Genomic DNA, 144179 nt, shown 5'->3' with positions numbered 1-144179 from the left:
AGATACTCTTCATACTTACCCTACATTTAGTTACAGGTTAGATCACTTATTAACATGTCTTAAGTGATTCTTAATATGTCATGTTGCAAAGTGTGACCAATACGATGAGCACTTCCTTTTTATACACAGGTTAGAAGCTGAACATAGTATGGTCATATTCACATGACAAAATAACTTTCTGTTGGGACCAAATAAGTACTGGCCTAATTTGAAAATCAACAAAGCTATGAAATGGGCACTGACAGTGGAAGAAAGTTTTCAGAAAAAAAACCCATAAATTTTATCAGGATTAAATAAACTCTTCGGTGCAAAACTGAGACATTCTGGAAAGCTGTCTTTCATTCAAGCAAAAAAGCAAACAATTGCACATAGCAAACCAATTTGTACAATCCAGAAGCAGGTCATACTTTTTGCTAACAGGGAAGAAGGCTAAATGTAGTAAATTATTCACAATAATCTAGCTGTTAAAGCTCTTTCATCAAATTTATCAATTATTCCTGTCGGACTATGGACGACACTAAAAGGGAGGTTTTGGATGTGGACCTGGAAGCTTGCAGACTCCTGTGGTGAGGTTTTTTTTTTAAAAGAATTTTTTTTCTTTCATATTAGATAATGTGACATAAAATACGACAAAAATTATGTGACAAAATATGCTTCTGGAAGAAAATTACAGAAGAAATCAAGTACATTAAGTCCCCAACCCCTAAATTTTAGACAGTATTTTAGCATCCTGGTTGACAACATTGTTCTTGTTCTTAGCTATTGTTAGGAATTATTTTTCTTAATCAGAAAAATGTATTTTTCTTCTGAAATACATAAGTTGGAACATTTTGATAGTATTTCCACTAAAACTTCCAATTTTTCAGATGAAATTATTTTTATTCATACATTTCCTTAATCTTACATTAGAAAAAAAATTTCGAAGACCCCATACTGAAGCAAACACATTAAAAACATGAGCAATTCTGACCAATTCAGTGTGAAAAATTTTTACAAACTCATAAAATTACAGATAAAAATGCTGAAGTTTTGTTACTACTAGTGGATAATTTTTCTAAATGACCTAACCAATATTTATGAACTATGAGTTATAAAATTAGGCATCAAAAATTAGACATAAAAACACAAAAGGGAAAAAAGGAAATCGAGGCAGTATCTTTGTCAGGGTAGGAAAGAACATAAGATGCAAAAGAAGGGGATAACTCAGCACATCTCTATTTGGAAATTTCTCTTAAAATACTTTGAAGTGAGCAGCCTCTATTCTATTTCACCTTTTAAAAGGTTGTTGACCTGTATCAGGTATTTACGAGGTTTTCCTCAGAAACCTGAAGAATCACTAGCAGCACCAAAACCAAATACATTAGTGGGAAGTTGTCCCAAGTAGCATTTAGTGCTTTAAAAGTGTTTCTTCTCCATGGGGCCAATCCCAGGCATGTTGTTCACTGACCAGTCCTCCTTTTCAGCTGTTGGACCTAATGACAAGGTCATTTTGACAAAAGGCTTAAGCAGCACGACTGTAGAACTAGCTGCCCTCATTTTAATAAGAGGTATAGTTTGACAGTTATAGCATTATTTACTCGCATCGTGCAGAGGGTTGCAACTTAAAGTAGGATATTTAACACCACGGCAGTCAGGGCTTAGAAGTGTCTTGTGCCTTATGTGGTTTTAAGGCAGAATGTTGGATGGCTCACAGCCCCAGCACACCTGTGTTTTCTGCTGTAACACAGAACCCAGGGCCAGGAAAGGCAAAAGAGCGAGTCTGAAAGTCTTAGGCAGAAAGAGTAGCTTTCCATTCTCCTCTTGCCTGAATTAAATGAAAGAAGCTGTGTAACTGAGTATTACAAAGGCAAATTGGTAAGAAAGGTGTTTTTCAGAATGTGTGAGACATGAATGACTGTTGTCTAAAGTCAGAAAATATCAACTGAATTAAAAACTCAGACGCAAAGAGGAGACAACCAAGGGGAAGGAAGTAGATTTAAAAAATAGGATGAGCAGGTGTGAGGGGAAGGAGCAGAGGTATTGTTGCTAGGATTGCTTGCCTCCCTGAAATCCAAGAAATAAAGAAAAAAAGGGAAATACTCCTATTCTTCTGCACTGTCTAATGATAAATGATGTGACTTCTTAGAAAAGGAGCAGCATCCGTAAACTTGACAAAGGCAGGACTTTCAATTTGCAGATTTTTTCTGTCAAGCCTCCAAGAAGAGTACCTCCTTCCTAGGGACTGAAGGACTGAGCAATTTGCTTTTTTTGCTGTCAAGTTCCCTATGAAAACTGTAGTGTATCATATATATTTTATAAATGTATTTCTGTTCTTCTTGCAATTTACAAACAAGGAAACAAAAAATCCTATAGGTGAAGTATTTCTATCTGATATGTTGCCTGCTGCTGCCTGATATTGTTGCTTGAATTGAAACTTTTGGAGTATCTGGGAAATGGAAGTCACTAATGCATCAGTTTTTGATTTGTACTTCTCGGTTACTTTAATAAGCCAGCTGTGAGCAGTCCCATATTTACTTGAAATAAAATAGCACTTAGAAGCATGGAAACCGAATCCATCCCAGATCTGGTTTTAGTTACAGGAATTTACAAAATGCCACACTTAGAAAGAAAAAAAAAATTGTCTTTCTTTTTCAGTGTTCAGGGTGTGAGGCAGGACTGAGTTTTATCATATCAGAGTTGCTTTTTGAGAAGAATTAGCCCTGTGTGCTGACTGAGAAGGACCAGCCACGTTCTAGTTCAATGACTAGCCTAGAGCCAAGCTAGGGAGGGACTCAGAGAAGCAGTAGGGTGCCTGGAGCAAGGGGGCGTTTTAGTTCTGGCAATTGAATTACACGGATGAGAGCAGAAATTCAGCATTAACGGCAGTTGGGTAGCCGGTGACATATACTACCTTTAAATGAGAAAAAAAATAAACCTGAAGTAAAGAGAAGAAAGCCCCAAGGCAAACTTTGATGCATTGAAGTCAGCTATTTGAGTTAGTGTTGGTCATTAGCATTCAGAGCTGAGAGAAATCAAGTAGCGGGGAAGGACCACCTTGTGCAGGGCAGAGTGTTCCAGAAGACTTTCATACACCTTGGAGTCTTATTAAATTTGTGTTTTCCAAAACATGTTTATGGCAATAACAAGACCGGCTGGAAGAGACGCTGGGTAGCAAGCAGAGCACAAAGGACATAATCATTAGAACAGAACATAGTAGAGCAAGATTCAGCATGTTATCTCATCTTCATATTAATAACACTGCTGTGAGATATTTCTTGACTGACTGACACTGTACGTTGAATAAATCTAAGATTTAGTATCACTTAGGGCAGGTGAGGGATGGACATGTATTAGATCTGTTTTAGGAGGTCTAGCCCTAAGTTTGCACATAACGGACCTCATTCTGTAATGTAGTGAAAGAGAAACACAAATGTAATATTATTTTTCTTTGATTTGCCAAGGGCCTTGAGTACAAGTATATGCTAACGATTCTGCTAAAGGCAAGCAATCCTATGAGAAAGCTCCCTAGCAGACAATGCAGTCCCCTGTTGTAGATGTGCAAAACCACTAGGACATTTATGGAAACTGCTGAAAATATGTAACTAGCATTTAGCAAGGGAGAGCTGGAATGATTTATCTCTTTCCCGTGAGACGGCTCCTACCTTGAGAGGGCTAAAAAGCCTATTTGAAATGATGTATGCCCAAAGTGAATTGCAATCAAACTGTTAAAAAAAACCAGTCACAGAACCAGATGAAAATTCAGACCAGAGCCATTTCTTGAATGTTTGGGGATACAGTGGGCAGCAGCTTTTCCTTGCAGAAGAGAGTTCCCTTGTCTGAGAGAGGATGAAGTCCCTGTAAGGCTGTGGGGAGGTGAGCACCAGTGAAGGGATCCAGCAATTTTGCGTGCTGTGCTTGTGACAAAGAAGTGGGGCAGCCAGGGGCCCACAAACTGAAAGGTAAGGGATTAATCTGCCTTTGCGGGGATGTTACACTACTCACTTGTGGTCGTTGGGGACCTAGTCAGACTGCCACTCTCCCAAGATGGCTCTGCAGGTGAAACTGGTGAGGATGAAGGAGGAGGTCTCTACCAAGGCAGGAGCTGGGACTGGGTTTGCTGGGTCCCTGACTTCCCATATGCATTGGAGTGTGGGAGCTGCACCTCTGCTGCAGGGACAGAGGCATTCCTCCTGCAAGAGGCACTGAAAGCTGAAGGCAGAAAACTGATATCTTTCCTCTCATCTTCCCTCCTGAGAGTGGATGGGACATGCAAAGGGTTTGTGGCACTAATAGGGCCAGCAGGGGCCATCAGGGAGGCCAGGAGGGGCCTTTCCAGGTCCTGCCCACTGGAGGCATAAGGAGGCAGGACCGTTATCCTGGGTCTCCTACACATAAGTTTCTCCCGCCAAGACTGAACTTCCTAGAGAGTGATTTTCTTTCTGAACAGCAGCAGCAGAAGGAAAATGTTCATGTAGTTGACTCTTCAACCCCCACAGTCCAGTTCTGTCCACAGCTAGGGAGATCAATTCACAGTGCAGTCATCAGGGAAAGGGAAAGGACAGAGCTGCCAGAGACAAGAGAGAGAACGCCTGCAATGAGGGCAGGAAATGGTAACAGAGGGCATGGTAACCTCAACGATCTGATTCATCCCCTGTCCATTTTTCCTGAAAAAGCTCATTTCGTTCCACAGTGACAAGCAGGGAAACTGCAGTGCAGCTGGGGTGGAGAGCTGGTGATGCACAGGGAAGACAGTTGCTGCTCAATATATCTGGTTTAAGACCCTATTTTGTATTGCACAGAAATGCGTGATAGTTTTACTGCTTGTACCAAAATGCTCAGGCTGATGGTCCATCTTCAAAGCTAAGCCACAATTAAGATGTCTCTGCATACCTCTGCTGCTGAGGAGCATCTGTAAATGCCCTCCAAAGTGGGCATCCTCACTCCTCAGCAGTACCAAAGGGAGCAGCAAGGCTGACGGAGCACCTAGCTACAAGAGACGATATGGAACTGCTGTCTTATATGGCACTGCTACGCCGATATCCCCAAGTGAGTTTATTTCTAATGGGCCTTCATATCCCGTCCTCACAGCACTGGTTAGAGATGTTATGCATTACAGTTTTGTCATCTTGCTCTGCATAATAGATACGGAAATAAGCTGAGAGGAAACTGAGGCAAACACAGGTAAAGGAGGATTTGTACATGTGGTCGATAACTAAGCAGAAGCAAGAAACAGAGATATGTTTCTAGTTTTGTTTGATTACTTTCTGCCAAAGGAGAAAACAACCTTGCAAATGTCCTCTTAATGTAGAAATTAATGTCTTTTTAATTGTGTAAGACTGGCATTTTCTGGGACATATTGCACAGTCTGTGTTAGTCATAAATTTCAGATGATACCAATCTGACATTCATGAACAAAAACTGTGCCTGAAAGGCACAAATAACTTTCCTAACCCATAGACAATTCATAATGTTACTTTAATTCTGCAGAGCCATGGTGAATGTGTGTGTGAGTCAGCACAGACAGGACACAACAACAGCAACAAAACCACAGCAAAATACAAAGAGTAAATTTATTTTCATTACCTCACCAACTGGGTGATCCTCAAAACAGCACCAAGGCAGAAGCACACAAGCAGGGATGCAGGCAGCGCTGAGCTCTGTCCATGCTAGAGGAACCCCCGGTTGGTGAGGTAATGAAAATAAATCTACTTTTTGCATTCCTTCCATGGTTTTATGGTTGTTTCTGTGCCCTACCTGTACTGACTACACATTTACCATGGTCAGCAGGATGCAGGAACAGCCATGCCATCGCTGGCAAAAAAGTCAGGACTGGTGAGGCCACGATGGTGACTCCCTGTATTCCGGGATGGCAGAGTACTGAGCGCTGGTCCTCCATGGTCACTTTCCTGGCTACATTAGCTCCACTGGAAGCACGGCCTGAAATAGATAATGGGGGTGGTGGTTACCCCCCGACAACTGAAATGGCTATGTGTGGATTGCCATGGAAAACGGCATCAGAATGTTCTTGCAAGTTAGTGGGAAGATTGGGGTGGTTATTAGTTACCAGTCTTAGAGCTCTTGATCGTGAAGTTGTAGCATCACGGAGTAAAATGAGAGAGTTGGAAAGGGAAGTCGGGACTTTATAAGACGCAAAGGCAATCATGCAAGAAGTAACTACTGCTCAAGCAGAGTGGTACCATGGGCTGCAAGGTACTGTAGGGCAGTTGGTAGCACATATTGCTGATAAACAAAGGGACAGATATAGAAAAAGTAAGGTTTCAATTTCCCAGATTTGTGCTTTCACCACAAAAGCTTTGTGAGATCCTGAGGAACAGGATGGAAATATCTGGAGTGAATCCTCAGACTCTGAGGTTGAGTTTGAGTTGGATTTAGAAGGCAGGGAGGTGGTGGAAGCACAACTCCTCATACAAATGAAGAGGCAGCAGGAACAAGCAGATGGGGGGGTGCAGACCATGCATGCTTACATCCCGAAAGAATTAAGGGAATTTTTAGAGATCTATCGTCATAACAGCAGGGTCAGTGATCCTCTAGCATGGACCAAGCTCAGCGGTGCCTGCATCCCCAGTTGTGTGCCTCTGCCCGGGTGCTGCTTAGGAGTTCCCCTATTTGGTGAGGTAATGAAAATAAATTTACTCTTTGTATTTCATCCATGGTTTGGTGATTGTTCCTGTATCCTGTCTGTGCTGACTCAGACAGTGTGCTCCAGTTGAGATATGCTACCAGTGATTTTAAGAAAGAAGCATCCAGATATAACTAAAGACAAACAAAAGAGTACATAAGAAACAAATGGTAAGTTTCTTGAAGACACCCATGTACTGTAATGGTAGTCTTAAGTCTTCTATCCAGTGCATTACAGGAGGTCCCGTACCTTTGCAGGGAAAATATCTATACCATGTTTGGGTTAAAACTGTTGTTAAAAAAACACATTCATAAGATCAGGAGGTTTTTTCCTGTAAAAGTTAGGTACCTTAGGATACTTTGTCAGTGCATCCTTCATGTTTTCTTATTTTATTGGAACTATCATATTTCTTTGCAATTATTTTGGAGATGCGTCAGCTATTAAAATGGTAAAAGGTAGTGCTGAGCTTTCAATATAATAGAAAATCCTTGAATACAGAGGAGGAAGTTATCCCATTGCTTTTTCATGATCACAGTTTACTCAGGGGATGAACTTGCAAAGGTTCCAGGTTTCTGCCATCTTACTTCCAGTCCGCCAAGTAGCTTTCAAATGATGCATTTATTGCTCCACCTAGTGACCATAACAAATATCTCCACGGTCAGGAGGCATTCCTCAGTTCAGAAAACAATTGCAGCTGATGGGGGTCCAGGAATTGGAGGGTCACAAAAGAATGGTTAGCTATCTAGATGCTCTGAGCTGCATGGAACCACAAAGCAAGATGATTTACTTTTCCAAACTTTTGGATGACATAGAAAGTAGTGAGTGATTAATCTAATGCTAAGCTGCATGACGCTGAAAAGCCTTCGTTTCATCCCAGTGTGGGATGCAAGTGGGTTTAGAGGTTTTAAAAAGACAGAGAATTGTCTCCAGTGCAGTCCCTAACCCAGGGACCGGATTAGGCTTAACTTGCTGTCTGAGTTTCTTCTAGAGTTTCTTTCTTGACATCCTTCAATCAAAACCTAAGATCACTCTTCTAACTAATAATAGCTAATTCAAAGCCTATCACTTTCCAGTCTTGTTAGAATCTTTGCCTATTACAGCCTGGTTGAACTAGCAGAGCTCTAAATGTTTGTTCACCCTTGGGGTGACTTTTGACTCCTTCTAGGGCCTTTGGTTTCCTCAAGCAAAAGGTAAATGATAACTAAACGAGATGAACTCCTACACGAACTGGCATTCCAGCCTTTCCAGAGTTTTACTAGATCTCTTTTTGTTCAGGCAGAAATCTGATGGCTGTGTCTAGCCCAGGATGGTATGGGAATGTCTTCATATGCTGGGGTTTTTTCCTGTTGTTTGGAAACAACAGAAAATTGTAAAATTCAGTTTCACTGTGGTGATTCCAGAGGCATTTGTGCATACGTAAATATAAGATCTGGCCTCAAGAAATATGTTTTTAAAAATGTGTCCTCTTGCACATGAAGATGACAATATGGATGAAGTAGGTGACATTTTTAGTCAAGGGATACCACTTGATTCCCTCACTACTGCTGCATACTAAAAAATTTGAATTCATATTGCTTGTCCTCGTTCAGTATTAATACCCAGCTACTGCAGCTTAAGCCAATGGATCAACAGTGTCCTCCTCTTTAGAAAGCCTTCTGCATTCCTTCTGATTTCTCAAGCATATGTACCATATTTGTGCCAGAAGGAAACAGCCAAACTTCCTAGATAACCTTGGTTTTCGTACCCACACAAAGCAAAAGAAAGCACAGGTGTTACCTTCTGCTTTTGAACTTGAACTCTCCATTTAGTTCAGCTTTAATTCTCTGTCAAAGAGGAAGCCAAAGCTCTGCCTTTTCAAGACTTGTTATAAAGTTTGTGTTTGAGAAATTGTTGCCCATTTCTGGACGACTCTGTGGCTTTCCATCCGAGTTACCCAATCCTCCATCTGTGCACAGATGCAAATGCAATCATTGCCTATCTCCAGTTCATAAGGCTGCACCAAATACTACATTTAAAAACACAAATATCATATTCACGCAAGGCTAGCTATTCTGTTTCAAAGCAGTAGTGGATAAATGTAGTTTTAAAAAGCTTTCCTGCTCAAAACTTGAAAAAAAGGCTTGTATTGCAAACATGCTCATCTTAAGTAACTCCTGTGTCGATGTCTCAGAGAAAAGAAAAAAGCATCTTTTACTGCAGTGCTGAAAAATGTCAGTTTTATTCCATTTCTTGACATAGAAGAAAATCAGTGCTGACGGATTTAAGAATAAAAATAGAAATGGAGTGTCATTTTAAACAGTAAATTAAATTTTAATTGTAAGAAAAACCCCACAACATTCTCAAACTTGCACTTCGTTGTAATACACTGCTGTTTCAGGATAATTAATTGAAGTTAGTTATCTAATTACAATGAATAAAGAATATCATTACATGTTCAAAAGATCATGTATAACTGCTATGAAAGTCTCAGTGTAGGTACTAGGTCTAAGATTAATGTTTCCAGGGAGACAACCATCTTGACGTGCAGACATCTTGAGAAGTACTTAACATTAAGACTTGCTGGATGTTTCCAGTTCTGTTCCCAGAGTCATCCTGGCAATGTCTTGATTAAGGTCAAGTAAGTGCAAAAGAGTAATGTAAAATTTCAGAAAGCAAAAGCAGATGAAGATGCAGGACTCTGTTTTTTGCAGTAATAACCAAATTGGGGGTGGGCTCTTCCATTCAGTTGGCAAAGACCCTCCACAAAACACAGCAAAGCAAAGGGTAAACCAAAAATCTCATCACTCAAGCTGCAGAGAAGGGTTCCCTCTCCTCTATTCCCCGTTTAGATGAGTTTCTGCCAGTGAGCACAATTTGCATTCCCTATGTCTTTAACCTTTGCCCCTCCATGGAGATGTAGACCACCAAGGAGTTAATCCTGACTCTTTTTGCTTCTGAAGCTGGAAACCTACCCTGCCAGAATGGTAGATGTCCCTGGCAAGATTAAAATCTTGATACCTCTTAAATCTGATGTAACTGAGGTTTCCAGGGGCCTGAGGGGTAGCTGAGGCAGCGATGACCCTGACTGCATGGTGCTACATATTAGCTAGGAGGAGGGATTGCCAGGTGTCCCCCAGCCAGGGTGTAAACTCAGGGTTGTTGGGCTTTTCCCCCTATGACTTCGAATGTGCTGGGGCACCAAGGGGTCTCAGCACATCTCCCAGGTCATTTCAAGAGGGTTGCAGTCTACACCTTGCTGACGGTATTAAACTGGCCAGTCATCGCCCTGTTATCCTAAGCCACAGTTAACGGGCTTTACACAGAGCAGAACATGGCAAATGTTACCAATAATTTATTACTGCTTTTTCTGCAGTAAAGGCTTCAGATTTCTGAAGCTGTTCTGTATGCTGCCTGGGGTTTGCACAGGCTCTTAAATTTCAGTGGTTGATGGAGTAATGAATATTAGTCACTCTGCTGTTATAGGTGCTATTTGAATTCAATTTCATTCTTCTCTTAAAATTAGCAGTTGCCTCATTCCTTGCAAAAAATGTTATTGTATTCTTTAATTAAACTGAGTTAATGATAATCCTGGTGCCTTCATGCTGGTGTTTAAAAGCACTATCCTGATCAAATTTCTTTAATAGCATACCTGTACAAAACAATAAATGGCTTAAGCTTGTTTCTAATAAATTCATTATTCCAAACACATGGATATAACATACTTCAACTGTGTTACTTAAGTGTATTACTTAAGTAAGTAGTGCATATTTCCACTATGTACCTTATTTTTTTCTTTGTTTGCTGGATGAAATATGTGAAATATTAAATGAAAATGTGTCCATTGGTATTGGGACAAGTAAAAACTTACATTGCACTGACAGCCTCTTGCAAGAAACAGAAAAAAATACAGCTGGATCTAGGTCACTGAAAACACTCCCCATAAAGAAAACTGTTACTTTGAGTACTTGTTGCATTTGTTCAGAATAAGGTCCTGACTGGTGAAGTGTTTGCATTAATACGTTCACAGTAAAGTGGATCAGAGGAACTTCTCACATATACGTGTTCTTCAAGTGTCAACCTGTGGCAAAGCAAGCTACAGGAGTTAGGCAACAAATTAATTGTTGGTCATCTGGAGGGACTTGCAGAGAAAGGTGGAGTGGGAATTTGAAAAATATATTCTGAAGTACAGGTATGACCTTCTACAAGTAGCCAGTAAGTGAAAGCAAGATGAAAATGTTGCATTGTGCAGACAAAACAAACCAATGAAGAGAGAGTTCCTGTTGTCTGACAGAACAAAATTTGGATAGGAATGCTTTTTTGGTAGAAAATGTACTCTTGACAAGAAAATTATATGTTGCAAAACCCATTGCTATGTAGTTGCCAGATGTCTCAATGTAAGTCAGGCTCAGCAAAGGTTCTTTAGAAGCCACCATCACATGTAATAATAAAAATTAAGCCTTCAGACTCAAACTCAGTTTTATCTACCCTAGCCTGAATTCAATAGGTGATGAATTAGATAGCTTTTCATCAGTATTATGGACAGACAGGTTCTTGGGAAGGCTTTTGTTTGCTTTCTAATCTTTCCTCTAAAGTCCTGCAAACAGGCTACTGCATAACCATATAAGCAAAAAACAGCCCCACCTGAAGGTGGCTGGTTGCAGGCCACATAAAAGACAAATAGCCACAAAGGAAGTGAATGAAACATTAAATTATATCATATTTGTGGGAAACTGGGGTATAAACAGACCAGGTGTAACCCACTAACACAAGCAACTATGAACCTGAACTGGAGCTTGAGCTAGACCTTAATTTGGCACAGAGCATGTCAGATGAGTGTAAGCTGGTTTATAAATTCAGCCCTTTCCAGATGAATCACAGTAAGTGTTTTCAGCCAGAAACACAGGCAGCAAGGTGCTCAGCAGCACTCGTTTCTCACCAGCTCTGTCCTCCTTCTGGATGATTGTCTTCCTGGATGCCTACTTCCAGACCGGATATGAGCTATGAGTTTCCCTTGCCTCTGTCCTCTGTGGGAAAAAATGAAGAATTAATCCTTTCTCCCCAGGTAAGCAGCTTGTCTATTAATTTACCACAGTATCTCTAAAATGAATTCATTTGTACACCACTTTCTAATATGAATTTCAGTGTACTTAGAGACTTTGCACTCATACTTTATTAGAGAAAGGTAACTTTCATGGGTATAAGAATTATCTTGTCCTATCGACAGGTGCTTGTGAGAGTGGAAATTAGTGCAGTGCTGATTGCAGAAAGAAACGAATATCATCTACTCAAGCAGGAAGATGTTTCTGCAGCAAGGAAAGTATTCGATCCCTGCAAAGGCAAGTCTGGCTGTAAATTCTTTTATAACATGTCGGCAATAAACTTTCATCTTTCTAGTGGCTATGCAGCAGGAAGGACACAAATGACAGAAATTTCAGCTAGAATTTTTTGGTACAGCCAAATGCACTTAGCATCAAATCTCAAACCAAGAAAGGCACATAGGAACACTGTTAATTTTGCCTTGTTGGTCTTCCTTAATGCTTCTGACCTGAGAACAGCAGAAGGGAGTCCTATAGACTGCACAATATGCTTAGAAATGCCCCAGAAGTATACTTTGGTGCTCTGTCTGGACTCTAATAACACCACAGGAGACACCAGTTGTTGCAGAACCCTTCTTGACCTGATAGCAGATTCCTCCTGTCAGATCTTAGATGGGACATGAGGAGAAACTTCTTCACCAGAAGACTTGTCAGGCACTGGAATGGGTTTCCCAGGAAAGTGGTTGAGTCACCATGCCTGCAGGTATTTAAAAGACATATAGATGTGGTGCCTAGGGACATGGTTTATTGCTGGACTTGGTAGTATTAGGTTAACAGTTGGATTCCATGACCTTGAAGGTCCTTTCCAACCTAAACAATTCTATGATTCTATGATCTTCTAAGAAGTACCAGCCTGATCCAGTGCCACCTCAATAGGCTGTGGACCAGCTAAAGGCCCTTCTTTTGGGTAACCTTATGATGAGATTTAAATTAAAGGTGTTTTTTTCCATCAGGAAGTAATTTTAATATAGCTTCATTTTGAAAGCTGTTTTTAACTCTCGGGGGCTATTAAGAATGTCTCAAGTTTCTACATTGTTTAAAAATTACAACAGAATAATTCAAAGATACTTGCTTTGCCCTTTCTTGAGCTCCTTCCAGACCTTAACGATACATTTCCTCTCCTTTTAAGTGTTTCTAGTAACGTGTGTGCCTTTTGGCTATGAAAGAAACGCAAGCTGTGAACTGAAGAGATAACATTACAATCTACAGTCCTGAAATAAAACTGGACTAGCTGATGTTAGTGTGTAACTAGTGCAGAGAAAACTGGTAGCATGGTGTAATTTTTTCCTTTATTTCCTAATACTGCATTTAGAACTAGTTTTTCTTTTTTTTTTTTTTCTGTAAAGGTATCACTGATGAAGGTGGCTGTTGTGACAAAACCACAAGTACGCTGGTGGAAATAGGACGTAGATTTGTGATTTTTGTTAGCCCTTCTGAAGATCTGTAGTTGAATTTGGATCTCTAACACTACTGCAAGGGCACTTTTCTCCCCACATGCCTTCCCATTGCACTAAAGTGCCAGTTTGGTAAAAACTGCCCCAAAGAAGCAAAGGTTCTTGCCACTCAACTTGTTATTATGCAGTGATTTACTTCTGACTCCCAAAAGGCCCATCTTTCTGTATAAAGAATAGGAACCAGCTTCAGAGGCTAAATTCGTCCCTGTGTCTACCCAATAGGTGAGGACACATTGTGGGGAGATGGGTGCTGCAGATACCCCATCCTGATCTTGCTACTTGTCTTGTAATGTGGTTAGGAACTGAGGAAACATTAGGAAGGAAGATTTTGCATGCTTCATAGATACATAGAATCATAGAGTCTCTCAAGTTGGAAGCAACCTATAAGAATCATCGAGTTCAACACCCTGATCCTTGCAGGACTAGCTAAAACTAAATCATATGACTAAAAGCATTGTCCAGCTGCTTCTTGAACATTGACAGGTTTGGTGCCATGACCAGTTTCCTGGGGAGCCTTTCCAGTGACCAACCAGTCTCCCACTGAAGAACCTTTTTCTAATGTCCAATCTGAACTTCCCCTTATGCAGTTTCTCTCCATTTCCTCGCATCCTATCACTGGTCACCAGAGAGAGGAGATCAGCACCTCCCCTTTTGCTGCCTCCCTTGAGGAAGCTGTAGACTGCGATGAGGTCACCCCTCAGCCTTCTCTCCTCCAAGATGGACAAGCCAAGTGACCTCAACTGCTCCTTGCAAGTCTTGCCCTTGAGAACTTTCACCATCTTTGTTGCCCTCCTCTGGACATACTCTAATGGTTTGATGTCCTTCTTATATTGAGGCACCCAAAACTGCACATAGGACTTGAGGTGGGGCTGCACCAGTGCAGTGTAGAGTGGGACAATCGCCTCCCTCGATCAATGAGCTATGCTGTGCTTGATGCACCTCAGGGCATAGTTTTCCCTTTTGGTTGCCACGGCACACTGGCGAACTTGCCATCAACCCAAACCCTCAGGTCTCTTTCTGCCTCGCCTGCCCTGCTTATGTCACCCGAAGAGCCTATAACCATCCATCACAGAACACCAGTCACAGAACTCACCAGGTTTTGCTTATGCCAATGATATCATAGCTCTGGGATTGGGCCAAAGCTTCTAGCTACTCTTGTTTATTCCTCTCGCTGCATGCATTAGTATAGAGATATTTCAAATGTGCACCAATGTACTCAGCACATCATGGAGCAGACTGATGGACTCGCTAGCACACCATCCCTCAAACATTGTCATGCCACCCTCATGGCTTATCACTAGCAAGCCTGGTTTTATACCTTTCCCCCTTCAAATCTAGATTAAAGTTCTTTCAACGAGCCCTGCTAACTCTTGTGCAAAGATCTTTTTCCTCCTTTGAGAAAGGTGAACCTGTCTCTTGCCAGCAGGCCTGGAATCATATAGACCAACCTGTGATCAAAAACCCCAAAATTCTGCCAGTGACACCAGCCTCAGAGCCAGGTATGCATCAGCTGGGTCTGCCTGTTTCTTCCAACGTCGTTCCCTGCAACTGGAAGGACAAAGGAGAACACTGTTTGTGCTCCTGATCCCTTAACCAGTTGTCCCAAGGCCCTGAAGTCTCTTCTGAACACCCTTGAACTTCCTATTGTCACTTCATTGCTGCCTACATGAAAAGCCAATAATGGATAATAATCCAACGTCTGTACCCAGGTAGGAAATTTTCTTGTCACATCTTTAACCATGGCCCCATGGAGGCAGCAGACTTCCCTGAGAAGTGGGACTGATTGGCATACTGGACCTTCCGGTCCCTTCAGAAGGGAGTCTCCTATGGCAATGACCCATCTTTTTTCTTTATGGAACTGTTTTTGATGCAGGGCATAGGCCAACTTAACCTTGGTGACATCTCCAGCCTAGATTTTTGGGGATAGCCTGACTGAGGAAGATGAAGTTGGCCTTGACAGGATTCCAGTATACCCTTGAGAAGATGAAAGAAGAAGTGGATGAAGAATGTTGTAAACAGGTTTGAGGAAGTGATAAGAGACTGAGCAAGAAGAAATTGAACAAGTAAATATGACCGAGCAGAAACTTGACAAGAGAACAGTAGATAAAGTGGGAAATACAGTAGGAGCTACAGTCAATCAGTATGTGAATAGAGGCGAATGGACAGAGCTATTGAGCGAATCATTTTAGCAGCCTTAGTGCATGAACGGGTGGACAGACAAGAAAGGTTATAAAAGGGTATGCTTTTTCTTCTGCGCCATATTGGCCATCTTGGCTTTTGTAACTTAATAAAGGCTGCCTTCTTACATATACTCTTGTCGTGTCCCGTCCCAACTGTGACACTAGATGAGCCGTTGTTCTTGTCACTGTTTGGTTCCACTTGCAGAGCCTTGTACCCATTTTGCAAGGGCCCCTGGAAAGGCGGAGTAGCCACAGAGGAGATGTGTGGGAGCGTAGCTCGCTGAAAACAGGCATGGAATGCTAGAGGGCCTGCACAGGGAAAACTCTGTTGAACAGTTTGTCTAAACTAATATAGTAGGCCTCAAGGACGCTTCGGCCTTGAGGGTCAGAATAGAAGGATCAGAAGCTAACATCCGTATGAGGCGGAACGCATTAGTATTAATAGTAAAGTGATAGGTAGAAGCAGATGACTGATGTATGTATAGCACAATTAGAGTTTATGAAAAACTGCAAGTCATGATGACTTTGGAAAATTATGCTATATAAGAAAGTGCATCTGCACAATAAAACGAGTTTCCTGATATAACTCATATTGAGTCTTTTGTGGATTCTCCAGCTCCCATCTCTGCAGAGATGCGCCTGCTGCGCTGGGCAGGAAATTGTCACCATTACCCCTTATTCCTTGAGTCACTGTGTTCAGCCAGCTGGAGAGAGGACAGGGAATCCTCCATACCACGTCCCCTGTCTGCCTGTTGAGCCTGTCGCAGGGAAGGCAGGGTGTGACTCCAGCAGTCTGTCTCTCTCTCGCACTCCCTGGTCCTCCTCCACCCACTCGCCTGCTCCCGGGGCTCTGTCACCAAGCGGAGGAGTTCCTCTCCCTGGGCGCACCTCCCGCAGCCATGCTCACTGCTGCCATCCTGTACTGGCGTAAGAGCAGGGCAGGCCCTGCAGCCAGACACCTCAGCCGCAGCGTGTTCCCACAGCAGCTCTGGCTGGGCAGCTGCGTCATTTGGGTGGGTGAAGAGCTTAGAGAAGCCATGGCCTTCTGCTGGGTGGAAACCACTGCACCTGGTCAAGCCGGTGGTTACAGTGCCCTTCCTGGGCACACTTCTGTGCCAACTGCCACATCACGGCCTTGCCAACACATCATACCCTGGTCGCTGGCACTCCCTGGGGGTTTCCTTTGTATGTGGGGGGCTTGGCTGCCACTGCTCCTGGCCCCACCCAGGTCCCGTCTGCTGCTGTGGAGCGAGCTGTGGGCTCCTGGCGGGTCTCTCCGCTCCCCTGAGGTTCCCCCGGTTTGGAAAACCCCCACATGCACCGCATCAGAGCTGCTCGCCTCAGTGGCTGAGGTGACTGACATGTGGAAATGCATTAAAAATACCACTGAAGAGGGGAAAAAAGAACCTCCAGGAAATGTCTGTGTGTCCCAGGAATTAACACGAATACAGAGCTGAAGTGCCAGATCCGGCTTCAGCAACCTGGTTGGAATACAGAGAGCAGTAAGGACCTCAGCTCACCCCACTACAACTGTACCATTTCCATGCCAAGGTGCCTGATTCAGGGCAAGCTGCACCACCTCGTCATCACTTGCGTTAGCGAACTGCAGGGCTTCTACAACCTCTTTGATAAAAATTGGAATTTCTGAATTGAAGATGGCTGAAGACTGACAGTGTCATCTTCACGCCGGCCATGTAGGAGAGGCAAGCTTCTCGCTGGCCAGGGAAGGGACATTAGGGTGACTTGCAGCAGAGCCTGCCCTGTTGCAAGTCACGCTAATGTCATAGGCCACCTCACATGGGGAAGCAGCCACATCCTCAGGGTGCCAGTAAAAAGGTGATTTTAAAGGTCAGATTTCCTCCGCCTGCTTTTAGCAGTTTTCAAAATGGCTCTGGAGGTGAGTGCATGGAGGTGGCCGAGGAAGAGAGTAAGAAAAGTCCAAAGTACCAGTAATGCATTTACGTAGATATTGACAGAACTAAAATCCAAGAAGTGTCAGCTCCGCTTTTTTACTAGTATCCGTTTGCAGTTCACTAATAGATGCTATAAATAAAGTTAGATCCCAGGGATTGTGAAGATTTGTTTTTCAAGTTTTCCTACCTGATTTACTAGTAGCATTTGAATTTTTCAGTCTTAACTTTCCACCAGTCCTTTAATGAGATCATTTGTTTGAACCTTGATGGCCAACATGCTCTGTGTCAGAGTCAGGAAGATGGTAGAATCAGAAGGATGAACGGGTCACATTCCTGATCTGCTCCAGACTTTCTGTTCAACTTGCAGCAAACTGGTCCTGTGGAAAGTGACGAGAAGAAGCAGGGCACTACACTTTGAAGGGATACTGGAGGCAGAACTTAACACAGTTGGAAGTAGCTTCAGCCTAGACACAGAGCATTACAAGTATACAAACTGTGGTGATGGCAGAGATATCTGTACTCTTTCATGCTTTTTTCAATTCCTTGTTACAGATAGGCCTTTTGAATGCTGTTAAATAAATAATAAGATCTGTTTATCCTTGGTTAATTAAACCTGAATATTGTCAAGGAGTAGGGCTGACGAGCCCCTGTAATAGTTTACTTGTGAATGCGGCCAACCAGCCTGAAGCTTCCACCTGTCCAGTTTTCCTTTACAGCCGTACTCCCCGGTTGGTTTTGTCTAAATCTGCTATCTCAGTTTTACTCAGCGTGTCATTGGGACCATAGTTCGGCAAAACGTACGTTCAGTTTCAGAGACTCTCCAACTAACGGGCTGTAACTACTTAGCTTTTAAAGCTGTGTTCTTGGAGTCAGGTTTAAAGTGAAGCAGTTGCAAAATGTCTGGCTGAGGGCATGAAGCATTGCTTTCTCAAGCCTCGTAGCCTCTTCCTCACCTGCATTTATAGAGCGTTGCCTGCAGTACTAGAGTAGAGGAATGGTCTTAGTGATCAAGTTCTTTTTTTGAAGAAGGAGGGCTTTGAGGATTTTGTTTGTCATTTGAAGAGCCTAATTTCTTGCCTCTCTTTTCTTCTTTTTCAAAGACAGAATATGAGCTTTTGCAAGAGTTGTACAATTTCAAGAAGCCACATGGAAACGCAACAGAGGTATGGCATTTCCTTGTGGGATGTACGAGGGAATGATTCTTTTGATTTACCCAATAAAAATGAGTTACGACAAGGAAGAACCTATGAAAGGTGCTTCATGAAGTGGTCCCCAATTAAGCTGTGCAGCACCCTGAATGCTTATCAGCAGCATCTTGGGAGTTCTTCCCATCAAACATTTTGGTTATAACGTGTGAACTGCATAAACACTTAGCGTGAGGGTGAAAATTAATTTCTGTAAACAAGTGCTAATTGACAGGGAAGGAATGAAAACATAGTAAGTCATCTGCAACCTTGTTCTTTTTATGGCTCAACAGGGCCTTGGTTTGGGTTTTTTTTTTGGCTTCGGGTTTTTTTTGTGTTTGTTGGGATTTTTTTTTCCCCTTCCCTCCAGGCTCTCCCCTTCCTTGACGTAGTTGCTCTTCCTTGATAGTCAGAGCTGTGCTGAGTGCCTAACTGGTGTTTTACCTGTTCCGTTAGACGTGGCGAGGACGGTGTTCTGCCACTGTAGTGCACTTCTCATTGTATGCGTTGTGTGAATCATGGAAATGTAATTCTGCTGTAGCTGCCAAAATAGCCATTCAGCCCTGAGCCCAAACCACAGACACAGCCATGTTAATGGTCATTACACCAGGTTGTTTCTAAACAAGAGCTTGTCTTTGCTTTCCTAATCTCTGAACACTCTTACAAGAGGTGCAACACATACAATTATCACAGATCAATGAATCCTAATTAATATGTATGTATAAAGTAATGGAGATAGGTGGAAGACGATTGTCAAATGGATTTTCATATTTCTTAGTCAATCAGCAACAAAAACAGTTACCTGTTGAAAAGGTACTTAAATGTGAAAGCGGTAAATGCTTGTGATTTAAGTTCCCAACAGGATTTCAGGGCATAAGTTGTTTACAAAAGGCTGCGAATTTACAGGAGGCAACCGAAACGGTTAGCAGACAGTCAGTAATGGATAGGTACAGAACTGAGCAAGGCAAGACCAGATTCATGGGTGGTTTTACAGCAAGACAGTCAATTTAAAGGGTTTGAAGGTAGAAAACTAGGGAACTTTGTGTTTTTCAACGTTTCAGAAAATATCTTAGATGTCTAGTCTTGTAAAATTCCACAGTACGGTTACATTGCTATCATACTACAGGAGAATACTGTGTTGGTTTGGGTTTTTGGTTTGGTTTTGGTTTTTACGTAGTATAGTGGGGGATCGGATGTGCCTTTAAGGTTAGCTACTGATGATGCTTAGAAAAGTGTCTTATTCATACCCCAGGACAGGATCATAACACTGTACTTCATGAATGATTGATACCTCCTCAGTTCCTCTTAAAAATTAGCCCAAGGTTGACACCACCGTCCAAGAGAAGCACCATCTCTTACAAGAATCACAATATTGTGTTGTGCCAAACAGAGTTCAAGCCATCATTCTTGCTTCACTCAGGAAAGTACAGAAGAGGGGGACTGATTTAAAGGTAAATTTTGCAAGGCATGTGATTTTTCTGTAAGGATCTTTCCTTGGGACAAGTAAATTGCATGCTGTAAAAAGCAAGGAAAGATCCTTACAGAAAAATCTTCTAAGCCAAGAAACTGATTTGATTCAAAGTTGAAAATAGTCCATATCTATATATCTAGATCTAAATCTAGATCACCTGGATTGGATGGTGGGGTTAACCCACCATAATCATAAATGAGCTCAGTCGAAGACTGACGCATCTTTCCTCTTGTAGTCAGAAACATGGGCCAGACATCTGGCTCAGTAGCACCAACTTTTCCCCATGTTCCTCCAGCTATCCTGTGAGGGTTGTCTGCCTCATTGCATTGTCATGTATAGCCAAGGACCTCCCATTTCCACTGTTACTCCTTTTGGAAACCACTGGAGCATTAGAGAGTCACCAGGCTGACTTGGGAGCCTGGGCACATCCCTGCATGAGAAATGCTAGTACAGATCGGGGGAATGGTGGGGAAAAGTCACCCTGGTTACAGCCATGGCTCCATGGATCTGTGTTGTCTGGGCCAGTGCCCGGATATTTGAGCCCCAGAAAATGCTCTGGACAGCTTGAAGGACCCTGATGGGACAGGACAGGAAACAGCTTCTCCCTGCTACTCCTTCCTCCTCACACTTCTCCCCAGCTCCAACATGAGGTGCTCTATGGGCTGCAGTTCCTTCAGGAAATATCCACCTCCTCTGGTACGGTCATCCGCCAGGGGCTGCAGGGAAGGTCCTGCCCAGCGGGGTCTCTCCCGGGGCCGCCGGGGCGTCTCTGTCGGGGGCCCGGAGCCCCTCCGCCCCTCCCGCCGCTCTTCCCGCGGGGCTCGCAGGGCCGTTTCTCCCCCGGTTCCCCTCAGCCCCGGCTGCCGGGCAGCGCTGTGCCCGCTCTGACCCGGGCTGGCCCCGCGGCGCCCGCCCGTGGCCAAGGGGTTCGGCTGTGCCCCGCACTGGGGCCGCTGGAGCCGGCGGGAACCGGGTGGGGCCGGCGCGGGGCCGCCCGGGGGCCGCCCGGCAGAGATGGCCCCGGGGCCGGCGGCGGCCGGGCACCCGCGCTCGGTTCACAGGGTGATGTGCTGGAGCGGCTCTGCTGTGGGTCACGCAGAGAGAATATCAGTTAGCCGGGCAGATCTGCGCTATCGCACCCTGCATGCTTCTCGTTCTGGGGCTAACATCCTTCCCCACAGTGCAGGAGTAGCCCTGGCACCTTTGATCCAATGTTGGTTTTGTTTTCTACAACCTTATTCTAAGCCCAGCAAAGACCATCGCTTTCTTTAAAAAAACCCAAAAACTTTACACAAGCAGTACATGCTCTGACTCCACTTCGTTTCTGTAACAGGTTTGTGTGTGCGTGGCAAGGTTTTGGTAGCGGGGGGGTTACAGGGGTGGCTTCTGTATGAAGTTGCTAGAAGTTTCCCTATATCAGCTATAGCCAATGCCAGCCGGCTTTAAGACGGACCCGCTGCTGGCCAAGGCTGAGCCAATCAGCGACAGCGGTAGCACCTCTGTGATAATGTATTTAAGAAAGAGAAAAGTTGTTGCGCAGCAGTAATTGCAGCGGGAGAGACGAGTGAGAATATGTGAGAGAAACATTCTGCAGACACCAAGGTCAGTGAAGAAGGAGGGGGAGGAGACGTTCCAGGCACCGGAGCAGCGATTCCCCTGCAGCCTATGGTGAAGACCACAGTGAAGCAGGCTGTCCCACTGCAGCCCATGGGCGGTGGAGCAGATGACTGCCTACACCCTGTGGAGGGCCCCCACGCCGGAGTAGGTAGACACCTGAAGGAAGCTGTGAACCTGTGGGAAGCCTGCACCGGAGCAGGCTCCTGGCAGGACCTGTGGCCCGTGGAGAGAGAGAAGCCCACGCTGGAGCAGGTTTGCTGCTAGAGACCCCGTGAGTGGGTCTCACACTGGAGCAGTCGGTTCCTGAAGGACTGCATACCATGAGGGAGACCCACGTTGGAGCAGTTCATGAAGAACTGTAGCCCGTGGGAAGGACTCACACTGGAGAAGTCATGGAGGACTTTCTCCCATGAGGGGGACCCCATACAGGAACAGGAGAAGCGTGTGAGGAGTCCTCCCCCTGAGGAGGAAGGAGCGGCAGAAAACAAGAGTGATGAACTGACCACAACCCCCATTCCCTGTTTCCCCCTGTGCTGCTCAGTGGGAGGTGGGAGAAATCGGGATCAAAGTTAAGCCCAGGAAAGAAGGGAGGGGTGGAGGGGAAGGTGTTTTAAGATTTGGTTTTATTTCTTGTTACTCCTCTCTCAGTTAATTGGTAATAAATTACATTTTCCTGAAGTTGAGTCTGTTTTGCCCGTGACGGTAAATGTTGAGTGATCTCCCTGTCCTTATCTCGACCCCACAAGCCTGTTGTTATTTTTTTTTTCCCTCTTCCCTGTCCAGTTGAGGAGGGGGAGTGACAGAGTGGCTTTGGTGGGCACCTGGCATCTGGCCAGGGCCAAACCACCACAGTTTCTGTACACAATGTATGGCTGTTTACAAAGTATTAAGGATCTTGGATCCAACGCTAGCCACATCTTTGTGACAGAATGCATAAGCACGAAGAAAATGGGTCCATGGTCATGGAATTTATTCTACTGGAAGAAATATTTTAAAATAATTATACATTTACATTTATCTCAACAGCAGAAGTAGTTAAAAACTGTAAAAGTGCACAAAGGCTCTGTAAAGCAAACACTAATGTTAACAAATGAACGTAACCATTTCAGAAGAAATTACAAGCAAAATTTATTCAAAATAAAAGACACTATTCTAGGTGGCATTTTCTCTTTTCCATTTCTGTTTCATTCTCAAATAAACCCTTTGGGGTTTTTCCCCTCTGGAAGTGGCAATTTTCTCTAGAACCAGATTGCTTACTAAATTAAATGGTTCTAAAACTGTTATTTTCCAAATAGCAATACTAAAATGAGCGAAAACCTGGCACAGAAGGTTTTGCTGCTGACTTCAGTGAAGTTAAATCTTTCTTTCTGAAGAAAACATCAATTCAACTCATTACAGGATTTAACAGATAGAAACATGTACATGCATGCATACTTTTTATCCTCAAAAATATGTAAAAATGAAAAATACCAAGCCAATAGTCTGTATATTAGGGATATTATCTGAGTCACCAATGAAATACACTAAAGCAAATAAGATAATATTAATGCAACAGAGTATAAATAGAAATTATATTCTGTGGATGGGGCAGAAGCCATAAACTGCTCCAGAGAAATGAGACAGGGATGCCTAGTCATCTCAAGCACAGCAGTTAAGAAAGATCACTATGTAAACGTAATGCCTTCATGCCATTATTGAGATAATTTTTTTAAAGGTACAACACAACTCAGGAACACATCTGTTACTCGCCAAACTCCATCAAAAATTTAATTACATAAAAGAAATAAATTTATTTTAAGAAGTTATATATAGAGAGATATTTTTACAGACATTTAAAGAAATCATGTGAAAAAATACATTTTATGGACAAAAGATAGTTTCTCTTGCACCAATTTTAAGAACAAGCAAGACAGTAACAATAATAAAAAATGAACTAATCTGAAGAAAGCCAAACAGGTAACAGTTCAGATGCAGCTGACTCGGAGAAATTGATGCAACTCAAAACTAGCTCTTGGTCAGCCTGGATTCTAGTGCCACCTGCTGAAATAACAGTCTTTTTCCTCTTGCAGCCATAGTTAATATGCAATTTACATTAATCCACTGCATTAGAGGGCAATACATGAAGAAAGGTCACAAAGAAGATGAGGTGCTTGAGTAATCTAAGTGCACATCCAGAGTGCCATACACTGAACTTAGTAAATTGAGAACCTTCTCTTGAATGATGTCAACCTGCTCTGAAGGGCAATAGTCATCCAAACTTGATCTGTAACAAGGAATTGAAAAAAACGTGAGAGAGTACTGGTAGCACCACCATCACCAGTTTGTATACTTGTAATGCTCTGTGTCTAGGCTGAAGCTACTTCCAACTGTGTTAAGTTCTGCCTCCAGTATCCCTTCAAAGTGTAGTGCCCTGCTTCTTCTCGTCACTTTCCACAGGACCAGTTTGCTGCAAGTTGAACAGAAAGTCTGGAGCAGATCAGGAATGTGACCCGTTCATCCTTCTGATTCTACCATCTTCCTGACTCTGACACAGAGCATGTTGGCCATCAAGGTTCAAACAAATGATCTCATTAAAGGACTGGTGGAAAGTTAAGACTGAAAAATTCAAATGCTACTAGTAAATCAGGTAGGAAAACTTGAAAAACAAATCTTCACAATCCCTGGGATCTAACTTTATTTATAGCATCTATTAGTGAACTGCAAACGGATACTAGTAAAAAAGCGGAGCTGACACTTCTTGGTTTTTAATTCTGTCAAATCTACATAAACAATTATGTATTTTCTCTGCAGCAGTGGATGATAACCCTGCAGCTGGCACAAGAAATACAGCTTTCTTTTATTGTAGGTATTAGCCATGCTGTTTCTTGTTGACAAAACCAATTTCATTTCAGCTTCTACTATTGTTGCCTGCCCTCTAAGGTCATGCTTAGTATTTTTGAAGTGATTAAATTACAACAATTTCTTAACAGGTACACTATGGTCTTCAAATGAAGTTCTCCCAGGACAGATCCCCGGTTCTTCCAGGTCTCCGACCCCAAACTCCATCCTGTTCTCCCAAATAATACCCTTACACTCATGGAAGCAGAACTTTTACCCCATACAAAGCTTTACTAGAGCTTTCCAGAATATAAATCCCTTTCAGCTTATTAGACAAAAACGACTTCCATCAGAAGTTTCACTGAAAAAGAGAAATTCCATCTGTCGTACAATAAACCCTACTGCAAGAGAGTAAGGAAGGTGTGATTTCAGCCCACGCAGGTTTGTCCAAGCTAGCTTTGCTCTAACTATCACAAGTAATAAAAATAGTGGAAATGTATGAACCCAGTAACAGCTATCAATCTCAACACACACAAGGCCTCATCACAGGCTTCACAGAGCCTGTGCTGGAGCTCATCAAGTCATCATGTTTTCACTGCTTTTGAAATCTGTGCTAGCTACTCTAAAGCCCAGTAAAACCAGCCAGCAGTGTAGAACCTTCCTTTAGTTGTGTAGGTACTGTCACTGCCTTATCATCAACATTTTCAAATGTCAATTTTCACTATACTGTTAGGCTTCCACTTCAAGACAGAATTTAAGATGTGTCAATCAGTGCTATATTGATAGAATTATTTAGCTTCGTAAGCACAGCCTGAGTGTTTTAAAGTATCTACATAGTCTTACCGAGCAACTGTCACGAGTGTGGGCTCAGGTATATCTTTTAGTAGAACTTTAATGGATTGCATGAGGCCTTCGATCTCCTCTTCAGTGCTAACATGGTGAGGAAGTTCCATATAATCACAGGTCAGACCAGCCTGATGGACCTACATGTAAATTAAACAGAGATTTACTTCTGTTGATGAATTATTGATATAGATTATGTGTAAAAAGGCTCTAAGATACCATCATGAGTCCAGTAGGTAACTTATACTTCTTCAGGCAGGTAGTGTTATTTTTCTGCAACTTGTTCTTTAAACAAAACAAATAAAATTCTGGAGGTTGTATGAATTGTTTCATTATCTCCAGTACACTGTACCCCTCCCATGAATTCAGAGTGTGCTGCAGCCCTTGAAGATGTTAGGTCTGATCTTTTACAAATAGGTACCTCAAGTTAAGTTCTATAAAGTATATCAACAGACCCAGGTGAAATGAAACCCTCCTTCACAGGAAGCAGCCTGAGATGTCGCAGTCCTAAAAGATCACATTAATGTTGCCTAAATATTAAACCAGAGCAGGATTTTAGAAGTTTTAAAAACAAAAGCTGGCCTAAGAAATGAGACATTAAACAAAAGGAAAACTACCAAAATTCTTGCTAAGTCCTGAATCAAGAAGCAAGTCTGAAATGACGCATGATCTTCTACCTCCCTGTTGAAGCTATGCTTTTGAAATCAGTCTATTTTCTGCTCTTTTACCTAGTCACCTACCATTTCATAGTCTGGGCTTTCCATCCTGGTTTTCAAACTGTGAACTAGCTGAACAAGTGGCTTCATTCTGGAGTTAAAACAGAACCAAAACTTGTTACATAAACAGTTGAAAAAAATACATATATTTACCTTAAGTGGTGAGAGAGAGAGAGAGAGAGAGAAGAAGTAGAAGTTATCATGGCCTAGTATTTGAAAATTAAACTTGCCTCTCTGTGTCATCCTGCACCTGAGAAAAATGGAAATTATCAGTACCACTGTACTGTTTCACCAGGTCTTTCTTAGAAAGCCCCTATACTCACACCTGCCTCTGGCAAGACCTCTTTGCACTTCTTCTAGGGCAGACCTGGACAGAAGCTGTTGTAGCTCAAAGTCATATGAACTTGCTAGGAAATGCTTGTGGTCACTGTTACACAGGTCTGGCAGTAACTGCTGCATTGGATGGGGGAAAACGAGTGATTTCCCTATCAAGGGAAAGCTCAGACTTCTGCTGTTTCTTTTCAGCTGAAAACATCTAGTTTAAAAGCATAAGCATAATGGACACTGCTGAGATGTTTTGTGGATGCTGTTGCTCACGTACAGCCTTTCTTTCACTTCATTTTTCCACAGAAAGCAGAACCTTTGGGAGCACCAAAGAAGTCATCCTCCATATCTTCCATAGTTTGTAACTTTTTTTGAGTGCTCTACTTCCCACAGATCACTAAATTTTTAGTCACCAAATGTGTCTGCCTCCACAGACAACGGAATTTGCATGAAGCTGTACAAGGCTCATCTTGGAAAGCTTAACATAGCACTGAGGAGAGCAGACTGCCTTTCCTTATTTTTGTCTGCCTCTTTCTCCTCTAGAACTAAAGGAAAAATGGCAGCCTTGCATAGATCCTACCCAGCCTCTCTCCTTTCCTGTTAGCAAAGTGCTGGGCTAATCAGTTCACAAACTACTGTTTGCATTTTAAGCCACTTAGAAATCTCCTACCCAGGATATGAAGCCCACTTCTGTAGGGTCTCTTCATCATCACTGTCACACAAATCTGCAAATGCTGCTTCCAGATCTTCCAGCTGATGAACACGGTTTTCAACACAATCCAGCAACCCTTCCTTTAAATAAGCACACATAAAAGTATGTTAGGAAAAAAAAAAAAAAGGTAAGAATGTCATGGCTTACTCTATGATTTAAATTCTGAAATGACTGATCTACTGGAAGCAGGGAATCCAAAACAACTGATTCATCACTACAGAATATCTTTTCAAGAGGATCAGAATGAATGCCTGATGAAGCTGTTATACCTTCAGAATAAATCACCTCTCTTTGCTCTGTCTTTCGCACAACAAATAAAAAAAAGCCACATCTACATTCTGACAGAATACACTGGGGAGAGCTAAGAAACTGTATATGAATAATTCTTGGATTTGTTTCTATAGCACTGAAATGCTCAGATGAGTACAAGCTTCACATTTTAAGATGAAAGGAGGATTTAATTTTAAGTTAAAAAAATATTATTAAATCAAATGCATTTTCAGAAAAACAAAACAAAATTTGATGTTTTGAGGCTCTTCCAACTCTGCGTGTCTAAAAAGGCATGGAATTAATTTAAAATGTCAGTTATTTCTCTGATCCTGCAAAGTTTTATGCCATTTCTTAAAAAGTTCAGAAGACATAAAGAGGAAATCTTCTTGGAGTGAGGATACATACATAAGTACAGTTGTGCATCCAAACATTTGCAGAAAGAGATCATACATAACATATCAAATGAAAAGCAGTGTGTGGCAAACTTGGTATTAAAAATGCTCAGTGCAGTGGTGTGTGAAGGAAATTAAAGAGCACTTTGGAATAGATGTAACAATTAAGAACAAAACAATTCCCTCTTAGGATTCTGCTGGCTGTATCATGTAAGAGATGGTGCTTCTCTTGGACGGTGGTGTCAACCTTGGGCTAATTTTTAAGAGGAACTGAGGAGGTATCAATCATTCATGAAGTACAGTGTTATGATCCTGTCCTGGGGTATGAATAAGACACTTTTCTAAGCATCATCAGTAGCTAACCTTAAAGGCACATCCGATCCCCCACTATACTACGTAAAAACCAAAACCAAACCAAAAACCCAAACCAACACAGTATTCTCCTGTAGTATGATAGCAATGTAACCGTACTGTGGAATTTTACAAGACTAGACATCTAAGATATTTTCTGAAACGTTGAAAAACACAAAGTTCCCTAGTTTTCTACCTTCAAACCCTTTAAATTGACTGTCTTGCTGTAAAACCACCCATGAATCTGGTCTTGCCTTGCTCAGTTCTGTACCTATCCATTACTGACTGTCTGCTAACCGTTTCGGTTGCCTCCTGTAAATTCGCAGCCTTTTGTAAACAACTTATGCCCTGAAATCCTGTTGGGAACTTAAATCACAAGCATTTACCGCTTTCACATTTAAGTACCTTTTCAACAGGTAACTGTTTTTGTTGCTGATTGACTAAGAAATATGAAAATCCATTTGACAATCGTCTTCCACCTATCTCCATTACTTTATACATACATATTAATTAGGATTCATTGATCTGTGATAATTGTATGTGTTGCACCTCTTGTAAGAGTGTTCAGAGATTAGGAAAGCAAAGACAAGCTCTTGTTTAGAAACAACCTGGTGTAATGACCATTAACATGGCTGTGTCTGTGGTTTGGGCTCAGGGCTGAATGGCTATTTTGGCAGCTACAGCAGAATTACATTTCCATGATTCACACAACGCATACAATGAGAAGTGCACTACAGTGGCAGAACACCGTCCTCGCCACGTCTAACGGAACAGGTAAAACACCAGTTAGGCACTCAGCACAGCTCTGACTATCAAGGAAGAGCAACTACGTCAAGGAAGGGGAGAGCCTGGAGGGAAGGGGAAAAAAAAATCCCAACAAACACAAAAAAAACCCGAAGCCAAAAAAAAAACCCAAACCAAGGCCCTGTTGAGCCATAAAAAGAACAAGGTTGCAGATGACTTACTATGTTTTCATTCCTTCCCTGTCAATTAGCACTTGTTTACAGAAATTAATTTTCACCCTCACGCTAAGTGTTTATGCAGTTCACACGTTATAACCAAAATGTTTGATGGGAAGAACTCCCAAGATGCTGCTGATAAGCATTCAGGGTGCTGCACAGCTTAATTGGGGACCACTTCATGAAGCACCTTTCATAGGTTCTTCCTTGTCGTAACTCATTTTTATTGGGTAAATCAAAAGAATCATTCCCTCGTACATCCCACAAGGAAATGCCATACCTCTGTTGCGTTTCCATGTGGCTTCTTGAAATTGTACAACTCTTGCAAAAGCTCATATTCTGTCTTTGAAAAAGAAGAAAAGAGAGGCAAGAAATTAGGCTCTTCAAATGACAAACAAAATCCTCAAAGCCCTCCTTCTTCAAAAAAAGAACTTGATCACTAAGACCATTCCTCTACTCTAGTACTGCAGGCAACGCTCTATAAATGCAGGTGAGGAAGAGGCTACGAGGCTTGAGAAAGCAATGCTTCATGCCCTCAGCCAGACATTTTGCAACTGCTTCACTTTAAACCTGACTCCAAGAACACAGCTTTAAAAGCTAAGTAGTTACAGCCCGTTAGTTGGAGAGTCTCTGAAACTGAACGTACGTTTTGCCGAACTATGGTCCCAATGACACGCTGAGTAAAACTGAGATAGCAGATTTAGACAAAACCAACCGGGGAGTACGGCTGTAAAGGAAAACTGGACAGGTGGAAGCTTCAGGCTGGTTGGCCGCATTCACAAGTAAACTATTACAGGGGCTCGTCAGCCCTACTCCTCGACAATATTCAGGTTTAATTAACCAAGGATAAACAGATCTTATTATTTATTTAACAGCATTCAAAAGGTCAACTCTCATGAATTTTTCAGGAGTAGAAATGAAAGAAAGGGTAGACTAGTCAAGTTTTTACAGAAATACAAAGCATCTTTAGGGCAATATTATGGATTTTAGAGGTTTTTGGTGGGAAGACAGTACTTTTCTTTATTGATGATCAATATCTGCTTTTTAGCTTTTTCTTGTATTCTTACAGTTCAAGTGTTGACTTGTGAAAAACTTTCAGATGGAATTATCATAATTTACCATAGAGGAACCTATTAAGGAATACTAACCACAAATGAAGTCATTGTATCAAAAAAGGTATACTGGGTGCTCTGCAGAAGTCCAGTTCCAAAATTTTTCCCTAGAACTGAGAACCTATCATAGCATAACACTAAAGCACAAGAAACAAAACAAAAAAACCACACCACCACACCACACCAACCCCCCTAAAATAATCCAAACAAAAATTCGCCCCAAAACTCCTCCACTATTTTATCCAGAATGTATTTTACCTACTAGATGTACTTAATTTTATTCTTATACGGCAAGACCCCCACAGTGCTTTCCCTTTGCTGTACACTTCTTTCTGTGATTCAGAACAACTGGCATTGCTGGATACTGTGATCATAAATACTGAAGGTCAGAAGCTAACAGAGATCAGGGATACTATATTCACTTCTTTACAGTGAACAAGGAAGCAGTAGTATAGCTGAAACTCAAAGATGTCAGATGTTCTTCAGCATAGGCTCTAGTTAAGACAGTGTTAAAGCGAGATTTAAATGCTAAAACAGTGAGGATATTGCAGAATTTGTAAACGCAAATGCCACACCCAATTTTCAAGGCAGACTAGTTAGTTCCTAAAAATCCTACTCGCATCAAGAAAAGCTGCTAACTGCTTTGCATGTTTGAGGATCTACATATTTATGACTCTATACAGGTAAGGTACCTTTGCTGTGCAGGCAAGTTACAAATGGAATACAAGGCAGAGTCTTAAGCTCAGAACCATAGCACCAGAGACACCAGCTGCTCGCTCACCCTTATACTCAGCAGTCCAGACAAAGGAAAAGAGAGTAACAGCCTCTTATCAGGACAATTTACCACTCTTCGGGGCTAAACAATGACACAATCTGCCATCCCTCCCTGATGAATCTTGCTGTGGGTATTTGGAACATTACCTTTGGAAACCCAAGCGTAGTTTTTGTGTCCCAAGCAACAAGCAGAAGTGAGCCATACTCCCTTAAGCTTCAACGTGCACTCGATACCTATTTCAAATACAAGGATTTACCCCTATTATGTTGTTGTACTTCTTTGGAGTGTATGCTCTCTTAGAATATAACCATGATTCATTAATCATGATCAGCTGATCTGATAATTAAGCTTAGATTAAAGTTTCTGCATAGACATAATGCTAGGACTGGCACTCTTCTGTGAATGGCAAGAGGCGTTCTCCATTGTCATGCTTACCTGTGTGTACATTTCTTTGAACGGATTTTTAACTGAAAAAAAATCTAAGTCAATGTCTAAAACATATGCATCCCCTTTCTGCAGTATTTGGCAGACATCTTGAACAACTTCCCTTATTGAGCATTCACTGTTTCTGAGAGAGCTTGAAGCTGAGCACCTTGACAATGTTTCCGCCTTTTTCGGGGCACCTGCATTTTGTACTTCCTTTTTCTTCAGACCTGGGGTGCTGTGATCAAGGTCACCAGGAGCCACTGCTGAAGAGGAAGAAGTGGTGCTTGCTGCATCATCTGTATTTAGCTTCAGTCTCTTAGCAGATGCTACTTCGCCATTTTCTTCCTGCGTGTTTGATGCTTCAGCAGGATTGATGAGAATGACGTGTAAATTTAAAGGCTTCTGGTTTTCTAGCTGATCAGCGGGGACATAAAGACCATCGCTTAAAAAGTAATGATCTGTACCTGTAACCCTACAATTGACAATAACTCACAATTAATATACATCTTTGCAAAGAGCTTAGGAAAAAGCATGTATGCTTAAGGGATTCTGAAAAGAATGAATACATGATTGATGGGCAACAAAAGCAATAAAACTGTGTACACAAAATTATTTAGTTTAATCCACAGGTTTTGTACTTGAAGTTTTTATACTTCTTTATTGCTGAATCAATATATTAAAATTCACTCTATATTTTTTATGATAGCCCTACATGGTTTTTTATGCATAAGAAAAAGATCCTATTATGTGCTAGTAAGATTAATTTGCCAATGAACTACATTTTAAAGGCAATATTCAGAATTTAAAGATACTGTCAATATTATGGCATATAAGACTTCAAAGTTATGCATATTTTTTCTTGGATTGCCTATTTTTAAGGAAAATTCTGTTAGTTGCATTTGAGAATTTCTCTGAAATGCATGGATATTGACTTAGTAAAAGCAAAATATTATGAATTAATAGTAGCACTTAACTTTTCTTTATCACTGATATAGATTCCCTGTTCTAAGTGGAGGAGAGCAGATAGCTCAAGGGTGAATATCAATGGAATCCACTTAATTAAAACAAACAAACAAACAAAAAACAACAATAAAAATTCCATTTACAGTGAACATTTAAAGAATATTATTTTCAAGCCATATTTCAGTACCTTAAACCTTAAGCATCATAAATTCAGATTAAAAAACAAGTTTAAGAAGAAGCGTGAACTTGTGCTCATGTGTGTAAAGGCCTCATTTGATTACAGGGTATCACCATCAATCAATCACAAAGATGAATATTTTCATGAGCAGCAGAAATTTGAAGTTTAGTTTCCCCGTATCTTATGGCTGGATTATTCTAAGCCTGCTAAGGTGAGAGCTTGGATCACAACTTCGTCTTATTGATGGGGCATTCACAGGGTGTCTTTTCAGAAATTCTCCAAGGTTCAACACGAGCTCATGCTACAGCCTTTCCCTTAGTGGAAGACTAACTAAGGTATCTATTGCCTATCCAGCCACCTGCTGTCAACAAAACTTTTAGGAAGTTCATATTTCTGAGGACTCTTTCCCTTTCTTCCTTAATGATTTTTGTAAGCCTAGAACCTGAAGAAAAGATACCTGACTGTCTTCAAAAGGCAGCTTGAAATTTTTTGTTTTCAAGGTTGCTAAGGTGACCAGAGGATCTGTGGGAGAGTTATTCAGCCACCATGAAGTATTTCTATACATGTGCTAGTTCTCATGGTTAAATGTAACTGAAAGCACTAGCTTTTGTCTTATTTAGGTGTACTTTAGAGGCCTCAGATTCAGAATTGTAGAGCTTCTGTGGTTTTTAGGTGGTAAACCAAATCATTTCTCTGCTGTCTTCTGTTAAACTTGCTTCAAATGATTTATTCTGGTATGCTGACAAGAGGGGCGATTTGTAAATGTCCATTCAAGCTGTACAAAATCACAATGCAGTGAATATGGTGAATGCGAAATTGTCATTGACTTCATCCTGCAGAATTATGGTCAATCACAGAATAGGTAAGATTGGATGGGACATCTGGAAGTCTCTTGTCAATCACCTAATTGAAGCGGAACGAGCTTCAAAGGTAGATGAGGCTGCCCAGGGTCTCATCCAGTTGAGTTTTGATCAGAGTAGAGAATTTTCTGTCTTCCTCTGTCCCTGTTTCAGTGCTTAACTAGTAGATTAGCTGGAAAAAACAACATCCCCCCCAAACAAATAAAAGAACACACATGAGATTTTTCCTCTTATTCAACACCAGTGAGGTCACATTTATCATACTCTGCCCAAGTTTGGGCCTCCAGGACAAGAAAGATGACAACAAACTGAAGAAGGGCTGCTAAGAAGGCTGGAGCACGTGACCGGGAAGCTGAGGGAACTGGGTTTGTTTTGTCCTTATAAGGGAAGATTGGGGAGGATCTAACTGCTGCCCTCTGTTACCAAAATCCTCTGTTAAAAATTACTGCTTTCTGAGATTTTGACTTTAATGGAGAGAACTAATTTAGAACTTGGGTAGCTAAAATGAAATGTGAGTATCTAGAACTACCCATAAAAAAAGAATTTAAGACACAATTTTACCTGTACCCACTCACACAAATAGTCAGTCATATTTGGTCCTAAGGAACTCATAAATATAAATTAAATTTTCATCTTTATCCAAGAATACAAAAAAACCACCCATGAAAACTATAGAGATAGTATTTATATTATTAGCGTATGACAGCAGACAACTTACCTGATTGTAGTTGTTGATATGTCTTTCCCAATTAAAAAATGGTGTTTTCCTTCTGATATCTGCTGAGCCCAGGGTGGGTGAAGCCATACTACTTGAGAAATATGGCCAGCGTAAACAGCAGGCATAATCCAGTTCTCAATACTTAATTCACTGTAATGAATGAAGAAAAACTGGAGATATTACTGTTACTTTCCCTGTAAGTAAAACACGATCGAGAACCCAACAAACATCTTCCACATTTTGAAAGCCCCCATGCAAATAATCTGAAATTAGTACTCTGTGTAAGGTTCACATCATCAGAGAAACAGAAGGAGGAAATTTTATTCCTAAAACAGACCAAAAAAGTCTACGGTAGAATTCAAAGAGTTAGGATTATAGACTGCAATCAGCTTCACTCTTAGTACGGCATGGATTTGCTGTCCTTTTTCTCTTGATACATCACACAGAGGAAAGTACAAGGAGCATCAACAACACTGTTCTAAATAACTTCAAATTGACCTCAAGGGAGTACTTTACTGTAATCTGCTCTAAGTAGAGTTCAAATATAATCTCAGTAATTAAAGTGAGTCTATCAGAACCTACAGAATAGCAATTTTCCTGATTATCAACACCCCGTACTTTTAGGTGCATGATAGAGTGAGGAGGAACAAGGAGAGAAGGGTTGGAAAGAGTTTACAGGATTCAGGCAGCTCCTGCCCTGAGCCTTGAATGAGAGTAAAGGAAGACAATAGGGAAGTAAACAGGTGCAGACCCTTAGACACAGAGGAGCACAAGCCTGCAGGACAGCAGCCAATGGGGTTAGCGGTAGTGGCGGGTAGACGATGCCTGTACACCAATTACAGCTTACTTAGTGGCGCGTGTGCTGGTAGAGAAAAGTATATAATGATGCTGTAGCAAACAATAAAGGTCTTCGGTTTATCCCCACTCGGAGTCTGTGCCCTTAATCCGCCACAATAGAGCACATAAAACTTATTCATCCAACAAAGAAAACAAAATATTGACTAGGGGTAGCAGATACAATGACTTGCATACCAATGACATCATCTTGTCATTGCTGGAAATCACCATAACACTGAAGCAATCAATACTTGTTTCAAAACAGGAAAAGAGACAATAGCAAAGATCACTCTGTGGCTTGTTATCTACCTGAGATGTTGGGGGAAAATATTGGTCTTAATGATCTTAATAGGAAAACCTTGTTCAACTTCACATATCCACCATGTCAACACAGGAGATGTTATTTCAATCTCAAAGTCAAGTTTTCAGTAAGAAGAGAGAAAGGCTGTTTTAAAACCACAGCTTTTCAGACATAAAGCATCCACTCAGGGTGCTGTCGTGTTACTCAGAGGAACTACTAATTGGCCTAATAACATGATATACTACTGAACAACTAAACAAAGTAAATTTGTGAGTCTTAAATGGCTTGATATGCAACTTGAATATTTGACCACATTAAAAAAACACAAACATAACTTTTTTGTCCAAAAAAATGTTTTCAGCAAAACTGAAAAGACAGATGATACAACTTGAGGCTGCCTTAACACCTCTTTTGTTCCTATGTCCTATGCAATCATACCAATATTCACTGTAAATCAAAGGCAGCAGGAAGCAGACTTAAAAACATTCTGATGCAGTATCCAGGACTCACCTAAAAAGAGCTTCTTTGTCAAATACAGTGTCTGCAGGCATATTCACAGGAACGAGAAGGTCTGGATGGGAATCAAGATGAACAAAGCTGATGTTACTGTCAGGAAGATGCTTTGAACCAATGGCACGATAGATGAAAGGCAGCACCTAAACCAACACAAATAAAAATACTTCAATTGTAACCAGTGAGCTGAAAAACGCAACGGCTTTAACAGCAAAAACACTAGTCCCACTCTTATCCCTTTAGAATTTCGGTCAGAGGGAGGAGGAGATGGAAAACAATGCAAAGGAGAAACAAGTCCAATGTCAAGACAGCTCATGAACTGTAATCATTATGAGCTCAAGAGTTCCCCAGCTGAAAAGCTGCTGAAGAATCACAGCTCTACTCCCTCTTTCTTCTTTACAGGAAGTCTTGTTTGCAGAAGCTCACTATTCAACTCAATTCCTAGCTTTTTTCATTTACAACTGAACCCCAGGAATGCTTTTGCTCTTCTGCAGAACATTGCCCCTGCATTGCCTTCTCCATGCTGTAAAGCTTCCTCACCATGCTGGGTGCTGTGGAGATAAAAACATCTCATTTCTTGTGTTTTATAAGTTAACTGATAGAGAGTGAAAACTGACCCCACCATCATTTAAACTGAACTGATCTTTCAACCTATTCTCCTTGAAGAAATGGCTTATTCCTAATCCCTACATAATTTAGTGGCTGCAGCAGAGAGATTACCTTTCTCAACTGCCTGACCTTATCCCCTGCTGAATGTCTTCACTGAAAGGTGGGAAAAACAGGAGATGAGGCAACTCATCAATTTATGGCGTAGCAAACCACTGAAGTGCAATAATGTAAGGTAGTAAAATGAGAAAAGTGGTGGCTGATTTATGATACCTCTTATACTGAACTGCAGCACATGCAGTCCCTCCCACGGCTATGGGACAGGAACTGCCTTAGCTGCTAGAATAAATCCAGCAAGGACTGTGAATCACAGCCCTATCATACAGCGAATCTGAAGACTGTAAAAGTCTGGGCAACAAAAATTACATATGATCTCTATGTTACAACAGAAACTGAGCTAATTTTTTGGCATGAAATTGATTAAGATGACAAATCCTGTCTAGTGCATGGGCATAACCATAAAACATGACAGCAGAAATTTGGACTGTATTTCATCTGTCTAGTATTCCTCAGTTTACCCACAACCTATGCAGTTTTTTGTATACCACTGTAATACCACATAAAACAAAGTTAAAAGTAACAAGGGTCCCCTGGTCCACGACTCTTACTTCTTCAGAAAAAGGAAGTAATCTGGACTACCTAACCTACAATCTTTGCAACTAAAGTTAGTTTCATCTCAGGTAAGTGTTGCTACAAGTTATGAGACTAGAAGAGGATGGAGGAAGACATGAGTGACTAGGATCTTTAACCTTGCAAGCTCTCCTGCTTTAAATTAACAACAAAATTTCCTTTACATCAGCTATTATTATTAATCAAAGTATGATGCATGTCAGGATGCCTTGCCCTAGAGGAACATCAGTGTCAGCAAAGGACCAATAAAATTTCTGTGAAGTTCTTACACTTTGGGATGAAAGGCCATACATGCTTCATGCAAGATAGACCAACAACGCATATACATACATTGTCCTGGTTTGGCTGGGACAGAATCCCAGCCCAGCCATGCCAGGCAGGCTGTCAGCAGTTTTGAGTCGGCCAGGGCAGCTGACCTGAGTGAGCCACAGGTGTAGCCCATCCCATCATGTCATGGTCTTTATAAAGGGGGAAGGTTTGATGGGGAGGGAGCTCCTGGGGGGGTTTCTTCTGCTCTTCTGGCTTTTCTTGAGGACTGCTTTTTGGTTGATTGGGACAACTGGCTATTCATTTGGCTGAGTATAACCCTGTGTATCTCTGTTGGTATTGGTGGTGTTTTCGTTAAATCTGTTTCATTTCTACCTGTGGGCCTGCTCTCCTTTTTCCTGATTCCCCTCCCTGGCTGGTGAGGGGTTGTTGGGTGATAGAGCGACTGTTATAGTTTAGCCCTGGGTACAGGCCAAATGTAGATGCACATATACTAAAAATACAGTACATATATTTAGCATGTATAGACTTTAAGTTAACTGAAAATGGAAGAATAGAGAGTAAAACAAAGACAAATCATTATTTAATAGTCAATATGTCAGTACTCCTATCACAGTAATGCTTTTAGTCCTTGGTTACTGTGGCAAACCAGCTGCAATAGCATCATACATTTCAGTTAGTCTTAGCAAAAATGACCTGTGTAAGCTATTTACTTACAAGTTCAGAACTTACAATTCTCTTCAGCAAACTTTATTGCGCTAAAAATTTCTGTTTGCAAGACAATGATAGCATTAGATAAGATTTTTATCTCCACAAGGTCTTCATGCCTGCAGCAATCCTCACTGAAATTAGTAGGCTTTTGCACCACTGGGTAAAGAATATGCTTACCTACAGCTAAGGCCTCAGCTTACACTACTATAGACAAAACATACAGAAAACTAGAAAAAGCAGTTTAAGATCAACTCCCTCTTCACCCCCTTATTTAATTACATAACTAAAAGTGAAGTTCCAAATTCAAAATTTCCCAAGTGGTGGTCATTCTGCTTGTTAGGCTGTGATTGCATTTACCAATTTGCTGTCAACATGTCATACACTGTGCAGGGTTGAGTTTAAATATAGCAACTATGGCCCAAAGAAAAAAGAACAACATAAAAAACCCCTAAAAGGTCAGCAATAATCTCTTAAAAAGATGCCAAAAGCCGATCACGGCACTAATTAACTTGAATCACTGAATCGAGAAGGAAATTCAGGTCACTTGAGGGCTGAACGTCATCTGTGTTTCAGCAGAGACACAGAACGCGGCTTTAAGGTCTGTGGAGGCGGGCGCTGTCCCCACGGAACCGCCCGGGGCGGGGAAACCCCGGCTACACCGCGGGAAGCGTATCCTCTCGCGAGACCGCCAGGGATCCACCAGGCACCTCCCTTCGTTTCCGCCTACCGGAGCAAGCCTCCGCACCGTGAGAAAGAAAGAAACAAACGAAGCCGCTCCCCATGCACCACCCGAACGACTCCCCGTTGCCTTGCCCGGCCCCGCCGCCTAGCGCCAGGCACTCACATCCTGGTGGTCCTCCACCACCCACACCGGCAGCGACGGATAGGCCCGCAGGCAGCCCCCGCGGGACCGCTCCCCGCTGCCAGCCACGGGGCCCGGGCCGTTCATGGCGCGGCTCCCGCAGGGGGAGGCACGACAGCGCGGCCCAGCCTCTTTCCCGGCCGGCGGGCGGTGCTTCCGCCCTCAGCGCCCTCCCACCGCTTTCCTCTTCCGGAGCCGCAGCGCTGCGGGCCGGGCTGGCCTCGGCGGCGGGGCGTCAGGTGGGCTCGGCGGGCCCGGCTGCCTGCCGGGGGGTCCAGGGGTGGGCGGGGCTTCCCTTGGGCCGCGCTGCTCGCCGTTGTCCGGGGAGGGCCTGGGCCTGGGCCGGGGCGGACGGCGGTGAGGGGAAGGGGGCGTGGCGGCGCCGGTGCCGGCGAGCACCTCGGTGCGGGTGGGGGTCGGGGCGGCAGGGCCTCCCGCGGCAGCTGGCCTGCGGCCGAGGAGAGCGCTCCGTGTGGGCAGGGAGGCCGTGCGGCGGGAAGGCGGCGCGGCCGAGCCTGCCCGGCCGGGTGTCCGTCTCGTCGCCGGGTTTGTCTCCCTTCTCTTGTCTGCCCACCCTCTGGTGGCCGTCGGAGGCCGTTACAGAGCGGGGCGGAGGACAGGGACGGTGGTTGGGTGAGGCCGGGTCTCTGCGCCCTGTTGCCCTCAGCTGTGTGTCTGCTGGGAGAGAAGAGTTTTTTTCGGTGTATTTTGAGGAACCTGTGTTGCCTCGCTGTGCGTAACGGCTTCCACCAGCACAATAAATGCCTTCTTGTAGGGGGCAGGAAAAGGAGAGTTTGTCTCTTCCAGTGTTTTTGAACTTAGTCAAATTTAAATGAAAATTGAAGGTGACCAAAGTTTGCTGCAGAGGGAGCTTTAAAATAATTGAGGCATTTAAAATAATTTCATGTATCTCTTCATGTGTTTTCTTACAGCTGTGTTTCTGTGCATTCTGAAGCAGAGAAGTTAAGGTGGTAGAACCAGAGCAGTTCTCTGGTGTTGGTGAAGTCATAGAGCTCTACTTAAGAGAGAGCTGATAAACAAGACCTTTATTTTGAATGCTATGACATGTTAAAAAGAAACATGCTTTAAGGCAAGGCACCATGGCCTTTGCTCAGTTTCTTTGAGGTAACGTGAGTTTAGCTCAATCTCTTTAAATAAAATGTGAATGTAAATGTCAGCAAAGTATAAAACAGTACTCTGTTATAAGCCTGGGCTAAGTAAGACCATGACTGGAGAACTAAAGCAAAATTGATTCAGTATCAAATAGTTTAGAATTAATAATGACAAAAGATTGCACTGTTGCCAGACAAATAACAGAAGTAGATTTCCCTTGTCTTGTTTCTCTTTGAGAGCCTTTACAAGGTTGGAGCATACTAAGCAGGCACAGGCTGGCTGGAAGGAACAAATGGCTTTACTGTCATGGCCGCTACCTCCTAGAAACGTGGGGTTCTTGCTCACTTTGGCCTTCGGTTGCTCTGGAGGGGATGAACGTCACTGCCACCAATTCCAGTGGCTTCCACTGAGCCCTGCGTTTGTAAGGAGAGACTTAGTATCATCTTGGTTCCTCCTCCTCGATGTCAGTTCTTTCCCCCTTTGTTTCTTTTCCTTTCTACATTTGGCTCACCAGAAGTTGTCTGCTGTCTCAGCAGGCTGCATCTTCTGCAGCACTAGCACCAGAATGCAGCTGAAAGCAGTGCTCTGAGCAGTCTAGGTTGGTCATGTTGCATGGAAGCAGGTGGGAGAATATTCTGTATGTGTACTTCAGCATCAGCAAAGCCTCAGTAAAAGAGGAGGCTTTGTTTTCTTTATCTGGTGATCTTTCCAATTATGTGTGTGTCTCCTTTCTTTTCCTCCCCCTTACAGGAAAAGAGGATTTGACTTCTGTGACTGCTTAACTAATTATTTTTTTCTCTCCTACTGTTCCAGCCAAGACACCATGAAAGATTTTTTTATATTATTTTAAATGTGTTTTTTCCTTTTTTTCTGGATTTTGAAACTAACATTGTAATTAAAGAATTAATTTTAACTTTAATGAAACACAGTAGTTTTCATTTATAAACATTAATACAGTGCACTAAATATATGCATAGTTTTGAGCAAGACTTAAGCCTGTTTGAAGCAGTGGCAATTGCTGGAAAGGTAACAGGGCCAAGCAGGCAGCTGAGGGATTTTTTGGGAAACATTTATTTCAAGGAAATTGGAGAAACAGCACAGTCTACATAAAACTTTTTCTGTATCCTGTAGTAGTCTCGTTCCACAAAAATATACCTACCTAACTTAAAGTACTTAGAAGTATCTGTTGAATTCAGACCTTTACTAAATTGGGGTGTCAATTGTGAATGTAAATTGCTATTACATCATTTAAAATTTACATGATTTGTTGGACCAGGTAACTTACAATGAGGTGATAGTAAAGTCATTCTGCCTGAACTTTAGAATCATGTTCTATGGATGACAATTGCAGTTGTTAAAATGAGTGGTTCCTTTGGTGTGTGCTATCTGAAGGCTTTATCTCAAAGTGTCTAATGAGTACTAGTAGAGGTGCTTGTATCCTTGGCCAGTTGTCATATCAATCATTTGTTGAAATTAACATTGCCCTAAGTCAGAGAACATGGTCCAGTTTGGGTTCTGGATTAAAGACAGTAGAGCGCTTTTGTGGATTAGAGGCTTGAAGGAATCAAGTGGTCCGAGGAGCACAGAGCTCCCAGTGAAAGTCAGAGGACGTTGTTCACTGCTTCTGTTAAAGGAAACTGCAGAAACTGTAATTTCAGCGCTTTGGGAGTAGTTCCTGCAAATGCATTAAGGACATTACAAAAATTGTGTGACACTGGACTTTTCTTTTCCTCATTAAAGGTGAGCCATGTCTTTCCATTCGGGGCGAGGATGTCCCCGTGCTCAGGGGGGACCAGGAGCAAGAACTTCAACACAGACCTACCGCCCTCAGAATCTACGGCAGCTTCACCCACAGCAGTCCTCTGTACAATACCAGTATGACCAGCAAACTGCCCCTTCAACAACCTATTCAAACCCTCCAACTACTGGTTACATGCCTCCCAGGCCAGACTTTGTGCCCTATCCTCCTCCAGTGCCTCCCTCCACGCAAAATCCCGTCAGCCAGTGTCCCATGAGGCCACCATTTCCAAACCACCAGATGAGGCAGAGCTTCCCAGTGCCTCCATGCTTCCCTCCTGCTCCTCCGCCAGTGCCAAACCCTAGCAACACTCCCGTGCCTGGAAATCCTGCTGGGCAAAGCACCTTTCCTTACATGATGCCTCCTCCCGCAGTACCGCATCCTCCTCCACCACCAGTCATACCACAGCAAGTCGGTTACCAGCCTGTGTACTCCACAGGGTATTCACAGCCATCGTTCCCACCACCTAACTTCAATAGCTATCAGCACAGCTCTGGTTCCTTTCAGAGCACCACCACCAACAGCAGTAGCAGCAGCAGCCATTTTCGGCACACGGGTCAGTACCAGGGAGAGAAGTCGCAAAGTGATCGACGGTCTCCAGACAGGAGCAAGCACTACGATGAGCATCGACATCGTGAACATGGTCACATCCATGGGGACAGGCATCGGTCCACTAACCATGGGGATCGTCGGGATCGAGGCCGGAGTCCAGATAGGAGGAGGCAGGAAAGCAGTCGGCACCGGACAGATTATGACAGAGGAAGGATCTCGCCCCATCACAGAAGTTACGAGCGTAACAGGTAACTTGAGGTGTCTTCTACCTGCAGAGGATCATCATTGTCCCATAGTATTTTTTTGCATCAATGTTCTTCCTTTACCCTTGTTTTTCCTTCTGGCTTGGGATGTAGCCAGTACTCAGGTCTGATGGAAAGAGCTATTGTTTTGACACCTTTCAGGGATACTACTGCCTCACCTTTGCGAGCTGGCAGACTTGTTCCCTTTGTCTGTGGAGATAGCTGGAAGCAAAGAAGCTCTTGTTTGAAAGCAGTGGATTGCTGAGTAGTGCTCTACTCTCATGGGTATTTATCATAGAAACACGTGGCATGCAAGTAGGGTTGGCACAACTTTGTTCAAAAAACTGTGTTCGAAGTTGAGCCTTACAAAGGGTTAAGTCCCAGCACTTCAAACTTCAGGTAGGGAAAGGTGACTTAATGTTTGCCACATAATTTCACAATTTATTGTTTAGATTTTAAAGTTCAGTTTTAAGTTTTGAAAATGCCTGTTTTCAGCAGCTTCTTTCTCAAACATCTGTAGATTACTACTTGAGGCCAACAGCTTCCAGTTCTACTTGACAATGTATCTGCTTATTTTAATGAGAACTGTTTGCTGGCCTTAGTGTGTTTTTCGCACAGCATTCATCTCTCAAGCAAATCACGTGGCGTAGAATATGCTGTCTCTGAAGACTGAAATCCATGCTTGAACAAGGCACAGGCAGAGAGGGATGAACGGGTGTGGGGAAGAATGATAGACAGTTTATATGAACTTTGTGCTTGTAAATTTGCATTCTATTTCAGGTTATACATATGGAAACATACATATATATGCTCATAAATAGTGTTGACTCATTCAGCCCACCAAACCACTTGACACACATATTTATAATTCCTTGGCTTATTTACTAGATTTGACAGATATGTTATTGGTAGTGAACTAATGAGTTGTCAGCTGTTAGCAGAGTATGAAAACTGCCTGTGTGATCTTTGCTGCCTCATGTACACAGTCATTTCATAGAACCATTTAGTTTGCAGAAGACCCTTAATAATCATAAAGTCCAGCTGTTAACCTGACACTGCCAAGCCCACCACTAAACTATGTCCCTAAGTGCCACGTCTACACGTCTTTTGAATACTTCCAGGGATGGTGACTCAACCACTTCCCTAGGCAGCCTGTTCCAGCGCTCGATAACCCTTTGGTTGAAGAAATTTTTCTTTATATCCAATCTAAGCCTCCCCTGGCACAACTTGAGGCCATTTCCTCTTGTCCTGTCACTTGTTACTTGGGAGAAGAGACCAACACCCACCTTTCTACAACTCCCTTTCAGATACAGAGTGATAAGGTCTCCCCGCAGCCTCCTTTTCTCCAGGGTAAACAACCCCAGTTCCCTCAGCCTCTCCTCGTAACACTTGTGCTGTGGACCCTTCACCAACTTTGTTGCCCTTCTCTGGACACGCTCCAGCACCTCAATGTCTCTCTTGTAGTGAGGGGCACAAAACTGCACACAGTATTTGAGGTGTGGCCTCACCAGTGCTGACTCCAAAGGGATGATCACCTCCCTGCTCCTGCTGGCCACACTATTGCTGATACAAGCCAGGATGCTGTTGGCTGCCTTGACTGACAGTAGAGCACCACCCCCAGGTCCTTTTCCACTGGACAGCTTTCCAGCCATACTTTTCCAAGCCTTCAGTTAATTTAAAGCTCTTTTGCCCCAGAAATATGTTTGTGTGGTCAAGTTCTTTATGTGTATGTGCAAGTTGAGTCTTGTAGATCAGATTCATAGTTTCAGCATGATGCAGATTTTCTGTGTCTGTCAGTTTTTTGTGTGTGCTTGAGGTGGCGGTCAGGAAGAGAGGCCTTGCCTGAAACACTTGAGTGACTGCTGTGCTTACAAAGCTATTGTGCATGGATTAGAATAATTTTATCCTTTGCCATTTGTAACAGGAGAAGAGGAAGAATGGCAACAAGTCCTGTGGTGAATTTATAGAAGTTACCTCTGTATGGTATGAATTAACCATTGTATTGAGATAGATACCTTTGTGACAAAGGTGGAGGAGATAGGTGACTGTCTTTGACAAATTTCTTCAAGGTCAGCATTAAGAATGTCTGGGTTTTTAGCAGTCAGCCTCTGTGTGTCATTTTGCATAACGTGATCTCAGCCACCTTCTGTGCTCCTTTCAGGTGTGGAATGTATGAAATGCCAGATTTCTCATTTAACTTCTGTTTTGAACTCTCCAAGGGAACGGGAGAGGGAGAGGCATAGACACCGTGACAGCAGGAGATCACCATCACTAGACAGATCATACAAAAAAGATTACAAGAGAGCAGGAAGGTAAGGAAGGTTACGTTTGGTCTCGTGTATGCATCCACGTGTGTGTTTTTGTGTATGTATATGTGCATACATGCCTGGTTTGAAACTTGGAAAAGTTGAGTGTCTTAAATTTATCACCATCTGCTTATGCATGCAAATGTCAGTTATCTCAAGACCTTGTAGAGTTAGAAACAGGATTAATCTCTCAAGACACTGCTGTGTCAAAAGACTTCCTCTTACCTCTACTTCGAGCCTGTAAAGTATCAAGATTAGAGTAATTCTCGGTTTAGATCGTCTTTTAGGAGCTTTTTTTATATTGATGCTCCTTCCCTTCTGAATCCTGGGAGGCTGAAATCAGTGCACCATTATTGGCTTTGTAGGCAGAGAAGATAAAAAAAGTAGGTTTCCTACATTCATCTTTTGAAAGCATTGCTCTTGCAACACGTAAGGAATATCACAGGTTGCATTGTTCAAAGGAGTGCCAGAGCTAGAGTAACACAAACTGTGTATGTAGCTTCTGTATAATCCTTCTAATAAAAGCCTAATTCTTTTCTCATGCAAATAGTTTGTGGGCTATGTATTAAAACTTCTTTGTATTGTTATTTTTAGTTGTGAGTGATGTGACTTTTAGTTTTTAGTGATGAGTTTCCAGCTTTGAAACAAAATTAGAAGAAAATCATCTAGAATGCCAGTAGGAATTTAAATCTAAAATAGCATATATTTTTTCATTCTAATTCTTTAATAAGTTTTAAAATACAAAAGCACTTTCAATTTTAAGTAATTTTTTATAGTAGGTCAGAACTACAAAGTAGTCTGCTCTTTATGGTGCAAGTTAAAAGCAGGAAGAGGCAATTGGATTTTGCTGTAATTTATATAATAGAATGATGTACTGATCTGAAGCAAACTGTTTGTTTTTCATTATAAAACTGCCACATTAATAAAGACAATTGCTTTTGTTTGCTTTCTCCTGCTAAGCCGGTCTCCAAGCAGAGAGAGAAAGAGACCCCGATGGGAGGAGGACAGAGAAAGGTGGTCTGAGAACCAGAGCTCCAGCAAAGAGAAAAATTATACCACTATCAAAGACAAAGAATCAGAGGAGAATGCATCTGAAAAAAATGAAGAGGAAGATGAGGAATTACTTAAGCCAGTCTGGGTTCGCTGTACCCATTCTGAAAGCTACTATTCCAATGACCCTATGGATCAAGTGGTATGTTTGTGAGAGAACTCTAAAATTACTGTACACAGTCCTTTATTGATTATTTGGTTACTTGATTAATATGAACGCTTCAGCAGGGTTATCTTTTGTGTCATTTAATCCTCTCCTCACAACTGCCCTGTTAAAGGGCTTTAAATTCGTTGGTATCCTTCTCTATTTTCATCAGTTTCTTCTGCCTGTTTGCATTCAGATAAGTGGTACATGGAAAATGGGTTCTTTATTGCCTCCAGGAGGGAAGAATGGGTTTTTCTCCATTATACTTGTATTTGAGCAAAGACGCCTCAAGCACCGTATATTCCCACAACCTTGGAGAAATTTTGAACAGCAGCAGGAAGTCAGGATTCTTTGTACTTGACAGTAACACTTTCTGGTGGAGTAGTGCTAGAAGGAGGGAGGTTTCTGGGTTTTTTTATGTTTTTTTTGTGTTTGTGGTTGGTTGTGGATATTTTGGAGAATGACATGGAGAGTGACTTCATTGTGATTCAAAGCAGGCAACAAAATAAGCTAGCTTTTGTGGTACTTGTGTGTGATAAAATTATTTTTAATTGTAAAATACTTTTGCAGGTCTCCTATTCCTTCTAAACCTGTTAAAAGTCAATATTTAGCCATAATTCTGCTTCATTAGGCCAAAGGTTTGCTGGTAATGCACCATCAAATGAAGTAATTTCCCTGCTAATTCATCTGGTGGAGCCATGTAGTGTACGCTAAATCCTTAACAAATATTTCCATGTTTCATTGAACTACATGGATCTGTCTTTTCCCCTTATTGCTTTTAATCATGAAACGCTGGTACATATGGTGTCCGTGTGTTTAAACACTGTCTTTTTTTGTTGTTGTTGTTCTGTTTTTTAATTAACAGGGGGACTCTACTGTGGTAGGAACAAGCAAGCTCAGAGATCTGTATGAAAAGTTTGATGAGGAGTTAGGAAAGCGACAGGCAAAGGCCAAAGCAGCCAGGCCACCATGGGAGCCACCAAAGACCAAGCTGGATGAAGATTTAGGTAGGCAGAAATGATGACGAAGCTCTGAAATAGAACAATGTGTAGTTAACCTGGTCTTGGCAGTTGTGTGTATTTAATAATGTTGGTAGGTTAATCTGTGTGTTTTAAATTCTTCCTTTGCATTGCACATCCATGGGAGTTTTACTGTTGCTTTTGGCTGAAGTGGAGGTAGATTCTTTACCCAGAAGGCCTAAGGGAAAATGGAGAGTATCCAGCACTGCCTTGTGCTAGAGTCTCTTCTATAGCATGAAAGCACCCTGAGTGTGATCAGATAGGCCAAAGCATGATCAGTTACATGCTGGCAGTATAAAAAAATACAATCAAGATGAAAGAAAAAGACAAACGCAGATTAAATAAAATGTGAATTCACTTTTGTAAAGGAAACACTTTTTTCTTTTTTTTTTTTTTCTTGAACAGCAGATATGCCCACATTTAAATTCATTCAAGAATCACTAGCAAAGGTAATTGTAGGGTTTTTCAAGGGGTATATTTTCATGCGGATGAAGCAAGGACAAAACTGCTGCATTCAATGTACCTGTGTAAAGCTTCACTTCCTCAGATCTCTGCAGAAAGAGTTCCTTTGCTGCTCCAGGCTAAAATGTGATAGGGCCAAGAGCAACATATCTGTGTTTCTTCTTCCACTCTTTCTGGAGGACCCAAAGGCTCTGTGTCTGCCCTGGTCCCCTGGGCTGACTTGGTGTCTATGCCAGTTTCTCCTACAGCCATGCTTCTATAGTGTCTAATAGTTTCGTGAAAGGCTGATTTCAATACATGAAATCCAAAAGTTGTGCATTGGGCTTTCAGAACTCCAGGTTACTCTGACAGGTGCACTCATTTTGCACCTAAAATTAAACTTATACAACTGATTAATGTTTATCAGAGAACTTTTAAAACTCAAGTGTTTGCAAAAATTTGTAGGAATATACGTGTATGCCCATTTAGACAAAACTTGATTTCAACTGAGTGTATATGTCCTATGTAAACCATATGTCCCAAGGACATATTTTTAATAACATCTTATACTGAGTTAGGGACTGTATAAAAATACATCTTGATTTAGAATAAAAAAGGGAAACCTATTTTACTATTCTCTCACCTCTCTCCCTTTTGTTTTAACTAAGGCGAGTCTTGTATTCAATAAACACACGTATTTTAAAACATAGTTTCACAGTATTTCAAAGCACTGGTACTGTAATAATATGTTTTCTCTTAAGTCAAAATTTAGAAATGGAAGAAATGTTGCATCCCTCCTTCCAAGAATAATATACCATGACACAAGCAAGGTTTATGTCTTGGCTATGAAGGCATTTGTTTAAATTGGAGCTCAGGAGATCTGTGGAAATGAATGCATAAGAAAGGGAGTCACTTTTTAAGTGCCACAGGAGGTTAGAGATGTGTGAGATAGGGCTCTGGGTTTTTTTTGTGGATGTGTTTTGTTTTGTTTTAATTAAGTCCAGACACTTACTACATTACTTTGACAACACCACAAAGGAGACAAGTCTACACCATCTTCTGTTATTTTTTTCTTTAGTATTGTTCTCCCCTATGATACATCAGAAAAATTATTTCAGTAAATACAAAGAAAAATGTCTTTAAAAAAAAAAAAGTAAGGAGGAAAACTCACAGAACAGGGCTTCCAAAAAACTTATGACTGGATTCACTCAGCGAGTAGTTCCAGGTTTTCTTCTTGTCTGTGCTTTCTAATATGTGATAATGGATTTATTAGAAATGATTGACAAATGAATCTAACAGTATATGTTCTATAATAGTTCTACACATATGTGCTGTTTCAAAACTCTTAAATAGACAATGTCCTGCTACTGACAGAAGCATTTTTGGGTGAAATGAAACTAGACCTAAGCACTTTGCTTATAGCAAGCAGAATTAACTTTTAAACAAGAGGTTCTGTTTAGCTCATGTGACCTTATGTGTATTCTTTCTCTGTTTTTTTCTTTTAACTTTATGGTAATACTTCTATTGATTATAGTTCTATAATCTCTACTGTCAAGTAGCTGAAATTGTTCTTCTACAACTGATCAATGATGCTCCTGGACAGCCAAACAGCTCGCTCTCATGCATGCAAACAAATGCGGTTGTTATAGGCATTAAATATCCATAGAATTTTCTGTCATTTTTAGTTAAAAATGCAGTTGCTGTCCCTCCTTTTGTTAGTGTGAATGTCATGCACAACTTCAATAACTTTCAGGATGCCACAGTTAGCGATGTCATGTTAGAGAATGCATTGATATTGGAGAAGAGGGTGTGTGGAAGGTTTTTTCACCTGACTTTATTTTTCCTGTGTGAATCAGAGACCTCCAGTGACTCAGACTGTGACTCTGAAGATGACAGCAGCTGCTCTAGCAGTTCAGATTCGGATGTTTTTGACGTCATTGCAGAAATCAAGCGTAAAAAAGCACACCCTGATCGTCTCCATGAAGAACTGTGGTACAATGATCCGGGACAGGTACAGTGAGAGGAAAAACTACTGTGTTTCTGAAAGTCATTCTCCCCTGTAGACTATAAATTTTGCCTTCTTGTCAAACGTGCTGAGTGACATCTATTTCAATATGCATTTTTTACCCCCCTTTTCTGTTTTCTCTCTCATCTTCTTCAAAGCACTTTGCTTTTGATTTTGAGACTGTGGTTCCAGCTCATGAATCCTGGGGATTATTCAACTGGAATCATGTCTGACAGTGTTAATAATACCTGAATTGCTAACAGTGTACTAATGCCTCTTAGCCCTGAGATAAAGGTTCACGGATGAATTCTGGGATGGCAAAAAAGCAGCATGTTTACCTCCTTTACAAATTTTTCACCTAAAAGCTTTCAGCTCATAATGATAAATAGTATTTTAAGTATGAAGTTAATGCTCCTAATTTCTCATCTAATGGTTCTTTTGTAATTGCATGGACGTTATAGTTCTCATTAAATGTAATTGTTGAGCTCATGGAGTGTTGTTTTGAATGTATACATTGCACAGAAGACTAGTTTTTGTTTGCAAATTGGCCACCTTCATCTTTCTTACTTAAATATTTTACAGTCTATTCTAACTCATTGTCAAATAGCATCTCAGTAAATTTTTTTTCTGCCACTTTGTGTGATGCATGAGTTTAGCATGCAACAAATCATAATATGAAGAGACACTGCAATGCTTATTGCCGCTGTGGTAATTCAAAGGTCTGTTGAATATTCTATTACAGACTCATATTTATGCTTCTAGTTTAAAAAAAAAAAACAACAACTAATAATAATTTGACTGAGCATAGCTGGCTGTTTTTGTTTGTACGGAAAGCAAAACTAGAGAACTGTTTAGGTACTTAACTAAAAAAATTGTGTAGCTCTTGGGCACGCTTCAAAGTAATGTTCTAGGCCAGAATATTAGCTAAATAAAAAGAAGTGGAATAACTGTGGGATTAATAGATCCGGGAATGTGTGGTTTATGAGTTGGCTGCTGAAAAACTTTCTTTCCCAAAAACTTTCTTGAGACTGACTCTTTACCTTTCTTGAAGGGGCTGAAATCAGATCATAGTGACCTTGTTAGTGCTGTACTACTTCTGAGTAGATTTTATTTGAAGATGTTTTGAAGTTTTCCTAGGTATTTATCTGGTATGCCAAAATGCTTTCTAACTATCACTACATAAACCAGAAAGGTTTGCTGTGCACATAAGCATGTACTAGTACACAGTCTGACATGGAACTAGATTTTTAGGATGGATCTTCCCAACCCTTCAATTGGGAGCAGTGTGTTTGTTACTTTGGATAATCTCCAGCAGTGCAGGCAGTTGCCAGAAAATAAATTGTTGAAGCTGAAGCCACCATAGTGTCTTTTTCCTTAGAAGTGTTATCTGCTTGCTTGTGTTGCCCTGTAGGTCAGAGAAAGTTAGAAGCCATTGCCTATGTAAAATTGTGATCTTTCTACATCATTTTATACACTTCATGATTGCTTTTCTGCATTTTTTTTCCATGAGCGGTGTCACTAGGGACAAGGTAGATGTGTATCTGACTTGCTTCTCAAGTCCTGGGCTTTACAGATACTTCACTTCTCTCTGTTTTGGTGTGTGCATTTAATGTAACAGAGGCAGTGTTAGTGCTGAACAGAGCTAAGAATTAAGGATGAGATTTTGAAAAATAAGTGATGATCATTTTAATAGCCGCAGTGCACCCTTATTTTTGCGGGAGTGATGAGCAATGTGGCTATATAAGCCAGTGAGGAAGTACACTTTTATCTCTAAGCGTGATTGAGTTTCACTGAGCCTGTACTTTCTCCTCAAGGGTCTCAGAGTGAGTGTGGAAAAAAAAATGCTAAACAAAAAGCCATCATGTCACTCTGTTGTTAAAGTTGCGTGACTAAGTTCCCAAAGGAGTAGAGAAGTGCTTTACTTCTTGTGTTCCTTTGCGTGTATACGTTGTGCCAGACTAAAGAAATTAAACTGAGATGAACATTAAGAGAAGTAGTATCAAAACTAAGAAGTTGTGTCCCTCTCTCAACTGTCTAAAGACAACATTAACACCAGTTTGGTGGTTCTTGCTTCCTGAGATATCTTCACGTTATTTCTACTGTGTGATGATGCTAGTTAGTTCCACCGTGGATGCTGTTTACATTTTCAGGCTGTTTATAATGGCATGGAAAGTTCTACTGGTTTTTGTATTGCTAGGTTGTTGGGATTTTTCCAAGTCTAAAAAAAAAAGGTCTTAGTTCTTGGATTCAAGCTTTGATAAACTCCATTAAAGCCTCGGGTTGGGAACTTAATTTGTTTCTCAGATTTGGTTCTGGGGTTTTTTTAATTGGATTTCTGCAGTGTGCATGATGTTAAGAGCAGAAAGCTTTAGGGTATTGCAGTAATCGATAGTCTGCATAGAACTTGGTCATAAAAGTGAAAAGACAGACACCAGCTTTTTTACTGTGTGCAGTGGCTCTTTTTGGTATAGCTACTTGATGCATCCAGACAGAATACTGAAGTGGGTATTTTCCCCCCCCTTCCTCTTTTTTACTGATCTGTTCACGGGATGGATTTGAAGTGTTCCCATTAGTTCTTTAAAATATCAAGTAAAATCTTCAAGTGGTCTGCTTTGCATCGTTCAGGTGATAGCCTTGCCACATGGCGGAGGGGTTAGTCAGGGATGGCATTTCAGACAGTGAATTTAGTGGAACTATTTGAATGTTGAAATTTCAGCCTGGAAGCATCTGCATGTGCATGTTTAGGGCCTGAATTTTGTTTTAGGCAGTGTGCTGTCTGTACGTATAAAAAATGGAAAATACGTATATGATAGTAGAGTGGTACAATTCTGCTGAGAGCATTTTTCCATCTAGTGCTTCTGAAACAGTGATGAAGTTCTCATGCTGTTGTGCAGTTTTCTTACGTTAATCTACACTGTTTTCAGTTTTATTGGTTTTAGAACATCCACTTAATCGAAGCATGACAGGCTTTTAGAAGCATCAGCACTCCGGGCATTAAAGCCAACATACTTTTCCAAAACCGTTTTTCAATAGAAACAGAATCCTATTTTGGTTTTTGACAGATGAATGATGGACCTTTGTGCAAGTGCAGTGCTAAAGCCCGACGAACAGGAATAAGACATGGCATTTATCCTGGCGAAGAGGTAAGTAATTCTAAGAATTGCAATTATGAATAAAAACTTCCTGCTGTAAACTCACACTTGGATTGATTTGAGGGTTTTTCCCATTCTTTACAGGCTGAATAATGTGCAGCTTTAAATCACTTAGTTGTGTAACCTCATATTTAAAATGCGATACCAGTAATGAAATCCACCTGAAAACTGTAGAAAATTGTTGCCTGCATTTATTTAGTTCTAGGTTGTCGGATTTTTTAAAGTTTCTGAAACACAACTATGTTAATAAAAAAGAACTTGTGGTCAAAGATCTACCATCTTCAAGTGGATGAGTATGTTATGAGGGCCGACTTTGTGAAGGGATTGCTTTAAAAGCAAAAGTAAATAAAACAGTAATGCTGCTGCTGACAGGAGCAGGAAGCTTGTCAGGAGGTGTTCTTATCTTAGCACTAAAGCATGTCTGTGCTGCAAACTGTCAAAACAGTTTATTAAGTTCTTTATGAATAAGTGATTTGAAAAAATGGCTCCATCAGTTTCCTGAAACACAGTTTAGAATGGTTTTGAAAAATATTGTTGAAATAGTGTTTCGTTATTTTCCTTAGAAATACCTATTTGTACAGAGCATGCTTTGTGTTCAGTATTGTTTCTGGAAATAAAACCAGTGCTTGGACAATGTCAAACATTTTTTTCTAAAAAACTTTGTTCTGGTGAAAGAATTGGAGAACATGAATATGTAGGTTTTATAATTTACCTTGAAGATTACCTTTATAATTTACCTTAATTTTTCTTGAAGAATTTTATTTTTCAATATGACTTTTTACATGTGTTTACTGAAACGTTATTTTATTTCTCTGCAGTTAAGGATTTATGAATGTTTCTGTGAGTTATTCCAGCTCAGAAAAATGGCTTTGGTGTGAATCTTACTATAAATTGCTCCAGTTCAGGATCAGTTCCTCCCCATGTTGTCTCTAGTGTTTTTCTTGCAGAGAAGGAGGGAGAAAATTTAGAAGGAGAAAACGGATATGTAAAACTTGCTGCATGAAGGCAGCTATTCCCTGGAGCAAGGCTGGCTGGGAATTCAAGGTTTCAGAAAATCTCCTAGGATGTACTAGTTTTTACAGTGTCGTGTAGATAAAACTGCCTAGCTTCAAATCAGCTGGTTTGTAACTGTCTTGTCACAGCAGTGAGAAGCATAGTTTGGGGCTGAACAGCCAGAGTAATGACCCTGCTTATTGGACGGGTTTTGCAAAGTGCACAGAGCTGTGTAGTGGTGTAGCTATCTTGTCATTGCAATCGGGCCATCTTTTGTAACAGTGTTTATAGTACCTTGCTCACTGCAGTGGTGCGGTTGTTTTTGGGGGGTGTTTTTTGTTGTGGTTTTTTCCCCATGCAGGCAGAAGTATTCTGAACAGATGCTGCAGCAAATTGGATGTAGGGCATAGGAGAAACTGTTTTTGTCTGACTATTGAGGATTTTTAGGTCTTTAAACTGGACTGCTTCAGAACAAGCTGGAAGAAAATACCAGTCCCAGGCATTTGGTGTTGCATCAGAGTGCACAGGGGGATGGCTGCCTTTGGACCTCACAGGCAGGCATTACAACCTCGCAGACAGAGCAGGGCTACCAGAGCTGCCTTGTTCGTGACAGGCGAATCCCTTTTCTTCAGACCCAATTTGCCACAAGCAGATGAGCTGATACCTGTCTACCTTGGTAACATACTTTTGAGATCTTCTCATGTGAGGTCCAGGTTCCTTTTTGTAAGCTTTTAAAATCAGTTTTCTGAAACAAATTTATGTAAAAGAGGAAATTAGTCTGGTATGTAAACAAATAACTGCTGTGTGTAAGAAAGATGGAGAGTCAAATGGAAAATTAAAAAAACTACAGCAATTTTTTTTCACCTTTTTTTTTCCTTTTGAATAGCTTTAAAAATATTTCTGAAAGTGGAAATGTAGATAAGGCCACACTTTCAGTCTTCCCAGAATGCTTAATTATGACTACCTGCTTTTATTTAATTTTCCTTAGTGCATGTTTCATGGCTATTAGAAATGCTTTATTCTCTCTTTTAATCTAAATTTGCCTTGACTCTACACATAATTCTACTTCTCTCTTTCTTTAAGCCCATTAAACCATGTCGCCCCATGACCAACAATGCTGGAAGACTATACCACTATCGAATTACTGTGTCGCCTCCCACAAACTTCTTAGTAAGTACTTTATAAATAATTCTAACTAGGACTCTAATTTTGTTTTCAGTGGTGGAAGTAGTACTGCTTCTTGCTTACTCCATGGTGCTTTTTTCAGACAGACCGACCTACTGTTATTGAGTATGATGACCATGAATATATCTTTGAAGGGTTCTCAATGTTTGCACATGCCCCATTAACAAACGTAAGTATGTTCATTACTACATACTTGGGATTTGTTTGGAAGGTAAGATGTTTCTGCCCTGAAGTAGAACTTCTCTAAAACAATGATGCATGTATGTTAAGAACATCTGGCCAGCACTGGGGGCAGGGTAAAGTTATTTGTGCTAACAAACCTCAGGTTTTGTCTTGACTAGTTGTGGTAAGCGTTGTCTTCAAACTGTGACTGAGACTGTGATGTGCATCAAAGTAATGTTTTTACATGTTTCACAGTTTGGAAGTGAAATAAACTGTGGAATAACTTGTTAAAACTGTTAATTGGATTTAAATTGGAAAAAAATTAAAAAACAACAACAATAACAAAAAGTTTTCCCTTGAAGTGACGAATGGACTTTTTTTCAGAAATCCACTCTAAAGGGATTTCTCTCTTCTAAAAACTTACTTAGATGTGTCCCCTACTTTCTAACATCTGTTCAGCGTCCTCAGGAACTAAGCAAGTTATGATTTTTATGATTTTTATTTTTTTTATGTAGGTATTTAAAGGCAATTAATTTCATGCTTTGAAAACAGATATAACAAGAAAAGGACATGATTGGTACCTGACTGCCCTGCTTTTCCAGTATAAGCTGAGTTAGCTATATCCGAATGAAAAATATGCAAATACTTAATTTCTGTACACTTGAAGATTTTTTGGTATCTATATTTCAAGAACTGTGTTTTCAAATGCTGTAGTGTTTGATTCCTTGGGTTTGTACCTGTTACCAGCTACACCACCAATGCCAAAACCCGGTATAAGAGTGTTTATCAGTACAGGGCTGGGATGTAAGAATACCAGAACTGAGAGGCACTGAGAAGAAAGTATTTTTTTGCTGACACTTTGCTTACATAATGTATATGACAACACTTTACTTTTGGTGAGCAGGAGAAGGGACTCTTGATGACAAAAAGTCAGTGAGTGAGTGAAGTTCGACCTGTGGCATGGCAGTGTGAAGCACTCCTGCCTGGCAACATTAACTCAACCTTGAAGTTCAAGGCAGATTTGTCCTGAGGTTTTACATTCTCACTTTGCCAATGAGCAAAAAGGAAGTTTTGTTTTACTGCCATTAAAAGGTTAAAGAGCCTACCTTATCTTTATAATTTTTGTGTCTTCTGCATGAGAGGAAGGCAGAGTTATGGAAATCTTTAATATACAGAGAACAAGGAAAACTCTTCTTGTCTGATGTGATTAGTGAAGGCCTTGAACTTATGCTTACTGTAAAGTGTGTGTGGGTTTTTAAATTATTTCTCAAATAGGGGAAGTGATCAGCAGCAAATGATTACTTTTTTACGGAGTTGAGTACAAAGCAACATCGTATTGTCAGTTCCTGTTACTAACATGTATAAAGCCCTTTGGAAGGAGTCTCTTACTTTCTTGAGATGAACTTTGACAGCATAAAAACTACTGTTTGAGACATGTTTTGGAACATACTTGATAAGAGGGAGATGGCAAAGGGTAGCAAAAAGAGGTCCAAACACCAACATCTTTAAATGAACCAAATTTCTGTAATTTGAAGTCTTAGCTTTGCACACTGTTAGAAGTCTTACTACTGTTATTACTGTTACTCAGTACGAATTGAGCAGGTCACATAGTAGGGAAAATTGTTAGTACAGTCATAAGAGAAATTATAATTTTCTTAATATAACTACCAAAACAATTTTATAGTACTAACTGCATGTTCCTTTCCTATGTATTTGCTTGTGTACATGGAACTCTAATTCATGGTCATGGTCACTTCTGTGAAGCATTCATTTTCTATTCAATACCAAGAAAAATACCCAAGGATACTGATTTTCTGAATCAGAATATCCTCTCGAGGTTGAACCTGCATGTTAAAAAGTAAGAAAACAGTCACTGTTTTTTTTGTTTGGTTTTTTTTTTTTTAAAAAGCCTTACTGAATTAATTGTGGCAGGTTTTCCTCTCCTCAGATTCTAAATGGTACATTTGAGTTTCAAGGTTTTTTATTTTTGGTTTCACATTTAATATTGTATCAAATTGTAGGAAATGCAGGTTTTTGTTTGGTTGTTCGGTGTAGCTCCTTTATCATGCAAATATCAACAGATTTTTGGAGACAAAATAGTCAAATGCTTGACAGTAGGCTGCAAGAAGACACAAGCAGAATATTGCACCTCTGCTAAGTCTATTGATTTCAGTGCAACCACAGCACTGCTCAGATATTTGTGTGCTTATCAATGCAAAATAACCTTGGCTTGCCTTGTTTGCGCAGACCATTGGATTGTTGTAAGATTCTTTTATGCTTGCGAGGCCAGTGAATAGTAAAACTTGTTAAGAGCTGTAGATGTGTAGGGCAGGATTACGCATTTCTGTAATCTTTTAGAAATTTGGCTTTTTTGCTTTAAAAAATCCCATTTAAAAAAAACCCACACACCTTCAGCAGCCCATGGACTTCAAAAACAAAAAAACCTTTTTTCAAAGGTGAAAAAAAAATAATTCAACGTTTGTCTTACAAGTTAGTTGAGTGAACTTCTGAGAATATTTATTGGATTAAATTAATATAAACCTATAAATCTATCCTGAAGTTCTTACATTGTGTTGCTATGACTTAAAGCTGTATTTTAAGACAATATAGCTAACAGAATTGGCAGTGTGCTAAAAACACCTTGGCTTCAGGTCACTGTATCAATCTGACATGTGTTACCAACAATAAATTCACTTCTAAATATACAAGTGAGAGAAGATACAGGTTTACTGAGCTTTGTTTTTTCTTCTAAACAAAATTTCATCTCCAGTAGATGGCATTATTTAATCTTTTTTTACCATCCATCCTGTCAGCCCTGTGTTATTACAGAGGAGGAGGTTAGAACTGGTACTTCTCTTGCACATGCTTGTGTTCCTGTCTTTACGTGATCCCCCAGAGCAGCTGTTTCAGTAAATGCCCTTTTCAACACCACAGTAATACCTTTGCAGACAAAGTTGTATTAAGTATACATTTGATATTGTAGTTTTTCATGCTGAATTTCTATTTTTCTTCCAGATTCCTCTATGTAAAGTAATCAGATTTAACATTGACTATACAATTCATTTCATTGAGGAGATGATGCCTGAGGTAAGAAGGATAATTGGTCAAAAAGTCGGAGTGGGTTCTGAGTTGTTGATATGCTTAATGGATTGAACTCTTCAGAATCTCATTTTGTGAAGTCTCTAAGAGACAGGCTGAGTTCTGAACAAATGGCTGAAAAGGAACTTGCACTCACAGGTACTAGCATAAATCCATCTACCTAGGCTATCATATATTAAAATCAAATAGTGAGAAGTGCTTATATCCATAGCTTCTTTTCATTTTAAGTTGTATACAATATATGTCAGGTACTCTTATCTGTAAGCTGAGTTAGGCATTATCCTCCCTTTGCGGATGACAAAAATAAGGCATCTGGAGGTGATGGTTTGCCAGGACTACATAAGTCAATGGCAGAGCTGAAACTTAATCATGAGTTTGAAGTCTGAAGATTGCTTATCAGTACTTAATATAAGCTGTTGCCAAAACAAATTTTCGGTGGATACAAACAAAGCACATTCAGTTCGTAATCTTTTTTTTTTATTACAAATTAATCCCTGGTGAAGCCAGTTTGTGAAGTAAATTGCTGCAGTGGAACAGCATGGGTAGGTACAGAAACACCCCTGCATACTAACTACACAGATAGGATCAGTGTTTAATTTAGTCACATATATTTACATTTTTCTTTCTAGTTATCTCTCTCTTTGTTGCTCAACAGCATCTAAATATATGCAAAACCCCTGAAATTCCTCAGCAAGATTAATGTGATCAAAGCAATTCATTTCTTGTTACTGTATCTGCTGTGTTGCTTCCAAATCTTGTTCTAAAACAACAAATGGTCACCAAGCAAAGTAGGGAATTTGACTGATTTTTTTGACTCCGGGTCAATTGGCTACAGCACTATTTGCAGCCTGTCTTTACTAAAGCATTCCTGCGAGGGAGATTGTGTTGTTGGGTTTGGAGTTTATGGCCAGTATCATACACATACCATTTATGTCAGCCTGGCCTGATTTTGTTCATTAAGGAAGGTTTTTTAGGTTCCGTCATTCCTGCATGAACGCTTTTTGCTTTGCAGGAGTTGCTTCCCCACTTGATGAGAAAAACCTCATTAATTTTTTTTTCTTTTTTTTTTTTTCTTTTGTGTTGGCTCTTGAGGTCAAAAGCCTCAGTTTGCATTGTACTGATATGTTGCTATGGAAGTGATCAGGATATAAGAGATGGTGATTTATAAACTTTTAATATGAACATGTAGGAAAAAGTGAACTAGGAAAAAATCCTTCTCAGAAATATGTCATCTACTTAGCTTACTCAGGTGGAATGGTTTTAGTGCATAGCAAGTTATTGCAGATTCGTAATTTCTGCCCATAGTGTTGATTTGGACATTGACTAAAGAGTCTTCATTACAATGCTTTCCTGACAATGCTTTCTGAAGAGATCACTGTGTGGTATGTTACAGTAAGTGATTAAAGATGCGTCAATACTGTTTCCAAAGCCTAGTGTCTAGCAGTTGGCAAATATGAAGACACTGTTTTTTTCATTATTTTGTTTAACTAGATGTGAGTGGCGTTATTTGTATTACAGTATTACATAATTATGATTCTGGTTTATTTTTTTATTTCCCCAGAATTTTTGTGTGAGAGGTCTTGAGCTCTTCTCTTCATATCTATTCAAAGATATTTTGGAGCTTTATGACTGGAATCTTAAAGGTAACTTCTATTTATGGAAAAAAAAAGCCCAATTAATTGCAGCTTTTGTAAATAGAACTCTATTTTTTTATGTTCTTTGGTTTAGAAAAGAAAAAAGTGTGGAGGGACCTCAAAAGAATAGAATTAAATGCTGGTTTACGTCAGAGGGACAAGGAGATGAAATATATTTGAGTTCATTAGTGTGGCCTATAGCAATGAAAATGCGCAAACTTGGCACTGTGTTCTTGCAGATAAACTAAGTTTCTTTAATCCAAACCAGTTCCTTTAAATCAAACAGTAAATATTATTTTATGTTTAATATTGCATAGTATTGTGTCCATGGTACTTTGAAGCCAACATATCAGGTAAACTATTCTCTCTTTTTTTAGAAGCTAACAAACGAGTTAATCGTACAGTATTTCTCTACAGTCAGCTTATAAAGCAGTGTCATACAGACAGCCATAGAGGGATAACATATCATTATAGCTGAATGTTTTTGACTTGACAAGATGAAAATATATGTTCCTGTGAAGGCTGCTACAAAGGAGAATTTCAGTGATGATCCTTCCCTTGGTCTAAAAGAAAACTGATAATATCAAAGGAATTTCATTTCAGAATGTGTAGATATGTTTTGGTGTCTTGACTTTGTCTATGGAGATGCACTCAGCACTTACTGCAGTTAAACAGGGAAGCATACAAGTTTCATACGTTTTGCATAGCTTTGGTTTGATACTAAATGTATTCTAATATCAATGTTTTCTTTCATATCACTGGTTCTGATTGCTCTTCTTTAGCACTGGGTGCTTACTGGTTTTGTTTTTATTTTCATGCAAAGCTTTGGATCATGGAATAGTAAACGGAAAAACCACACAATAGGGTCAAGGAAATTTCCTTGTTATCTCTTGTTGTAACCAAAAAAACACCCCACTAATTGGTAGGGACTAATAAACTAGTGCTTGTGTCTGTAAGGCTTAAGTGAATTAATTATATGAAAGAATTTTCTCCTGTATCACTGTTTTAAATAAAACTACTGTGGTTTTGTTATATTGTTTTTATTTTTAAATTATTGTCGTTTTCTCTGAAATCATCCACGTGAAAGCTTTCACTAGAATTTGTTACTCTTTGCTGTGCATTTTGTTACTTTTTCCTGATTGAAATTTAAGCCCTATCAAATGTAATCACCATTCACTTATTTCATCTGGTTGCCTTCTTTTTTTTCTTCCTTTGCAAATACGTTGCTGTTCATAAATTTTCTGTATTTTTTTTCATATTTAAGGTCCTTCACTTGAAAATGATTCTATTTGCTGCCCCAGGTTTCACTTCATGCCGCGATTTGTGAGGTTTCTTCCAGGTAATGTTTGTATTATGTAGTTTTATGGAAATTAGATCTAAAATACCCCAAAATCAATAAACCCCACCAAAAACACATGCCTCAGAAAAACAACAAACCCTCCACAAAAGAACTTTCTGCAAGTCAAATGGTTCAGTCAGTGTAGAGATCTGGCACTTCCATCTGAAGTCTTTAGTGCTTGCTGGCAGTGGGCATGATCTGGTCAGAACTGGGATTTAGATCATAAAATCATAGAATGGTTTGAATTGGAAAGGACCTTAAGGACCATCTGGTTCCAACCCCCCTGCCATGGGCAGGGACACCTTCCACTAGATGAGGTTGCTCCAAGCCCCATCCAGCCTGGCCTTGAACACTGCCAGGGAGGGGGCAGCCACAGCTTCCCTGGGCAATCCCTGCCAGTGTCTCACCACCTTCACAGTAAAGAATTTCTTCCTACCAGCTAGTCTCAATCTCCCCTCTTTCAGTTTGAAACCGTTACCTCTCGTCCTATCACCACACTCCCTGATAAAAAGTCCCTCCCCACCTTTCCTGTAGGCCCCCTTTAAGTACTAGAAGGCTGCTAGAAAGTCTCCCTGGAGCCTTCTCCAGGCTGAACAACCCCAACTCTCTCAGCCTGTTGTTACAGAGGAGGTGCTCCAGCCCCCTGATCATCTTCGTGGCCCTAAGATGATGGGCAGGCCAAGTCTTGCTTCAAGCTTTTGTCTCGGTTGTGGTGATTTTAGGCAGTGCTTGGTCATCCTTGTCCTGCCCTGCGATGGAGCTGTGGCATTTGAGGAGTGTTATTACTTAATCTCACATGTAAAACTGAATTTCGTGTTGCTTTTGGTGTTCAGGATACTGCATAATTGTATTACACTTCTTGATGTGCAGTTTTGAGGGTCAGCATGATTGGCACCTCTGAGCCAATGTTGTTCTGATTGTTTCTTTCTTTATCTTAATGCAAGCTTAGACCTTGCAGCAAGTGGTACAATTGAGAAAAAACACCATTCCAGTGCAATTCAACCCTATCCTGCCAGCCAAGGGCAAGGTTCAGTGTTGAGTGTTATGATTTGACTCATTTTCTTACGATGTGACTCATTTCGAGTCAACAGCTTACACAGGCATTTACACATCCTAAGATACTAGGACAGACTTTCAGTTGATATAAATGTCATGGCTCTGTTGAAAATGTGTCCTGCTGAGATCTGCCAGTGATTGCTTCAGAAGGGTTGTGCGGACAGGAAGATGTGTTTCAGCTGCTGGACTGAGGGTGCAGATGATACATGGAGCAATCTACATCAAGAGGGTTATGGCCTGGAGATGCTCTCTGCTCTGGGCTTTGAAACTTAGTTGGGATATTAATTATAGCTGTAGCTAAATGAGGTTTGGCTCATTACTGTGGAGAGTACTGGTGGCTAGATGACTATATTTCTAATTGTTGTTCCTTCCTGGATACACAACACTGTTCAATCAGAAGCAGAGCTCTGAGGCTTGCTAGCAAACACTTGATTTGGTTCTACTGAAGCAATTTACAAAATAAGCCATCAAGCCACATGTGGCTGATTAACTTGACCTCATCACAAAATGAGAACAAGTTTAACCTGCCTGGTTTGTGTAGCTTGAGGGGATTTTTATGTTAGTTTGGGGCTTTTATATTCTGATTTGTTTTATTTTAGTTTAGAAGTCAGCTCTTTCTGTGCAGTTGGATTGTTTACTGATAGGGAAAGATAAGTCTCTATAACGTGTATTTCTATGTGCTTCCTCTTTAAGGTTCCCAGCCTTCCAACTCTTATTAAAAATGTCTTTTTCCTGATATTTCTGCATATATAGTTGCCTTTTAGCATCTTTATGACAGATACTTTTTTAATCGAGTTCGTGTTTTGTATTGATTATTTTCTGAGATATCCTTGGAGTTTTTTAATTTCCAGAGAGTGGGAATCTATTTTCTTCAGGTATGTTTGCAGAACATTATGTATCTATGTCTGTTCACAGAAGATACATTGGTGTAACAGATCTCCACACATCTATCAACTGTCTCTCTAATGATAGAAGTGAATTGCTGATTTCCTATTACTTCTACTTTCATTCTTTCTTATCTTTCTAATCTGGAAAATACGAGGTTTGAGATGTCACATTTTCTGTGTGGATTACTTGGAGACAGGCCTTGGGTAGCTTTGGGCTAATCATACCGTGTTTACTGAGTGCCAGAGATGCATAGCATGCAGAGTAGTTTTGCTGTATTGTATTCATTGTGATGGATTTTTATGATGATAATGACTAGAAAAAAAATGTTTGAGGTCCCAAGTACTGCATGTTCTGACCCAGGAAAGGTCAGGTCTCTTAACTACTATTTAGCGCAGCTGTCTATAGCAACCTGTACCCTTCCTGTGTACACAGTCTTCAGCGAGTAAGGCTACGCTTGTTTTTTAGTGATTGTTGGGCTACCTCTTGTGTTAACAGTATAATCTAATTGTTGGCAAAGACAAAAGTCTTGTAAACAGAGTCCCTCCTTTTTGAAGGAAAACTTTGCACATTTAAAAATCTGCCCATGTAGCTATTTAGAAGTATTTTCTGTTTCCGGTGAGGTTTGGGGTGTATTTTCCCCATTTAAGATTCCCTCTTGGAATCTGAATGAGGTTAATTACTCTGAGAGGCCAAGTTATATCATTCCCTTTCACCTTTTCTGTACCATAGTGCTGTAATCCCAGCCAAAGTAAGAAAAGTGCTTGTTCCTTGCGTGTCTGGTAGAGATTGTCATCTTACGCAGCACTGCTGTTGTGCAGCAGTTCTGCGGGGCTTTTCCTGTGTGCCTAGGATCACGTTCCTCGTGCTGTGGCATCATTCCCCATGTTGCTCTAAGACGACTTGGGTTTTCTCCATTCCTTTTTTTGTGTATGTAGTGGTAGAATGTACTCAGTGGCAGGGCCAGATTGCTCCTGCTCCCTGGGGAAGGGAATTCAACGTTTGTGCTCTGTGGGGATGAAACTTGAAGATGCCTCCATACCTATAGACTAACACCCTGTTGTTGAAGGAGGGGGTCGGAGAGATGTGTGTCAAAATTAAAGCACTGCAGTAACATGTCATAAATTTACTTGTATGAGCAAACATACTGAATTTGAATAGTCATGTCTTCTGAGTGGTGATCTGTCAGGACTGTCACTTTTCTTTCCTGTTTGCATCTTCACATCAGTAACTGACTATCAGGATCCAATCGGATGTTTATTATACTGTCTTCCTTTGTTACAAGCAGATTTTACTGTGCATGTTTCCTGGGGTCTTGGAGGTATTTAGCAGTTTTCATGTGTCCTTTATTCATTTAGTGACAGAAGACAGCATGAGTCTCTTTAGTCTTCATTACTGCAGGTGCAGCACGTAAGCACTACAGATGAGTTTAAAATGCAAGGATGACTTGCTACATTCATCCAGAAGTATCCCATAAAATTTTGAGTGTTCTTTAAAAAAGCTGCATGAGTGCCTAAAGGCTTTTAACTACCGTTGTAAAAAGAATTATAAAAGTGTGAAAAGGAAGATATAACTGGACAATGTAACTGATTGTTCTGCCTACTCATTTTAAAGATTTTCTCAGGCAAGTTAGAAACTTCAGCTTTACAGTACGATGAAACTGTTAGTCTTGCTACTATTACTGTTAATGCTTCGAGTTTAGCAAAGTGTTTCTGCATGTGTAATATTCATCAATAAAACATTTACCTTCATATTTGTCAAGTTGCTTAAGCATTTTGCATTTTATTTTGCTCATCCAAATATTTTGTGTGTTCTGCATATTTTCGCTTTTGTTCATGCTTTAGGAGTGAATATCTGAAATGTGTTTTCTTTATTTATGTTTTTAAGATGGAGGAAAAGAAGTACTCTCAATGCATCAGATTCTTCTCTACTTGTTACGATGCAATAAAGCTCTGGTGCCTGAAGAGGAGATTGCCAACATGCTTCAGTGGGAAGAACTGGAATGGCAGAAATATGCAGAAGAATGCAAAGGGATGATTGTTACCAGCCCCGGCATGGTAGAGCATATAATTCTGATTTATAAACAACCCAATGACACATACATGTCTTGTTTTAGAGAGTTTGCTACAGGCTGAATTGGAAAGGGAAAAAATGACCAGTGACTGTTGGAGATTGCTATAGGATCAGTTCATTGACTTGTTCCAGCCCTGGGAAGAATTGCATCCTCTGCGGCTTTACTGAAGGGCAGATTTCCAGATAAGCACTGTTTCAATGTGTACATTAAAAGGAATGGCTATATTTTATGTATGTGAAATTGTAGTTTGCTCCTCTGCTTTCTTATTTTCTCAGTCTCTATGTGCATGATCTCATTCTCTTTTCCCTGACATGGGACCAGAGAATTAGTAATTTGTTGCTATTTTCTTTCATCTTCCTCTTTTGGCCCCCTAGCTCTATTTAAAGTGCTCTATCCTGGTTCTGCACTGAATATGGAAAAGGTGTTTTCTGCTTATGTGATTTTTTTCTATATTGTTTCTATGTTGCTCTCACTGAGGAATTTTGTGTACATTAATGACTGCATCCATTAATTTTCAATGCCAAGCTTGAAACCCCTATGGCCTTATTATTTTTTGAACAATTAGTATTTTAAAGCATATCTTCTCTGAACACAGTTCCTTTCAACTCCAGTGTTTATGTGAATTTAGCCTGTTTTTCTGACTTTCACGCTTAAGAAATGTGGGTCAAAAGAATAGATGATGTCCACTAAAAGCTGCAGGGTTCTGTTTGCGTGGTTTGGTCAGCATCGCAAAGTGGTGTCTCCGTAGTAGAGGCATGTTTTGGACCTTGTATTTTAGACTGCCATGCAGCTTTCTTGGTTGTAATACCTTTCTTTGACTTCATTTTCCTCCTTTGCTCATAGCTCAACTTCTTAGCTTCTGCAGAAAAAGTGTGGCTGGGTATCATGCCTAAGGGGAAATTTAGTTTGCTAACTGAAAAACCTGTCCCCAGACTGCAGCCAGGGTGACTTCCTAAATATATTTTTCAAGTTTATATTTTTAAGTACAGCAGTATTACGTTTAGTGAACTACTTTAAGCTAATCATGAATTGGGCAGGATAATTTATTTTTCCCTTGATTTCATTCTGAGTTTTTTTGTCCTGGCTAAAACTTTCTAAGCAGAGACAAAAATAAGATAATCTATGGGAACGTGAAATACAGAATACGTGTGAACTCTCACTGTGGAAAGTTCTACCCGAGCTGGTTAAAACTGAGTGCTAAACCAGAATCTCATAATAGAAATTGTTAGACAGCCTGAACTGTTTAACTTAACGTTGCCTGTGGTTTCTGTGATAGAAGGTACATGCTAGTGCACAAGTTGTCAGCATCTGAATGGTTATACACTCGTATAACTTCAGTGGTTCTGATGAAGAAAGGCTGATTTCAGCTAGCTGAAAACTTGCATTTTGTTTAGCATGAAGGACTGCATATATGCTCCCTTGTGTCTCTGAACTGTAAGTGTCTGTATGCACAAAGCAGTGCAGTTTGTGAGTGGTAGTGTTAATTTTGAGATTTTGTGTGGGTTTTTTACTGAAAAAGTCTAAATTCTATGAGACAATGTTTTTTTGAACGTGTGTGGACATTGAAATATGTAAGCATAAAAGAAATCTGCAGCACTTTGAAATGTTGTCATGTTATAATGCCATCATTAGAACATATTTTTTCCCTCAAGAAGATTGCAATGACTTTTTTGGTGGATATTTTTTCTGTTCATTGCAGCATGTTCCGTTGAGGGAAAATAGAGTATGAAAGTGTTTTCTATGCATTTTACAACATTAGAAGATAAAACAATTCTGTTATAAGAGACAATGTGAAACTGCTTTAGAAAATGACAGCTCTTCAATTCAATTTTACCCACTTGACACAACAAAGTAAACCCACTAAATTTTATTTTGCTGCTTTACTCCACAACATCACTTCAGAAATAATAAATTCTCTTGTGAGCAAAGGTTTTATTTTTTTTTTTTTAAAAATGATGTGTATACATGCATGATGGAGAAGGGAAAAAAATTTGATAGGCATATAAATCAAATTTACTGAAACAAGTAACAATGGTTCAGCATTATTTAAAACCATTTAATTTATTCATGGTGTTTCGTTAGTTCAGTAAAACTTTGTGTTGGAATAGATTTAAATGTTCACAAAATTTAATCCTCTTTAATACTTCACCCTTTCTAAAATATTGCTGCTTTTCTCACTGGTACAAATAAATAGGTATTTTAACATACTTTTGTGCTGCATATGCGTGCAATCTCATCATGTCTTCTACTACCAGCAAAGCCTTGATTGATGAGGTTTGGAGTAGAAAACAAAGATGATGAGCCTCTGGTCTGTTAGAATCTTTGGTTTTTATGAGATTTTTAAAAGCAAGGTTGTGGTTATTAGATAGTCTCTCACAGCACTTTTAAAAGAACACGGGGATAAAAATCTGGAAGAGTAACATCTAATTGGCTTGTGTCCTGTCTGCTGGTGTGCAATTTATACTGTATGTTTCTGTATGGTGCTGTTTGTTCGTTTACCCTTCTGAAACAGCACCAGAGAGGAAGCTAGTGTTCACTGTGCTGAAAGGAAAAAGCAGAGCCTCACTACACCCCTCTCATAACTGTCGGTGAAGGAACAATTGTGATTAAGTCTTAAACAAGGAGTTCTTTTGTCCTGGTTGTTACCAGGCATCTTTGAACAGCTGTGTAACTGAGTGACAAAACTCAAAGGCAGTGGCATATAAATAGAGTCTGGTTTTGATTCATGATCCCAAGGCCCTGCGTTTCACACAGACCCTGCTGTAGGCGTACTGAAAGCTCTTCTCCCTTTCACACTTTTAAGAATCAGATTACTTCTGTTTAAGTGTCTAAAATGTGAAACACTTGAGTAGAAAAATATTGCCTGTAATTTTTTTAAAATATATTGATTCTCATTGGTGTATTGAGTATAATTATTGTTTCATATTCTGTTAATCATATTTTGCTGCCTTGGTTCTGAGAGGAGTTGTGTAGCAAGGCTACTTTTTTGAGGGGGGCAGGAATGGGAGAAGTTCCTCATTTTTAATGTTAAGAGAGGGGAAAAGCAACGAACAACTGTTGTGAAGATAAAAAGTTTTCAAATTGGCTTTGTGCAAACCCCTCAAAACTAGATAAACTTAAATGTCAGGACTTTAAGCTCTGGTTTAGAGAACAACATTCTGCCTGCTACAAATCCTTCCCATGTTTTTTATTAGGTTTTGTTGTCCTAATTCCTTTTCACTGGAAGTGCTTTGGAAAAAAACCTTTTCTCTTCCTTTTTCTTTTTTCTTTCTTTTTTTAAAATTTTTTTTAAAAACCTGGCAGCATGAGCTAACTAACTTAAGTTTTGTTAGTTTTCTCTTTTTTTGGCTGGGGAGATGTAACTTTATGTTCAGTCATCATAGAATTATAGAATAGTTTGGGTTGGGGAAGCTGATAAGCATTTTTCCCTTGGAAAATGTTTGTCTATCTGATGTCAAAGTTTTAAGTAAGTTTTTCTTCTTCTAGAGTAGGTTGGAAATGTGGCCACCTGATGAGGCTTACCTTTATTTATAGAATTGGCTGTGCTTATCCATGCAGAAAATGATTCCTGTAAACAGTTCTACTAAGGTGGTTTGAAGGGCGAAAGCTTTGTTTCTCGACACAGATTTTATTGTTTTGTGAAGAGAATGGTGGGAGCTGTTTCTGCAGCTCTGAAACTCATCTTTGAGAAATTCACAGTACTAAATTAGAAGTTTTGAAATGCAGGTAACTAGAAGTAATGCCCTTTTTCTGAAACCTTAGGCAAGCAGAAAATATTTGCCTCATCTAGCTGATTGCAAAGTGGGGAGTAAGCAGTCACGTAACAAAGCAGCTTGCCAGTTAACAGAGAAAATGTTTACTTGGAGACAAACTGTGCACCTTCAACTGAGTGTTTAAATATGTTAAATAAGTGATCGAGATCTCTGTGAGCAGCATGTCTTCTACAATGATGTGCAATTACTCATATTCTGCATTTTTAGAGGTGAAGCGGAAGTTGCTTCCTACTCTGTCCTTTTTAACTATAAAAAGAACTTTGTTTTGAAGTGTAAGAAGGACAGAAGTCTCCTCATTATACAAGACTGTATTCCTCACTGTACACATCAGCCTAGGAGCCTTTTCTAAGAGTAGCATGAGAGATTTTTTTTTTTAATGCTGTTTAGTTGGTGTGTTTGAATGGCTCTAATAATGGCTTCACTTGCTTTGGGAAATCAGGAACAGAACTAAAATTAGAGAGGTAACCTGATCTTGGCGAACTACTCGGGCATGTGGGAGCTTGGACGCCAGAATGCCAATACTGATTTTATTTCCAGTGTGATGTTTGCCCAAAGAAAGTTGCTTTAGGTTCTCAGAAATAATCAAACTGTAAATTTCCTGACTTGTAAAATGAAAATAAAAATACTTCCTTTTTTCACTGGGCGCGCTAAGTCAATTAACTTGGTTTCACTCATTGTCACTGCCAAATATTTATTATAATATTAATGATTAGTTTTATGTGTAATTTAATAAACTTGGAATATTTATGCCTCGTGGTTCAGGATAGTGTGGGCTAGAGGCAATAAATCTTCCATGGAGATGTTGTCAATTAGGTATATTTTGTTTTTTCTCCTAGAAACCCAGCTCAGTTCGTATTGATCAACTGGACCGCGAACAGTTCAATCCTGATGTAATTACTTTCCCCATTATCGTCCACTTTGGGATACGACCTGCTCAACTCAGTTATGCTGGAGATCCTCAGTAAGATACTTTTCCTTCCATCTTTCGTTCAGAAACTCATTACTGTTGTCATTTATGGCTTAAATAGGGCTTGTTTATGTGCTTAAATGAGTCTGATATAAAGCTTAGTGCTTATGACATTAGACACAAGCTCTAGTAAATTAGAGAATATAAGGTATAACTTCTTTTTTCTGGCATAATTCAGGATCTGCTGAAGTAAATGTGCATGCATGCACAGCATGAAATTTCTCAACCTGAGAACAGCTCTTCTATGTCAGAGCAAAGGTTCCTCAAGCTTCACATTATTTCTCTGAGAGACCAGTTGCAGATTTTTACAGAGAATAGTGTAACAGGAAGGCAGAGGGGAGAAATACTTACCCAGGCTTCCAAAAGTCTGTAGCCTATGGACTTCTGAGCTAGAGAATATATTTAGGTCGTTTTGCTTAATAGCCCTGAATGGACCTTTCTTCTCTCAATTTCTCAAGTCACTGAATCTTCCTTTTTATGCTACTGACAGGGAGAAGATTCCAAGTAATGACTGCCCTAGTAATATTGTGCATCGTGTGAAAAAGGATGCAGTTTTGTTTCAGAACTGCTACTTAATTGTTTAATTAGATCCTCTTCAAGTCTTACATCTCATAATGAAGAATATGGCTATTCTCTGTTTGCTTACTTCATGACATTTATGTTTCTTGCACCCTGCTTTATGCTACTTAGTTGTCTCTTTCTATGCCTTGAAGGATCAAGTCTATGTTCCATTTCCTAGCTTGGAAGCTGTTGCATCCATGCTAGTTTTCTCTATACCTTTCATATCCTTATGGAGATTGAGAGGAACGTGGTGAAGGAGTAGACATGGAATCAGAACTTCAGGCAGAGCAAGAAATACTGTTTTATTCTGGATTTGAGTAGTGGCATAAAAGTGATTGCTGGATTTTGTTCACAATTCTTTTCTTAATTTCTGAAAGTTTCAGGGAACTCTTCCAATGATTTGGGGATCTGTTTTCTGAATGACGACAGACAATATAGTGCCCATCTCTTCTGCATGTATAGTTAAGGTTGTCATTTTCCTCATGCATTTTCCTCTAGTGTTTTTTAAGGATGTTGAATTTCACCTTCAGTTTTGAGGCCCAAATACTCATATGTGTATATGTGACAGACATATTCTTCTACAAATGCTTGCTGAGACTTTTAGATTTAATATGGTGGGAAGAGTGAAGTGCTTATCCAGATAATAACAATATATTTTCTTTTGCCTTTGAGCATGATTTTAATCCTCCTAATCTTTTAGTTTTCTTATCCATAAAAAGAAAGTAATTAGACCAAGGAGTGTAAGAACCATCTCTATTTTGATGCTGAATTTCTTAGTATTTGTAAAGTTCTAGTACCTTGCATTGAAAACAGTATATAAGATACAAAAATGGTTCTTCCCACACTTTTTTATTGTACCTTTCTTTAAAATTTCCTTGTTGTTTTTTTTTCTTTGTTTTTTTTTGCCAGAGCTGCTCACCAAATTTAGGCGTGCTGCTTTTTATCAAAGTAACAACTCATTTTTTGTGAAAAACCTCTGTGGTGCCATCATACATCTCGGGCTTAACTCTGGTGTATGTGTGAAATAGGTAATGCTCAGAAAAGATTTTCCTCTAGTGTGTCTTTTTCTTTATGAGGTTCTCATACGGAATTTTTGTTTCTGTAATCTGTTTATTAATTCTCAAACTTAACTGCAATAGTAGAGCTTGTTCCACCCGTATTAATACTAGTAGTAAAACGTATATTGTAGATCATAGTTTCAGGTTCTTGTTTCTGTATTGAAACCTCCTCGTGGCATTTGTTTGTTTTCTGGTTGGTTGACTTGTTCATTAACTCATTTTTCTTCTTTACATGGGGATTTGTCAGAAATAGATGTACTATTCTGCAGATTGCAGAAATAGAGAACAGAGCATAAGAAAAATCTTTGGATTGATGATTTCAGATGTGCTTACAGACTCAAGAATACCAGAATCTCTAGAGGCAGAGAGTATACATTCAAGAATGCTGCAGAGAAATAGCTATGGAAAAAATGCCAATAAGAAAAGATCTATTTGTGTGCCTGTGAATGTGGGATGCTGGGAAGATTATGGAATAGGAAAAGAGCTGCTGCTTCATTTACTGCTTTGCCACTAACGTTGTAACTTTCTACTAAAACCACTTCTGTAAGTTGATGCTGAGGAGGATCTTCTTTCATAATGTAAATATAAAAGAAAATAAATTACTTGAGTAAACTTCTTCTCTCTGTCCTTTAATTCCCTGCTTCCTATTAAAGGTCTGGTTTTATGGATTTTCTTGAAAAAACTCTACAGAGGTGATACTGTTTTGAAGATAGCATCGTTTCCTAAGCATCGTTTCCTAAGGACACAGGGTCCATGTCATGATTCTCTTGGTTGCTCCTCACATAGTAACTTTGAACCTGTTGGTGAATTGCAGCTGAATATAATGGTGGGATGTTTTCTACAAATGGAATAGATTCTTAAAAGTTTTGTGAAAATCTATGCTAGATCGCGGAGGGACTCCTACCAAGGAAAAAGTTCTGTTACTGAAGTTCATGTGTAATTAGACACCCCCAAAATAAGAAAACTCCAAGCAGTTGGAGGAAACCAGAAACCTTAAGTATATGCTAATGACAGAGAAAACTTGACTTGCTCTTTCCATTCAGCAGAAATCCATAGGAAATGAAACTTATTTCACTTTTCACAGAATGATTTTGTGTTGCACATGACTTGTAAAGCTCTTCCTCATGTACTTCATGGAAATGTTTCAGCCAGTATAAGGACAGACACTTCTTGGAAAAGGTTATGGCTGCTTTTCAGTGAGTGACAGGTAAACCCTGTGGACAAGAGGGAGTTTTTCACTGCCTGAATTCAGATGTCATGCTGTGGGCAAGTGTTTTAAGCATGCGGAGGTGGCCCTTTGGAGAGGACAGGTGAGTATCCGGGAGACCTAGGTTCTGCTCTGAGCTTTGCTGTTCACCTCACATTGCACGTTAATGCCTCATCTCTGCTGCTGTGTCCACCCCACTGGAACAACTGCAGAGACTTGTCACCTCTTGGAAAATGCTTTTGAGATTTTTTTGGAGCAAAAAGATGCTTGTAGACAATCTGTGTGTATATGGGTGCATTATTAGCTGCTAGTGTGTTCATAAGGACAAATGGTGAGAGGCTTTTGTTGTATTGACCAAAATATTTGTTTTGTGGTTTTGTCCTTAAGGTACCAAAAGCTGTGGAAGAGTTATGTGAAGTTGCGTCACCTCCTGGCTAATAGTCCCAAAGTCAAACAGGCTGATAAACAGAAATTATCACAAAGAGAGGTATGCTGGGCCTTCCTATAACTGATAGTTGAGCAGGGTAATTCAGGATGGAATAAAGCCATATGACTGCCCTGTTTATGGAAACAATAGAGATCCTTCACAAAAGATTTTCTTTTCGGGCTGTTAACACTGATTTTATTTTTATCTTTGCTTGTTATTGAATGGATTCTTTTTTCTTTTTTTCAGCTGTCAAACTACTACAAGTTTTTTACCCAATTATAGATATGATTGTTATGGACCCATAACTTCTTTATAGCTGTTGCCATTAATGGTTTCAAGAATTAGCATAGAGAAGGACTTTTATTTCAGAGTGCCCTTTTAACTGGTTCCTAATTTTAAATATTTCTCTTCTGAGATAAAAACTGCCACACTTGTGCAGTGTTTTAAACTGTAATTTATCAGCAGTCTCAGTGACATTCCTTAAGATCTTTGAGTCAAAATCATCTGGTGGTTGTTTTTTTCAGTAACCCTTAATGACAAATGAAGTGTTTGTTGATTTTTTTTTTTTTTTTTTTTTTTTTTTTGGACCCCAAAGCGATGAGCAATAAGCATTTCCTAAGTGCAGATGCTCAGCCAATTGGGATGTAAAATCAGAAAAATAGTCACCTAAATATAGACTAAAGCAGCCTGCTCTCAGGTATCTGTGGTTTTTTAAGCCTTTGGACTGAAGTTTTGAATTTATCTGGTGCATGTCTACCAGGCACTCTTAATTGGACAACTTACGTAAAGAATACATAGAAGAGAAATTAACTGGTACTGGATGGAATTAAGTGGTATTGTATTTTTATTTATTTGATTACAAACCCTGATGATTCACAGAATCATAGAATATCCTGAGTTGGAAAGGACCTATGAGGATCGTTGAATCCAATTCCTGAATCTTCTGCAGTTTGCTAAATGTATGGCTTTGGTTGCAGTAAATGTTCAATACATTTGACATTGCACCCGATTTTTATTATTACTGCAAAGCATAGTATGCTGTTGCATGAGCAAGAGTCTTAATTAACTGTTTCTTTATGCTGATATTAAAAATCCCTTAGCTTCCTTACTTGTAAATGGGAAAAAACACAATGTTTGACTTGAGTGTGCTACAGTTGTAAGGAAGAAAAAAATGTTGTCATCATAGGAGATGATTTTGTTTGCTACAGCTTTCTGCACTCAGAGCAAGTAGAAGGGAAGACCGTTGTTTTATGGGCATCTTTTCATTAGGGACTAATGGATTACTTATTTGTAAAATTGCAGGGGATTGGATGTAGGGGATGATTGTTTTGATTCAAAAGATAAAATGCTCCTTTCACATTTATCACTTACTGTGTGGAGTGCTGATTTTCGTTTCTATTTATCTAGGATAATGAGTTTAAGTAGTTTGCCATCGGAGAGGCATATGGGGCTGAAACTGAAGCTTTATGTAAGGATAATGTATGCATTTTGCCAGTGGAGGTGTCAGTAACTTAGAAGGAGCTGTATGGCTGCGCCAGACTGGTACATGGGCTTTTAGAGATTATGAATCGAATCATATATTATGAATAGCACTGGAGTGTTCCTGAGCCACTCAGCCTGAAATTACATTAGGCACCTGTCTCAGAAAACACCCAGTGACACAGCCTTGAAATGCAAATTTTAGACAGTGCACAAGGGGCACAGTTCTGTAAGTATCTCTGTTCCCTCTGCCGTTGGTCATTCACTGCTATGAGATTGTTTGACGTTATTATTTGTGACAATGTCATGCCTGGGGGCTTTGTTGCTCTAACCTAACTTTGAGTATTTACAGCAGGTGCATAAATTGGGACCTGAAGGCTCACTTTGAAGTCAGTGGAGAGAGAAATGCATTTTTTGGAGCCTTTTATCCCCCTTCATTGAATATAAAAGGAGCTAGGGCTAACTAGCCTCCCACCCTAGACACTTCAGTATTAAGGTGTCTGAGGTTTCATCAATGTAAGTCTGGATAGATGAGCCTCTTGGAACCACTCTGTGAGTCTTTGCAGACCAGAAGACAGAGCCCATTGCTGCCTAGGGATGCTCACAGGCTTCAGACTGAAAGCTTGGAAGAGACAGCTTTGAGCAAGTGCCCTGTAATGAAAAGGAGGAGAGGGAGGATGGGTTGCAGCCTTGAAAAGTTACATGTTCTGAAGAAGGACAAGCACTGAGACAGTCTTTACTGTTTGCTGTGTGGGGAGCTTGCATATCCTGAGGGCTTTGTAGTCTTGGAACCAGGAGATCCTCATCCAGTGATAATTTATTTTAGCTGGTTTTCTTCCATTCAATTTTTACAGAAAGTACATTCTTTTAATGATTCTGTCCCTTTCATATTTTCTAGAGACAAATAAACTGTTTATACAACCAAACAGCCAGTGGTGAAGACAAATCAGATTTTTTTTTTTTTTTTTTTTTTTTTTTTAGTTGAAATAATATTGGTAGATTTCATCATAATAGGCTCCAGGACTAGTGAATGCTGACCCCTTTCCCAGATTGGAAGTACTGACAATGTTGAACAGGAACTATTATGAAGTATCTGAGATCACAAAACAAAGCCTTACTATTACTTAGTCTGTTCTACTCCTACTGAAGGCTTCAAACCAGGAGCACTCATGGTGACAAACTTGAATGTAGAGGTTGTTTTGCACACAGTGGTAAAGAACATGCTGTCATTGTAAGGACCTTAACTTGCTTACTTATGTATCATCTTGGATTTATGAGTTGGACTGGTTTGTTCTGTCATTTGCAGTAAAAAACGTAGTTGCCTCTGTTCTCTCCTTGGTCTGTTGAAATCCTCTGTCTACACTGTACTCCAGCACATCCACCACAGTCCGTGGTTGGCAATTACAAGATTTGGACTAGTCTTAGAAACTGCTCACCAAAAACGAGCCTTAAAATGGGTATTGTGAACTCACTCTTGTGTGCATTGATACTGCTTTGTTGTAGAAAGTTCTTCACAAGACCTGCATTCTCTCCCTGTCTAGGAAGCTCTGCAGAAAATTCGTCAGAAGAACACGATGAGACGTGAAGTGACTGTTGAGTTGAGCAGCCAGGGATTCTGGAAAACAGGGATACGCTCTGACGTCTGCCAGGTGACTAAACCGCAGAGATGTCTGATGTATTTTCTTTCTCAATAGCTGTCGTTTACCTCTTGCAAGGGTTTGCTGTGATTCCAGGCTGAAAAACCAAATGGAAGTTAATACGTTTATCGCAATAAGTTGTGTTGATTTAGGAAACTGTTGTAGTGTCCTGTCCACTCCCTCCATGCACAAAAGAAGTTATTTAAAAATTTTAGTTTTCTTGCCAGTGGTCAGTTAGCACAAGGGAGAGGGGGTAGGCATGACCAGCTTGAGGCTGCAGCTTAGCCAAATGTTGAGTCTAGTGTGGAACTTCAAGGCTGCCTTCATCCGTCAATTGTGTTGGTTTTATATATTTTCATTTTAATGTATTTTTCTATTTAGATATTTTTTAAAAACAAATTTTACAGTGGAGCATGAAGAAATATCTTTACTTGAAAGAAAAGAAAGAACAACCCCCCCCCCACAACTAACTTAACTTTTGGATTAAAACAGGTGACCCTCAGTAGGAAGATACCTCTCAGATACTATTTCATACACATGACATCTTCAGGGTACAGATGTTTGTCAGATCCTATTCTGAAGCGGTTGACAACTACCAGCTTTGTGATATGATAAAAAGAAGTGCGATTTTTATATAATACTATATTAGTAAAATTCAAGTAGTTGTAACAGCCAAATAAATATAATAGAGGTATACTTGCAGCGTTTTTTTAGTTGTTGTTTTGGAGATGTTATTTAAGACTTAAATGCTTACAATTTAATATTAATGTAACAGCATGAAGTATAAACTTTGGGGGTTGCTAGGCAAAGGTATAAGTAGAAGTCCTGTTTATTGTCTTAAGAGTCTGGTAAGGCCAAAGGGGAAATTCTAACAGGAGAGAAATGCTAATAACTGAAATCACTTTTCTTCTGTTTGAAACTTTTCTTATGATTCTACTATTGCTTCTGAAGTTGAAGAAACAGAATAGTGGAACAGTATCTTCTCACATAGCTGAGGAAAATTACAGCCCTTTCATAAGTTTTTGTTGTGAACTGTATCTATTTTTACAGGTTAAGTAAACAGTGTGTATTTCTGATTTAGGAGCTTTGAAATGATTCTGTGTTATTCATAATATCTTCTGTGATTCATCTCGTACTGTCTTGTTGGATATTCCTGTTTCGTTTTGTTGATGAAGGACAGCAAAACACCAAAGAGCAATGAAAGTAAAGCTATTTCACATTTTTGTGCCATCTGCAGCCATAACATCTAAATTAGCCAGTTCTGGTATGAAGGTCCTTTTGATTTGATTTCTTTGAGAGGCCAAGAGTAGGCAAACTATATGTTTGTAAAATGAAAGATTACTGCTGTTGCTATGTGCTTTTTCCCGGATTAAAGACTACTAAATACGCATAAATCAACTCTGTGGGCAAAGCTAAAGAGCAGTGATTTAAAATTAATGCTTTTAAAAGCATTGCAGTTTAGAAGATTGAAACTCTTTTAAGTCACTCTGATCGCTTATAGTTGCTCTAAGTTCCATGTAACAGTAATGACACTGGTCTTTGCAGTCTCAGAAATTAACTGCTTTAAGGGGGAGAAAAAAGGCTGAGTGAAATGTTCCAAAAATATAAAATGGCTGTGTCTGCCAGGCTCACTTGATTTTATCCAGCAGATGAAGCGCACTACTTGGCTACTAAGCTGGGCAGCACTTGCTATGCAGCCTGGCAGGATGGGGCCATGCTGAGAAGTTAACCGCCCCATTGTTTCCTGTATTGCTGCTGTTGTGCCCTCAACAGCTGTGTTAAGTGTTCAGGGTGAGGAGAGAAGCAGTGCATTTCAGAATATTTCAGCTCACCTGGTTCTTAGTAGCTTCAGGTCAAGAGTGTCTGCCAGCCTGGGGGATGGTGGCACTAGCTAGGGGCACCTGAGAGTCCCTGCCGTGCCATGCCAGCTGCAGCAAGAAAAGAACATGCAGCAAGAAAAGAACATGCAGCATAGTTAAAGTCATATATATTTAAAAACAAAAAAGAAGTTGCTTGTGTGTTTATAACCAGATGCAAGTACCAAGGTTATAGGACAACTCCTGTGGCCATATGATTTCAGGAGATTTTTTTTTTTTTAATCACTAGCCATTCTTAGCCTGATACAATATTCAGAGCATAGATATTATTTTCTTATAAAGAGATAAATACATAAAACATCAGAAACATCAGGTGCATCAAATAGCTATAATCCAACACGATGCACATTAATTGAATCAATGAAGTATTTAGTGCCATGAAAGCAGCACTTTGTCAATGTAACTGCAAGAGTCAAATTGAAGGCCTTCTGTGTACTCCCAGGGAGGTGTCAATTCTTCATTCCTTGCACCACAGCTGATAAAAATCTGAAACTTTATATTTCAGTCCTCACAGTTAGGGCCACATGTATTGGTATAAAGATTATTAAACCTTGCTTGAGGGACTCTTTCTGCTTAGTATAGTGGAACAGACAGACATGGAAGCAGAGTTGTCCCATGAAACAATTTTTGGGTTGTGTTTTTTTTTGTTGTGGTTTGGTTTTTTTTGTAATGAATTCCTTCTAGGAGGGAAGACATAGGAAGCACACCTGTACGGTTTATATGGAGATAAGAGGGGTGTTCCCCTAGCTTGTAAATTACCCTAAGACGACACTAAATGGTGGTAACGAAGTAAAATTTCACTTAGACTTACTCAGTTTGCTTGGAGTCGTTTTGCGTTTTTCTGCTATTCAGAGATCCAGAGAGTTTTTCTTGCTGTTAACTAGTTACTTCTATCTGGTAGAAAAGGACCTGGGGGTGGTGGTTGACAGCCAGCAGAACATGAGCTGGCAGTGTGCCCAGGTGGCCAAGAAGGCCAACAGCATCCTGGCCTGTATCAGCAATGCTGTGGCCAGCAGGAGTAGGGAAGGAATTGTCCCCCTGTACTTGGCACTGGTGAGGCCGCACCTCAAATACTGTGTGCAGTTTTGGGCCCCTCACTACAAGAGAGACATTGAGGTGCTGGAGCGTGTCCAGAGAAGGGCAATGAAGCTGGTGAAAGGTCCAGAGCACAAGTGTTATGAGGAGCAGCTGAGGGAACTGGGGTTGTTTAGCCTGGAGGAGGCTGAGGGGAGATGTTAGCACTCTCTTTATAAAAGACCTGAAAGGAGGTTGTAGTGAGATGGGTGTTGGTCTCTTCTCCCAAGTAACAAGTAATAGGAAGAGGAAATGGCCTCACAGTTGTGCCAGGGGAGGTTTAGATTAGACATTAGGAAAAATTTCTTCACTGAAAAGGTTATCAAACATTGGAACAGGCTGCCCAGGGATGTAGTTGAGTCACCATCCCTGGAGATATTTGAAAGATCTGTAGATGTGGCATGGACATGGTTTAGTGGTGGATTTCAGGTTAATGCTTGGACTCTATGATCTTAAAGGTCTTTTCCAACCTAAGTGATTCTATGATTACCTTCTAGCTATGTGTACAGTTCTCAAGGATTTCACAGTCTCTTGCTTAAACTGAAAGTATTGCCATTGGTTATTCTTAACTTCTCAATCTTGTGACATTCACCAGTTTTTATTTTCTGCTGTTCTTTCGTTAATGATATGCAGAAATCCATAACATCATTTATTCCGTAAGTTACACATCGTCTGCTTTGTATGCTTCTTTTTCTTGCATCTCTCCACACTGTATACTCATCTTCTGTAACCGTACACATTCCTCTTTCTGAAATCAATAGTGCTAGCCCTCAGATTTTGATTCCCTTAAAACACATCATTCTTTTGAATATATTCATGTCATGTCGTTAATAGGAATGATTAGAGGAACTGAAATTTTATATCAGTGTCACAAAAATGGTCACATGCATAAAATTCTTTAACTACTGACATTTCTCCTGCAGCTCTTACTTTTCACTCCTATGCAAGATTTTTGATGTTGATACCATACTTGCTGTACTACTGCACTGATAAACTATACTACTTGCTTATTTCAACCCAGATCCATCTGAAGTCAGTACTGGTGTAGAATTTTCCTACTTTAAAACACTGAAAGAGGGAGACTCGTCGCAACATGGAGTTAATTTAATTTTTATTGCAATTTTCCCCAACAGAAAAACATTTTCTATTTCTTCAATGATGAAATAGCAACCTTTCTGATATTTTTTTTTAATTTTTTTATTTTTTTTTTTAGCCAGGAAATGCCAGACTACAGAATTTCAAAAAGCTCTTAATTCTTACTTAGAAAGAAATGAAGCAAGGCACTAATAACAGTGCTTGAAAATCAAGTATCTACTGTTGTTTGGTGAAAGCTGGTTAAAGTGGTATAAAGTGCTTCTTCCCTCATGTTATGAGGCAAAGGGGAAATGGTCTGTCTTCATCTTTGGTACTAATGCAAAACTGCAGGGTGTTGAATGAGAAGGTACAAACATACAGCATTGTATTCAGTCGCAGCTTATTGAAATTTGATGTTACTGGTGACCAGACTGGTAGAAGACTGGCTTTATTTATTTAGCCTGGGTGTGACTGTGTCCGCACTGTGGTTGTGCAGATGGACAAATCTGATTTAATTAAGTGCTCTGTTGGTGAGGGTTGTGAAGCAGTGTTGTTTTTTTTTTTTCTCATTTAAACCAAAACAGTAAAACTGAGTCTTGTGACAAATGGAAAGTGTTTGTATTTATAGCTTAGTCAACTAAGTACTCTGTACACTGAAGTTGAATGCTTTTCATTATTGCAATTGTTTTTTAGCACGCAATGATGCTTCCTGTCCTCACTCACCATGTCCGCTACCATCAGTGTCTGATGCATTTGGACAAATTGATAGGCTACACTTTTCGAGATAGGTGCTTGCTGCAGGTAAGAGATGAAAAAAATAAACTACTTGCTGGTTTGTTTTCCTAATACTATTGAGTTTATCCATAATACCGCCTCCTGTACAAACTTGAGAAATGCATTGCATTACCACAGCTTGGACGTACTTGATTACTTCTACTGCAGATCTTTCAAAAGTTTTAGAGAGACTTCTAAATAAAGACATCTATTGTGCATGTAGGCCTACACCTACCTTTTCTCCAGTGGTAGGTCTGGATTTGCTTGTAATGTGTAGAAAGACAAGAATATGCTTACTGAAAAGACTGTCAGGTACATTACTTATTATTTCCATGTAAATTCTTTTTTTAGATATTTGTGAAGAATATGATGTTATTCTGCAGATGAGTGTACATGCCTTGCTTCTTCCTTTTATAGCCTGTTGTTCTAAAAAAGAATAACTTAAGCATTACTTTTTTATTTTGCGTTTAAAGCTAGTGAAAAGGAGTTGGCCAACTTCTGTTCAGCTCTTGATTTCTGCAAGTACTTGATGAAATTTCTGCATTTTCAAACAAGGGCAGGAACTGGAGAGGAGAATTTCTTATTTGTTTTAGATGCATCTATGTTGCATAACCAGTCATTTATGTAAGTGCGTATTTGGAATTGATCAGATCCAGAAGGCTTTTGGTGTGGTGGCCCCTTTCTCCTTATTTTTTTTTTTTTCTGAAATTACTGAAGGGAAATGGAGACTTCTGTTCAGTATTTCCCCCTGAAATAGGCATCATCTCTTTCTACTGACTGGGGCTAAGAAAGGTGAATTTTGTCTAAGATCAAAATATGCAGTTTCTGTATGTGTATGGAGACTTTACTCCCAGACTACTTTAAGCAGAGGTGTACAAGGAAATCTTTAGCTTCTGTTTTCTAGAAGTTGATTTCAAGGGTTTGTCCTAATGAAAGTTACATTAAACATTGAGCATCTTGTAGGATTTGATTCTTCGCAAGCTGCCTTAGTTTTCATATGAAAGATACAAATGCAATGATGGAAATCTTAAAAATGTTGAGACCAAACACACAAACCAAAAAGCAGATTGCAATTGAAGAGGGGAGACAGCCTAAAATCAAGTGCACACACATTAGTCAAATTAATGTTTAGTTATAACGAAAGTACTTTTTAATGCTTGTTCCCTATGCAAATTCATTTAAAACCTACAAACTTGTTCCAGAAGAGAAAAAGCTTTTTCAAAAATGTATGTAGCACCAGTAATCTACTTATGCATAGGCAGTATTAGATGTACAATTTTGCATTCATTTGTACCAGTTTCATCATGACGTATTTTTTTTAAAGTACTGCCTGGGCAAGAAAGATTACACTAATTTAACTATTCAGAGAAGTTGCAGTGCGTCATCCAGTTCAGATGGAGCAAAAGTTGTACAGTTATGACAAACTAATATTAGCATGGAATTAAAAGGGCTTGGAGAAAGTTCTTATTGTTGATTAAATATAATTTTACTCTCTGAAGTAATTAAACTTCTCCAAATGTTGTGTTTGGAAAGCCATAGACAATGTTTGAATCTACTGCTGGAATGTCTTTGCTCACAGCCTGCAGCACCAGTCCTACAAGTGTTTGAGAAGTAACTTTCTGCAGCTCAAATTTGCCAATGTCTCCTTGTTTTATATACAAGGTCTGTGTATGCATACATTTATAGACGCATAGTATTTTTAAGTGTGTATGCATAAAGAAGGAGAAGATGCACGGGTTTGCAGGATGGAGACATGAAAGCTAGTTGTAGTTCTGTTTGCTGCTGCCGTATTTGTAGTGGTAGTGTCAGCAGCAGCTTAAGCGGTTGATAGTGCTAGATGGTACAAATGTAAACCAGAAGACCAGTCCTGCCATTGCTGTTCACTTCCAGTTAGAGAGTGGCCCTGTATAGTCAGGAGAGAAAGAGTTCTGTGAATAACCATGCCAGAGATAATATACTTGTTTGGGTTTTTTGAAGTAGGAAAGGTTTTTGTAGATATTTAAAAAACCTAAATCAAATATGTGAATGGTTGAGAAGCTCTTCTAGTTGGTCATATTTTTAATATGAATATTTATGTTGCAAAGTTATATGTTTAAATAAGCAAATATATTAAAATCAGGCCAGCAAAGCTGGTAAGCAAAACTTAGGGCAAATTGACAGTTAGTGCTTTTTCTTTTCCAAACTAGTTCTTCTTAAAAGACAAAAAACCCCAGTTAAAGTTAATTAGTTAAACTGATGATTTGGTATAAATTTGCTTCTTTCTGACATCTGAAATGGTACATCGTATATTTAAATTGCTGGAACCAAGCTACTAATTGACGACATCACTTTGTTGCTTTTCTTCAAACTAAAAAATAACAATTATTAGCTGCTAGTCTAAGATTTGTTTTTTCCTCACATTTCTAAAATACATCTAAGCCTTTTTTTTTTTTCTGTGTGTGCTACATTATAGCTTGCCATGACTCATCCAAGCCATCATTTAAATTTTGGAATGAATCCGGATCATGCCAGAAATTCCTTATCCAACTGTGGGATTCGACAGCCAAAGTATGGAGATAGAAAAGTTCACCATATGCACATGAGGAAAAAAGGTATGCTGTTACACCACTACCATTTTACTCTTCCACTTAATCAGTAAGAAAACCTTTTGTCCATTGTTATTTTATTGACCACTGTTCTGAGAGATGCCTTCAGTGGAGGATTTCAATGGTTATACACAGACACCAGTGAGATCTTCTTAAAAGACTGGATTTTGCAAATCCATTGACAAGAGCTGAGAAAAAGCAAGGATAATAAATGGGAGGATGTATTTGCTTTGATTTTTGGAAAGTATTGTTTTCTTAACTTGCTGCTTAACATGGTGAGCAGACTGAAGGATATTTTGTAAAAGTGTCTTATTAATGTGAAAATATGTGGTCTGTCTGCTGCAGAATATTCCTTACCCCTTGAAAGTATATTCAGCTGTAATGAAGGAAATTGTTTATTGTTTATGTAATGTTTGGAATGTCATTTTCATTTAAAGATTGTATTTTTGTTTGGCTCTCTGAATGCAAAAATACAATAATATTGTAATGAGACTTCAGTCAGGCAGAGAGCGGAGGATTATACTTGCTGTAAGTAAACTGTGTAAATAACAGGATGATCTCGTGTACAGCAATTATAAAGTAACATTTTGAGTAATCACTTTCTAAGCATATTCAAATTGAATTAGTGGCTGTTTATTTAATAGTGCATTGTTTATATTTCTAGGAATAAACACCCTGATAAATATTATGTCCCGTTTGGGACAGGATGATCCAGCTCCTTCCAGGTAATGAAAATAATTATTTGCGAGTAGGGAAGCTGTTGCAGAGGGAGATATTTAATAGAAACAACCACCTTGCTGTCAGCAAGAACTTTGGCAAATAGTTGAAATGAAAAGTCATTTTGAGTTGACTTTTATATTACGAAGATATGCTGAATCTCCATTAGCAGTGACATAGTAAATGTTTGGTCATGCCTGCAGAAAACCACTGAGGAAGGTTTTAACAGAGAATTTTATCATTTTTGTTTTTCCTTGAAATGAGGAGGACTAAAAGGCTACCTTTTTTGCTTTCTGCAGAATAAAAAATAGGATTATTTATTGTTGTTATCATTGCTATAAATTGGATTCTCCATCACTTTTCCTTGCAGTAGTACCTTCCTGGCATGGCACCTTGTTAATATGGTGCAATACTGAATGTATCAGCTTTGCTGAATTACTGGTCCAATTTAAAGACATGTAAAACCCATTGATGTTGTAATGTAATAATCCTTAAACAACTAGAAAAAATTCTGTGCAAATAATGTTTAAGTTGTGGTTTATAGTCACAGGCACCATGTTTAGCCAAAGTGAATAAACAAAGCTCATAGGGCTAGTGCAAGAAACAGTTGCATGTGAAATATCCTAAATGCATGCACTAAAGGGCAGAGTGTATTTTAGTTAACTAGTGCTATAACTGGGCCTTTTAAGAGTCATCATTTTGGAGGAATCTCGGGAATGGGAGAAGTTGGTTTCTGAAAAAATTATTGTTGCACTGTTCCCCAAATGCTGTTTCAGCTAGGCCATGCCCTTTTCTTTGAGAGTCAGCTTCAAGTTGATTTCAGCCCTCTTAAGATAATGTGAGAAAAGGCTGAATTGCATTAATTCTCACAAAATAACACACAAATACAAAATCCCAGTTCTGAGAGATCTGTGTGTTCCATTATGTTTCTACACAGAGGAGTTGTAGTTTTGCTCGCACTTTATTGTTTTACACAGCAGAGGTACTTGAATTCTTTCAGCCCATAACAGCCTGCTATTTCAGAAATTACACTGCCTATATAATCATTGATGGAGTGCAAATTAAAATATAAGCTGTCAAACAGTTGAGAAGGATCTTCTGGTTTTAACAAAAAAAGTCCTGTGGCAGTGGTCTTCATTCTGTTACAATTGTATGAAGTCAAAATGGTGCTACTTATATGCTTTGATGTGTAGAGCAGAAATTTGTATACATTTGAAGACACACTCCCATTCTTTTTTAGCGGCTGTGTCTTGTTAGTCCTTTGTTATATAAACAGGCAGAGAGCTTGGAGGAAATGAAACTTTATGCAAAACAAAGGAAGATCAGGAGCAGTGGTGGAAGAATCGCTTAATGGCATCTTTGAATGCATCTTCTTGTACAGACTTTTTTTTCTTTTGAGCTCAAAGGAAGTTAAAGAAAACAGGGCATTTAAAGGTGCTATGAAAAATGAAAGCATGTACTCCCTTGTAGCTCTGCTATACCACTGAATCTTCTGCAGAGTCATCACACCATACAGGTGCTGCTGTTAGTTGCTTACACTTCCCTAGTTGCATGCACAAGTCTGAAGACAGGCTGTTTGCTTCCATACTGGTGCCCTCTGATGGACACAGAAAGCTGATCTCAGTGCCAATCAATGGTACTCTTTCCTTTCTCCATTTGTTAAGCTCTGACAATAGCTCAGAAAGGAACATAGGAAAATTTCAAAGGTGGTGGCGAGTCCTGAGTTCCAAGGTTCATGTAGTAGCTGTTACGTTTTGGAAAGGATTGTAACCCAGACGGTGGGGGAGGCTTCAAGATTGCCTATCATGGCTGATTAGCAATCAGTTCTGATTTGTTGTGTTTTAATTGTATTGTGTAAGTAACCAGTATGTCTTACTTAGCTGATGGTAAACCTTAAAATCCTTTTCAGGATTAACCACAACGAGCGTTTAGAATTTCTGGGAGATGCTGTGGTGGAGTTCTTGACAAGGTAAATGGGGGAATTCTTGAACAGTCTTCAGCTTCGTATGTTATTGTCATACCGTTGGGCCTGATAAGCTTTGCAGTGTCTGCTTTATGACTGTGTATGTTTGCAGTCCTGCCTGATATTTAGAGCTGCACATCTGCACGCAGCTCTCTGAAAATTCCTTCGGTGCTGATGATACAACAAGGAAAATTACAAAATGAAAAGCTGGAGTTTCTGTTTCATGGAGTGCAATTTGAAGTTGATTTGGGTTAGAGACTATTCAGCTACAGACAAGTTGAACTTTGTACCCTTTTTTTAAAGGAAAGATATTTTTCTTAGCATGCCATTTTGTTTCCATGGGTTCTTTTTCTCTAGTTGCAAGTGAAAAGCATTTATGGGTGATACTGAATGTGTTGCAGTTCTTATATTTCCAGTTATTAGGGCTGTAGCTTACGTAATGTCTGTATGTAAATAAAATAGTTGAGCACAAATGTCATTTATTTAAAAGTGATAACAAAAAAAACATGGTTCATCAAAAATAGCTCCAGTTTTGGTCTGTTTTGAGTATTCTGAAATCAGTGAACAAGATAGGGATAATTATCAGTTACCTCCATTGACCTCTCTTACCTGAGTACTAGAGGCAGGCAGTTTGCACAAAGATTATAATCCATTTTCAGCTGCTTTGTTCTACAGTTTTTGATAGGGGATTAGTCCTGTTTACTGTAAAGCTTCTCTTTCAGCAAGTTTGTTATATGAGTAACAAAACCGTCCTTATATCCCCATTCTCTACTAGCCATTAGCTACTCAGTATTAAAAGCTATTAGTCTGTAAAGGTCTCCACCGCCCTTAAAACCCATGACCTTTTCTCTCATGCAACAGCTCAGGCTGATAAGATGGAAGACTTGCTGATTAAAATGTCTTGCATTTTTCATTGTCATTGTTCATCAGCCATCAGTTGACTTTCTGAGCTAACTTGTCTTGATTCAGAAAAAAACTGAGCTACATTTCTGTTCAATAGAGCGTGTAAGCACCTATTTAAGTCTTTTTCCTAACTTTCTTGACTTCAGGTCTCTGCTTTTGTGAATTATGATGCTTGATTAGATTGCCTCATAAGTTTTATTGCAATTTTTTCCTTAAAAACTCTCTCATCCATCTGCAATTTTCTCTCTGTCCTACTGAGTTAATAAAATATTTTAATAATTAGTACCATCTAACTGCCTTATTCATGGAATGTTGAAAACCCTCTCTGTATTAACTTCTTTCTGCCATGGGTTAGATAGTCATATATGAAGATACTCAGAAAGTCGTATATGAAGGTACTCAGAATCATTTATCTATTACTCAGATCTTGGTTGGATCACTGAATTACTTTTTTTTGTTTTGTTTTGTCTCTGTTTTATGAAGTATCTTACTTGCATGATGACAAATACCATTAAAGGCAATTGAAAGCCTGTGATTTTTACTCATTTTTTTTCAGTGGTGTTAGTGACTTCATGCATTTCATAAATAGAGGTTGAGTTCTGTTCTTTGGCTCCATTAGCGTATGTTAAAGTATTGTAAGAAACTTGTAAAACAAATATCCTGAGTGGTGATCTGTCCTGAATCAGTAGTATCATCTTAAAGCACTGCATACTTGCAGCACAGAGTTTCTCAAGGGTGATGGGTCCCTTGTGCTTTATTCCTCAGCATCTTCTAGGTGTCAACCTTGCTGCATCCACTGCTGCTGATAGATAGAAACCTTCAGATGAGAGAACAGCATATTGTTGCAGGGGTTTAGAGATTATGTGCTGCCCAGTAGAGAAACAGTGCTCTTCTTCCCCTGCTGCCAGTGCTATCCAGTCAAATATTATTGAGCGTTGTTTTAATGTTTGTTTCTTTACCTTGCTTCAAGCTGAGTTGCTACCTTGGGAAGGGACCTGTGTTACCAGCTAGGATCTGAGGGAAAGGCACAGTTCCCTAGAGGCACATGTGGTTCATCTTTAACCAAATGCTGATTGATTTTTGTTTTGCCAGTGTCCACTTGTACTACCTGTTTCCCACTCTGGAGGAAGGAGGTTTAGCTACGTACCGCACTGCCATCGTTCAGAACCAGCACCTGGCCATGTTGGCTAAGGTACAGTTTTATACTTCTCTGTATTTGACACCCATAGGTGGGGTACTGTCAGTGCAGGGATTGCTTCTTGAGGGATCTCCCTGCTATGAACATCACTTTCTTTACCATGTTTTTGTGTACAAGATTTGGGATACAGGGACTCTCTTCAGTTTGAAAGTAGGTTTTAAAGATGAACTAGGATTGTCTTCTCTATACCACGTTTTTAGGAGGATTAATTTTTGCAAGCAGAAGGATAAGTTTTTAGGATGCTTATGTTGAAGATGTATCTATATTTACCTTTAAATTTCACAGGTAACGAAGCTGATAGTAGAAATTTAGTGAAGAAAAAGAACCAAACTTTTTTTTATAAAAGGACTTCTTGATAGAATATGTAGGGGGAACATGGAAGCAGGTTGTAGAGGAAATAGGGGAAAAAAATAATCTTGTCTGCTCCCTAACCTATGCAGTCATTTTCAGATTCACTGTGAAAGTGAACTCTTGAGATTTTGGCAAAAACTGCATGATTTCTAACATGTCATCTTTTTGTTCAGTTCTCAGGAGAGGCATGGGGTAGAGAGTGAACACAATGATTTTCCTCCAAAGCTTTCTTTAATGATTTAGATAAGCATGAATTGATTTAAATATTTCAAATCAGGGTTTTGTTTACATATATAGTATTGAACTGCCTGACAGTATTTTAAAACGGGCATCAGGAAAGCTCATATATTCTTAAATTCTGTTCACAGCCTTTATCATTGTACATGGACAATTTTTGAAAAAATTTATTGCAACATTTTTTAAACTGTATTTATATTAAAATATATTACCATTTAAACAATGGTAAACATTAGATACTTCTGCATTCCTGATATCCCAACTTACCCTCCTTTCCTCTTGTATGTCTTACACGATGTTCCTGCTATCATCCCCTGTAATTATCCCCTGCAGTGTCATCTTGCATTCAGTTTACTTCCTCAATATAATTCTCAGCTTCTCAACTTCTCTTGTGCATGTGGAATGCTGTTTTAATTGAGGACCAAACAATAAATTTTTGTAGCTTCTAAGGGACACTGTAGCAGAAATTTTAAAAATAATCTGAAATTTACTGTGATCAAAAAAAATGAGAAGCAAAACACATGCAAAAATGCCTGAATGCAAACTCTGAAAATGGAGATAAGCCTTTGGAGGAGGGGGGGACGCAACAACACCCGAACAACACCTGTTAACAGGAACAAGTGATAATAATCTGTAAGAAGTTTAAATTCGATATAAAACAATTAACGTTCCACTTTTATGTTGACTCTAACGAGTGCTCCCCGCACTTTATGAAGTGCAATGGAACATCTGAAGTGGTAATTCCCTGTGTTCTCCAGCAGTGAATACGCTCTCATTCATTGAAAGAGGAAGACTCTTTTTTTTCCAATTGAAATGTGTCTGAACCACACACCGCAAACAACTTAGTCTTCACTTTTACCTCTTAAATGTACTCCAGGAGGATGAAGTTGAAAGTTAATGACAAATCAGTCAGTAGAAACTTCTCTTCTTTAAAAATCTCAATAATGGTTTTGTGTCAAAAAGATGAATATGTATAAAGAGAATCTAGTAGCTCTTGCCTGCATTCCTATAGCAGAATTATCATATATTATAGAAGATCTCTATCTTAGTACCTGAGATTCTGACTGGCGAGCAGAACTATGGTTTAGGCAACAGATGGATGTTAATGATGCACATTTGAAAGGAGAAGGAAAGCTAGGTGGCACTGCAGATTAAAATACCACTTTTCTGCTTGCAGTGCCCAGAGACTTTTGTTACTGCCACCTGTTGACACTCTTAGAGGAAAAAGACAGACGTTCAATGGATTGTCTGCCAGAGTTCCTGTTCCTCGCTGTTCTACTTTGTCTTCCTGTAGACAAAACCTTTTTCCTCAGTGTTAACTCAGCTCCCTTTCAATGTCCCTTTGGCATTTCTGAAGGCAAATCACATGAGGGCAAACTACGAGCAAGAAGCATGGCACGTTGCACCATCCAGCCAGTATCAGGCTATTTCTCTGTCACACCCTCAGCCTTCCTCTCAAACTCATTCCTAAATCTCACTAGTAACATGTTTTGATCTTGCTTCCCTTGACAATTTGCTTTGATAATTCCTAGATTTCACATGCTATCACATTCTAGTTGCTTGCCTCTGATAAACAAATATGAAATCTTATAATTTTAGCCTATGTCGGAACTGAAACTATGGAGAAAAGCTTTAAAGTTCCCTTAAACCCAGTTGCTGCATAATAGCATAATTGAACTCTAGTGACTAGAAATGGTACTCTCATACTTCTAAAGTCATGGTTTTAACTCTTTCCACATATTCTGCAGAAGCTGGAACTAGATCGATTTATGCTTTATGCTCATGGTCCAGACCTTTGCAGGGAATCAGATCTCCGCCATGCCATGGCCAACTGCTTCGAAGCCCTAATAGGTAAAGCATGTGTATTTGTGTATGTGCAGACAGTTATGGTTTAATATGTCTACATGCCATGTTGACTGTGATGGAGGAGATATGGGTCTGTGTTGAGTAGCATTAGTTAAGGGTAGGGAGTTGTAAAGCTTCTTACATTTTCTTCGTCTTTTCCCATCTCCTGCACATGTCGCAGGTATAACATGATAAGCATGCAGTATTACAATGAAAATCTCATCTTCTATATCCTGCCTCCCACACACTGAAGATGCACCCATTTCATGCTGTTTTGACGCAGCACTTCTGTCTGTCACCACAGAACTCCACCTCTTTGTGCACCACCACCATGGCCTGCCACATGCAGTCATCGGGGGGGTGGGGGGTGGGGGGGGTGGGGTGTTGGGGGGGGCAGGGAGCAGTTCAGTCACCGTGGTCTGGCAGGAGAAGTGCAGGGTCACTGCTTCCAGTAGTACTTGCACAGGCCTGCAAAATGCGGAGTCACACTTCAGCCTTGAGTTTCAAACTCTGCAGCTTGTTCTCTGAATGCACCAGGCACTCCCAACCAAGCCATCAGCCTGCTTCCTCTGTGCCCTGCTAACCCTCTCCTGTGAATTAAATGTGACATTTGCCAAGTAAATATTTTTTGGTCTTTTCATTTTCCATACAAATAAAAAGCATGGCACTAAAAGCTACCACAACCTTTTAGCTGAAGATGAAGGGGACTTGTGTCAAATTTGCTGTTCAGCACTAAGATGCTGATTAGTGACTGGCTGTGCTAGTTGATAAATTTACATTGGAGAAGAAATCAGGACTGCCTGACCACAGTTACCAAATTAGCAAGTGTTAAGGAGGAAAACTGATCCATTATCTCCACACAAGCACTGTTTTAAATAGCATATTTTTATAAAACACTACTTGTTTTAATACACAAAGCAAGGTAAATCTCACTGATTTGGCTTCATATTCATCCAAATGTAGTGTACAGGATATTAGCTATGGGAATGTTTTAGCCTTGATCCAAGTCTTTGCATACTACGCATACTACACAAGCTCCTAAAGCATTTTGTCCTGCTTTGAAAAATAGATCTTAGTTGGCTTAGATGTCAACAGTTCTGTGCATTCTGCCATGGGCCAAGTTGCATTTCATCTTATCAAGAAATAAGAGTTTTCTTTTTAACTCTGTTTTGCTTTCCATGAGTGCTTTGATCTTTAATTTAAAAATAAAAAACAGACAGAAAACAAACAGTAGATATATATCTGTGGCTTTGTTCATATACTTCAGCTTGTCTAGGATGTAATGAGGAGGACTATTTGGCAAGCATTGAAATTGGCTAAGAGAGCAGGCTTGCTGTTTAACCTCCAATACAAAGTTGTTCACAAAATTAATTGAGCAACAAGATTTTGTCAGGGCCATAGCTAAAATCTGGGAGCTTGTTAAGGGACTCTAAAAGTATATGTGGGGTCTGAAGCTCCTACTTGAGAACAAAGTCTGGTGCAACTTTAAGCCTTCTTTACAGGCTGCTTAGGACCCGTTTGAAATTCTGTGTTCTCGTAATATGCCTCTGGCAAGACAGTCATAAACCCCCAAACTGTTTTCCAAAGAGTCCAAAGAAAGTAGTTGACCTAGTGAGGAATTAAAAGGAAAGAGCAGGGGAAAGACAAGCAAGGCAAACCATGTTCTCCCTGCATGTGGGAACGTCACCTCCTTTTCTCTTATGTTCTTCATGTAGCTGTGTATTCCCTTTGGTTTTATACATATGTGCTTAAAAGAACTAGTTTGAGGGTTTTGGAAGCCCTCCTGTGAAGAGTATCAAAGGAGAAAATATTGATACTGAATTTATAAATGCCTGTGTGGATACAGAGTGTATATGATACACACAAAAAATATGATATGCTTGCACAAGTTTGGCAGAGCTTGTTACTAAGGGGCATGTGAAGGGCTAGTGAAGGCTGTATATACAGTTTAAAAAAAAAAAAAATGCAATAATCTCCAGAAGTTGAGAGGTGCAGTTTCCAGTTCAGACAATGTATTACTGTGATATTGGGGAGATGGATTTCCAATAGTTGTGACGTCATCTCTGTGCAGACTGTAATGTTGAAAGTTCAGAATAAATGAAAATTATTTGCTGGCTATCAAAATGTATTTTGTGGCGTTCGCCATCTGTGTATATGGTATAGTTAGCTGATTACTGGAAACTACGTAGCTTAGGAATAGATTGCTTCTAGCCTGATTTGTTTAAATTTTGCTCTCTGGCTGTATCATTTTCTGACACTGATTTATCTGTTTCAGGTTTGTCTGTACATTTTATGACCGTTGATTTATGCTGGTGTTTAACATGCTTTAAATTTCTCAAAAAATTAGGTATTACTACAGAAAGCATGCTTTTAAAAATAAATGTATTGGAGATGAAGAAGGCAGAGATCTTTGACTTTCCTGTGCTTAGTAATTTTCTAAGACCTTTGACATATTAGTCCTCTCATGCAGGAGCTGTTTATCTAGAGGGGAGCCTAGAAGAAGCAAAACAATTATTTGGACGTTTACTCTTCAATGATAAGGTATTTATGTATTCTGAGATTTGATTTCCATTTTAAAAATAAGTGAAGACATGCTTTCTTGTCTATTGTTTTACCTGAGAATCACAGATGAGCAGGAATACACCTGGAAACTGAATGTAGCATAGTTTGTTTAGGACAGCGAGCTGCACCAGTTCAGGCAAAAAGTTGCGGTGTTTCCTGAGATGTGCTGTTTGTTGGTTGGCTTAGGTAGGGAAGGGCAAGTGGCATGGGAAACCTGCAGACCTCCATTCAAAGTGCCACTCTAACAAGAGAGATGGGTGCTGTGGATCCAGGTGGCATGCTTTGGGGAAATGATGCAAACATAGAGCAACTATTCCTGTTTCATCAGTTAAATTGTCCCACCCCTAAAAGTTTTTAAACATATCTTTCAAAAAAAATACAGGAGATTTCATCCAACGTTTACCCAGTTGCATAACTGAAGTAGATCCATTCTTGCATACTGTATCTTAGATAACTGTTAGTTGGAATTTATCCCATATAAGGGGATAAAATGGCTGAGGAAAGTAGCCAGTACATACTGCTGGGACGATACACATGGCAGTGGTGAGGGAATGAATTATGCAGTATATTCCTTCTTGAAAGTCTCTGAGTCTATGAAATTACAAAGCTTATTAGAAATAAAAGTATTTTGAAGTCTATTGTAACTCAGTGTTTATTTCCTGCACAGTGCCTGTAGTGAAGGAAGCCCATGTGAAATAGAAGAAAATAAGTGGTTGCGGTTTTTCTTCTTTTTTTTTTTAGTCCTTGCCTTTGGTGAAGTCAAACTTGCTACTGAGGAGTACTTGCAAATAAAGTTAGTCCTGAGGCTTAAACAAATCTTTTTCTTTGTTTAACCACTTTTTATTTGGTTCAAGGATTTTTCCACCTCTTTGACACAAGCTAATTGGGAGAACTACAGGCAGCTTGAACAGCAAATACATGATTTTAAAAATTAGTTTGCCAGCGCTATTGAATTTGCAATAAGCAGAGTCAGCATCTGAAATACTTCAGTATTTCAAGTAATGACATTTTATTTAGTACTGTGGAATTTGTTAAATGACTCCCTTGAGCATTAAAGGCATCTCTCAATGTTTGCAGGACCTGCGGGATGTGTGGCTTAATTATCCACTACACCCACTCCAAGTAAGTGTATCCCTGTCTGTAATAAATTTCATAGCTCTGTTTTATTTCAGGGATGCTTTTCCATAGATTTCCATTGTTAGTGACATATCAGAAATAGTGCTAAAAAATATCCAAAGGAGTACGTGTGTGTGTGTGTGTGTATATATATATATATATTGTATTTGCCTTTGTGTTTGGTTTTGAGGCTTGTTGTTTTTTATATATAATGAGACTCTGCCCCTCTGAGGATTAATCATTCACCCTTCCTTGGCTCTTCTTTGATATATAGCTGTGCTTGTACAATAGAGCTAGTGAGAGGTAACATTTTGGTGGCTTCTTGTTCATATTCTTGAAGTTGGGGAGAAAAGGCTACAAAAACCTGAAATATACGTATTTTGTTAACCTTAAATTAAGACTGAAACCTTTATAGTAGGAAGGTAGATGAGTTGAATGGAGTAAGAGTGTGATTCTGGTTTTGTGTGTGTGTGCAATGATAGCATGGTTGTTTCAGTGATTTCAGTAGCTTTAATACCAAGTAAACACTGAGATTATGAAGATGTCTGAAGGCTAATTTATCCTCCCCATGTACTGAAGGATACAAGTTCGCAAGTTGTTAGTTTACAAGGATGCAAATTGGCAGAATGGTTTCGCAGTCCTTACTGCCTGACTGAATTCTGGGGGAGACCTAGAGGAAGTCACAGAGCCTCTCTGCGCTGTAGCTCCTTATCTTCACAGCAAACATGGCAACATTTTCCAAGTGTACAGGGGTGCTGCAAGAATAGCTGTTTTCAAATTGTTATCCAGTCAGTTGGTAAGGTTTTCAGGGTCATATGAACATCTGAGAGGTTTCCTTTGTCCAACCAAATCTCTGATGTTTTGTATAGTTGACTCCTTTGAAACTTTTTTTTGAGTGCACCCTTCCAGCAGAAGGTCACTTTGAGGTCTCCATTTGAAATGTCTTGTATATTTGTACGGATTTTGCAATGGGTACACAGACAATCTTCAGCCACAAATCAGTGCACCCAAAGCGTTTTTACAGCCAACTCTCTATGTGTGTAAATAGAAGAGTCTTAATGGGAAGATAAACTTTTGAGAGTCAGCACCAGCTATCCTGCATGTTGGCACAAGCTCCCAAGAAAATTCTTACTCTGGATTTCTTTCTTTTCCCTTTATTTTATTTTAACCTTTTTATCTCTGCTTCCACAAAGAAGACTTGGACTCTGCTTAGAGATTGGAGACACACAGTATATGCAACTTACCATTTCTTGGTACTGCCTTAACTTGTGTGATGAAAATTTTTCTTTGATGTCCCAGAAGCCATCCTAGCTCTCTGCTTGCCAGTAGGGGAAACATAGGCTGCTCAGGTTGGCCTTTGGGCACAACTAGCATGAAAAATTGCATTTTAAAAGTGGTTAAAAGTCACTGTAACAATATGACAAATAAGGTGCCAGTTAAAAAAAAAAAAAAAAACACGCTCTGGGTAATATATACAGAACTGAAGGCCTGTAACCTTATTATTTGGCAGTAGTCAAATCAGTAGCAATAGTGATAAAAAAATAATTAGTGGTCACCTGGATAAGTATGATCTCTTTAGAAAGAGTCCACATGTAAAGACAAGTCCTTCATCACAAATGAATAGATTTTAGAGAAGACAAAAAAGCATGTGGTGATGCAGATGATACTGTCTGCTGGGTTTCCTAAGAGGCTGTTGGAAGGGCACTCACAAAAGGCTTTTAAAAATGTGTTTAAAATTAAAAAAAGAAAGCAACCCCAGTGAATACTGTCAGTCCTTACAAGATTTAAAAGAATGGCTGAAACATAAGAAATGGAGAACAGGAGTGAAATGACCACATCTTACAAGGGATGGAGATCACTGACGAGGGATCTCTGCTGAAGTACAGGCTGTTCACTTTGACAGCTTAGGGCAGAGGAGGAGCAGTTAGGTACCAGTTTGACAATACTGAATTATTCAGGGTAGCAAGGACAACAGCAGGCTGATTGCAAGAATGCAAGAGTGACTAACTGCGGAGTAAAAAAAAAGCAGATGAAATTCTTGGTAGGTAAATATAAGGGACTGCACATGAGGAAGCAAAAAGCAGTCTTGGATCCATGTGCAACTGAACTCCAAATTGACCGTTATCACCCAAGCATGCTGTTTTGGTGCTGGGATATGTAGTTCTGTGAAAATACCAGCTGAAAGCTTGGTAGTGGTTATGGAAAAAGACAAATTGGATGTCATCGATTAATAGAAAAGAGACAGGCAACAAACTGAAAAATACCTTCATGCCACATTAAAAAAACTGTGGCTATTCTTACTTTAGGCATCCTCATCTAGATGATTCTCCCCTGTAAGGCATTGCTGTACAGGAGAGATGCCCAGAGTGACTGGAGGAAATGCTTAAGCCATTTCCCAGCTCCAGAAATCCATTTAACAGTGTCACCACATCAAGGACATCAGACAAGAAACTGACAAGAAAAGATACTGACCCAAAGTGATAATTTTCATTTTCTTGTGTTATTGTGCCCTATTGAATTTCATATACTAAGTATTTATTCTTGATTTTTGATACAGAAGGAAAGTGGGAGAAATAGATTTGGGTTTTGTCTCATGTTGACATGCTGTCAGTGTGCCAACCCTGTTCTAATAATTTTTGAATCTGTTGCTCAGTTGCAAACAATGTGATAATATTAGAAAACTCAAACATGTACAATTGTACATATTTTGTGAAAATAAGAGCCCACATAAGCAATGTGTTATAAATGCCTCAACTGTTAAAAAGCATACATCAGAGCTCACATCTTCTTTGAGTGATGATTATACAAGACAAAAAGCCAGAGAAAACTCGGTTTTCTCAATTCAGCTGTCCACAGAATGACTTGTTCACTGTATTTTTTGCCCTTGGTTTACAGAAGGCTTGCTTTTCTCTGAAAAGTTCTGAAGTAGTGTCAGTTTGTCATTATTTTCACTTCTTTTATCTACAGCTGCAGGAGTCAAATACTGACAGGCAACTCATTGAGACCTCTCCAGTTCTTCAAAAGCTTACAGAGTTTGAGGAGGCAATTGGAGTCATCTTTACTCATGTTCGGCTTCTGGCACGTGCATTCACTCTGAGGACAGTAGGCTTTAACCATCTAACTCTGTGAGTACACAGCAAGTGTCCTCATGTAGCTCTGTTGGTCCTTCTGTTAGTATCCCAGATAGCTTTATTTGTAAACAAACTCTAGATCTTTTCTCTGTTCTCCAGAAGAGAATAGAGCAGCTGTGTTCGCAAGTCCGCCTGGCTCAGTATCCCATCTCTGACAGTGGTCAGTAGTGGATACCTTGGAAAGACTATAGAAGATGTTAGAGAGCCATCCCAGTGTTTCTTCTGAGCTTCCTGCATCATTGATGTATATACTCCTGAGACAGTAGCAAAACATCCTTGGAGGTACATTTGGGCAGAGGAAAGAAGTAAAATCATGCTCTTTGGGCCAAGAGCAGCCCTTTTGTTCTGTGGTGTGTATAGCTGCCAGGCCTCATTTTAAAGCAAACAGTAGAGCCCTGCCAGTGGTTACCCAGTCCTGGATCTCGCATGAGTTTAAAACCCTGATCCTTTTATTTCTTGTGAATGGACAGACATTTTTCTCTGTTGAAGTCATTGCATTCATTAGTTCACTTTCTGATAAGAAGTTGCAGGTAGAGACCTTATCCCATTACAAACTTGATGTAAACTGCTGTTCTTCAATTAGTCGGAGATCTGTAATCTAATAATTGTGTTTATATGTAGCTGCCCTGATTCGCTTTCTCCCTGAAAAGTTGGTTACAACAGTAACGAACTATGTTTTCATCTCACCTGGTTGAGACTGAAAATTGTCTTAAACGCATTTGGAAGTGTGTGAGGCTCACTTTTGGATCACTCTTTATTTTAATTTGTGCATGCTGGTTTTGTTTTTTCCTCTCGGAGTGCTTATTGATTTTGCTGCATTGATGTCTCATTTTTCAGAGGCCACAACCAGAGGATGGAATTCCTGGGTGACTCCATAATGCAGTTGGTAGCCACAGAGTATTTATTCATACATTTCCCTGATCATCATGAAGGGCACTTAACGGTGAGACTGCCATCAATCATGCTCTCGGGAAGAGCAAGAGTGGGACGGAGACTGAAATTATGGGAGCAGCTAGTGAATCATTCTGGATTTGATTAATAAAAGAAGCCTCAGTAACCACTATTCTTAATGAGGCTTTGTTAATTTTAAGTCACGAACACTGCAATGAATAGGAAATGGTGATTTATGAGCCCGGTGCCATAATTTTTGTTCTGTCTGTGAAATGGATCAGTAATTTTAAGGATGTCAGTGATGAAATTGGGAGATCAGGCTAGTTCTTGTTTAAAGATGGGTGTCTTAGACAGTTTGTTTAAATAGACACATCACATGACTATTTTTTTTATTCATGACTTTTAGTCTGTTGAACCTGCAACAAGGCTGGGTTGTATTTCCTGATGAGAAGTTTTTACAATCTATTTTAGTCTGGTTTTCCTGTTGTCTTCAATCTGGAGATTGTTGTAGATTTTGAATTTAATTTTACTGTTATAGTCATCTATTGTTGATTGCTGTAGCCTTTCAGCCTCTCTTATTTGGGCTCTGAAAGCTCTGTGTGGGGATCTTTCAGCAATTTACAGTACTTTAAACATGGGGTGGTAGTGTATGTAGGTTTTGTACTGATTGATTCATTTAGTACTGCAGCTTAGCAGCTGTGTCTTTGTGAGGAAGAAATTTTCATAGGCTTACTAAACTTTTCTTAGTTTTCAAGTCTTGACTAGAATAAAAAAGTGATACGTGTATCAGGAATATGAGTTGAGTCATCTTTTTAAAATTGGGAAGTAGCACTGTAGGTTTCTTAGCTACTCAGAGTGGTTTTCTCAAGTCAATAAAGGGATGGTGATGCTAAGTCTCTAGCAGGCAATGTGTTCTCAAGAATATGCTACTTGGGTCTTTTGGGCTAAAGCCCAACAAGAAAAAAAGTACATGCTCTGACTAAAAGTAATTTTAGTTTTTCTTTATCAGTTCTTAAGTTTCGTTTATATTTGTGTGGATTCTTCTGCACCATTCAGGAGACAGTGTAGATAAAGCCTAAACTTTTGAAGTACAAGTTAAAAGGAGAAGAGCCTTGTGATATTAATTCTTCAGAGAAACAAAAACATAAGGCAGAAATTCAAGGCTGGTGGGGTGGGTTTTTTTTTTTTGCTTTGTAGGTGACCTTTAAGAATGTAGGCATCAGTGTTGTTATAGTAAGATAAATCTTGCGAGCACTATTTGGCAGGAAGGATATGAAGTGTTGCTGTTAATCGATGTAAATACTCTGAACAATGATCAGAATGTCTTCGTGTTGTTCAATTTAATGATTAGTGAGTTGGCAAGTAGAGCAAGTTGCACAGTACAAGTTTGTAGGGGAAACTACAAAGTTAGAGTGGAATGGATGCTGAAAACATAAAGATTTGGAGAAGTAGACAACATTTAGAATAAATTTTCAACTCTAGGGTTGCACATGCAGTGAAAAAGAAAATTGTCTTAGAAAGTTTTTTAATTTGAGGACAAATGAAATGAGATTTGTGAGAAAGGAGACCAATTATATGGGATCAGAAGAGTTAGAGCTCTTTTCTAATTAGAGAATTAGAGATCTTCTCTAATTCACTGTGTAGTCTATATGTTTCTCTTTGTTTTATGATACTACTAATCATGATTACAGGTCCCATCAAAATAAATACTCGGCAAACGCAACAAAAGAATCCTTTCTCTCCCATTACAAGAAAGATTTTTTTTGTGTGATACTGCATTTATGTCTCGTAGGTTGCATATCATACTTAGGATTTTGTTGGGGAAAGTATTGCTTATTTATCTTAAGGACATAAAAGGGAAGAATCTTGGAAAGGAGCAAGTAGAAAATGAGTTTAAGCAGAGGTTAGGAAGGCAGGTAATAATCCTATCTGTAGTGTGCCTAGTTTATAAAGATCAAGTTGTGAGTATCTGCTTCATACATCATTGCCAAACAAATTATGAACATACTGTTCTTTCTTTATCTGTTGTCAGAGATGAAGTATTAAGTGCAGCAAATAAATCTTGATTTTCGTAAGCTCAGTTGACATTCTGGAGCCAGGTAGCATATAACTTGGATTTAATAAGCTAAGCAAATGTGATACAGAAGAAAAGAGAGGAAAAAATGTGTATGCAGCTTCTCAACTCTACACATAAATAGTGAAAAAGATATATTCTTTCCTTCTCATCCCCACACCATATAATATCCCTAACATCTTAAATTAATGCTGTTTCCTTTAAAGAAAAAAAAGCAAACAAACAGGAAAAAAGGTCACCTTAACCAGGCATTCAGAAAATTATATGAAACCCTAAAATTCCAAAATGCTCCTTTAAGCTTTAAGTATGGGATGGTGTCTTTGGCAGAGCTGTATGTTTATTTAAGCAATCTGCCTAGAGCCAGGGTTAAGCATTTTGTGGAACTCTGCTGGAGAACCAGGTGTCCTGTTCATTGCCGTACATTGAAAATACTAGAGCCAGATATTTGTCAGGGATGCATTGGCTCAGCTGTACTGCCTTCAGTAGAGAAAACAGTACATATGGGCTGTCCAGCCATGCATTTTCTTCTCTAGCCGAATGAATGGAGCAGCTTCCTCATCTACTTGTTCTGAAACACTAGACTTGTCTTGCTTTAACGTTAATTTGTTTTAATTACTGCCTATTTATTTCTTATTTAGTGGACACTGGGGACTGCTCTATATATTCCAGAATATTGTATGTTTGTATTTTGTGTAGAAAAATGTATATAACTGTGTATTACTTTGCAGATTAGCTGAAAAAGGACATGACCGATAAAGAGATGGTATATGATTGCAAAGCAGCTCACAAACAAGCATTTTAAATGCAGGACATATCTACAGAAGTAATGTGTCCATAGAATAAATAAAATTTGGTGAGAAGAATTGAAACAGAAGGAAAAATCAGCAGTAGAAAGAAGAAGCGTGTTTATCATTTGAGGTGTGCTGAAACAAAATGTCAATAAACTAAGAGAAGTGAAAGCCTACAAGGATAAATCCAACTTTTTCTCCCCAGTTCTCCCTACTTTTCATAGCTTGGTATTGCTAATTGTTACCATTGAATTGAACTTCTTTCTACTGCAGCTATTGAGAAGTTCTTTGGTGAACAACAGGACACAGGCCAAGGTGGCAGAGGAGCTGGGTATGCAAGAATTTGCCATCACTAATGACAAGACAAAAAGACCTGTAGCTCTTCGAACTAAGACTTTGGCTGATCTCTTAGAATGTGAGTTAATTTGGTTTGGTTATAACAGCTTAATATTTAACTTCTTTTTCCTTGGGGCTTGTTTAAGAAAGCCATTAGAAATCCCCCAAATCACTATTAAAAATGTGTATTCTGGTTTTTGAATGAATTATGGCTATACCTCTGAAAGCCAGATTTTTGAAGTCTGTATGAAAGCATGAAGGAGGCATGATTGCAGATTCAAAGTTGTAGGCTTAGAAATTCAGAGATCATGATGACCAGGTCAGAAGCATGTCTGGAAAGTTAAAGCTTGTAATCCAAGTTGATCTATTTAACAGCAGTGTCAATGTGTCGTTAATATGTTCTTGTTGCTGTTTGAAGATAAAGTGATTCCTTCAGCAGGTGACTATTTCTGTGGTTCATTCGGCTGCATTTTAGGAGGTTTCAAAATGGTCATTCCGCAGGAGGGAAAGCTACATGGAAATTATTTTTAGTTCATTTATGGAAGTTTGTGCTACCTTCTTTCCAAAGAAAGTAGAAACAGTGATAAATACTCTGCAAAGAAACTTAATCTGTATCTTGTGTATTTTGGTATATTTTGTGAGCCATTCAGACCCCTTGGCTTTTGCCAAATCCTCTAAGCAAATGGAAATAGCACACAAACAGAAGTGATTTATGTCTAAATTTTTTATGGTACCCAGTAGTGATTTATTTGTAAGTATCCATGGTCACCTGGTTAAATGGGAGATTAAGAGCTGAGTAGTGTTTCTTGCTCTTTAAAAGACTGAGTGGATTTGGGTAAATCACTTAATCTCTTGGTCAACTTTTATTTTTTTCTGTGTATGCAGGATGATAATACCCTCATCAGATCACTGCTGTGAAACATAATCGAATATAGCTTTAGAGGACTCAAAGATAGTTGTTTCTAAAAGTGCAAGCCATTAACGCTCTCATTGGATGAGTGACAGTACTTTTTTTTTTTTTTTCCCCATAGCCTTTATTGCTGCCCTGTACATTGATAAAGATTTGGAATATGTTCACACTTTCATGAACGTATGCTTTTTTCCACGGCTAAAGGTAAGATCAGTCAGGTTCCTACTTTCCTGCCACTCTATTTTAACACATTCTTGCGTTTGGGACTCTTGCCACAATCTCTCAAACACAAAAGCATCTTTGTGAATTTCTTACAGGAGTTTATTTTAAATCAAGATTGGAATGATCCTAAATCTCAACTCCAACAGTGCTGCTTGACTCTCAGGACAGAAGGAAAAGAGCCAGACATTCCCCTTTACAAGTAAGAACTAGCGTCTTGTGGATAAAAGCTAGTGATCAGTCTCTCTTGTGTATGGAGGAAGATGTGATCACTCCCCCTACATTTTTCCCATAGTTTTGTTTTATTGTGGTTATTCAAGCCCTCCAGTCTCTTTGTCTGAAAGACTTACCATCACCGAAGACAGAAAATGTTGAACCAATTTTTTCCAAGCTTTAGGTGTTTTAAGCCATTACACTGAAGAATTAGTAAACATTTTACATTGTATAGTTGCAAGGGAAAATACAGGTTTTATGTTTGAATGGAGTATTTCATTGCATTGTTCTATATTTATTCTTCTTTTATTGTAAGGAATGGCAGTGTTTTAAATGATTGGAACAATGGCTGTTTGGGTATGAAGTCAAGATACCTCATTCCATTTTCAGTAATAGTATGAGGTTTCTCTACACTCTACATTATTACGGTAACATAATAAGTACTTTGTGTTACACATCCTGATTGTAGGTTCTGTTTCTAATCCACAGAGTCAGGTACTGAAGGGCAGCACAAGTTTTGGACATTTCACTGCACAATTCAGCCCGCGTATGTCCTGTTCAGTGATAGAAGAGTTCAGGGCAATGAACCTCTTAACTTGTACACCTCAGCTGAAGCTGGATGGGGTAGATCTCCCTTTCAATTGTAAAAAAGCTGCATAATAGCTGCTTCAGAGAGGCAATAATAAACTTTAGATTGTATATTGCATCCATATGTATTCAATTAATATAGGAATGAGTGCAAAGTTAGACCCCAAAAGAAGAGATAAAGGCTATGAAAGTTCAAGGCTTGTGTTGTTTGGATTATTATACCAAAAAGGTATGAAGAATGAAAGTCTTAAGTGCATTTGTCACATTTACTGAAGTAAAGTTTTCAATGAAATGTAGCAGTTCGATTATAGTGACAAACAGTGCGCTTCAGAAATATGATCACTTTAACACTGCAACTAATGCTCTGCAAACCTGACTCCTCAGTGTCTCTGTATGAGGGCTCATGGCTTTGTCTTGATTGAGGGAGATGGATACAATAAAAACAATTCCTGATTCTTGTAAAATCCACTGAGTATCAAGTACCAAATGTTTGTTTTGTTATGCTGTGATGATAAATTGATTTTTATAGTACATCTTAGAGCTAGTAATATGCTGTTATCTTCCTATTATCTTGTTAAATTCCCTTACCTGGAGTTATCTCTTTCACTGCAGTCAGTACTATTGCTTTTAAATTTGGGGTGGGTTTTATTTGTTTTTGTCAGAGCACACACAGAGTACTGTAGTTAGGTACTTTAAAAATTCATGTGAAGTTGGTGCTTCTTCCAAAAAGAACAAGATAGTGAGCAGAAATCGAGCTGACAGTGGGAAGAGATTTGGGACAGCAGGAAGAAGGAGCAGAATAAGCAATTCGTTGCATGCCTAGGGAATTATCTTTCTTCCCCTTTAGATGGTTGTTGATCCATGTCCTAGCCTTTAGCTCAAATGGAAGGTTTGTTTTGTGACAAACTGCAACTTTTCAAAGCTGATGGAAAATGATTTGTACTGTGTAATTCAGTATGTAGAGAGCTACCATGACCGATATGAAGTCCTTTTAAAACCTTGCTGACTGCACAGCTCTCAGGAACTAAAGTTTTAGTCCACACTATGATCATATTGGTGTGATTATGTGCAACTGCACCGCTACGCACAATTTATATGACTTTATTACAAGTGATTTCACAGTGTTTAAGCACTTAGTGTTATACTTTGCATTTTTGCTTATTGGTTAAGGTTTTAATTTTCATGTGGTGCTCCTGAGTGAACCTGGAGGAATAAATATAACCAGTATAAACAAGGTGCATTTTATGTAAATTTCTCCTTTTTATTGCACACCAATAAAACTGGTAGTCTGTGGGTTAATGTGATTTATACAGGCATCTTTCAGTCCTTGTTCTACGCTTTGCACTAATTCCACTATATGTATTGACGAGACTGAAAGCTTAGTGATGTATGTGCCATGAACAGATTCTGGTTAATACTTCCTGCTTGAATAAATCATGTCTGTCTTATTTCAGGACTTTGCAGACAGTGGGACCGTCTCATGCCAGGACATACACAGTAGCTGTTTACTTCAAAGGGGAAAGAATAGGATGTGGTAAAGGCCCAAGGTATAGTGAAAAATTAATCACATGGTGTTAGAGTGTGTCAGTGTCCAAAATGACTAGCTGTGGAGCTAGACAAGTGCATGGTTGGCCTTGGAAAAGGAAATCTATAGAGTCCTCTTCAAGCTATTCTGAGGTTCTGCCTCAGTAATACATGCAGGGTTCAACATCTGTATAGTTTTGAGTCTTAAGGTTTTTTGATGAGAATACAAGGTGGCTAGCAATGCTAAACAATTTGTGGCTTTCAGACTAGAAACTGCAGAACATCTTCCAGGAAATAGTGACTTTGGCTTTATCTTTGCTACTGGATTACTGTTCAAGTTAAGGGTGCAAGTTTTATTTTCTGATATTATTACTTGTAGGCATTTAGGAGTGTTTTCTAAAGTTGCAAAGACTTTATCCGTGAACCCCAAAGACCTCATCTTATTTTCTGCTGCCAAATCTGGTGGTGGTTATAAAAAATATCATTGGTTTTGCAGCATTCACAGCTCTGTGATTTTGTTCCTTTTATTTTCTCTCAAGTAAAAGCAAATGCTTCAGTGAAGAATGGACTAGAATATTCTGTTAGTATTATTGATCTAAGTTTAAAAATATTCTGGAGCTGTAGTGCTATTGCTCACATATTTATGGAAAGGCTGATATATCATACATTCTGGGAATTACTAGCTCCTGTTTACCCAAAGAGTTCTACAGAAAAGTGGCTAGTGTTCCACTTTGTCAGAAACTTTAGTTTATTCTGTAAAACTTAGATCTCATGTAACATGTCTTTGTTTGTCTTTCACAGTATTCAGCAAGCGGAAATGGGAGCTGCAATGGACGCACTTGAAAAATGTAAGATATTTGAGCAACAAAGAAATAACTTACAGTTTACATCCTTGGTCTTTAATGAGGTGAGGTGCAGGTCTTATGGCGAATAAGATTTGAACAGAACGTATATGCTGAATGCTATCAGCTTCTAAGCAGCAGGTTTTCCTTTTAGTACCAACAAGTATTTCTTTAAAGGGAATTGATCAGCTACAGAGGTTGCAACTTACAGGGAACCCTGTGCAGTAAAGACTTACTGAGATTTTCCATGCTTAAGTATGCGGTGGGTATGCTTAGTCTCTGACAGTGTAGTTGCTATCCTCTAATTTAGCAGAGGAGGAAAATTACTTTTCAGTTGTCAATTTAGAAAATAAAATTTTCTCAGATTATACAGTAGACTAGGTTAAAATCGTAACAGGCAGATGCCCAGCTAGTGTAAGTCAATTTTCATCTGTTAAGAACGGCTTGTATCAGATGAGGATCCAGTGATCTGTGTACGAATCTCTTAAGACTATGCACAGGATAGCCATCATGGGAGTAGTCCTTCATTGCAATGGAGTCTCAGATATGAAAGGAATTGAGTGTATGCAGACTTCTTATATGAAAGAACTTTGGTCAGTTGAGTTAAAGTGACAGGTGTGGACGTACTGTAAGCAAATAGATTACAAACATTTTGTGCAGCAGAAGCTCTCTACTCAGAAGAATGTGAGGAGGTACGTTTTTTGCGTTGACTCAAAGGAAAGACAGTCAGTTCCTCAGATGCCAAAAGTTCTTAATCTGTTATCTCTGCATCTGGAAATCTCAGATCTTAAAAATTTCTTAAGACAATGAATCCCTGTAATTCAGATTTTTTTTTTATATCCATCTGCTAGGCATATACTTCTCACCACCAGTAAATCTGACAAGTAGAAAAATGTAACTTTCCTGCTCTGCTGAATATCTGAAAAAATGTTACTGATGTTTCCTTTGAGTGTTTTTTCTTGTGACAGTATCACCACTCAGAGAGCTGTGAGCTTAATCTCCTATCAGTCCAAGGACTTGCAGCTCTTTTCTGTCACGTATTTGTTTGAATAGCAATAGACCTCTAGAGGTCTGTACTCCAACCACCCCTCAAAACAGAGCCAACTTTCAAGTTAGGTCATGTTTCTTGGTGCCTTGCCAGTCAAGTTTTGACTATCTTTAGGGTTGGAGGCTCCACAGCCCCTATGAGCACCTATTCTGTTATTATATATGTTTGTGGAGAGGAGTTTTTTGGTTTATTTTTTTGTTTGGTTGGTCGGTTGGGTTTTTTCCTTGCATAAGTATTTAACTTCAAGTAAAAGTAATTTTCTTCATGTACCTGTTTATATATATGGTAGCCATGATGAGTTTATTACATAAATCTCCTCAGCATCTTGGATTATAAACAAACAGGTTGCTACCAGGCTGAGTTCTTCAGAGTTCTTAAAGAATCACATTACAGACACAGTGCTGAAAATCCGATTTTCATTTTATGGTGCACATGAGCAACAAAATATCCCAGAACTCCATTAAACAAAGCACTAGTATTTTTAAAAACAGCAGCAATTTAAAAACAATTTTCTTTTACTTAGGTTGCTTTCTGGTTTAAATATACCCTTCTATGCCTGAGTTGTAAATAAGTGATGAATAAACCTTTTATTCCTGTAGTATATAATAAAAGGCACAAATTTCATCAGCCAATAAAACAAAGCAATAGAAAGTCATTCTGCTTTACCACAAACTCCTGCAAATTATGCGGGTTTTGCACTGTGTTCTCTAGCTGAACAAATCTGTACTGCCAGGGACACAGAAAGAGGGGGAAAACAGTTGGTGCCAAGGGACTCCTCACTGAGGAGCCTCAGCTGAATTTTCTTGGTAGCCAACTAGAGAGAGCAGTCCTTTGCCAAGATGTCTCCTAAATTTGTTTAGGGCTTTAAAGGTCTGTGTAGTAACCTTTTGCATTTGTCTCAGACACAGATAGGTAGCCAGTGCTGATCCCAGAGCTCTGTGTGATCCCAACAGGATTTACCACCAACTGCAGGCTGCCAAGTACTCTACCACCTCTTTGTTTTCTGACTGGCTGGAGGATGCAGCTCTCTGCAGCACAGAGACACAGATGAATGTCAGCACCCTGGTCATGCAGAAAATGTCATATTCTGTCAGCTGTGCACTAAATCAAGAGCGATTCTGATCAATTATATAAGGTGGTTTTACAGCCTCAGTTCTAACTAGTGTACTTACGTACCAGCCAATGGTCAAATGTCTGAAATCAGAAGCATCCATCCCCCTAGCTATTTCTCCATCACCTCAGCCTTGTCTAGTCTGTTTTAGCCAGTCTTCACTCATCCATGCTCTTAGACTACGCTAAGGCTGTATTCTGCTACGTAGACAAACATTAACTTTTTCAGGAACAGATTTTACTGTTTTCCATTTTGCTACACTATTACTTTCCCATTAGGAACCCTGCCATAATGTGGGGCATCTAGTGGCTACTGCGTGGTCTGAAATAATAATAATGGAAACATCTGTACAAAAAAAGTACAGTGGCTTGTACTTTTTTGAGTGAGAACAAGACAAAAACCCCTGACAGCATTGACAGTAGTCTCACATGCATTTTTCAGTATCGACCACCTGTTGCTAAGGGAACAGAATGTAAAATCCAGGTAATACCTGGCCATATTGCTATACCAGGATTTTATATTTTATTTTTGTGAGTGTATTAGATTTGGCAGTGCTTTGTAGCAGGGGAAACAGATGTGGAAATCGTAAAGAAACCCAGGTCTTATGACATACAGTGCTGGTTTACTAAGGACATAAATGAGTAAAAACAGTAATAACATTATTCTCCCCCTACCCCTAATTTCATCGAAGTTTTAAAAAAAAAAAAAAAAAGGAGAAAGAAAAAAGGGCTGAGACTTTCTGTGTTACCAGTTTGTTTATTAATGCAAAATATTTCTCCTTGTGTCAGATAACTTTCCCCAGATGGCCCATCAGAAACGGTTCATTGAACGGAAGTACAGACAAGAGTTGAAAGAAATGAGGTGGGAAAGAGAGCATCAAGAGAGAGAGCCAGAAGAGACTGAAGAAGCAAGGAAATAAAAGGAGGGCACAGAAGCAGTGGCATATTTACTTACTTAATAACTCTGACTGTGGCCTATGGAGACCTAACCTAGTTTCTTGCGGATGATGAATGAAGAGTGCCTGTTGATATCAAATAGAAAATCATAATCTCTTCTTAAAAAAGTGCGTGTGTATATATAGTATTTCTTTAGTTTGGTTTTAAGTGCAAAGTTCGTTTGGCTTTTTAATAAGATTTGGTTTTAAATCCTTTTAATTTTTATGAAATGTTGTGGGATTATTTTTATTATTTTTACTGTCTTGTATGAAGTAATAAAGTATTAATTTCAAAAGCCTATAGGAGGAAAAGCTGTTTAACAATTGTCTGCTATGTCCAAATGCTGTTTTGTCAGTGACCAGCAAAGTTATTGCATGAACTCTGCTGTGGAGGAGGAAGGTGTTATGAGAAACTAATTCAGCAGAGCACTTAAGCGTGTACCTAGCTTAAGTTTTGCAGCTAAATGCACTTCTTGACTCTGCTAAACCAAAGCCATAAACTTCAGGTCCTTTTACAGAAACTGGTACAGTAATTTAAGCAAAGGGGATATTCAGTTTTATTTTAAACAGTGGATTCCATGTCTGGAATGTGACACAGGTGTGTGAGGAAAGTTAGGGGGTTTTGTCTTTAAATCGTTATTATAAAACTCTTAAGAAAAAGGAAAAAAAGGTAATTATGAAACAAAAGAATGACAACCTTTTTCGTAGAGAATGCGTTGAGCTTCTATTTACAAGTTTAGTTTCATTCTCAGCTTCTTGCTCTATCAAACTGGTGTCTACTTTAATGGACTTCTTTGTCCACAAGATACCAGTGTGACCATGATAGTAAGATGGTGTATTAGAAACTCCATAGAGGTGCTGCTCCAGGTGGGTTCACTGAAAAGTGTTTGTATCGAAAGAAGGGCAGAATTTGTCCCGAAGGTGTAGTTCAAAGGTGGCGTACAGTTTTAAGTCATCTGGTTTCCATGATTTTTGGTGTCTGTGGCTTGGTTTGACAGATGTTTCTTCTATAAAAGCTCTGAATGATATGAAAAGTGGAATATGCACTGTGTCCATTGGTGGTTTTTCCCACCGGCTACCAGCTTCATTGTAGATATTGGTGCATTGTTCATAGTTTTAATTTGCCTGCTTCAAGCCATCCATTTCTGTTATGCCGAGTTCCAAGTTAAAACAGTCCCTTAGTACATATCGTGTAGTCATTTCTCTGTCTGTCTTTTCGGATAAGTGAAACAGATACAACTCTTTATTTTCCTTAACTGTGCGTTTTCTTCCTGCTTCAGATCCTTTTTGGCGACTCATTTATGCATCTTTTCTAAGTAACACAGGTGTATGTGATATGATACTAGGCAGCTTCGTGAGCGTGGATGCACGAGTCTGACCCAAAGAATTCATACAGACTCCTGAAAGAACACTTTTGCCCAATGGCCACACTACGCTGAGAAGCTAATTCAGTGGTTGTCTGAAGCATCTTTCTGTAGGCATGCGCTGGGCGTCCATGAAAGCACTTTATTGCAGGTGCCAAAATAGACACAAGTGTAGCTGAAAAGATCAGACTACCCAGATGTCCTCCCAAAGTTTCACTTCTGAGCTAATCAATGTGTATTTTCATAAGCACATTTTTGTACGCATGCAATGTGAGAGGCACTTAAATGTGGGGGGTTGTTTTTTTTAAAAAACTTGACCCCACAGCACTACCTCACTACTTCCAGCTTCTGTAATTGTCTTCTCTTAACGGATCGATGCTTTAAATGCATGTCAGAGGATGAGAGGAAAAAAAAACCCAAACCCACCCAAACACATTCTGTAATTTAGAGAGTGATAATAAACTGTTAAAACAGAAGGAGGGGATAAAAACAACAAGATAAAGGTGAGGAGCTGCTCTCTGCTGGATGCTGCTTTTCTTTGACTTTTGAGAAGTGATTGTAACTCCTTTACGGCTCTAGTCTGTAAATAAAAAGCTGAAAAGCCTCTGAACAGCAGCAGCCTTGAAAAGCAAGGAATAACAACTCCCCTGAACTCAAGTCTTTTGTATTTCAAATTGTTTTGTATAATTGCCCATCTTCTAGCAGTAAGTTGAAATGGTGCATTGGTAGAGGGTTAAGGGTAATTGTGTGCATCATTATTTTATTTTTCCCCTCCTAAGGTGATCAGATTCATGCATTTAACAAGTAGACCGTCCAGTGACTTCGTTTTCACATGTATGATTGCCTTGAAAATTTCTCTCATCCTATCTGATATCACCAGAGTACCCCAGTGGAACTGTTAGCTCATCGTTTAACATTACTCTCATTCTTCCTATGCATCATTTCACTTTTCAGCTGTAAGACAGCTGTGAGCTTATTCATAAGCATTTGCATAAAAAGAGATTAAATTTATCAGATACGCTGTTTGGAGGGAGGAACCCAGAATTGTTCTCTCTTCTTCTTTGACCCAGAAATTGCTTGAAAACAAGCAAACATTTAAAATGATTTCTGCATTCCGTTAATATAGTTAATGAATTTTACGTCTTCATCAATAAAATGTAGATGGTAACCATTTTTTCATGAGTGGGCTATTTTCCCTTTTTTCACTGTATAAGCATGGGCTAGGAAGATTGCCTGAAGAAATTTTGTTTTCCTTGTCTTGAGGGCAGAAAACAAAATAAAAGGTGAAGAAATTCATGTTTCCTTTGTCTGTGTCAAAACTGCAGTATTTTTCTGTGTATGCACTGTCTAAAAACAGGGTCTGTGAATGTTTCAGATAATTTCAGAAGATGCATAAAAAGTGTAATGCGGGCACAGTCCTTTATAACACACACTAACAAGAGAAAGTTGTTTCTTTAAGTTGCCTTAAACTTAAGGAAAAATTATTACTGAGCTCTTGCTAATCAGTGGAACAGCTGTAGTTTGTAACCGGGCGACTTTGGCTGCTTTTTCGGAAATATGAAGGTGTCTGTGGCTTATTGATAAAGTAAGGTCCTTTCTTCTGGTTGCCTCCGAGCCTGATCTGTTCTGATCTAGAGGTTCTCATGCAAGATCTGTTGACTTGATTTGGGCACATGTAGATGAACAAAGAACAAGACAGATCTATGTGGATTGAGCAGATCCTGTGAAAGCACTTCTTTTTTTTGTTTAGCTGCATATGTACAGAGCATTGAATAGGATTGTAGCTCATTTGATTAGGAATTTTACTTGCATTTGCATAAAATTCATCATTATTATTTGCAGAGCCTAAGTTTACTTTGTAAGATTTCAGTTTCTGGAAGATTATTTAACAACAGTAAGAGAAGCTTGGTCTCTGAGAGAGTTGTAAACATTGTTGTTAATAACGTTTTCCAGAAAAGACTTCAGGCATAGTTGTTACTTGGTAAAACAATTTGGAAAGATCAAAAGGCAAATCCTGATCTCTGTCTCCCTACTTCAAAGGCTCTGATTATAGAGGCTACATATTTAAAGGAAGTAAGCGGTTCACTTGTAAAAAGTTTCTGTTTTGTGGAAGTCTGTAAAGCCCTGTTAGCTTAGGGAGTGGATCATCTCCATTGTACCATTGTGCATTGTCTTTGCTGGGGATGGTACTGTGATGGAAATTTCTGTGACCCATATATTCCATCCTGCTTCTCCCCCTTCCCACGCCCCACCCCGGGTTATGTATTTGTAGTTGAGCATTTGGAATAGTTTTGCCTAAATGGGAAATAATGACCAGAAAGTGGTTCCTGGTTTGTTCCTTGAAATGTAGGGAAAATGTGTGCTTGAAGAGTGCTCTGCTGTCTTCTGTTGCCTGCAAGCCTTGAATGTTTAGCTTCTGGAATGACTGACATCTTGCTGTGAATAGGCTCAGAAATTAAATGGGACATGTCTCATCATTGGTTGCTGGTAATTATTCTTGGCCAGTAAGCCGTGGTGTCAAGGGACGGGCGTTCTGGATTCTGCTGTCTGTTCTTTCATTCATAGTTAAGCAGATATGGTGAATAACCTGGAAAGCAGCTGCAAAATAAACTGGTGGCTGCAAAATGAACTCGTGTTTTCAGACTAACAAAAAAAAAAATTGTCATAACAATATGGTAGGTGGAGCAGGGAATCAGATCTATCATCTGTCATGGGTACATCTCAATACCATTTGTTCTTATTGTAGGGCTGTAAATCAGACCATCTACCACTGAAAAACAGCTTAACTCCTTGTATTTTGAAGATGTAATTTCTCTTTGTATGAAGACGCTAGTTAAAATGGATTGCAAATCTGGAGGTGTACTGGTCGCTTTGAATTATAGACAAGGTGGAGATTTTTTTTTTAATTGAGAATGGCCTTTTTAAGATATTACATTGTTTTTTCATCCCTCATATTCTGATGTATTTTGTGTTCACAGCCTGAGTTTCAGATGGTGTGCTTCTTAGCAAATTGTTCTTGTTTATGGACATACTATGTCTACTTAACAATGAAACGTTAGGTAATACCATCCATCGCATCTTCTTAGTGTTTCTCTGAATTCCCCTTTTAAAGTAATTCTCTTGTCTGTAGAAGGAAATGAGGGTAAGTGATGTTGCACTGGTCTTGTTTTCCTTACTGTCTTCTCTTCATGGTAGCCTACCTGGTTGCTGTTGCAGGCAGTTGCTCAGCTAGAGCAACTCTCCGAAGCTTGCAGAAGAGAAGGCCATCTTAGGCTTTTGAGACTGTGCTTTCTGCTCATAGGCACGTTCTTGACCTGGAAGGTGATGAGCAGAGGGAAAGGAGCATTGCTGACTGGAGTGCATTGCCTGGTATCAGCATGCTAGAAGACCTGCCAGGGAGTCACAAAAGCCATTCAGTCACAGGGGCTGACCCCACAGGTGCAGCTGAGTGTATTGGCCAGAACAGGTAGGCTGAGTCTGAAGAGAAGGGAAATATCTCCCCTGTTTTTGAGATCTGCTCAAAGACAGAAAAGAGCGACTGTCTTCTCCAGCTGTCCTGAATTGGTTTGTTTCCATGTCTGGTTTTTCAGATACCCTCAAATGTCACAGATTCTTTCTGGGGTCCTGGAGATGAAATAGGTTATGTGCTCCCGCCACTTAGATTTCCCTGTTCATCGGGAGCAGGTTTACCTCAGAGGCCCTTTCCTTCACTTGCTTGCTACAGATAATAAAGGGAGCACCGGATCATGCCCAAAACCTCACTAACTAGGTATATTTCCCTTTATCTAAATCCTCTCTGCATTCCTCAAAAGGATTCCAAAGTCTTTGAGGAATAAGGGTATAAATGATACACCGGTGACTTAGAATACAATCATACCTGAATGCCTCAAGTATGTGATTCTGCTGCTCTTTAGAGCACCTGTGTGGAGGGAGTAAGGGACTGTGTATTTGATTGCTGAGAGATGAAAATGAGAATGAAATTGTCACTTGGGTCGAGGCCTCAGGAGGTCTGTGGTAGGGTAATGGTGCCTCATCCAGCAGATGCCTTAGTCTGTGGATTAAGTATCTTCTTTTCCTTGAAAGCCCGTGGCCAAGAGTGTCTTTGAGGAAGAAAAGAGAACTTGTCTGTGAAGGCTGATCACTGTCATCCTCATCCCTTTTTCATGTGGAGTCCTGGGAAACAGTGATCAAGAACATCTCTAAAATTTGGGACTCTACTATGAGAAGCCAGAGTCCCCACAGTGTGTTGCTTGTACACTTTTTTAGAAAAAGTAAATAAGTAAATACTTCCACTTACAGCAGACATTTCAAAAGAAATCCATTTTAGCAAAGGACAGACTCTTGAGCTGACAAATTGTGAACTTCCACTGGTGGCAGAAGCAGCTCATGCGTTGGTAGTCCAGAAGTGATGCAGTAGTGATGGGTGAGTGTTTGTCACTGGAGGCAGCTTGTTACTTCATTTAAAGATGGGGGTGTTTGTCATGGGAACCCATGGGACCCCACTGATGCAAGCTGGGCCAACGTTTCTAAAAAAAAAAAAAAAATTAAAATTACTTCCTTGCAGATTTCCTCCTGTCATTACTTCAGCCGTTTACTGTGTCAGAACAGTTCTGACATGGTCACCAGTTTTTGCTGCCAACTACAATTACAATTCAAATATTGCAGTTTCCAGAGGGATACTGGAACTGATGAGCAAAAAGCAGCCATCTCTCAATCCAGCAGCACTTGAAATAACAGCTAATGTTATTCAATATACAATTAGAAAATTCTTTTTATGAAAAAAGAAAAAATTAAAATCCTTTAAGATAAGAATTTTTAATGACCTCATGGGACAAGTAATCCAAAATTGGTGCTCTTACCTTCTGTTCTTGTGATGATAAACGTTGTCAAATACATGACGATCTTTTAGCTTTGTCTTCATTACAAAAAAATAAATATCATGCCATCCAAAGGAAAAAATAAGAAAAAATGACCCAAAAAAGCCCTGTTTTAATCTTTGATGTTATTCAATACTGTTGTATTCTTCCTTCTTCCAAAAATGAAGCCAAATATTTTAAATGTTTTCCACCTGTCAGAATGTGTCAGATTTTACAACCAATATCCTGTCTCACTAGGTGTCTGTATACTTAACAATCAAAAGTAATCTATGTGTTACTGCTTACTGTTTTTTTGAATCAGGGCTTGACAAGACATCCAAAATGATGGGACACTGCCAACCCTATAAGCCCTCAAAACTTTCAGAGAACTCAGCAGCTTTACCCAGCAACTGCTTTTCAAGGCTTCCCATTCCTTTTGCTCCTATTGCTTTCAGCATTTTTTTTTTCTTTTTTCAATGTTTTTGTTGTTTGTTTATTTGGTTTTTAATATGGTCCATAGCACTACTGTCTTCTGTTTCAAAATTCTGTGATCCTTACTTTTGGTTAGCAGATACGGCATCAATTCCTTGCCCGCTCTGAGTAAAGAAAATAAATGACCTTCAAGTCTTTGTCCTTTGCACATCGTACTTTAGCATTTATATCGAAAATCAAGTGCCAACCGCAAGAACAAAAGCCTCGCTGTGCACCCATGCAACTAAAATACTGAATCTTTCCAGTACAATTTTGGGTGGACTCTGTCAGACATTTTAACAGAGACTGTGAAGTCTTCAGCCATGTAGAGATGTACTTCTTGCAGCTTATGTTGCAAATTCATGCAATTGGATTAAGTTTGGCATCTGTTTCAGCTGGCAGCTTATAAAACATGTAAGCAAGGAGAGAGAGGCAAGAAAAGGTCAAACTGTGCCTAAAACAGTAGAAAAAGGCCTATTTTAGCACTGCTGATAGAAAAATGTTAACCATTTTCAAATTGTCTTGGTTTGAAAAAGACAGGTGTCTGTGGAGGAAGGCAGGAGCCTCCCTTGAAATGGAGAGTGCAACCCCCTTCCCTCCAAACTATTGTAATTTTGAAATTAACGGGCCTTCAGGCAAAGATATGGGGAATAGGAATAACAGTTCTTTACTAATATATATATATATATAACACAAGGCAGGGAAAAAACAAACAACCCACTGGTTTACACTGACAGAGTCAGGAATACAACCTGACACCCTGTTAGGGTGGCAGTAGCAGTCCGATAAGATGCTGGCTGCAGTCCTCCTGAAGTGATGGGTGTAGTTCTGTGGAAGCAGCAATCAGGTAAAAGAGTCTGGTCTTCCTCCGAAGGTCCAGTGGTCGGCAGGTAGCTCTCGTCCTCTGGAACTCAGGTGGGGGGAAAAGCTCCTCTGGGAATCCAGTGGAAGAAAGGCTGCTAGGGTGTTCAAAATCTCCGTTTTTATTTGGCATGGACTGCTTGGCTCCTTCCCCCCCCCCCTCCCCGGGCGGAGCATCTCACAATGGGATGGGGAGTCGTGAGGCAGTTCCTTGATGGGCCATTAACAGGAGATAGCCCAGGAGCGAGCTACCGATGGGTCAGGCGATAAGGCATTGTTGTGCCCATTGACAGGAGATAGTCCAGAGGGGGGAGGCAGGGAGCACCGCCCCACCTGGTCTCAACAGCTCCTGAAGATGGTAATAGAATATATTTTTTTCTTTTGGCACATTTTACACTGTAACCCAGGACATAATCCACCCCTTATTCTATTACCATCTACACCATACCCAACCCAATGCCCCCTTACAGATACATATATACATATATACACAATGAAACCTTACACAGAGTTCTCACTTAAAATTAGGTCTCCTTGTGGTACACAACGGGTTTCCCCATTTTTCTGCATTACCCACCAAGTGTAACCAGGTCCTTGAGCAAAAACAACCCCACGGAGGGGTGTGCCTTTGCCTGATGTGGGATTAATCCAAACAGTCTTTCCTAACATACCTCTCGTGTGTACCACAGGGACTTTATCTCCGTCCACTGTGTGCAAGGGTCTAGACTGGGCGGGACCAGCTTGATTGATGGACCCTCGGGTATTGACCATCCAGGTGGCCTTTGCTAAGTTCAGTTCCCAATTTTTGAAAGTCCCCCCTCCAAGTGCTTTTAGGGTAGTCTTAAGTAGCCCATTGCACCGTTCAACTTTCCCGGCAGCTGGTGCATGATAAGGGATATGATATATCCATTCGATTCCATGTTCTCTGGCCCAAGTGCTTATGAGGCTGTTCTTGAAATGTGTCCCGTTGTCTGACTCGATTCTCTCAGGGGTGCCATGTCTCCAAAGAACTTGCTTTTCCAGGCCCAAGATGGTGTTCTGGGCAGTAGCATGAGGCACAGGGTAGGTCTCCAGCCACCCAGTGGTTGCTTCCACCATGGTCAGCACGTAGCGCTTGCCTTGACGGGTTTGGGGAAGAGTGATGTAGTCAATTTGCCAGGCTTCCCCATACCTGTACTTCGACCATCGTCCACCGTACCACAGAGGCTTCACCCGCTTGGCCTGCTTGATTGCAGCGCAGGTCTCACAGTCTTGGATAACCTGGGAGATACTGTTCATGGTTAGATCCACCCCTCGGTCCCGTGCCCATTTATAAGTGGCCTCTCTGCCTTGATGGCCTGAGGCATCATGGGCCCATCGAGCTAAGAACAACTCTCCTTTATGTTGCCAATCTAAGTCTATCTGGGACACCTCTATTTTTGCAGCCTGATCTACCTGTTCATTGTTACGATGTTCTTCGTTAGCCCGACTCCTGGGGACATGAGCATCTACATGACGGACCCTCACAGGTAGCTTCTTTACCCGAGTGGCAATATCTTTCCACTCATCAGCAGCCCAAATTGGTTTTCCCCTACGCTGCCAGTTGGCCTTTTTCCACCTTTCCAGCCAGCCCCACAGAGCATTGGCTACCATCCATGAATCAGTATAAAGGTAGAGCTTTGGCCACTTCTCTCTTTCAGCAATGTCCAGGGCCAGTTGAACGGCTTTGAGTTCAGCAAGTTGACTTGATCCACCTTCTCCTTCAGTAGCTTGTGCGACCTGTCGTGTGGGGCTCCATACGGCTGCTTTCCACTTCCGGTTCATCCCTACGATGCGACAGGAACCGTCAGTGAAAAGAGCATATCGTGTTTCCTCTGCTGGTAGTTGGTTGTACGGTGGAGCTTCTTCAGCCCGCATCACTTGTTCCTGCTCCTCTTCGTCAGTGAGGCCAAAGTCTTCACCTTCCGGCCAGTTCGTAATTATCTCCAAAATCCCAGGGCGATTTGGGTTTCCAATACGGGCGCGCTGTGTGATGAGGGCAATCCATTTGCTCCATGTGGCGTCAGTGGCGTGGTGGGTGGAGGGAACCTTTCCTTTAAACATCCACCCCAGCACCGGTAGTCGGGGTGCCAGGAGGAGTTGTGCTTCGGTGCCAATCACTTCCGAGGCAGCTTGGACTCCTTCATAGGCTGCTAGGATTTCCTTCTCTGTGGGAGTGTAGTTGGCCTCAGACCCTCTATAACTTCGACTCCAGAATCCCAGTGGTCGGCCACGAGTCTCTCCAGGCATCTTCTGCCAAAGGCTCCAGGACAAACCATTGTTCCCGGCCGCAGAGTAGAGCACGTTCCTCACCTCTGGTCCCGTCCTGACTGGGCCAAGGGCTAGCGCATGAGCGATCTCCCGCTTGATTTGGGCAAAAGCTTGTTGCTGTTCAGGGCCCCAGTGGAAATCGTTCTTCTTGCGGGTAACCAGGTACAGAGGGCTCACGATCTGGCTGTACTCAGGAATGTGCATTCTCCAAAAACCTATGGCGCCTAGGAAAGCCTGTGTTTCCTTCTTGCTGGTTGGTGGAGACATCGCAGTGATCTTATTGATGACCTCGGTGGGGATCTGACGCCGTCCGTCTTGCCACTTTACCCCCAGGAACTGGATCTCTCGGGCAGGTCCCTTGACTTTGCTCTTCTTGATGGCAAAACCAGCTTCCAGGAGAATCTGGATGATCTTCTCTCCTTTCCCAAATACTTCCTTTGCTGTGTTCCCCCACACAATGATGTCATCGATGTACTGCAGATGTTCCGGAGCTTCACCCTTTTCCAGTGCAGCCTGGATCAGTCCATGGCAGATGGTGGGACTGTGCTTCCACCCCTGGGGCAGTCGGTTCCAGGTGTACTGTACGCCCCTCCAGGTGAAGGCAAACTGAGGCCTACATTCTGCTGCCAGAGGAATGGAGAAAAAAGCATTGGCAATGTCAATAGTGGCATACCACTTTGCTGCCTTGGACTCCAGCTCATACTGGAGTTCCAGCATGTCCGGCACGGCAGCGCTCAACGGTGGAGTCACTTCATTCAAGCCACGATAGTCCACAGTCAATCTCCATTCTCCGTCAGACTTGCGCACAGGCCAAATGGGGCTGTTGAAGGGTGAGTGGGTCTTGCTGACCACCCCTTGACTCTCCAGCTCGCGGATCATTTTGTGGATGGGGATCACGGCATCTCGATTCGTCCGATACTGCCGGCGGTGCACTGTCGAGGTGGCAATTGGCACTTGTTGCTCTTCCACCTTCAAGAGTCCTACTGCAGATGGGTTTTCTGATAGTCCGGGCAAGGTGTTCAATTGCCTAATGCTCTCTGCCTCCACAGCAGCTATCCCAAATGCCCACCTGAGACCTTTTGGGTCCTTGTAATAGCCGTTCCGGAGGAAGTCTATGCCCAGAATACACGGGGCCTCTGGGCCAGTCACAATCGGATGTTTCTGCCACTCCTTCCCAGTAAGGCTCACCTCGGCTTCCAACAGAGTCAATTGCTGCGATCCCCCCGTTACCCCGGCAATGGAAACAGGTTCTGCCCCCACATGTCCCGATGGCATTAGGGTACACTGCGCACCAGTATCAACTAACGCTTTGTATTTTTGTGGCTCTGACGTGCCAGGCCATCGGATCCACACCGTCCAAAATATCCGGTTTTCCCGTGCCTCTCCCTAGCTAGAGGCAGGGCCCCTCTAGCACTGGTTACCATTCCCTTCCTGGACATACATACTAGAAGTTCCTTCAAGGGGATCTGTCAGATCATCCTCCCTTCTGTAATATCTGGCAGCTCGGTCCTGGGAGGTTGAGGCTACCTTCACTTTAGTGTTACTCCCCCGGTTAGTGTTTCCCTCCTTGAGTTGACGCACCCGTGCTGCCAGGACAGAAGTGGGTTTCCCATCCCACCCTCCCATGTCTTCCCCATGGTCGCGCAGGAAGTACCATAGCTCAGCTCGTGGGGTGTACCCTCTCCCTCTAGCTGGGGGACGTTGGGCTCCGACTTTGGGGCCTGTGACTTGTACCGGTGCCAAATGGGAACTGCTCCTCCTCACCTCCTGCTTTATTTCCCTCATCTCCTCTTGTAGGCTCTTAATCACAGCAGAAACGTTAGCCTGCATTGGGCCATTGATCATGCTTTCAAAATTTCTAAGCTTGCTCGTGACAGAACCCACTGTCTCTCGGTCGTTATCTGCATTAATCATTGCAATGAAGGTGGAGTATTCGGATGGCCCTAGATTTGCCAGATTCCACAACATTTGCCCTGTGCACCTGACTTTGTCAGGGTCATTACCATGCTGTCCATCCCTCCCAAAGAGTACCTCCAATACTGCCACTTCTCTCAGCTGCTGGATCCCTTCCTCAAGGGTCTTCCAGCGCATTCTATGATGGTGCTCCTGCATTCTCTCTCTGTGGACAAACCTCTCTCTCACACTCATTAAAAGCCGCTCCCAGAGGGAAAGGGTCCCTGGCTCCCTTACAAATACCAGATTGACACCTGAGTCCTGAGTCAAGGGTCCCAAATTCCTTGCCTCACTGCCATCCAGTTGCACACCCGTACCCATAAGATCCCAGACCCGAAGTAACCAGGTTGTAAAAGCCTCACGCCCCCGCCGTACGATGTCTTTGTGCAGATTACGGAGACTGTCGTACGTCAGGGACTCTGTGATTATCTCAACCACTGGCTCGCCTGCAGGTTCTGAGGGCCCTCCTTTCTTAACTGAGTGGTCTGATTTCATCTTAGATTTCCTCGTTTCCACAGGGGCGACTGCTGCTGGCTCTGACTGCCCTTGCGTTTCAGCTGGAACCTGGACGGTTGTAACGTCTGTGGGTTCTACTGCTGCACCATTAGACTCTCCCTCTTCAAGGCAGGAGGAGGGATTCCCAGCAGCTGAGAGAATGCACTCCTTCAGCATCTGGCCCATCTCACGTATCTCCTTCACCCAATCCGAGTGGTTCATTTCTGATGTGAGCTGTGAGGCAGGGTCAGATTCTGGAGCAGCATTCCTAGTCAGGGTAGTTATCCAAGCCAATCTCCCCTGATCTCTGAATACTGAATAAAACAGGATTATCAGCAACACCAGCTACTGTATGATATCATTAGCACTTAGGAAAGCTCTGAATCCTTCGAAAACTGGTGGAGTAGACCCAAAGAGCTGGGTTAGGGGTTGGGAGAAAGTTTCTCCCGGTGTCATTTCCTCACAGTAGGTACCATTATTAAAGTAACCCCAAAAGCATACATTTAGTGTTTGATAGCTCCGAATCCATGTGCCCGCCTTCCAGAGGAAGTTAATAAGCCATGAATTCCTCACCTTATTAATCCATAAAACAAACTGGATAACAGTCACGGTAGCCTTAGTTATAGGACCCATGTTTAGATAAGGGCCTGCAAATGGGAGAAATACAGCCACCACCACATGCCACACGAACCGGGATAAGCTAGCCCACATGATGCCACTTAACAAGGAATCTATATCCAACGCACAAGAACCATTATTCCTTTTATCTCTCGATGCCCTCGGGCCCCACGTTGGGCGCCAAAATCTGTCTTGGTTTGAAAAAGACAGGTGTCTGTGGAGGAAGGCAGGAGCCTCCCTTGAAATGGAGAGTGCAACCCCCTTCCCTCCAAACTATTATAATTTTGAAATTAACGGGCCTTCAGGCAAAGATATGGGGAATAGGAATAACAGTTCTTTACTAATATATATATATATAACAGAAGGCAGGGAAAAACAAACAACCCACTGGTTTACACTGACAGAGTCAGGAATACAACCTGACACCCTGTTAGGGTGGCAGTAGCAGTCCGATAAGATGCTGGCTGCAGTCCTCCTGAAGTGATGGGTGTAGTTCTGTGGAAGCAGCAATCAGGTAAAAGAGTCTGGTCTTCCTCCGAAGGTCCAGTGGTCGGCAGGTAGCTCTCGTCCTCTGGAACTCAGGTGGGGGGAAAAGCTCCTCTGGGAATCCAGTGGAAGAAAGGCTGCTAGGGTGTTCAAAATCTCCGTTTTTATTTGGCATGGACTGCTTGGCTCCTTCCCCCCCCCCCTCCCCGGGCGGAGCATCTCACAATGGGATGGGGAGTCGTGAGGCAGTTCCTTGATGGGCCATTAACAGGAGATAGCCCAGGAGCGAGCTACCGATGGGTCAGGCGATAAGGCATTGTTGTGCCCATTGACAGGAGATAGTCCAGAGGGGGGAGGCAGGGAGCACCGCCCCACCTGGTCTCAACAGCTCCTGAAGATGGTAATAGAATATATTTTTTTCTTTTGGCACATTTTACACTGTAACCCAGGACACAAATACATACTGAAAAATACTGGGTTTCATTGTAACATAAATACAATTCTGTGCCATGTGCTTGAGCTAATGAAGGCTTTAAAAAAATTCATTGAGTTTTATGTGAAGCGTGGATATAAATCTCAAAGATAAGATATAGCAAATCAATACTTTTTATTAGAATTAGAAGTGAGGGGATAAAACTTTGATAAGATACAGAGGTGGGAAATAATCTAGCAAAGCTGTAATAGGTATCTAGAGTTTAATTAGGAACACAGTCAAGTATGTGTGTTTGGGGTAAATGCAGATATTTGTGTATTTATTTATGAAAAATCTGACATTTTCACTCATTGCAACATGACACTTTTTTACCAAGAAAAAGTCTCCTATGTATTCATTGTTTAAAAGGTATTTAAATACTGTTCATATTGTAGTAGTATACAGAGATCTTCACTAACATTGAAGCTTTTTATGCCAACCACGATGAACAGAAAATGACAGGCAGTCCCTGACCCAGAAAGGAATTGAAACAAAGCAAAGTCACCAAACAAGGTCAAGGGTAGAAATGATAACAAAACCCGAGTCTGTCAAGTCCCAGCAGAGATTCATCCTCTCTTCATACCGCATTGCTATTTCTTTACAGCATTCAGCTTTAGATATAGTAGCTGGTTTATTTCTGCATTAATGTGGGAATTTTAAATTTCACACACAGCAGACTAGAATGCAGTTTTATGTAATCTGCTTCATACTGAAAGCTTATAAAAGTAATTTTAAAAAGTAAAAGAACATTCAGATGGCTGGTGCTGCGTGGTAGAACTCTCTGCAGCCAGCACATTCATGTTTGGCTGGCTTTGCCGTTGAGCTCCTGCTGCGGCAGCTTGGGTTTGTAGCTCCGAGGTCCACTGCTCAGCGTGTCATGATGGTGCATGTGACAAGCGTCACTCAGGTAGTGACAAGCAGTGTTACTGTGCTGCGGCAGAGCTGGCGCTGGCTCCAGTATACATGCGCAGGACAAGGCAGGTCTCTGTTCTGGATTCATGGCCAGGCATTAATGGCAGTTGGTTTTTTTTTAAGTCTGACTGTATCCTCACCAAACCCATTAGAGGTTGGTATGGCTCTAAGCGCAAGTAACATACTTCCAGCATGGTTACAAAAGAAAATAAGGATGCAAACAGCTGTGCTTTCATTTAGGCAAAGTACTTGAATTCAAAGCGCCTAAGCATTTCCTTGGTTCCTTGAAAATAAATTGTTTGAGAACTGTTTGCTTTCCATTAATGGCCACAGGTAGGTAGAGGGGGCCATGGGTTAACATCACTAAAAGAGAAGAGTGTCACCTCTACTTAGTCTTGTGCTGCCACATGTAGTTGCTCCTGCAGGAAGATTAGTGGCCACCACCCTCCGTGTCAATAATGGGAGGTGGAGGCGGGGTCAAGAGCACTTGCTGTGTGCTTGAGCACAGTCCCCGGGCTGGGAGCCAGTGCTGAGGCAGGCTAGTGGGAATGCATCCAGTGCATTTTCAGCCAGTAAGAAGGCAGACAGAGGAACAAGTGTGGGTTCTAGCCTTGGCTGGCAGAAATTGGTGAGATGGGAGTGAGAGCTGAAGGTAGGAGGAGGACCTCTCCCTTTACAAGCTGTGGTTAATCTCTGAACAAAATAGTATTTCCTGCAAGTCTGTGAGGAGGTCCAGAGGACAGTACATGTGCAGAAGAGCTCCGTTTGATCAGCTGTTGCTCCCATACTGTTAGGTAATGGCTCATCTCACGGGTTCCCATGTTTTGAGAGGAGTTTTGCCTGCTCCCATGCGCACATGCATTGTACAGACATGCGTATGCATGCATGTGCATGGAGTTAAACAGATAAGAGTGTGTGTGCATGTAAAGAAGTTTGGGAATGTGCAAGTGTGGGAGTGAAGGAGGCCCGGAGAGACAGCCACATGACTCCTTCGCCTCCTAGGCAGATCTGTCATTTCTGGCCTAGGATGGGTTTGTTTATTCTGTTTAATGATACTGACCTTTGTGTTGAATAGTTTGGCCTGTTGCAAAGCTAGGATTTGTGGCCTTTTGAGACTTTAGCTGTTTAGAAGACTGAGGATATTTTTTACTACATCAGGTCCAAAGAGAATGACTTCTGATGACCCAGCTGCCCTTATAACTCATTTGCCCTTTACTTTCTGACAGACAAAGTGACTTCAGATTTAGTCATATATTGGAGACTGTCTAAACTTGAAGAACATTCTGGTGATAAATGATGTCTTATGGCAAATAGGAAATTGAAAGTGGTTTTGAAAATTTCTATTTTTATTGTGTATTGCACGTACTTTCTTGGGGGAAACTAATCCTAAATTTGTAGTGTGAGTTTTAGAAAGCACTTACCTTGAAAAGTAGAAAAAAAAAAAAATTCGGGTACATTGGAGGGAATATTGCCTCAAACTGTGTTGTCTTCCACAAGAGATCTTATGCCAATGTTACTTTGTCTCTGAAAGAGTAGTCGGTTTCTCTCTTATAATGTAAGAAGTTGTCCCCAAGTCTTACTTGATTTTGGGACCCCAAATCTGATCCCATAATCTATTTTACCTAAGTGAATCACTCAGGATTGGCACAGAAAGATTGACACCTGAGATGTTTTTCAGCATATAATGTCCTCGTTTGATTTTTAGACCCTAGAATTGTAGTGGCCCTGATCCTGCAATGCTTATGCCTAAGATTAATTCTAAGTAAGTGACTCTCTCTGAGTTGAGCACGTCAGCTAGAATTGGGAGCTCATGTGTTTGTGACTTGCATGTCATCAGTGGCAACAGCTTTGCGAGCTCTGCTTGTATGTACAGCCTTCCACTGTCTGCAGCAGGAGTGTGATGGTGGTCACAGTCCAGAGACCCACAGGCTGCCCAAGTGGCCCTGGAGTTCGTTAATAGTCCCATAAATACACAAGCCAAAAATTCTGTCCTGTTTGCTTCCACTCAGCTGTGTTGGTTCTGCTGGGTAGAAGGCAGGGAAGGGGGGGAAAAAAAAAATTAATACTTTATTATGGTAAGTTAAGCTGCACTCTTTCTGACTTCACGCAGGAAAGGGATCTGCTGAGTAAGAAAGTGCTAATTTCACATCATTGTTTTTTGCGGTAGAGCTACACTGTAAGTACCAAGCCCGAGAGGAATGAGAGCATAGCCAAATTAATGAAAAATAGGTTATGATGATAAATTATTCAAGTGGATAAAATTACTTTGGATTTGGAAGACACTGAAACTTCAGGGCCAGATCCTTTCCTGGTATAAAAAGATTCAGCTTCATCACTTTCAGGGAAAGAGTGGGAACTTGTACCATTCAGTTGAGAATCTGACTATGATTGGCAGCATAAGCAATCATTTCAAACTCGGTGGCACATATTTCATCTCTTTGGGTGACAGCCATGAGGTGAAAGTTTTAAATTATGACATGGCGTAGCCTTTCTTTTGAGATCTGTGGTGTGATTTTAAAGGAGATGAGATAAAAGCTGTGCCTCTCCAAAGGCACCTTTTCTCTGATGTTAAAGGAAACAATGTAAAAATATGCCCACTAAATAAATCATCAGGGACTTTCAGAATAGATCACATCCTTCTGTCTTAAAACTTGTAATACAACTCAAGATGTTCACCTTAGTCTCTTTTGTTCAGCAATTTTTTCATACAAGGAGGCGTATGTAGAAAAGGCGAGTCTGGAGGAGTCACCCCATCAGAAGAGGTTCCAGTGTACAGAGATAATAAGCTCCTCTTGACTTCTGGCACGGCACTTTCAGAAGTTTAATCCTCATTGATCCCTCTCACATTTCCAAAGAGGGGATAATGGAAAAGAGACTGAGGGCTGTTATTTTGCTGAAGATGAATACCAGCAACCTGTGAACCCCTGGTTCTGCAGAATGGCCTCTGTTTTTTTTAAGTGCCTTAGCCAACATGGTGGAGGAAGTGTGCTAATTTGGCTTCTGCTGCTCTAGGATGCATAGGCTGGCACAACAGGCTGAAGTTAGAACTCGCAGCAAGCTGCATCTGTAGAAAAAGATAATGCCCCAAACTCAAGGATTCCTGGCAAATTCATCTACCGTACTAAACTCTAAGGTTGAACCCCACCATACCAAAGAGTAGACACTGAAGTCATAGCTATGGCCTCTAGGCCCCTTCTGTGATAAGTGGAGAGAGAGAGAAGGCAACACCTCCAGAGACTAGTTCACGGCTTAGGCAGGATGAATCACCCACTCTCGTCTGAGAACCGAAGGGTGACAGCTCTTTTATCTTTCCGATTAGTCCAATGCCCATAGATGTGTTGAATCTGGGCTTGAAACATTAGTGGCATGTAGTTGTAATGAGACACAAGTGCTCAAACTGAGCCATCATAGCATAGCCTCCTTAACTCTTTACATAGCCATTGCTGTGAGGAGGACACTTCTTTATGCCCACATAGCTCCTCCAACCATCCCCTTATGTGCAGATGTGAGGAGGAGTGACAGTTTCTCCAAAGTGAGAGTATTTTCAAATGTCAAGACACTTCATTTTTTAATGTGTTAAACCATATAAAATCCCCAGATAATATACCTCATAAATGAAATGAGGCTAATTAGTAGGAAGGTAATGAGAGAGCATTTACAGAGGTTACATCCCAAGGTCTGGTCACTGCTATGGAAAACGCAGGAGAGGGGTAAAAACTGCAGTCTGCTTTGTTCCTCTAGCACTGGCATGCATTGTTGTTAATTAACCCCAGCAAGGGCAACTTTAGAATGGCAAAATGAGGAGAAAAATCTTAAGGGCCTATGAACTTTGTCTCTCCTTTCTCTCATCATTGCCTCCTGTCAGTGTCCCTGGGCTGGCATGAGCTCCTTACTATTATACCAACCTGCCCTTGCATTCATAACAGTGCCGTGGCTCCATCCAGCTTTCCCTGCGTTACTGCCACACACTGGGAGACCCAGTTTCAAGTGCTTTTTCCAGGAAAAGATTAAGGGCTACTAGGACCGCCACAAAAGTCCTTTTGGCATAGTCATGGAGGTTACGTAGGTGTCCAACTCCTTTTTAACTGAGAGTCAATTGCCCATTTGCAAAAGCAGAAAATAGCACTTCTTGGCCTAATAGTACTGGAAGTGTAAGTCTGTTCTGGGTTTTTTGAGCACTTGCATACAAAGATAGGGAGAGTTGTGTGAGTACCTAAAACAGACCGTTGACTTAGAACGCCATCTAGATAGCAGAAGTGGAAGCTATTGTACTGATTGCATGGTAAAGGATCCAAATGGCAAATTTACGTTCCGGGTTTCTTAAGCTTGAATAGAAGTATAGGGTCTCATTCTAAACTCATCTGAGTTGATAGGGTCCTTCCCTTGACTTTAACAAACATCTATATGGAGCTGAAAGTTGAGCCTTGAAATGAAACCTTGGCATGTGAGTAACTGAGACTTTAAAAGCATGAATTTACAGTTTGTCAAAATATCAAGGAGATACTGCTGATGAAACAACATCTATGCTATGTACTAAATCATAATGTACTTAGTGAAACACAGACGTCTCTTGAAAGAAAGACCTATTGAAAACCAGCCCCATGTTGAACAAGGGTCATCCATTTGCACAGCTTTTAACAGTCACCACTTACACCTGAACAGCTACAGGCTTTCTTGGAACATGACAGAATTCGAAATGCTTAAGGCAACTGCAACTGAAGGAACATACAGTCAAATCAGTGCTCCCTGCAAAGGAAGCATCTGTGTCTATATACTGATTGAAGGAGCTGGATGGAAGGGGAACAAAATGATGAGCTGAGGAGAGGCAGAGACTGAAGTATAACTGATGAGAAGTCAAATAAGACAAAAAAGAAGAGAAAAGAATAACGTTGATATCAGCTCTCACAAAAGAAAATAATTTATGAACAAGCAGGTGTAATGAGAAAACAGGTATGTTGCAAGTAACAGAATTTGAGCACTGTGGCAATCTGGAGTTGATCAGACCATTGTGGAGAAAAATCGTAGACAGGGTGCCAGGGAAGACTTTCTTTGTTTTCTCTCAAAAATTAAATTTTACAGATCTGCTCTCTTCATCGTTTTATTCTTGCTCCAGTGTTCCTAAATATGTGCATTAATTGCACCTTGGCTAGCTTTGAATTTTTCACTAGCTTAATTACTCTTAGGTTTTTGCTCATGTTTAGCCTAAACTTTACCTTCCTTTGCTTATGGCCATTACTTCTTTTTCTGTTTTCTTCTGAGACTTGGTGTAATTTCCTTCCTTCATTTACATTGTTACCTTGAAGATATTTACAGGCTATGCTCATTTTCCTCCGAAGTTTTCTCTATTCCCCTGTGTTGCTCTTTTCAGTTCCTTTCTTTTTTCTTCTTTTTCCCTAATTTGTATGCTCCCCATGTCTTTTTGTCATCAGTACAGCTAAGCATTTTGACTAATTTTACATGTGGACTTTTTCTCCTATGTTTAAGACTAACAGTTAGGTAGCAGAACTGACCTTAAAATGCTATGACGGACATTTTCACAAAAATGCTGCATAATCATCTCTCTTTTATCACGCATTTTATGCTTTTAATGTCCATCAGCAGCAAACTTCTTATATTGCTAAGCTGACAGCTGCAGTCACACACACACACAAAAGAAAAATCTATAGCCATCATTTTTTTCAAGCAGGACTTTGTATTCCCATTTCTTTAATTTCTCGTATATTATTTGCAAGCTGCCCAGACTTGCGTAGGTTCTGCGTAAGTTGTACATATGTGAGTCTGGTGCACGCATTTGAACAAGCAGGCAGGGTCTGTGCTCCACAATTGAAACACAAGAACGGCATTCAGTGTGCATGTCCTGCTTTGGATGCTTTTCCATTTAAAAAGGGCCAGGCCATGTTTACAGCTATATTTAAGCACATTGACCTGCGTGTAGATCTCTAACAGGATTTTCAGAAGTGACTGGGCAGGCTGAGTTCCTAATCCTTAATTTCCTTTTTTTACCAGTTAACACACGAATTCCTTCAGACATCTGCTACCTTGGCTTGGTAAGTTTGCTGGGGTGGGAACTGCCATTTTCTCCATGCAGTGCTGAGAACAGCAGAGCGCTCCCCTTACCAGTTCCTCAGCAGTACCAACCTGAAAATGCCTAACGGCAGCAAATCAAATCAGAGTGATGCCAAGGGGCCAAGCAGTGGGAATTAACATGAAGTAGAAGGAGCCAAGCAAAATGACACCATGCAATCAGTTCATCTGATGATGAGGGAGTGAAGCACTGACGATCAGAAACATCTTGCTTAACAAGTCAAGGTGAGGCACTGTCTTTCTGTTCTTTGCAAATAGACTGATTAAAAATACCCCCAAATAAAGAAATTACTTGGATGTAAAAAAGTTCAAGAATATACTTTTTCTTACAATCTCTGGCCTCGTATTTGTTTATAAAGGTTATCTAGTAGAGGGACAGCTGCAACCTGAGAATGTGCCTGCACTGGCAATACAGTGCCAGGAAATGGGAACCTTGAGTCTGTCATTAAAATAAATGTGTATAGCAACCTACGAGCTCGAGAAGATACAACTTCTTCTCCCTGAACCCCGTGTTGTCACTGGCTGCTGTCAACTGGAAGATTTGGTTTCAATGTTGTGAGAAACCTTAGGCAATCTCACACAATGCAAGTGAGAAAATGACAGCCCTCTGATGATGCAGCCAGTTTTCCTGATCAGCGTGATTGTATGAGAGTGCTGTACTTAGTTATATCGATTTGTCTCTGAGAGCTCTTTCTGCCACATAAATCTCATCGAAAATGTTTAAAGTTCTTGCCCCAAAGGGCCACTATGTTTTCTTTCTCAGTAAAAAGAAGCAGAGCCAGGTATTCATTTCTCAAAGTTTTAACTAGAACGGTCCATTTATGAGGCAAGTCTGAATGCATCTCTATTTTACATTTTGAAGCATTTAAAAACAGCACTGCACTTTATGACTAAACTTCACATCTAAGCAGTACCACAAAGAGCGGTATCTATCTCCTCTCCCTTGCTTTCGTAGTTTGAGAGGCTTGAATAAAGAAAATCACCTTTCTTTTATGTCATTTTAGATGGGGGAATTTGAAGATGCATTGTGCTTATTGTAGCTCAAGCCTTAAGTACAATAGGCACCACGTTATAGAGATACTATGTGTGCCACTCTAGTTAAAAGGACTGGTAGCACTTCCCTGATGAAATTTTTCTTTTAGAGTAACTAAAATGATTTTTTAAATACATATTTTAAATTAAGAATCAAGTCTTTCAACTCAGCCAGAGCTAAGGAAGCTCAAAATACAAATTCATACTAATTCTCCATAGAATTATCAACAAGTCTGAGTCATAAAGTGTGTCATTATGCCTGGCAGACTCATTTCTTCCAGCATTTATAGAAGTAAATACAAGAAAACACAAGAAGTTTGAGCTTTTTTTCCGCTGACAAAAATGCCTTTTAGAAAAAAGTTATTATTGAATCTGAATTATCTGTATCACAGAAAGTACCTGTTTGTGTAAACACATACACGTGTGTAGGTTTTAGGCTGTTCAGGTACAGAATAGCTTGTATGATGGGGCTATAAATGTTTCAGTAACACTAAATGTTTGGTAACATTATTAGTTTCTCCTCTTTAATAGGTTTGTAAATTATTCCTTGGCTTGCTCTGTTGCTCTGCACAGATGCAGCGGTCTGTCCACACACTGTAATAGGAGACTGGGGACTTCATTTCCTTCTCTTTTTTTCTTCTAAACAAACTAACTCCAAACATTTCACAACCAATATATGCCAAAGTGTCACTTACTCATTTAAACTGTGTAGCCCAGTGCAACTTAAATGTAATTACCGCACAGCACAACAAAACTAACTTCATAAAACCAGGACATGACAAGCAACATCTGATTAGACAAACATCCTCCTACAGGTGCAGAACCATTGGCAAAAAAGGAGCGTATTGCATTAATCCAGGATGTAACAGGAAATTAAACAGGCCATCATTTTGTCACTTATTGCAGGCGGATACACCAGTACCTTTGTGTGGAGCCAATTTCAAAGTGAGCGCTGTAGCCATCTCCTCAAATGGAACAAGCTTGTGAATATGGCATTAATTGTGATAACGTACCCTGGCCTAAAGTATGTTCACATATTTGTGAGTTCTCTCCAAAGTCTCTTTGTCTAAGTATTCTTATTCTAACTTTATGGTAAATGACTTGAAGTTGCTATGGCAAATGGATGAGAAATCTAGTGCAATAAAGCATCAGTTTTTGAGGACTGGAATGGACAGTGCCTAACAGTACATGGGATAATTTTGTCATGAGTATAAACTTTTATATCTGCAGCATATCAACATGTCTTGAGAAGTGTGGAAGTGTTTTTTCGAATAACAGTTCAGACTGGCTAGGGTTTGAATCCTTGTCCCAGATTTGAAGAAACTAAGGTACCCATCTTGCCCAGATTTATGCATATTTTTCATTTTATGCACCAGGAACAGTGCCTTTAGTTTCAGTGAACTGACAGAATGAATAATCATAAAACTCAAAAAATTCAAAGTTGGTTTCTAAGCCCCCATCAGGTTCCAGAAACCAGCTCCAAATCCAACTGTTTTTTGGAGCAGTCTTTTGATTTCTGATTTCCCCTTGACCAGCTCTTGTGTGCCTGTGATATTAATGGTTCAGGTTTATGGGACAGATGTTAATAGGTCCACTAACCCTTTATGACAGTCTAAGATATATTTCTGCCAGGAACAATGTTTCTCCAGCTGACCCTCAGCACTGCTTTACATTTTCTCTAGTGTCAACCCCTTTTGTCCTTAGGTGAGACAAATATGGACAGACTCTTGTCTGCCTTTTCCATGACTGGTACTAAGGGGATAGAGGGGTAAGAAGAGAGCTCTGGCCGGCCACTATTTTCATAGCAAAAAGGGCTTCCTAAAGTGACTTTCTGGGCCTTTCTTTCAGTGTTGGAGGACTGATATTTGTGTCTCCCTTTCCTGTTCTTAACACCCCTCACACCAACCAGAAAATGTGCCTGATTGGCTAAGGAGCCTAGAAAGACTTCTGGTGGCCTGTAACTTACTGCTGTCCCAAATGGATTGGGCAGTGGGAAGGCAGCCTAAGTGGAAAGCATTTTTCCTCGAGTAATCAAAATATCTTCTGCAGTTTGCATTTTCTCACTTCTTCACAATACTATCTCTAGCAATGGCAGGAATAACTCATGTGCTGGCAGCACTGCACGTACAAAAACCCTTGGACTTTACCAAGGGTTAAAAGGTACCCAATGAGTGCCCAGAACTATGTGCATCAGTGAAACATCAATGGTCAATTCACGTTTTAGGGGTAAACCAGAGCGTGGGCTAAGTACCCAGCAGGGTTTCAAAAGACAAGATGGAGTAAGATGATAAGACTGAGTAATCATTAGCAGATGATAAGACTGAGTAATCATTAGCATAACAGCTTTTATATCTATAGTTAGTATACAGTGTAAATGTTTATGAATGCATTTAGGCTACACAGAGCATAAAAGAAAGGAGACACAAGAACAAGAGCTGAATGAAATAAAAGTTCGCAGTTCAGCTCTGGTCCAGTTGGTCTAGAGGCTGGGTATGCAGCAGGGATGGCCAGAACTGGCACAAAGCTGGCACTGCCTGCAGCAGGGACATGACCTTCCAGTGGAGAGGAATTGAGAGAGAGAAGGGAGACAGCTGACAGGATTTGATGATGTCTCAGCAGACATACAATGAGGGATTTTTTTGGTTTTGTAAGGTACTTGTTAACAGGCAGTAAAATGAAATGCTGAAGTCTTGGCACGATGTTTTATATATTATGATCCTTCTGCCAGAAATCTTTATTTGCATGTGGTTCTTTTGTTTGATAGTCCTCAGGAGCAACATCTATAATCTGAGTCTCTTTTCCCTCTGCTGCACTTCATGCTGGTCATCAAACAGTTAACCTGTTTTGTCTTTCAGGAGTCTCATTTCACTCCTGCCAGAATCAATGATAAAATTCTGACTGCACAAGTGAGCGAGCCCATGGGCCAGGTGGATATTTGGTATCAAAACATTTGAAAGGCTCTTTCTGCAATAAAGAGCTATATGAAGTATTTGGTAGAAAGACAAGCACCAATCTCTTGTCTCCAGTGTATTTGTAATCAATATTATATTACAGGTTGATTAAATACTAAGATATTAGAATGGTGAGTCTGAAAGTGTACTTTTGACTTTTCTTTGTTACTCAAAAACAACTGTAAAAATTCTTTAGAGAAATGTCGACAATACCAAAAAACAACAAAATAGCATGATAGTTTCTATTTCTATGTATTTCCATTTCTAGGGGGAAACACTCATCACTGGATCTGTACCTGGCAGACACTGTAGGTGCACAGAATAATATAACCCTGGGCTTATATTATTGGGCTAAATATTTTGCCCATTTATCCCGCACTCTGTCCAAGTAGATAGTAGAACACGTGGAATAATTTCTTCGCACAGATTCTTAGACTAATATCCAGCGTGTGCATAAAAGTTGGGTGTCTCTTCAAAAAGCTGGTGGCATCCATGGGAAGCCAAATAAAAAGGTTTAAATCTGTTGTCTTCACAGATATATAATAAGGGCTGTGCCTGGTATGGGAAATTCTAGACTTGATGCATTTGACAGTGTGACAAAAAAAAGGGTAAGCAGGAGAATGAAGACCATGTGAAGAGGCATGGCTAACCCAGCCATAATGTGGAGCAGTAACAGGTCCTCTTGTCATTGAATTCCTTTTATCCCTTTAGGCTTTCTCTCTTTGGCAACATGTACTAGGTTCATGCCCATCTGAATCTGAGTGATAAAGTCTGGGACTGGTGTGAGAAGGAGGAAACAGAGGGAACCTGACTCTCTACTCAACTATAAAAAAGTCGGGGCATCAACTGCCCAGCAGTGGCAAAACAAGTGTGGACATAGCTCTGTTTTTAGCTTCTGACAGGGACACCTTGGTATGTGAGGGAGAAAAGTACATGAAACGATTAACGGTGAAGAGTACACCCTTTGTGAGCTAACTGTAAGTAGACTTATAGGAATGCTGTGTCAGAGACCAAGCCAGTTGGACCCCCACTTTCTTCTTCTGCACCAGGTTCCTCACTCTTTTATTTACCAGAGCTCTTTTATAGAGTCCTCTTCTCAATGTCTGGTTACCAAAGTTTAAGTTTGTCTTTGGGGGCGTTTTTGGTTTTATTTTATTTTATGAAAAGAGGTTTGAGAGTTTGTTCGTTCTAATAAGCCAGAGCTGCAATTGGGAAATGGGTTAAGCTTGCTTCCAATTAAGATAATTGACGTGAAATACCCAATTGCATTCTAAGAGAGAGAAATAAGTTCCCCAGCTGAGTTGTAGAAGAAAGCAGCTTTGCCTAACAATGTAGGTAGAAGCAGATGTTTAGAAAAACATGTAAAAACAATCGGGGCCGGGGGGGATTTATTCACTTGTTTATTAATTAAGATGCATGCATGAGCAGGCAGCCAGCAAAGTCCTGAGTTAAGAAAGGCAAAGTTCCAGCAGGGGATACAAGGAAAGCTGTGTACAGGTGATTCTTGTCTGTTGTTCTTTGGTTTGGTGTGGTGGGGTTTTTTGTTGGTTTGTTTGAGGTTTTTTTGTGGTTTGTTTTTTTTTTTTCCAATAATTTATTTTTTCCCCCTTTTCTCTTTATAAATGAAACTTTTATAAAGCTTTTTGGAGAATTCAGGTCAGCATGTCACATTTCATGCTGTCTTTTTGACTCTGTTCCCTACTCCTAGTAAGTTTTTTCTCTTTTAATTAAATAGAGTGATATACATGATAAGGTCCTATCAGGCCATGAGTATCTCCACAGCTGGTAAAAATATACATGATTTTGTGTGCTCTGTGGTTTGCCAAGGTTAAAAAATACATAATGAGTACTACAGTGATTCTAAAATAGTGACTGAGGACTTCTGACAATGCTTATGTTTGCTTTCTAATTTTTGGGGAATAAGGAAAGAGGAATCAGCTCCTCTGATTAGAGGGACAGAGATGCTTGGGGATCTGATGTGGGGACAGGCAGCTGCTAAGGTTAGTTAGTTGGTGTTAGTTGGTGCAGTTAGTTTGGAGAAAAGAAAATGTAGCGGGTGGGTAGTTGCTAGTTAACTGGCTCTGCCAGGGAAAGATGTACTAGTACTGGTAAGAAAGAGGAAAGGCTTAGAAGGCTTTGGATAAGAATATGTACTTTTTGTTTTTTTTTAAAATATCTGTATCTTATCCAACAAACTTGGATTTCATTTACAGCATCAAAAGTAACATTATCTGAGATTAAAATTGGAAGGACAAACAGTGAATTCACTTAGCTGCTCATGTAAGTAATCATTCCTGCAATTTTTATGCAAGTATTAAAGCATAGGTTAAATGTATTGCTCCTTCCTTTAGTTTCCTTATTTGAGCTGTCCGTGAAATTCAAAAGGACTAGTTAAACTTATTTTGAATAAGAGTCTGTAGGCTTTAATAGCTTGTCTAGCTAGCTTTGTCTCTGTGATGACTTTGGTAGTATTAATGAAAGATGATTAGGGGGTTTTTGATTTGTGTGTTGCTCGTTGGGGGAGGAGTTTTTTTTACGTAGATAAACCTGGTTAAACTAATGTCTGAGAATCCAATATGATTTCTGGCTGAAATGCTAGCCTTTAGTTGACGTTTCTTTGTGATTGAAGTGCTCTTTGATATAGTAAACCGAATAAGAACATCAGAAATATGGTAGGCACCTCTTTCATGTAAATAAAAGTGATAGGGTTCTGCTTCTGGCACTCGGAGCCTCAGTAGGTGTGAAGGGTTGCAGTGCCTGGACCACCTCTCAACAGGTGGACAGCCAGGACTCCTGCTGCTGCTACTGTCTTTGTTTAGAAGATGAAAAGCTCAAGATGATGTTTTGTGATATCTTGTAGGGCTGCTCTGATGAAAAAAATAACAGAGCCAAGAGATGGGGCAACTGCAGTCTCTGTGTTTGCACCTGTAAGTGTGTGCCCTTACTGGAGGGTGTGGAGGGGAAGCAGATACATCCTCCATGTACAGTGCAGTGCTTAGTTTCTGTGATTTGGTGTTCAGATAACGAGATAGTTAAACACTTTTAATTACTATGTAGACCTATGTATTTATAGCCTTATGATCTACTATTGAGCATTTTAAAAAAACTGGTTTCTTAGGCTATTCATACAGTTTTCTTCTGGAGGTCCACCAAAAATTGCAGGTGGGTGTTTAAGCTACTTGTTCTTATTGGTTACAAAAGATTCTCAGTTCTTTCATAAACCTCATATGGGTTTCGGTGTTAAATTGGTTGCTTTTTGTAGTTTGTTCTAATGCTGTTGGTGAAATACTGCTCTGCTGTAACCTTTCGCAGTCTTTTCCTTGTCCTTGTATTTAGGAAGAAATTTAAACATGGTAGAATTTTTGGAGATGTAGACAGACCTTCTGTTAAGGAAGTGTTAAAATGAATAATTTTCTCTGAAGGTTGTTCTCCTTATGTAAAGAGAAATTGCAAATGACTTTTGGACTCTCCACAAGTGAACTGAGCCTTTATGTCTCTGCTTGGACCTTGTACAATGAAAGGCAGATAACTGAACACTACTACTATAAGTTCTGTGATCTTTATATGCTTCAAGGAAGGTACTCCTTGTGCTTTGCTTGGGCAAAGCTCCTGCTGAATTCCTGTGAAACCTTGGCTAGTCAAAATTTGGCATATGATTGTAGGCTAATAGAATCCTCATAGTAAGCATCACTAAGTGATGCCTTCTGAAAATGTATCACTCTTTTGGGAGGCCTCACCGATCCCAGAATAGTGATCCTAATACTCTTACAGCATGTTGCAAACCACACGCTTACAAATGGCATTTGAAAAACTGAGCTAATTTACTTCTGTGTCTTAAAGTGATTGCAGAATCTTTTTGAAGTTTTATCTTCATGTTAGCTTTGTAAATACAAACCATAGATTGAGAGAATTAAGAAAAAAAAAACAAGTTAGAAAAAACAATTTATTAAGTAATATCATATAAATAACTTGTTACAAAAATCAGTTTGCAAAAAGGCAAATTCACTCTGTCTGTGAGAAATTGTTGTTCAAATTGGTTCCTCATTAAATCCTTAAATTCCATTTCCCCTTGCCCCCCACCCCCAAAAAAGAGCCAGTACAGTGAACAGGAAATATAAGGGAGAGAGTGCACACTTGCCATCTGACCATAACAAATTGCCCATCCACGCTGCAGAAGAGATTATCATTCCAACACAGGTCCCTCTGCAACCCAGGGAAACCTCAAGGTGTAAATCTCTTGGGCGACAGAAATCTTGTCTCCTGCGAATGTCCCTCTGTGCTGAGCAGTGACCAGATCCATCTGATGCTGAGGCTCCCTTGGCACAACCAGGGGATGACACAGTGAGAGACGATGTGGCTGGAGCATGCCAGCAAGTAAGTCTTCCCAGGTGGTGGCATCAGTTTCAATTTATGCTTGGAAGTATTTTTAATTAAAAAAAAAATCAATACCGAAAAGCATTTATTTTAGGGGTTTAAAAATCACAATAGGAGTTTGCCAGACTGATTTCGCTCAGTAACACAGTTAAGATGCACATAGCATTTATTATAAGGCCTTTCTTTTAAGTTTACTTTTTCAAAGCAATGAAAGTAATCACAGAATTAAAACAGTACAGTGATTCTGCAGAGTTTATGTGTCAAAATCCAGAACAATTTTGTGTTTGCAGTGTTGTTTATTTGTTGTGTTCACCTGAATGCTTAATAATTCTATACATTTGTTTCTTTAATAAACACACAAGTAATAGATCATAGAAAACTAAAAGCTTATAGAAAGTGTCTCCAGGTATATTTACAGAAATAGTGCAGTCTCATAGGAAAGGTCAACAGCCCATGGGAGTGGAAAGGATTTCTCTATATGCTGGACTTATGCCTTATTTGTCAAATCGACTTTATGGAAGGAGAAATTTGATGCTAGCAGCTCTTTTTTTTTTTTTTTTTTTTTTTTTAGGAAAGCAAAAGACACATGCAGAAAAAAAAAATAAAAGCTGGTTCTGTAAAAACTCCTTTGAAATCCAGTAAATCTATGCATAATATGACAGCTTTGTGGCTTTCAAGTGCCATGGGCCTGCCTTGCACACAAGTGATTACCTACTCCCTACCCCCTGTGCACTTCACCTTCTGTTCTTCTTCCTGAAACTCCCAGTTCTCTGACTCTTGTACTCCCTGTAACCCCAGCCATGGCTTTTGCATACCTACTGTTCAATTTTATGAACTGTTTGGGAAAGTGTTTAGTGTCTGACAAGCGCAGGTCTGGGCTGGAAAGTGTAACATTGCAAAATGATGGGCAGGATCAAGATTATTTCAGCTGTGCCTAAATAAAACTACTGAGGGGAAGAGACTGACATTAAAACATACTGTTGGCTGCTGTGGTTTTTTTTTCCCTCCTTCTGGAGCAATGTATGAGGCTGTAGACATTAAATACTCTTTTGTTTCTCCTCTTTCTCGGGTGCAGAAACAATTGCTAAGAAAACAAGTCTTTCTGAAGACTACACTGAAAATAAAAAATGTTGTGGCTTTGACATTTATTGGAGGTGGCTGCTGTTTCACAGGTCTAGAGGGGCTGGGAAAAACCTTGCCTTTCACAACTTACAACATAGTTCATATTCATTGGAAGTAGCGTAATGACTGTTAATTTGTCAGCTCGCATTAGACAAGGGAGCTTAGACTGCAGTGTTAATTGAAACACAAACGGGCAGGGGATGGCAGCATCCAGTTGGGACAGCAGTCTTCTGAGACACTTCAATACTACTTGTAGCCAAAGGAAACATGGAGAGATTTAAAACAGATGGTGGCAGGAACAGCTAACTTGGTGTTCACAGAGAGTTACCTGCTCGGAATCGCTATCTGTAATTCACCCTGCAGAAGGCCATCAAGATAGATCTGCTGCAGAAATTTAACATGTTTTAATAATAATCATAACAAAGTGGCTTTTTTTTCCTGGAGATCTGCATGGAAATGGCCTGGATCTAATTTGCTCGGTCTGAAAAAGATGATGTCTTTCTTCCCATCCCTCTGGCTGCTGTAGAAAACCTGGAAGTGTTAGAAGTGACTGTGAACTGTTGGCCCTGCTCAACATGGATAAGTCTGGTTTTGAAACATCGCCAGCTTCCAATGTTCATTATTTCCCTTCTTTTTATTCATACTGTACATGTGCAGACACACATTCCCAAAGCCATTTCTCCCTGCTCTACTTCTTTCTGTCACCGTTCTGCTTTTTATGGTACTATAGATATTCAGTTAGTTGTTTTTTGTGGGATTTTTTGGTTTGTTTTGTGACAGAGAAATGGAAATATGCCTTGTAATGTGGCCTGCTACTTCTAAAACTGCATCATTTGAAGGTTGCCTCTCCTATTCACATTTAACAGCTAGGAAATATCTGTCCATAGAATGAAGTAAGACCTGCCAACTAACAAAATAAAAAATATCAGTAAAAGATATGTTTCTTAGGACAAATTTAGAAAATATTTGTGTTGGTGCAGGTGGAATGTTCTTCTGCTCAGTACCTTTCCCAGCAATTTTTTTTACCAGCAATAACTGAAAAACACAGACAACTTGTTTTTCTTATGGTTAGCTGCACCTCGGTCTACGTCAGGCTTGGGAACACACCCCAGTCCTGTGGTACTGTCGGTAGAGCCCTGTGGAAACCCACAAATTCCCTTGTCCAGAGCTTGCTGCAAGTTTGCCTCAGCTCTCTTCCAAGTGCTTGTCTACACAGACAGATGTCCTGGCACAACTGCATTTGAGGCACGTGCTGCTGTATTTCCCCATATTGGCGCTCCTGTGGGATAGAATTGGTTTTAACCTGAAATAATAATTCTTCTGGAGTAAAAAAAAAAATATTTTTTCTGGAATAAAGTTGCTGTTTTGGGAGCTGGGATGAAATAGCTATACTAGAAACCTTATTCCATATCAAGTGTAGAAATGTTATTTTTCTGCAGTAGCAAGGCTGGAAAAGTCTCCTATGTAAACAGACCCATTTCATGTGAACTCCACTGAATTCATTGGTATCTTTTAATAGGTCACTTGTTCGATCAGATGCTTTTCCAAATTTAAAGACAACTGCATTTCTCATCTCTCTCTACCTGGCTTGGCTACCCCTCCTAATACCTATTTGAGAGGAAGAAATATTGTGTTTGTAAGAAGAGCAGGCTTAAAACAGCCTTGGAACCCACTTCATAGCCCACAGTCTAACACTTGTTGATCTATAAATGACAATTCTAGCATGGTGTGAATGCATTGTTAAATACTCATTTCTATCATCTAGCATGCCAGCATGCAACAAAGTGCAAAGAAATACTACTGCAAAGTTTTGTATTCACTGCAACTGGCCCTTTCAATATTTAATATGCAGTACTGACTTTATGAATTGCACTTTGTGGTACTGCCAAGCAAGAAGAAAAGACAGAATTGAAGTCGTCTTGCTGTGTGAGAGATGCTAAATCTGGCTAATTTGCAGGAAAAAATATACCTTAAAACCTAGATGCATTAATAATAACTTGGATGAAAGTTTGCCTTGAATTTTCTTAGAAGAATCCCTTTGCTATTCAGGCATCATATTTGTGGTGACTTAACATAATTTTATATATAATATATTTACACAACAGGCACAAGTAGCCACTTTCTGTTATTTACTGGGACACTCAATGGACAAGATAAAACCAGCTTAAAATTAAAAAAAAAAAAAAAAAGAAAGAAAACAAACAAAAACTTGCGCTTGGACTGCTACTAAGGATCACTAAATCGGACAAAATCACTGTACAACCATAGGAAAGTAGTTACAAGGAGATCAGTCATTCTCCTGTTTTGTTATTCCACCTGAAAGACTGACTAATGCAAATTGACTTGCAGGGCGGCCCAGCCCTTTCAGGGTGCAAGGTCTGTCTTCAGTGAACTGGTGATTTCTTCTTCCCCGTGAGCTGGGGTGGCTTGCAGGGCCAAGTACATGTGTAGCTTCACAGCCACCTCTGCCATTCCCTTCACACGCAAATCTGTTTCCTCGGGCCCTGAGGAGGGGAAGGGACAGTTCACTGTCTCGCTTTAGGTGTCCAGCTGGACTCTGAGCTTGAGACAATTTGCTCGAGGCAACCCCACGAAATGAAGGGCGAGACACGGGCTTGTGTTAGGGAGCCATTTGGAAGAGCCCCCTGAGGGGTACACTGTCTACTCTGACTGTTGGAGGAGAGCAGCCCAAAGTGCGGGACCTGTGGCAGGTGGTGCTGAGCATCTTCTGCTTTTCCACATATCTGAAATCCAGATGGTCCCTCCTGTGTGCCAGAGACAGGTTTTGGACAGGTTGCCTCCTGGATGCTCCAATTTCAAGGAAGCCATGAAGGCCTAGACTTTCAAAGGCTTTTGCCGTCTTAAATTACTGAGGGGCCCTCAGGAGGCCATAATAAGGGCCTAGTTGTGCCATTGCAATGGGCGCAACAGGCTCGGGCCCCCCAACGCGATGGAGTTGGGCACCTTGCTCTGCTGGACTAAAGCACCCTGAGAGGCCTCCATCAGGGAGACTTGGGGCTCAGGACCCTTTGAAACTCTGGGCTCCTCCACTCTGAAAACCCATCTAACTTATCACGTTAGGTATCTGCAAGCCATTAGCTGCCTTGCCCTAAACCTATAAACCTGCAGTGCTCCCCACTGCAAAGGAGTCCTTCCCAGTCCCAGCCGGGCACCGCAGCATAGCTGGCTCGTCCTCTTCACTCTGAGCTGGTTCGCAAAACCTGAAATTATGCCGTCGTGCTTGTAAAAGTCTAATACTCAGAAATCTTACTGCTCTCTTTGTTTAACTCTCTAGGAGTAATGAATTCTAGGGATTAATTTTTAATCCCTTTTAATTTTCTGTTCATTAATTTTTTTCCCTGCTCTCTTTATTTTTTTAGAGTAAATTGGAGCTGTTGTTTAGTTTTCAAACTGATTCACTTAAGATTCGGGGGTGAGGGAAAATAGATCCATGCCTGTAATTCTGGTATCAAATACTGTTTCAAAATGAAATAAATGAGAATATTTATGCATGAGGTATATTAAAAATAAATATGTTTTGGAAAAAAAAAAATCCTTCTTTCCTTGGCACAATGCCATGGGCTGTGTCCCTACTTTGGGACACAGGGCACCTTTTAGCTCCTGTAATTATATATGTCCAATGGCAGCCCCTTAGGAGATGGCTGGATTTGGAGAGCAGCAGCTGCATGCATTTGACAAACCAGCAGAAATACTGAGTGGTGCACAAGCTTTAAAGAAAATTGTTTTGGCCTGAGAATATGGCATCTTCCCCCACCACACCCCTGGATAAAAATTACTTTTAGCTTGGCAAAGAAGATAAACACACTCAGAGAGACTTGTGATTAAAATTTTACCTTTTGGTGAAGTCTTGAACAACCCTGGCTGACTAGTTTATTTTAAAAATGAGTTACAGTTATAAACCCTACTTTTCAGGCCCTAGAATGACAATTGATTCTCACTTATGCATTCAGGGCTTCAATCTGGAAAGAAAAAAGAAAGAAAGCAACCACCCCAAAGCATGAGAAATTTCTTCCTTCGGCAGAATGCCAGCATTTTCCATCTCTAAAGCATTTTCCAAATGAATTATATAATTCTTGCAACATCCTGATGAGGTAGGCATTATTTCCCCACTTTACAGGTAGCAAAACTGGGCAGAGCATCAGTCGAGAAGTCACCCTGGGCATCCAGGCAGGGAAGGTCAGGACAAAAATAGCAATCTTTCCTCTTTTGCAGTTGCTCTCTTTTCCTCCAGCGGGTGGAAGTCACCCTGAGGCTACTACACCCTTACTGCACTTGAGAACAGACTTAGGTGGGTATGAAAAGCCTGACTCCCACCTCCCCAGCCCAGTGGCCATCACTGAACTGATGTGCAGACAGAGGCTGACCAAAGAAATACAAAGAAAAGCACAGTTATGATCTGCTCCTTCCTCCAAGTCATGATCTAATCTGGAGTTGGATTAGATGACTTTCCCTGTGTCACAAGGCAAGTCTGGGTTAGAACTGGGAAATCATCTAAGAATTAGATATTGGGGCTACTGACCGCACACACATGCACGCACACACACCTCGCCAGCAATGCTAGGTCAGAAGAATATATACAGAGCAGTCAATGAACTATATATATGTGTGTGTTAGTATGATTCAGTGTATTGGGGGCAACGGTGAGTTCTAGAAAAACACTTAGATTTGAATGACCATTAGGCCTTTCTACTCTCCTTATGAGTAAAATGCATGTTTGATGTTTTTTCTCAGCTTACTCTACTTGTATAATAAACCATTCCATCACCACTACTTTTGACTATAATACATAGGGTAAACTAGGGTACCTCATTACATTGGGATGTGCAATACACAATCAACAGAGCAGTCATCTGAGCTG

General features: G+C 40.2%; 2 protein-coding genes across 2 annotated transcripts; one reads left to right on the top strand and one right to left on the bottom strand.

The window, feature by feature from the left end:
- Positions 1-23435: 23435 nt before the first annotated feature.
- Positions 23436-38803, bottom strand: C8H5orf22 (chromosome 8 C5orf22 homolog). Its single transcript, XM_086469278.1, has 9 exons — positions 38699-38803; positions 35578-35723; positions 33930-34079; positions 31220-31682; positions 29178-29240; positions 26884-27005; positions 25914-25980; positions 25174-25313; positions 23436-23776 (listed from the first exon to the last, which is right to left on the bottom strand). Exons 1-9 carry the CDS (start codon positions 38801-38803, stop codon positions 23644-23646), a joined length of 1389 nt encoding a protein of 462 aa, XP_086325404.1. The 3' UTR covers positions 23436-23643.
- A 138-nt stretch (positions 38804-38941) lies between these two features.
- Positions 38942-109201, top strand: DROSHA (drosha ribonuclease III). Its single transcript, XM_086469181.1, has 33 exons — positions 38942-38955; positions 41570-42427; positions 42825-42830; positions 44641-44733; positions 45688-45919; positions 46788-46929; positions 49239-49393; positions 52450-52530; positions 54616-54702; positions 54800-54886; positions 57895-57966; positions 59540-59621; positions 60877-60951; positions 64780-64949; positions 69576-69700; positions 72920-73019; positions 75980-76087; positions 80794-80901; positions 83327-83465; positions 84124-84184; positions 86086-86145; positions 88135-88234; positions 90577-90679; positions 93144-93214; positions 94313-94357; positions 97319-97476; positions 98320-98425; positions 101509-101650; positions 102603-102685; positions 102799-102902; positions 104956-105048; positions 105827-105873; positions 108815-109201. Exons 2-33 carry the CDS (start codon positions 41577-41579, stop codon positions 108943-108945), a joined length of 4017 nt encoding a protein of 1338 aa, XP_086325307.1. The 5' UTR covers positions 38942-38955; positions 41570-41576; the 3' UTR covers positions 108946-109201.
- The last annotated feature ends 34978 nt before the right edge of the window (positions 109202-144179 follow it).

The sequence above is a fragment of the Leptosomus discolor genome, chromosome 8 (genome assembly GCF_034619465.1).
Source record: "Leptosomus discolor isolate bLepDis1 chromosome 8, bLepDis1.hap2, whole genome shotgun sequence".
Classification (NCBI taxonomy): Eukaryota; Metazoa; Chordata; class Aves; order Leptosomiformes; family Leptosomidae; genus Leptosomus; species Leptosomus discolor.
This window is presented reverse-complemented; position numbering and strand designations above follow the sequence as displayed.

What these genes read in the sequence shown, in the direction of transcription:
- DROSHA (XM_086469181.1), top strand. Translation starts at nt 41,577, where the DNA reads ATGTCTTTCCATTCGGGGCGAGGATGTCCCCGTGCTCAGGGGGGACCA. An exon ending in ATTTGTGAGGTTTCTTCCAG is followed by an intron (nt 60,952 to 64,779) that starts GTAATGTTTGTA and finishes TATGTTTTTAAG; the next exon opens with ATGGAGGAAAAGAAGTACTC. An exon ending in CTGCTTCGAAGCCCTAATAG is followed by an intron (nt 90,680 to 93,143) that starts GTAAAGCATGTG and finishes CCTCTCATGCAG; the next exon opens with GAGCTGTTTATCTAGAGGGG.
- C8H5orf22 (XM_086469278.1), bottom strand. Translation starts at nt 38,803, where the DNA reads ATGAACGGCCCGGGCCCCGTGGCTGGCAGCGGGGAGCGGTCCCGCGGG. An exon ending in TGGTGGAGGACCACCAGGAT is followed by an intron (nt 35,724 to 38,698) that starts GTGAGTGCCTGG and finishes GTGTTGGTTTAG; the next exon opens with GTGCTGCCTTTCATCTATCG. An exon ending in ATATCAACAACTACAATCAG is followed by an intron (nt 31,683 to 33,929) that starts GTAAGTTGTCTG and finishes TGTCAATTGTAG; the next exon opens with GGTTACAGGTACAGATCATT.